The sequence below is a fragment of the Carassius gibelio genome, chromosome A17 (assembly GCF_023724105.1).
Source record: "Carassius gibelio isolate Cgi1373 ecotype wild population from Czech Republic chromosome A17, carGib1.2-hapl.c, whole genome shotgun sequence".
Taxonomy (NCBI): Eukaryota; Metazoa; Chordata; class Actinopteri; order Cypriniformes; family Cyprinidae; genus Carassius; species Carassius gibelio.
In genome coordinates this window covers 3139016-3248622 of record NC_068387.1, presented here as the reverse complement: position 1 = coordinate 3248622, position 109607 = coordinate 3139016, and the positions used below count along the sequence as shown (strand labels likewise).

The 109607-nt window shown below is 38.2% G+C and overlaps 3 protein-coding genes across 4 annotated transcripts; 1 reads left to right on the top strand and 2 right to left on the bottom strand.

Annotated features, from left to right (window-relative positions):
* Nucleotides 1-18179: 18179 nt before the first annotated feature.
* Nucleotides 18180-29666, bottom strand: LOC128031384 (presenilin-1). Of its 2 annotated transcripts, none has more exons than XM_052619615.1 (11): nt 29571-29666; nt 28837-28926; nt 26943-27202; nt 23007-23148; nt 22859-22926; nt 22151-22371; nt 21942-22040; nt 21731-21817; nt 20372-20539; nt 19798-19916; nt 18180-19182 (listed from the first exon to the last, which is right to left on the bottom strand). In XM_052619615.1, exons 2-11 carry the CDS (start codon nt 28870-28872, stop codon nt 19027-19029), a joined length of 1356 nt encoding a protein of 451 aa, XP_052475575.1. In that variant the 5' UTR covers nt 28873-28926; nt 29571-29666; the 3' UTR covers nt 18180-19026. The 2 variants fall into 2 exon arrangements, with proteins under 2 accessions (XP_052475575.1, XP_052475574.1); XM_052619614.1 differs by having other exon boundaries at nt 29598-29622.
* A 722-nt stretch (nt 29667-30388) lies between these two features.
* LOC128031379 (trafficking protein particle complex subunit 12) lies at nt 30389-62983 on the bottom strand. The gene is made up of 12 exons (XM_052619599.1): nt 62933-62983; nt 61075-62211; nt 59484-59600; nt 45512-45625; nt 44803-44941; nt 43724-43836; nt 43550-43622; nt 34292-34365; nt 33303-33401; nt 31803-31906; nt 31049-31136; nt 30389-30946 (listed from the first exon to the last, which is right to left on the bottom strand). The coding sequence occupies exons 1-12, from the start codon at nt 62969-62971 to the stop codon at nt 30704-30706; spliced, it is 2340 nt and encodes a 779-aa protein (XP_052475559.1). The 5' UTR covers nt 62972-62983; the 3' UTR covers nt 30389-30703.
* Nucleotides 62984-63028: 45 nt separating this feature from the next.
* On the top strand, nt 63029-99793 carry LOC128031386 (EARP-interacting protein homolog). The gene is made up of 10 exons (XM_052619617.1): nt 63029-63286; nt 64430-64513; nt 68124-68256; nt 72282-72438; nt 79143-79242; nt 85141-85277; nt 91294-91461; nt 93398-93565; nt 99100-99279; nt 99381-99793. The coding sequence occupies exons 1-9, from the start codon at nt 63245-63247 to the stop codon at nt 99272-99274; spliced, it is 1164 nt and encodes a 387-aa protein (XP_052475577.1). The 5' UTR covers nt 63029-63244; the 3' UTR covers nt 99275-99279; nt 99381-99793.
* The last annotated feature ends 9814 nt before the right edge of the window (nt 99794-109607 follow it).

Below are 109607 nucleotides of genomic sequence, written 5' to 3'. Positions count from 1 at the left end.
GGAATGGGAAGTGGGTGTACTTTACTGGCAGGGAGATGATGGGGACTCTTGGAGATGGCACACTCGGTACATCCACGGACAAACCTTCTGACATCTGCTGCCATGTTGGGCCACCAGAAGTTGTCTTTAAGCAGCGAGATAGCTGCGCCAGCCCCAGGGTGGCCAGTACCTATGGATGTATGGGTGGTAAGAATGAGAGCAGTGCATTGGTTACATGGGACATACCAAAATCCTGGTGGGCAGCGCGGTGGAGCAGCAGGAGGGACTTCCGCGGGGAGTGGGTATTATATTTTCAGGTTCTTCCTTACCTTCCTGATTGGTGAGCCTGACCGACTTGTGAAACTAGCTCAATTTGGGTTTATTTTATCCTAGCAATGTAGTAATTATAAACCATAAAAAAGCAATCCAGCATGCTGGGTTAAACATAATAACCAAACTGTTTGGGTTAAAATAACCCAGCGTTGGGTTCGTCCCCAGTTTTTAGAGTGAACATTTGAGGTGATGGGAATAGGCTGAAGACATTTTTGACTTTAGACCTTTTTTTTTCTTTTCTTTTTTTCAATTACCAGGTTAACATTATAAAACGTATAGTGTTAAAAAATTTACACTGTATTTTTTGTAAAACTATTAAAAAATTAATTTATTAAAAAAGCTTGAATTATTCTGAAAATGCATAACAGTCTTTGGAACCAGTCAATGGATGTCGAACAATTGAATGCAGAACTGCCACTAATAAATGTGTTTACACAACAAAAAACTATAAAATTACAGCCGTCTTAATTTCTTCTTTTTCAAAACTGAAACCAGAGAATTTTATTTTAAAGGAAAACCGCAAGAAGCTCTTAAAGGGGTCATATGATTTGAGGTTCATGAAAAGATCGTCCATAAATTGCTGCATTTCTGCTGTAAGTAATCTTAAAGATTCCTAAGTGCCTCTACTTTCGGAAGGCCAAATAAAGTGCTTTTACTTTTGTTTAGATTTCGTCTCCCTGACATGGCTGTTTCAACACAAACTGTGCTACTGAAACTATGCCTTCTTTCTTTGCGTGAACATTTGGGCGGCATTACACAAATAACTTACTTTGATAAAGAATATCTCTTTGGATTTGAGACTTTAGTCTTTACAACTTTAGAGATCTTCTTCATTCACAAAGAGCTTGTAACACTCCAAAGATAAAAGGAAAATTTTAAATCATATCATATGACCCCTTTAAATCTTTTCTGGTGTTGACGAGCGCTTCTCATTACAAGTCTGGGAAGATGATTGGTGCATGTTTAGCTCCCAACATCATGACTCAACCTGAGAGCAGATGCAGATAGAGCTCATGTGGAACATCGTTTACTGTGAATCGAGACACTCAGAGACATTCGGAGACACTGAAATCACCAGTGGATCATGAGCTGCTCACGAGTAAATGAACACAGTGCTGCACATTTATATACATTGTACTTAATTAAACCAGAACCTTTGTGATTTGCTAATCACACTAAAGCCATAATGCAATTAGTTTTTTATATCAATTAATCATGCAGCTCTAGTAGCCATGCATTATCAATTAACATTAAAGGGGGGGTGAAATGCTCGTTTTCACTCAATATCCTGTTAATCTTGAGTACCTATGGAGTAGTACTGCATCCTTCATAACTCCAAAAAGTCTTTATTTTTATTATATTCATAAGAGAAAGATAGTCTGTACCGATTTTTCCCGGAAAAACACGACCGGCTGGAGGCGTGACGTGTGGGCGGAGCTAAAGAATCACGAGCGCGAATAGGCTTTTGTGTTGAGAGCGTTTGGAAGCTGTGACATTACCTTGAGGAAACAACCTTCATCCCAAACAAACCATGGCTAAAAGTCAGATTCAGCGTATATTTATGATCCAGAATCAGATCCCGAGGCTGAAACTGAACAAGAGCAGAAGCAGCAACGACTCGCTCCGAGCGGGGCTCGAACCCGGGTCTCGGCATGGGAGGGGACGCACTAACAAGGAGGCAGAGATATTTGAAGCGGTTTTACTCACCGCCTGCGGTTCCAACACACGATCGTGACCCTTTTTCGTTGGGATTGAATTATACTTAAGAAATAAACGATACGCAAATCCGTCGTCAAACTGGGCCTTGTTTGTAAAACAAGCATCTTCGAAATGCAGGGAACAAACAAAAACACTAGCACAACTCCGTTGATGCTCTGTAAAAATAAACTCCATCCACTGGTCCCTTAATGCTGTTTTTTCTTTGGTAATCTGTGCAGGGTTGTCTTGCCCTGGCAACCAAAAACACACTCCTTTTGTGACATTTCACGACGCTCTCGCTCTGATCAGTGAAGTCTGTTGTGCTTTCAGTGCTCTGCTATACGGGAGCGCGCGCTCTTCCCGCAGACGTGCCTCAGGACCCATATAAGGAAATTCCGCTCCATCTAACGTCCCACAGAGCCATACTCGAAAAAAAACTTTCCGAAACTTGTGACAAACCGGAAGGAGTATTTTTGGAACAGAAATACTCCTTCAAACGTACAACTTAATTTTTGAAACTTTGTCCATGTTTAGCATGGGAATCCAACTCTTTAACAGTTTAAAAAACTCAGTATGCATGAAATAGCATTTCACCCCCCCTTTAATTGTCGACCGATTTAACGACAAGGCCGCTATATAGGCCGATATTTGGCGTTTTTTAAATATCGGCATCAGTCGATTTTGACGGCACTGCCTGGAAAGTGCTCACATTCTCCCTCTTGTTTGCAGTCTCATTAAATGTTCTGTCTAATAATGATATAAATCTGTCTAGTAATCAGATAGAATGGTTAAACAAAGGAATTAATGTATACAAGAAGTATTGAAAAGATTGCTTTTATATTATTAGTAATAGAAAGGTAAACATAATAACACTTTCTCTTTTTTTTCACCTGGCCCCTCCTCCTCAGACTTGACTGCACACAGGTTACCAGATTGATGAAACAAACAGGAACGAGCACACTTGACGTTGAATGAAATTAAATATGCTGTTTTCTGCCAACCGGCAACCCGGGCTGCTGAAATACAAATTTCTTAAATATTAATAAAACTTTTAAAGAAACTATAGGCTTTATATCAACTATCAGCCCCCTGCTTTCCAAGACATCGGCTGTCAAAAAAACAATATCAGTCGACCACTAATTGACATTCACAGTTATTGATAAGCACACTGCTAAACCGTGGTAAAACTACTGTGTTGCACCGCCTTAGATGTCTGTTCTTACATTTTAATTAGTCAATTAAGCAAAAGGTTTTATTCAAAGTGACTTATAACAGAAAAAGAGAAAAATCATGTTTGCCTGCAGTCGTGTGCTCAGTGCTGTAGCTGGCGGAAGAGGTGACCCTCTCTCCTCTGTCTGTGAGCTGCAGACAGCTGGCAGTTGACCACCAGATGAGCATCATCCAACACTGTGTTGAACCAGCGGCGGGTCAGGAGGAGAGCCTGGCAAAGACTGGGACAAGGTTGAAAATACATTAAAGTTGCGATGCAAGGTACGTAGTGACAGAACTTTCCTTCTCCATTGTGATGCACATTTGTGTATAAGGGATTATCAGAAAATGAAAAATGTAGGGCGGATTTGGTTCTACGCATCGGCTGTTGATTGGATGCTAAATTGTGGGCGTGTCACTCAAAAGTGGATGCAGATGAACACAAGGGGTGGGGTTTAAAAGGATTAAATGATCAAAGAAGTCTTGCGTACGTCACCAGACAGAAAATTCACTGAAAGATTGAGTTATGACAGACATTATTATATTTACACTACTAGTCAAAAGTTTTTGAACAGTAAGACTTTAATATTTAAAAAAAAAAAATTATCTTCTGCTCAGCAAACCTGAATTTATTTGATCCAATATCCAGCAAAATAAATAATATCGTTTTTACAATTTGAAATAACTGCTTTCTGTTTAAATATATTTTAAAATGTAATGTATTTTTGTGATGCGCAGCTGAATTTTCAGCATCATTACTCCAGTTTTCAGTGTCACATGATTCTTCAGAAATTATTCTAATATTCAGATTTGCTGAGCAAGAAACATTTCTGATTATTATTATTATTATCAATATTTAAAACAGTTGAGTAAAAAGATTTTGTAACATTATACACTATACCATTCAAAAGCTTGGAGTCAGTTGAATATATATATATTTTTTTCAGATAAATGCTGTTCTTCTGAACTTTCTATTCTTCAAAGAAACTTAAAAACGTTATACTCAATTGTTTTCTACAGAGTAATAATAATAATAATAATAATAATAATAATAAATGTTTCTTGAGCAGCAAATCAGCATATTAGAATGATTTCTGAAGATCATATGACACTGAAGAACTAGGTCACAAAAAAATTAAAACATGAATGAAACACACAGATTAATTGTTCACTGTAAGATAATATAACATGCATTTAGTGAACAGACAGGTTGAACTTTCATTTCATGCTCACTTTATCATAATAATAATAAAAAAGTAGCAGAAGAGATGCTGGAATGACAGCTCAGCTCCAGGTCAGTCATGAACTCAAAACACACATTGAAGCAGTGATGACCCCTCATTTCACACATGACACTGGGGTGGAAGAAGGAAAAGCAGTGGAGTGAGTGAATGATGGTATTATATCATTGGAGTAATATTATGATGGTCTCATAAACAGAATGCGCTGGCCTCTTGCATGTCACATCATCTCCGGCACAAACAGGTGGATGACGGGAGGAGGGCATGAGGGGCGAGAGGTGCCTGCGGGCGAGCAGCAGCTGCTCTGAAGCTGGGTCACGTCACAGGATGGTGAAAACAGAGATTCTCAAAGCAAAAATAAATCACTGCCTGAGGGGTGACAGGAAGACTGAGGCCTTATGGGTAACAGAAATCAACTTGCAGCGCAAATGTAGACAAGTACATAACAACTAAAAGCTCTTTAAGTTTAATTGTACAATCATCACTGAATTGCATTACATTATATGTTTTGATCATTAAAGTTCTGCCTTACCAAGAAATTTTGCTGGGGATATAGAGTGACGACTGATATTACATTTTTTGGAAGTATCTGTTATAGTGTTAAAAAAACCTCAAACCAAACCAAATGTGTACAGAGTAAGGTATAAATACAATCAATGATATATTACTCCAAAAATAATATCCCACACAAATGATGGTGTGAATGAACTGGTTTACCTGCGGCAGGGACGGACATGAGAACCACCAGGAACTTCTTGATGAGAGAAGTGAGAAATGAAAACACAGCTCATGAGACTCACAGGACACTGATTTGAGGTGTTTCAGGTTTGTGGGGCGTGAGGCTGATCCTTACTGCTCCATATCCTGCGGCTCCATCCTCTCGTAGTTCTTTTTAATGAGGTTCCAGACTTTCTGCAGTTTTGTGATCTTCTTTAGCTCCTGCTGCAGTCTCATCTGAATAACCACAAAATCTGGAGTCCGTTTCAAACAGCTTTCTATAGATATATCTCTCATGTCTCTTCTGACACGTTTCTAAATGAAGATCAGCGCAGACAAAGGCTGCAGACAGCGCACCTTGTATGTTATCTTTATTTTATAAATGCACAAAGTTTTGTTGTTATTATGTCTGTATACAAATAAAAGTAGACCCTTTACAGAGTCAATTGATGTATTGCTCTAATCTGTAAGATAAAAATTGAAAGAATAATTTAAGTTCTTTTCGGGGTTATCAGGAGAAAATGCCTCATAACGTGTATACACGTGAAATGACTCCAGAGGGTTAAAGTAATGGCCAATTGTCAATGTATGAATGCATACAGTATAAGAATGCTTTAAATACATGTTACAAAGTATTAATTTAATTTTAAGTTGCTGCTCAAATTGCCTTCCAGGTAAGATCATCTTTTTTTTTTTTTTTTTTTTTTTTTTTTTTTTATTATAATACACACATTTTGTAATCTGTAAGATTTGTAATTCATGAAAATGTGGCTGCTGTGACGTATGGCAGGATGCAGAGCTCATATGGGAGATACTCACCGGCAGCACACACATCCACATGGGCAGAGAGACTAGCTTCTGCACCTGCTCATGGCTCAAGTCCACCTCCTGTAGTCACAAAGTAACAGAACAATATCTTCTGGGAGTTCTGGGAAACAACCCTAATATTACATTAGTTACACTAAATTCAACGATTTTGAAGACAATGTTTTTAGTTTCAATGAAATCTCATCAACAATGCAAAGGGATCATCTGTTTCTGGGTGGGAAGACACCATGAAGTAACCCATAAATAGAGAAAAATTGAAACTGTCATTATACACATGAACCCCAGAGCTGCAATTTGGTTTCATTTCTGAAGTGCTTTGCACAGTGTGTTTTGAGCACAGTTTAAAAACCCATTTATTCCAGTGTGTTTGCTCTGTTCAAGGGAACAGTGCCACCGAGTGGTGTACCCAGAAGACAACAGATCATCTTTTTTTATGTATATGTAAGAAACACAATATTTTACTGTAGAGTTACAAGAATTTCCTGTTAGATCTATTACAATAGTAATACTTTAGTTTAAGGAACAATTCTCACTATTAACTAGTAGCTTACTATAATGCATATTACCAGAATATGGGCTGTTTATTGGTATTTATAAAGACCATATTAATGCCATATTCTGCATATTTTAGATAACTTAATCTCTAACCCATACCTCTACTAAAAAATTACCTTGCTTACTATTAATTAGTAGCAGATTAGGAGTGAGGCAAAAATTGTAGTTATTAGTGAGAACTGTTCCCAAACTAAAGTCTGCCTATTACAACTATGAGGTTTTTTTGTCAGGAACGTGAAGAGAGAGAACGCAGGGGATCCGTGCAACAGTTTATTAGGTACAACAGAAAATCCAAAAATAATCCAACGTGTGGTGACACACAACAAAAAAACTAAACCTGGTGTAACAACTCCAGAGCCATCCGTACAGACACCTGCGGACACAGGCTGTGGAGACCACCTCCAGTGCAGTGCCCAACGAGACATGGTAAACGAGACAGAGGATCTCGGAAAGACTCCTCGTCTAGACATCCTGAAATATAAAAATAAAACTGAAAATGAAATGTCATTCATCCACAGAAGCAGAATTTATTTTACATAGCATTGCATCTGGTCAAACAGCTCATTTTAAAGGGTTAGTTCGCCCAAAAATGAAAATTATGTAATTAATAACTCACCCTTATGCTGTTCCAAACATGTAAACAGCACTGCTCCGGGTGTGTGCTCACAGTGTGTGTGTGTGTGTTCACTGCTCTGTGTGTGTGCATTTCGGATGGGTTAAATGCAGAGCACAAATTCTGAGTATGGGTCACCATACTTGGCTGAATGTCACTTCACTTAATAGTAAGACCTCCTTTTATCTTCTGAACAGTTTAAGATATTTTAGATTTAGTCTGAGAGCTCTCAGTGCCTCCATTGAAGCTGTGTGTACGGTATACTGTCCATGTCCAGAAAGGTAAGAAAAACATCATGAAAGTAGTCCATGTGACATCAGAGGGTCAGTTGGAATTTTTTGAAGCATCGAAAATACATTTTGGTCCAAAAATAGCAAAAACGACAACTTTATTCAGCATTGTCTTCTCTTCCGTGTCTGTGTGAGAGAGAGTTCAAATCAAAGCAGTCTGAATATCCGGTTCGCAAACGAATCATTCAGTTCACTAAATCGAACTGAATCGTTTTAAATGGTCGCATCTCTAATACGCATTAATCCACAAATTACTTAAGCTGTTAACTTTTTTTAATGTGGCTGACACTCCCTCTAAGTTCAAACAAACCAATATCCTGGAGTTCATGTACTCAAACAGTACATTGACTGAACTGCTGTGAAGAGAGAACTGAAGATGAACACCGAGCTGAGCCAGATAACGAACAAAACATTGACTAGTTCACGAGTCAAGAACCGTTTCTGTAAGACGCGTCCGATTCGTGAACCGAGGAGCTGATGATACTGCACGTGTGTGATTCAGCGTGAAGCAGACCGACACACAGAGCGCCTGAACTGAACTGAACTGATTCTGTGCTAGTCTTATGAGCTCGGGTAAACTGAATGCTTGAATCAAGGGAAATCATCGCAAATGACGCCATTATGTTGAGTGCAAAAGAACCGGTGAACCATTTTCTTCAACTGGTTTATAGACCCCTTTTGCGCGGACGTCACAGGTACATCACGGCGCTAGCTGGAGGCAAAACAAACGGAAAACTGGAGGCGGCTAATACAAACCAACACAGGGTCGGCTACTCAAGGAGCTTAAAATGTCGTCTTGTTGTGTTGTTGGTTGCCAGAATCGACGGAGAACATTTTATATACATTGTTGTGATTAATTGTGACCGGAATTTAAGAACATGGTTAGGAAAGAATAAATACAGAAAGTTTCCAATGAATTTGCAGTCTTCAGAATTTTTATTTCTAGAAAATATTTACATCTTAATAATAATTTTACTTTAATGTCATTCTTTATTTAATCTAAGGATTTATACGCCCTCAGTTTCTCTTTACTATACACGCTCGGTTTCTCTATCAGGTAAGTGTAGATGTCAGGCCACTCAATCGGAGGTAGTCTTGTCAGATCATCCATCCAATGAGTGATTGTGTACGGGTCGACCAATCTGGTTCCGTCTGTTAAAGTTAACATTTTCAAATAATTATCGCGGTTCCGGACAGTGAGTGACCTTAAATATTCAGATAAAGCAGATATATTCAGATTTTCTCCAGCCATTGTTAAAAAATCAAGCTAAGAAAACTCGCTAGCTATCGTTTGTTCAAGTGTTGAGGGGAATCTTTCTGCCTCCAGCTAAGCCCTGCCCACACAAATACGTCACCTTGTTTACCAACTGTAAAAGGGTCTATTGAATCGAACTGTCCGAAATAACTACTGGTGATCCGAACTCCGATGCAACCGGTTCTTCACTCGTGATTGAGTCAGTCTATTGTTCGTTATCTGGCTCGGCTCGGTGTTCATCTTCACAGCAGTTCAGTCAGTGTACTGTTTGAGTGCATGCATAATTCCGGGATATTGGTTTGTTTGAACTCAGAGGGAGTATCAGCCACATTAAAAAAGTTAACAGCTTGAGTCATTTGTGGATTAATGCGTATTAGAGATTCGAACCGTTTAAAACGATTCAGTTCGATTTGGTGAACTGAATGATTTGTTCGCAAACCGGAAATCCAGCTGCTTTGATTTGAACTCTCTTTCACACAGACACGGAAGAGAAGACAATGCTGAATAAAGTCGTCGTTTTTTCTATTTTTGGACCAAAATGTATTTTCGATGCTTCAAAAAATTCCAACAGACCCTCTGATGTCACATGGACTACTTTGATGACGTTTCTCTTACCTTTCTGGACATGGACAGTATACCGTACACACAGCTTCAATGGAAGCACTGAGAGCTCTCGGACTAAATCTAAAATATCTTAAACTGTGTTCTGAAGATAAAAGGAGGTCTTACATGTTTGGAACAGCATATGGGTGAGTTATTAATGACATAATTTTCATTTTTGGGTGAACTAACCCTTTAAACAATTATGTATTTATTAACTCTCATATAGAGCAGGATTCACGACACAAGCACAGCTTGATTGGGACCAGTATGTACAAGAATCTCTTAGCAGAAAGTGCCTTTGGACTGACTTGACATAATACCAATAATGACATCATCATCATCATTATTAATAATGTTAATATAATAATAATCCAAAAACCACATAAACTTACTTTGATTTAAGAATCTCATTCTGGTAAATGTCTTCAATGACCTGAATTCTGCATCTTCTACATTACTTAAAACTGCAGTAGGGAACTTTTGTAAATATATATTTTTTACATATTTGTTAAACCTGTCATAATGTCCTGACAGTAGAATATGAGACAGATAATCTGTGAAAAAATCAAGCTCCTCTGGCTCCTCCCAGTGTCCTATTGCCATTTGCAGAAAGTCATGCGCTCCCGGTAAGAAACAACCAATCAGAGCTGCGGTCCGTAACTTTGTTTGTGTTCAAAATGTAGAAAAATGAACATAATAAGCAGGTACACCATGAATCCATTTTCCAAACCGTGTTTTTAGCTTGTCCTGAATCACTAGGGTGCAGCTATAATAAGTGTTTATATTCTGACTATTTTAGATTGCTTCGGGGGTACCGCGGCGCAGTAACCCAGTACCTTTGTGATTCTTCATAGACATAAACAGAGAGAAGTAGTTCCGGCTACAATGTTCTTCCGCAAGACGCAAGCAGTTCTGTTTATTAACCGCTAGAGCGTCAAAAGTTCCCTACTGCAGTTTTAAATACAAAACTTTAGCATAAAGCATATCTTCAGGATCTATATAAATTGTGAAGACACATCCTGCAGACTGAAGCTATAAGGAGACTCACACCTCAGAGTTTTTCATCTCTTACCTCAGAATCGAATGACAGTTTGCTCTGTACATGAAGAGCCCTGTATTGTTTGAAAGCTTGGGAGAGAAACACAACACAGTAATAAAGCAGCAGATTCGCTGTGCAGTGTGAATGGATTCCAGCAGATGTGGATTGATGAGCTGACCGTGTTTCTCTGAGCTTACCTGAGTGACATGTTTATCTGAGACTCTGGAGGCACTGAGGTCTTTGTCACTCTCGAGTCCTTCTGCATGATTTACACAATCATTAATGATGCTAATCAAACTAAACATAAAACAGTCCTGAGGCTTAACTATCATTACAGGCTTCTGTAAATCAATGCAATACCTGAAAGTTTCATTCAGCATCTCTCAGCATCTCTCTTTACTGCTGAAAACCAAAACAATCAGATCTAAGTTTGTGTGAGTTTAATTAACACTGCTAATCAATAACCAAAATTTGTTTATAACAGAGACGACATGCTTTAGCTGTACAATGTGCTTTCTTTTACAACTCATGTGAAAAAATGGTCTAAAGCTAACTTTAACATTTTATAAAGAGATTAAATAATATATTACTACATTAGACAATTATGGACAAAAAAGCAAGAAAGACCTATGAAGCTTTTCGCTACTTTAAATTGTTGTACTTTTTCCCCTGGCATGAATTGTTTCACTTTACATATTCTTATGAATGTTTATTTGTTTTTGTACTTGTTGAAAGCTGCATATGCTTGAACAAATACACTTTCATATGTCAAATATTGCAGAGATACAGCCTTGATGCCTAAAATTTGTAGTGGCACTGTACGAAAACTGTTTAGTTTATTGACACAAAATCCATAACATTTCCGCGTGCCTCGGTCTCCCCACAGAGAGAGTTTTCACCCATCGGCTTCTCCCACCTAGACCAACATCCTTCTGCTAATGCAAATTAGCTAGTCTCATTTGGTGGGTCTGAAGACCAGCTGCTGGATGACAGTATGTCTATAGCAGCATCAGATGCCAAGGACTGGATGGGCTCAATAAGGACATGCCCCCTTGCCGTTTCTCGAGCCAATCGATACCAGGTCTTCACTGGACAGCGAGCTGATCTGTTTCCTGTCCAAGTCCTTCAAGCAGCTCGGTCTGGAGTGGTCTGCCCCTGAGGAGTCCTCACACAGCCACTTGTATAAGTGTTTCCTGCCAGGATCCCTCCCCGGAGAGCCATGCCCTTCTTCCCTTAGGTCCATAAAGAGCTCACGTAGTCGTGGCACGCACCCTACTCAGTCTGCCTAAAAAAAAATGAAACATCTGCCTCTCATTGCGGTTGACGGCATGGAGCAGAAGGTCTATGACAGGATGAAGCCGTGGCCTCACACCTTTGCCCACCTGCCGCCATTGGATGGAAGTTCAAGGCTACCCATCCTTCCAAACCCTGCCGGACCTCAGCCTCAGCCAGTCAGGCTGCATCGGCACTGCACACCATGACAATGCTCCAGGTGTTCCAGGCCAAGCTCCACTGCACCATGGAAGAAGCGCGACATGACCCAGCCACCTTTAAAGAGCTGTGCAGTGCTACCGACCTGGCCTGCATGCTACTAAAGCCACAGCTCAAGCCATTGGGTGTTTAATGGCCAGTTTGGTGGTGTTGGAACGCCACCTCTGGCTAAATTTGATGGAGATCAGAGATGCGGATAAAACCATCTTCCTTGACTCACCTGTCTCCCCTGGTGGTCTCTTTGTCCCTTATGTAGATGGTTTTGCTGAGTGCTTCACTGCTTCACAAAAGTTTACTGCCCAAGCACTCTTGTTCATCTGCCTCAAGTCGCCCCAAGCAATCTGCTAAAACCCCTCACCATATGGACCGAGGCCTGGCAGGCCATCTCCATAGTGTCAAAATGGGTGATGAACATGGTAAAATGAGGGTATGTACTACGATTCGCTCAGAAGGCCACATTTCTCAATGGTGTGGTCCCATCCTCTGTGACAAGCCAGGATGTGCAGGTCCTATGCTTGGAGGTAAAATCTATGCAGGCGAGAAGGGCTATAGAAGTGGTCCCCCCAGCACAGAGCGAATCGGGCTTCTACAGCTGGTACTTCCTCATCCGCAGAAAGGATGGTGGTCTTAGACCCATCCTCGATTTAAGGTGCCTGAACCGGACCCTGATAAAGCGCCTGTTCAGAATAATCACATTGAAACAGATCCTCTTGCAAATATGCCCAGGGGACTGGTCCTTTTCCCTGGATCTGAAAGATGCTTACTTTCATACCCAGATAGCCCCCCATCACAGGCGCTTCTTCAGATTCACCTTCAAGGGAGTAGCATATCAGTATATGGACCTTCCATTCGGGCTGTCCTTGGCTCCCTGCACTTTTAAGAAGACAGAATGGAGTTTGCATACTGAATTATTTTGACGACTGGATTGTTGATTGAGTCAGAGGCAGAGCTAGTGGTGCACAGATCCCTTCTCCTCAACAATCTCAGCAAAAGTTTGGGGTTCAGGGTAAATTTTTCAAGAGCTCATTGTCTCCCGACATATCACCTTTCTGGGGACAATTATTGACTCGACCCATATGAGGGCCATAGTCTCAGCAAAGCGCGCTCTGGCCATTCAGCAGCTCACGGAAACCTTTATAAAAAAAAATATTTTTGTACACGGAGTAACTCAATATTAACCAATGGTGTTTTAAATGGTTGTATAAAAGCAATAACACTCACAATCATGCTTTTGGTCTGAATAAACACTGAAATCTTTATTTTTTTATTGTACAGTAGATCAATCGGTATAACTTGCTCAAAGTTGGTAATGCTGCTACAAAGTAAAGTATTACACTTCAAGTGTGCAATCATTTTCAGCAATGATTGTTCGATCATACCATTTTCACTTAAAATATGGTTTTAAGGGCCAACAAAAATTCATGAATTACACAGTTGTTCTTCCATCATATGTTTCCCATATATATATATATATATATATATATATATATATATATATATATACAGTATTGTTCAAAATAATAGCAGTACAATGTGACTAACCAGAATAATCAAGGTTTTTAGTATATTTTTTATTGCTACGTGGCAAACAAGTTACCAGTAGGTTCAGTAGATTCTCAGAAAACAAATGAGACCCAGCATTCATGATATGCACGCTCTTAAGGCTGTGCAATTGGGCAATTAGTTGAAAGGGGTGTGTTCAAAAAAATAGCAGTGTCTACCTTTGACTGTACAAACTCAAAACTATTTTGTACAAACATTTTTTTTTCTTTCTGGGATTTAGCAATCCTGTGAATCACTAAACTAATATTTAGTTGTATGACCACAGTTTTTTAAAACTGCTTGACATCTGTGTGGCATGGAGTCAACCAACTTGTGGCACCTCTCAGCTGTTATTCCACTCCATGATTCTTTAACAACATTCCACAATTCATTCACATTTATTGGTTTTGCTTCAGAAACAGCATTTTTGATATCACCCCACAAGTTCTCAATTGGATTAAGGTCTGGAGATTGGGCTGGCCACTCCATAACATTATTTTTGTTTGTTTGAAACCAAGACTTTGCCCGTTTACAAGTGTGTTTTGGGTCATTGTCTTGTTGAAACAACCATTTCAAGGGCATGTCCTCTTCAGCATAGGGCAACATGACCTCTTCAAGTATTTTAACATATGCAAACTGATCCATGATCCCTGGTATGCGATAAATAGGCCCAACACCATAGTAGGAGAAACATGCCCATATCATGATGCTTGCACCTCCATGCTTCACTGTCTTCACTGTGTACTGTGGCTTGAATTCAGAGTTTGGGGGTCGTCTCACAAACTGCCTGTGGCCCTTGGACCCAAAAAGAACAATTTTACTCTCATCAGTCCACAAAATGTTCCTCCATTTCTCTTTAGGCCAGTTGATGTGTTCTTTGGCAAATTGTAACCTCTTCTGCACATGCCTTTTTTTTAACAGAGGGACTTTGCGGGGGATTCTTGAAAATAGATTAGCTTCACACAGACGTCTTCTAACTGTCACAGTACTTACAGGTAACTCCAGACTGTCTTTGATCATCCTGGAGGTGATCATTGGCTGAGCCTTTGCCATTCTGGTTATTCTTCTATCCATTTTGATGGTTGTCTTCCGTTTTCTTAAGAGTGTGCATATCATGAATGCTGGGTCTCATTTGTTTTCTGAGAATCTACTGAACCTACTGGTAACTTGTTTGCCACGTAGCAATAAAAAAATATACGAAAAACCTTGATTATTCTGGTTAGTCACATTGTACTGCTATTATTTTGAACAATACTGTATATATATATATATATATATATATATATATATATATATATATATATATATATATATATATATATATATATATACACACACACATACACAAACATATTAATGTTAACTAAGTAAATAGTAAGTCACATTCATGATTCATCTTCTAGTCCTCTTATGGTTTAATATGTATATGAACCTATGTATAGACTTAGTCCAGGGCTCATGAGGATGGAATATGTATTCATCTAGATATTTTCAGTCCACGTTATTATAATTTTATACATGATCAAGTGACAAATGTAGTGGTGTAGTAACTTTGTAGCTACCAGGAAACCACAGTTGTGTCAATTTATATGCATCTTTTGTTTTTCTCTTTTCAGTGTAATGCTTTATATTAGAGGGCATTTATCAGTTTTGTTGAAATGGAAATCAAAACATTAAACATAAAAATTTATTTAAAATAAATGTAAATACATGTTTGTTTGTTTGGAAATAACTTTTTAATAATACTGTACAAACTCTGAATTTGCATAGAAGCACTCTAGTGTTCTGTAGAAATCAAAATGTAGCATAATAATACATCATAGCAACATAGCAGTTAAACTTCTGGACTTTGTGGCTGTTACTCCACAAAGTTATATACTTCCAGGTTGCTATGCAAGCATTTTCCCACAGTGCACTATAGTGTGATTACTTCTTTGCCAGTGTGAGGATGATCCAGGCAGATTGGTGGTTTCAAAATCATTTGTACTGTATACACGACATATTAAGGTATGGGTCTTCTAAATTATGATTATTTCCGTAAGTACAAAACAACTAGATAACCAATAAAAGATGCAATGTTAAAGTCACTGATTTTAATAATATATTTTAATAATGATATTTTATTAATTTATCATTCAAATTAGAAGGCATTTTTGTATGTGAAACCACAGCATCAATAGTGGACATTGTGTTAAAGAAAATACCACTAAATTTCTTTATAGAAGACTTTCGGGGTTTTTTTTATAAATAAGTGATTAGTTAGTTTAATGTTGAGAGTATAAGATGAGAAAACCATAACCAACATTTTCAAATTCCATGCAGATTGCAAATCTTGAACTAGTCATCTTTCTAAACCGATTACCTGGAATGGGATATATTTGGATTTAATCTTTGCAACTATTCAGGGCATCGGTATCTATGTTGGCGCAATCTATAACTTAACCCCTATGGGTTTAGATCCAGCAATTACACATTTACATCTCTTAGTCTCTTCTTAAACCACAATATAGGATCTTCTGTTAGAAAATACCTGCAGTTTGCCATTCTTTCATTACACTGAAAATAAAAATTTAAGGGATGAACTAAAGATAATTTAAATCAACACTCAGCATTGGAATATTTTATACTTGTATATTCCTCAACATAAAACACACAGGCAGAAACACACTGTGCAAAAATGTTTTTCAATGTAGTTCCCTTCACTCTTTTGTATCAAGTCTGTAATTGCTCAAATTCCCATTAACACGCCACATTCACCTATTAAACATTGTCACCAGTCCGTTTGTGGTCTCTCAGAGTTGTCGGCTGAGCTTCTGGGCTTGTCTTTCCTTTGAGTCAAAAGCGTACTTGGTGTCCTGCAACTGCTCGATGATCTCCTTAGCCTCCTTCATGTCCTGGGCCAGCTGGTTGTACTTCTCAGCGAGCTCCTGGTTCTCCCTGCGGAGCTCCACCACCAGCTGGCTCAGCTCCTCGCTCTGCCGGCCACAGTGCTGCTTCAGCTGCTCCATCTCCACGAGGGTCACCTCCATGCGCTTCACCAGGCCTTCCAGTTTTTCCTTCGACATGGTTTCTAGTGGAAGGTGTAGGTCTGGGTTGCAGAGGAGGAGTTGGCAGATAAGAGAGTGGCTGTGGCCTTGGTGCCCGCGGTGTGACTCTGCGTCCCAACTAATCACGAATGGCCTAATCCTTGAGCGCTGGCTTGTCTTGTACAGTATGCCATAGGACACTCCCTCACACCTCTAGTAATCCCCTTGGAGGAGCTATCCTTGGCCACATCTCCTGTAGTCTTGATTGTCTAGATGCTCAAGGCTCACCTCCAGAGATTAATGTCTTACAGTCTTGCATGGCCTCAAGTAAGCCAACCTAAGACTGCACCGGGAATTGAATTGACTTGGTGGTGGTGGGGGTGGAGGGGGGGCTTTTGGGGACAGGCTAACAACAAAAGGAAAAAACAAGTAACCACATTTAGCCCTGCTTATTCACACTGACATAGAGGATTCTTAAAAGCCAAAACAAATTGAATCCAACTTCGTATAAGGTATTCTGGCAAAATTACTTATTTGCCCAACTCAAAAGAATCCACCCCATCTTATTTCATTTGCTTGCAACAGTTTACTCTGCATTCAAGGAAAGCTAATACATCTTAATGCAAATCAAACCGTTGCTAAAACTATGCTCTACTCTGGTTCTGGGGTGTGTTTCCCAAAAACAATTATGGTCGCAAGTTCCGTCGTTACCAACATAGTTCAATGGAACTGACCACGATAGTTAGCTAATGATGCTTTTGGCAAACACACTCCTGGCCAGCTATTGTCCTGCAGAGTTTAGCTCAATCTCTTATCAAAGACGCTTGGAAAAATCTAATCTCTTGCCTGCCTTGTCCAAATACCCACAATTGCGGTCTTGGCCACTTTAGAGTGCATACACGTGACTGGACAAGCTGTGCACAAGATGATCAGAGAACTTTATTATCTTACACTGGCTTTAGATTAAGCAGTATATTAAGTACTGAATGAAAATGTCTTAATTGACAAATATTGAATCTAATCCACTTAATCTGTGATAAAGTACGCACACACAATGTAGGCATAACTACAGGAAAGTGTCAGACTTAACCAAATTTGATCCTAAATCACAAAACACTGGCCCTCAACGACCAAGGAGTTTAAGAGCCCTGTCCTTGGTCCTTCAATCCTTGTAAATCTTATAAACCTTTTGTTCATTTTTATTGCCCTCCTGGCAAGATACTAAGGAATGACTTGACTGCCAAATTCTAGACTTTCAGAAGAAGAAGAAAAAAAAAAAAACTGACCGAGCAATAGTAATCTTAAATAGTAAACCTTGCCTTTAGCAACATGGCAACATTATACTACAAGCATACATTTTTGACTTACTCTATGTGAAATGGGTGATTGGACCATAAACAATGTTGCCAAGAATGCAGTTTTCCAGAGGAACTGGGCTACTTTTATACTGTTGCTGAGGGTTGTTTTTTTTTTTTTTTTTTTTTTTTTTTACACCTGAGAGTTGAAGCGAAACCCCCTGCCCTCACCCAAAAAACGATTCTGACAGAGGTGGAACCCACTGGAAGGAGGTTTCAATTTTGATCTGCAATTTCCCCCGGAATGAGATTAGGCTACTTTTGGGCTAGTTTTGAGTACCAGTTGGGCTGGTTTTGTTTGAACCCTTCTTTACATGATATTAATCCCTAATTATCATCAGATCAATGAGCTGATTGTGAATATTAGGTGTACTTAAAGCTGAAGAGGAAACCGAAAATACGGTGGAGACTGAAATTTGCTCAAACGAGCAACCCCTTTTTATTTGTGAATCTTTCAATTTAGTTACAAAACATTTTTTTTTCTTGAAATGACAAAAGGTGTCAGTAATATGAAAGTAAAAGCCATTCATCAACCATTGTGCTGGTAAATAAAAAAAGAAGCAAAACATCAACAAAATTTACAAACAAACAATTCCCATACAGTCTCCTGACACCTTGTCCAAACACGTAGGAAATGAAAGAGGACGTTTATACATTCCAAAATGACACGCTCTCACTTTTCAGGAGAGCAGAACAGTAGCTTGGATCAGCACTTGATTTAATGCTGGAGTAAACCAGAACATTGTCTCAAATATGGTCAAATGGTTGGACGCGGTGTTAAAAATTAAAACTCAAAGTATCACAGGCACCCTCAGAAGACCAATAAAAGTGATCAGTACCTACCTCTGTGCGTGCAAACATATCATTCAGAGAGTTAACGCTCACTATATTGGAGCTGGAATTCATGTAATGCCTAGAAAGTGAATCCAAGATCTGGTCCCATTCCATACACCAGAGTTTATCAAAGTGATAAAGTCATCATCACTTTCATCCATTCTTATATGTATGATGGTCTGTGTTTTCTCTAAACAAACAAATGTTCGGCATATCGGCCGAAGAAGTTAGCAAAGCAAATATCAGGATCAAATGAGTCACTGGAGAGGCACTGTAATTAATAGAGAGTCATTCAATGCCAAAAACAGCCAGTCCAGTCATGTTTCCAGAGGAAGAGGAAATGTGTGCTAGTCTACAGGGCTCACTTTCCCTGCAAGAGGATTCTGGGAATCAGCTGTAAAGTGACCTCTCCTCCGTGCTAAATGTAGAACTGATGAACAGCCAGCTGATCCATGAACGGCCGCACGAGGTTATCGGTGGCAAAGTAAAAGACCAGGCCAAAGGTTATAGAGATGGGGAGAGCTGGAAGGGCCTTTTTGAAGATCGCCAGGAGGAGCAGAGTTAGACACAAACCCTGAGGAAAAATGGAAATCAGACTTTTGTGAATGCTAACAAAACACGCACCTTGTTACATAAGCAATACTCTGACATTAGTTGTTTGGAGATGACACTTGCTTTGGCAGTTATTTGTGCATGTTACTGCAAAAAGTTTGTTTATAATCTTAATAATCAAAATATAATAGGAAGCTCCACCTCTGGAATAACTTCACTTTTCTTTTCTAAATGACGTCGCCACTTTACACAGTCCAATCAATTCTGACAAATTAGATCAAGATCAAGTCCTGTCACTCACCAAACATCCTGTTTCACATTAAATGCGTTCATGGGGACTAAGTAAGACATTATATGTGAATATGATAAAAATGTTAACTAATCCACGATCATACATTCCCCAGCTGATGAATCACTACATTAAGACTTAATTAAGATTAAATATGCACACATTTTCTAATTAAATATGCAACTAAAATCTACAAATGCAAAAAGTTTAAACAAATTTTTAATTTTATTTTTTGATGTTCTAAAGAAGTCTAAAATCAAAAAGTGACCAGTGCATGAAACAACACTGGTTTTGGCCTGTCTGGAGAGTGATCATTGAATTGTTCCTGGTTTTCTTTGGTATACTTACGATGAGAATGGCCACAAAGCAGGCTAGCGTCGTGTTCCAGTCACCGCTGGCTGTAGCCGATGCTTTACCCACCAGCATACTGTAAAAGATGAAATCTCCCAAACCCAGCTTCACACCCCCTGAAAAACACACAAGAAACATCAGCATGTGCACCAAATCCCGCTTACTGAGGCTGCAACAGGAAGTGAGGGTTTTCTTTGCATTTAACAGCAACCACACTTAATAGCCATTATCATTATTATTTTATATCACACACCTCATCTGGTCAAATATTTGTATTAATTCTCTGGCATTTTATGGTTCTTTTTATCTTTATAAAAAAAAAAAAAAAAAAAAAAGTGTACAATTTTACAAAAGGAACAACCAGTTGACCAATGCAGCCTATTTCGTGGCACTACTTCCACATTTGGTTTGAGAGAAACTATTTGGACCCCATGTATTTTGCACCGACCACATGTGGTCTGATCATGTGACATGGACTTCAGAGACATGGAGGACTCTTGCTGAGGGGTGCTGGGTGTCCCTCCTCATAGGAATGGAGGACAGAACCGGATGGGTTACTGGGGATACTCACGCTCTTCGTCGTCTTCCTCAGGTGGCGGGCGAGCGGAGGGCAACTCCTGGATCTGTCGTCTGCTGTCCTCAGTGGACTGCATGGGGCCGAGCTGGTGCTGCTGCTGATCGACCCACGCTGGTGTGAAGCCACCATCATCCTCCGGCTGAGCTGTGGGTGCCACGGCCACTACACGAGACAGAGAGACGCCATGAGAAGTGTCCACACCGACAGCCACTCACAGCTGTCTGAGAAAAGATGAGCTTAACAAATGAGCAGCTACACAAACACCAATGAGAAGCAGTCACTGCTGCTCACCTGATCTGCTTTTATAGCAGGAAGTAGGAATAACTACTAGTGACCAACATTATCAACTGTAGTTTTTAACCGGTATTGTTGGTTTTTTATGCCCAATATCAATGAATATAGCAAAAATATATTCATAACAATTGCTGAAATTACTTTAGAATTATTAAATTAGAATTTTTTTTTTTGAAAATCATAAATATATATATATATATATATATATATATATATATATATATATATATATATATATATATATATATATATATATATATATATATATATATATATAGACACACACACACACACACACACAAATATATAAGTATAAAGTATTTAAAATATATATATAAGTCTATAGTATATATAAATATAAAGATATATACTTTAGACAGCAACTTTCTGATATCTTGTAATATTTTTCAAAAAATAAATCTCAAAACTACAAATGCACACTTGAGAAGACCTCACAGCTGGATTTTTATAAAGTTTGCAGGTCTTGTGAAATTAAATGATATAAATGTGCATTTGCTTGTGGTAGATGCATACTTTATTATATACTGTTTATTATCTTTAACAGTTCTGTCTATTAATTCATTATTATTCAAATAAATGCAACTGTCAGAATAAAAGATTTGTTTCCAACACATCTCACTGGTCAGACACATCAACCAAACAGAAAAACATATTGGTTGATGCCGATAATTAAAAAAAAAACAGCAAATAATTGATAATTTGTTTGATAGTATTCAGAAATGTAATCAGCATATTAGAATGATTTCTGGAGGATCATGTGACACTGAAGACTGGAGCAATGATTCAGTTTTGTAACATAGATTCACATAGAAAACAGCTATTTAAAACTGAAGTAATATTTCACCATTTTATTCTTCTATTCTGTATTTTCAATCAAATAAATGCCGTCTTGGTTAGCAGAAGAGCTGACTCAAAAACTAGTCAAAGTTTTATCTAACCAGTGAAGCTTTTTTCAGACGTAGATCAGAAATGGCTATTTCTTCAGTTAGGCGTCTGTGGAGATGCACATTATTACACACAGCTCTTCCACTCACTCACCCTGGTTCTCCTGCTCAGGAACTGGATGGCTGGAATTATTCCTGGTCTCTGCGCTGTCTGCCATGTTAAACAGCCACACCATCGTTGCTGACGAATCAAACGGATGCACAAATGTAAATGTGACAGTAACAGAAGCAGATATTCAACTAAAACCCTGTATTCATAGTTTCACAGGCTGAGAAGACAGCAGTGCTGCCAAGGCTTTTCTTACAGCTGTAGATGAGAGCAGGGAAGATGGTTTCATTCCTCTCTTGAGCCGTTTCCACCAGGATACGCAGAGGTCCTTTCGGGCACAACACCGCCAACAGATCTACACAAGCAGCATTAATTATTAGCAGTTTAGCCTTGAGACCATTTGTAGCCCTATTGTACTTATATGGCTATAAATATAGTAACCGAATGCTGTCTCCAGTGACTTACCGTAGACGGATATAGCAGCGAGGATGAGCCAGGCGGTCCACTCGGGCAGGTACTTGATGAAGACCAGGGCCATGAGAGCGCTGATCATGATCAGATAGGCCTGCTGGAGCCGCAGAGGACCCTTCCAGTGGATACAGATCATTCCCACCACACCGAAGTTCCAGATGATCAGCGCTAACGTCAGGTAGTCCATGGCCACATTATACGTCTTGAACACTTCCCTGGTGTGAAGAAACACAAGTGTTCATACGGCATTTTATACTCTTTACACTCTAATCAAATGCTGTCTTTACCTGTTTCTACACATCAACACAGGACCAGTGTTATTATAGTTAACTAAAGCGAAAATGATTTTGAAAAGTGTTATTTAAACAATTACTGAAATAAAATAAAATAGTTTTACATGTTTTATTTCAGCTAGCAACATTTCTCATTTACATTTATAGTACTAAAAAAAATAAATAAACTGAATTAAAAATTAGTAAAAACTATACATTTTTGAAAAAACAACAACAACAACAACAAATAAAATGACAAAAATTTAAAATAACATAAAAATGTAAAATATTTGTTAAAACTATAATAGTATCTCAAGGTCTATATTAATAATCCATATATATCAATCACTTTCCCCATATTATTTACAGCCCAAAAACAGCAAAACTAGGATGGAAAACAAAACAACAAAAAAACGAACACAGAACTCACCCCAAATAAATTAAGGAGAAAAAGAAGAGGAGGAGGAGGTTGGAGAAGAACAGCCAGGCTTGAATCACCTGCAAAAAACAAAAGATGAACCTGCGACCTGATGCCAGAAGAGTGTGTGCACGTCCTGCAGACAGAAGAGTGAACAGACCTTGTAGCATCTGTACTTGTAGAGCACCACCAGCACCATGGTCATGACCAGAATCACTCCGATCATGATGAAGGCGTTGAGCATGGAGTTCAGTGCCCGCTGTCCCACCGTCTCTGTGTCCTCACGGAACGGGGTGTAGATCCTGCGCAGAGACACACAGCATTAGACTTCAACAGAAAACAAATCAAGGTGCAACTCTTGCTCTCTTTCAACATTAACAGAAAAATACCTTAACATGAGCTCAAACGTTTACAATCTGGGAACTCTTATGATACATCTAAAATTATGAATATACGGTCATATTTAATTCTATTATATAGGAAACAGTGTTATTTTAGTATCAGAAATAGACCATTATAGCTTTAGTTCATATTTTAAATTAGATAATTAATTCGACTTTAATTTTATTTAAAGTGTTAGTGATTTTCTTTCTCTCTTTTTTATGTTCTTAAAGTTTTTATTTTAATTATTTTAGTCCTTCAACTTATACTACACAAAAGTGAGAACTGTTGCTTTGGCAGATAGATTATATAAAATTATTTTATAATAGTTTTTTTTTTTTTAATGGTTTTGCAAGCAAATTTCACACCCCAACTATATTTATTGAAATGGTAGTACCATTCAGAATACACATTAATATTTATATCAGTAATGGACAGTTATTGGAGTACCATTTACTATTATAGTGTTTATTAATATTTTGAATTACATTTTATTTTTTTAATTTTGTGTAATCAAAAATAATCAAAATTGTTTGCAAACTACTTTCTATGTTTTTATATTTTTTTTATTTATTAACTTTAGTTTTTGGATTTAAGTATTGTAGTACTTAAAGGTAAAGTAACAGAGAATTAGAAATAATGCTGTCACTTGTTTTATTTTATTTCAGTGAATGTTTATTTCAGGTAACAATGTTTTGTTTTTTTTTGGGGGGGGGGGGTCGTTTAAGTTAATGTAGCGAATTAGCTCAAAAGGGAAATGTATATAAATAATTAAAATTACTTATAATTACTTAAAGTTATTAATATCAGCTGCCAGTAGTAACTGTAGCAAAATTAATATTACCATCAACTAATCAGTTAGTCCAGTCAATATTCAGTGTATTTTCATATCAACTTATAAATTATAATTAAATTTTATCTTTGTGGCCACAGAAAATAACTTTCTTCCAGCACTCGTGCATTAGAGCATGTAACAAGAACAGGAATCATTAAAGGGACATTATCCACAAGCAGTGTCAGTAAACCACCGGAGTGAAGCCATCAGCGTCGTTTCACAACATGGTCCACAGATTATTCTAAACCTCTGTTTCGTTTAGTTAGATGTCCGATACTTGCATTGCCTTGGCTGTTGAATGAGTGTCCGGATGCAGTATGCGATGAAAGCCTTGATGGTCGAAGGCTCGATGGTGTTGGAACAGTGATTACGTTCTTCAGGGGTTTGACAAACTCCAAAGATGTTATTCTGACTCAGTGGCAGTCGGGTGAGTTTTCTCCCAGGAGGAAAGTGAAGACATGACTGTAGTTGAGACCTGCCTAGCATGACTGTACTGGTTCTGGGACTTATGGGACTGCACTGTGAGCCCCATATGAGCAGCAACCAGAAGACGAAGTGGAAAAACTGCCAAAAATCATGAGAAAGAGAGAGAGAGAGAGGACATAGCTGGAGTGGTCTTTTAACTTCTGGCAAGGTCAAACACCTCCAGGGTAACAAACTTTGGAGGGAAAGTTTACAATCCTTTGCTTGAAAGCTGGCTCATTTGCATGATCAGAGTGGCAGGCTCTTTATGTCCCTTATCTCTATGATTAATATAACAATAATAAAATGCATGTTATGAGGATAGATGGTGGACTAAACAAGGGTTATTTTGATATCAAACATGGGACCTAACATGCATAAAACAGGTTTAATTTGTACAGTACAATACATCGCTCTGGGGATGTGCATGTCTATTCACAGAAATGTTCTGCTGTGATTTAATCAAAGAAGTCTTTTTCTATGGGGCAGTATGTGTTTCAGAGGGAATTAAGTAGAAGGAAGACCGTCATGAAGTTTGTGGTCACTGTGATAACCAGGGGTGATATGTCCTTTTCGGGGTATTTTTCATTTTGGTGGTAGGGTCAACAGACCCTCATGGCTGGCATGTTGGCTGAGGGGTTAAGGATTATTTGTTAAATATAACAAATGATTGTGTCTGATTTGTCCTGGCGTTACATCCAGCCATTTCAAGCAGTGTTGTCTGACCTGTAGACAACGGCGAATGGCAGAAAATAAGCAGACCAGGAGCAGCTGTGGTGACGTGGTGGAGGAAGCTTGTGCAGCAAGTGTTGAGGAAGTGTCACCTGTCATCCTGAAGTGAGTTGGTCTGGGGCCGATGGTTGTTGGTAGGTGTTATTAGTCAGTAGGCTATTCGTGGTACCTGTGGTTTGGACTCTCACTAATGAGAGGTCAGGTGCTTATGGAGATTCAGACTGACCTAGTGATGCTGTGTTGTGTTGGGTTAAGAGTCAGAACTGTGTCCTTCCCAGTACTTCTCAGCTGTGTTCAGTTCAAGGAGCTCTTCTGCTATCATCAGCAGCTCCTGTCACTCAGAAGGGACTGTGTCCAGCCTCCGTCTGACACCTCTGTGAAGGGGGTGGAGGAGGATGTTGTGGTGGACCGATGTTGGACATACTGTGCTGTTTGCAGGGTGAGAATGTTTTCTTCCATGGCCTCTCCCAGTTTTTGGTCTGAAACCTGGGTCTGTTGTCATCGTGCCAGTTCTGGGTTTGCAGTTCAGAATCATTGGGGTCCTACAAACACCTTTGGTGGAGACCTTGTGCTTGTTATAGACCTTCTGTGTGGCAGGTTACGCGGATGATGAACAGGAGAGCATGATGCCTAAATGGTGAATTATAATGGGGACGAGGTTTTAGGTCCCACATACAGTGACTGGACTGGATGCCTGAGAGGTAAGAGGGTAAGAGCGCCGAAGAAGAGAGAAGAGCGAGGCGGGTCACTGATGTGGGACCTTTTAACCTCTATGGAGGCCACAGCTCCAGGGGGTCAGTGAGCAAATAGTGACAAACTTTCAGAGGGAGCGTTTACGACTCTTTGTCTTCAAACATGGTATTTTGCATAAGTTACTGGATTGGGTTGATGCAAAAACTATTAAAGATTCTTAAAACACAAATATGTTGCATAGGTATCAACACATAACATACACTCAATTAGATGATGAAAATACCAATCTGTCGAAACCAAAGGCTATAGGTGCGGTTATATTAACTAGTGGTTCTATCATAATCAAGTATTAAACAGTATAATACAAAAGACAATAAACAAGAACAGTAATAACACACACAGTCACCTGGGGATAAACATGATAGAAAGGTCTAATAAAGGTTCGTCTATGAATTAATGAAAGGAGACTCAGTCTACAAGTCTTTAAGTATATCTGGTCACTGTAGACGTCTGTTATAATTTTGGGTTTGGCTTATTGGTTTGGGTGGGGGGTGTCAAGGATGATTTATTAAATATAATAAATGATTGTGTGTCTGATGTGTCCAGGTGTTACATCAACAACAATAACACTGACTATATTGATGTGATATAACTATAATGTAATAGTGATGCTTTGATATTCAGAGTGATTGAGAGCTGAACTGTGATATTTCTTGCATTACGGACTTCACGGAAGAATTTAGCCTTTATCCTGAACAACCACATCTGTGATTGACGTCAGGATGTGATGCTGATAATAATAATAATAATAATTCCTTACATTTATATAGCGCTTTCTAGGCACTCAAAGCGCTTTACATAGACAGGGGGATCTCCTCATCCACCACCAGTGTGCAGCATCCACCTATTTAGCGTTAGCTGATTTTAGACATGAAAACTGTAATGCAATGAACCCAACTGTAATGAAACTGTATTTTTCCATCAGATACTCACAGCTGCTGGCCGTCCTTCTGCGTGTAGAAACTGACTGATTTGATGGTGGCCACCACCACCACCATACACAGCGTGACGGGAATGAACAGCATGATCACGTGCTTGGCTCCGTATTTGAGGGTCAGCTCCTCATCCTCGTCCTCCTCGGTGTCTGTGAGCACCTGCGGGGGCCGAGCGGTGGGCGGCTGTCCGTTCAGCTCCACCTCGGTACGGCCGGGGCTCGTCTCAGTGTGACGGTGGGCCTCCGTCCCGTCACTGGACTGCAGAGAGAAACACACAAGAGTCCATGTGTGATTAGATTACAAGTTTGGAGCTTTCGTAAAGTAGAAAAATAATAAACTCTTTTGCTCATCAAGGCTGTGTCCATTTGATCAAAAGTAGTGTGAAACAAGTGCAAAAATATGACAATCTAAAAGAAATGTTTTTCTGTGTGAAAACGTAATACATTTTATTATTCAGGATTTGTTGATGAACAAAGTTCACAAGAACAGCATTTATTGGAAATAGAAATCTTTTCTAACATTATAAATGTCTTTAAATAGGCACGCTATGCATCACATATTACAATAATAGCTGGAACTTGAAGTAGGAGAGTGGAAGAAGAAGTGTTTTTTTTTTTTTTTTTTAAATACAATAAAACAATACACAACATAAATGTATAATAAGTAAAGACATGCTTCAAACTCAATGTCACAGCTATAAAGAACGATGATAAAGATTCAGAATACTTTGAATCAAAATCTAGGGCATGATTTAGTCCAAATTACAATGTAAAAAATGTTAAAGTGTAATCAGATGCTTGAGAATAAAGAGTGTATTAAGTGTTTAAGTGCTATTAACACAGCCAGAGCTGGTTAGATCACTTACAAACTGTAATCTATTAATGATTACAAAATACAGGACAAAAACTTAATTTAGTAGCGTAATCCATTACATTTCACATGTTAGTTAATATAATCAGAATACTTCATGATTACTTTTGACCTAACTTGTTTATCATGCTGATTTAAACAGGAAAATCTTCTACCATATTGATATAAAATACAAAGATTAAGGAAATATATTCTAAGTACATTAAACATTACATCAAAGCTTCCCAAACTGGGGTTTCTAAAGGAACTGAAGGGCGTTTATGAGTTTGATGAAAAGCAAATAATAAAATCATATATTTTTTTTATTATTAAAGTAATTCTAAAATCAATAATAAAAAAATACAAAATACCTACTCAAAAAGATATATTATATTTATCTGCTCCAGACCATGAACATGCAAATGTGATAAATATTTATTTTTAAATATCAAGGGTACTTTAAATATAATTATAATATATTTAAACATTATAATAAATTAGGTGAATTTGTGCATTTTAATGTGTGCACATTAACCTACAGCGTAATAATGCAAATAAAAATGAAGGTGTTCATCAGTAGTTGGTGCAGTGTTGAAACACTTCTTCAAACTGAAATGATTTTTGATAATGTAGCGGTCAAATACCATGTCTTCCACAAAACTGGAAGACTTTCTGAATCTACGGCTATTTTAGAAAGGAAAATAAAAGAATTAGGAATAGGCAGAATAAATAAATTATGAATCATTTATTGCTATTGTGTAAATAATATGTAATCAAGTTATCCATAAAAAAAAGTTAATGTAGCCTGATAACGGGTATTTTAAAATATAATCTAATTACAAGTACTTAATTTTCTGAATCTGATCCAGACAGTTATCACCCAGCTCTACACTAGATAGCACTAGAAATAACACTACATAACAGCCAACAAGATGATAACTATTCTCAAGAATCAATATTACCTTATAAAATGTTATTTGTGACTACATCACAGTTTATAATACACAATATATACCACAAGATCACAAAATCACTTTACTCACCACATTATTGACAGCATTTTCCACATGATCAGCCATTGATGCGGTGAAGTGACCCAGGGATCATAGAAACAGCAGCAGATCTGGATCTGACTGGACAGAGATCACAAAACAACACTAATAATCACACAGTGATGGGACGTTTATCAACGATTTACATTCAGAACGATTACCTTTAAGCTTATATATATATAGAGAGAGAGAGAGAGAGAGAGAGAGAGAGAGAGAGAGATATTTAGTAAACGTAAAAGTGCTGTGCTGGTAGCAGGGTCCAATAATGGTATCTATTGGTAAAATTACTGAAAAACTTCTTGAATATGGTTCCTGTTTCGGATGGTATTTAGATTACACTCCCAGCACAGCGACTTTAGTGAAACTCGAACCCGTGGTGTCTGATTTAACCGCACAAAGCGGAGGAGTTTCCTCATATCTGACTGTTGAGGAAATACCGTTTCCTTTTCATCTTCAAAGCGAGCCAAAACCGATATATTTCCCTTTCGGCCAAAGAACGTGTGGAACTAAAATAAGCAGCGACTAATTCACAACAGTGTAGCTTGAGGCTAGTTAGCAATTCATTATCAAACGGTACTATAATTCTAGATAAATTACGCCAATCAGCTCTAAGTATAAAGTTTACAACGAAAACGAACCAGCCCCGTATTCATACACCACTTTATGTATAATTATGAAACGGAACTGTACAGATAACATAATTTAAAGACGAATGTCTGACAAACCTGATAATAAAAAAAAAACCTCAATACCGTGAAGCGAGACACGGCGGGACAGACAGGAAGCGCTGCAGAAGGGCAAAACCGCTTGTTTTTCACAATAAAAGTCTCATTCAACGGCATACAATACATAGTTCCACACAAGTGATTAAACTTCACAGTAGGGCACATAAAAAGCAGGCACATCTTTCATCGACAATGAGATTGAAATAGTATATATATATATATATATATATATATATATATATATAATTTTTTTTTTTAAAGTATCTTCTACTCATGAAGTCTGCACTTATTTGATCGGCAATACAGAAAAAAAAAAAAAAATAATAATCAAAGTTATTCAAAATAAAATGCATGTTATTTATTACTGGTGGCCATTTTTGTTGTTTTGTAAGATTGGTTTTTAATGGCTTGGTTAGAACTGTTTTACTGAATAAGAAATTAATTCAATAAAATTTAACTTGATCAAACTGCTCCCTGGGTGCCGCAGCATAAATGGCTGCCTATATATAAACTATAATAGTGTGTGCACTTTGGATTGGTTAAATGCAGAGCACGGATTCTGAGTAAGGGTCACCATACTCGGCTGAATGTCACATCACTTAATTGGGCAACGCCAGTCTGTTTTATTGGATTATCTCATCACAAAACTTCTTTTGTCAAAATGTCTTTCGTCAGCTTTTGCTCATGATTGTCTTGGTATACTGTGCCAAGTTTCATTCGAATCAGACCAACACGCTAGGAGTAAAAACAGTACAAAACAGTACAAAAACCACATGGTTCCCCTCACTATAAGCTGCAAGCACATCTCAACGCCAGAACCGATTCTCACACATTTATTAACAAGACTTCCTTTTTTCCATGTTCAGAAACACACAGTACAGTTAGAATTACAATCATTTAATGCATTTAAAAGCATTTCTCGATTCATGAAACACAGGTAACTTTAAACCCTTTTTTTATGTGCGGAACAAATATCATTGAGTTATCAAGTTTACTTTGGTCCAGTCTGTACATGTTAAGAGTGACATGCATGAACTTGTAAAAGCTTTGAATGCTGAACAGTATTTTCCACCGTGGCCTGCCGCCTGACTCGTAATCCTTCGGTAATGTCCTGTGTGTTGGACGGGGGCGTCTCATACTAGCTTGAGACACTGAACATTGAAGCTGTCTCCCTCTCTACAGGCGGTGGCCTCCAGCAGAGCCTGTTTCTTCTGCGTGCTGCGTGAGGACTCCAGCTCGTACATGGTGGTGAGGTTGAACAGCACGCTCTCGTGCAGGTAGAGCGCTGGGTCCTTGTGCACCAGGCTCTCCAGCTGGCCCAGGGACTCCTTCAGCCTCCCCAAATACAGCAGACACACGGCTGCATTGTTGTTTGCCTGAAGAACAAAGTTGGCCTTTTTAGAGCTGGCAGTATCCAGTTTTCATCTGCTGCCATTTCTCTGGGGGTGCATGTGCATCACATATTGTGTTCAACTTACCACTGGGTTCTTGGGATCAAGCTCCAGGACGCTGGAGAAACATGTGTGTGCGTCTGCATAGTTATTCTGACTCAGATAAACAAAAGCCCTGTGGACGACATCACAATCACAGAAGCACATACACTTCAGATCAACAGTTTGAAATAAATACAGCTTATTAATGCTATTAAAACAAGTCTCTTATGCTCACGAAGGCTGCATTTATTTGATCACAAATTCAGGAAGCAATTTTATTAATTTATTTTTAAAACAGAAACAGTGATTATTATCAATATTGAAAACAGTTGTGCTACTTCATATTTTTAATTTTAAACAATTGATACACTACCGCACACAAGTTTGGGGTATGTAAAATAAATAAATAAACACATTTCATGCTAATTTATTAATTAAAACAATTAAAACTTATCATTTTAAATATTTATATTCAGAGAAATGCTGTTCATTGAACTAACTTTCATCAAAGAATCCTGAACAAAATATCATTTATGTTTTTAACATTAATAAGAACCATTGTTCTATATTTTATGTAATTAAAAATAAATATAAAACAACTATATTATAATGATTTCTGAAAGATCATGTGACACTGAAGACTGGAGTAACGATGCTGAAATGTCAGCTTTTCTTTCATCACAGAAATAAATTACTTTTTACACAGAATAATAGAATATTTAAAATATGAAGAAAAAACCTAATTAATATTCCCAGCTGTGTGAACATGAAGAGATTTCATTCAGGAGTCAGCGTTCACCTGTTCATCAGGACCGAGGTGTCTTCATCAGGTGATTTTCCCTTTGATTGACAGTCTTTTTCTACATCCTGAAAATACTTCTCAGCAGTTCGGATGTCTCCAATCTAATCATATGAACAGACAGAACGTTAATTATAGTCTGCGTGGAGATGACAAAACATGAAGAGCAAGTATTACTGCAGAGCAAAGACGGTGTTCACTCATCCAGCGGTGCAATAATCACTTGCTTTTCAGGTAAACACTGCATATTTTCAATCAAAGGCCCCATTTACACTGCATGGCTCAAGTGACCCAAGTCCACAGATCGGATATGACCGGTGAACGTGTAAGCAGGAAAAAAACAGGATTCCGATGTTCTCAAATCGGATTCAGGCCTCATTCATATGTGGTAATAAATCGGATATGAATCGGATACGTGCATTTGCGTGTGCCATGTAAGTAGACAAATCGAATGTTCCCCAGTAAATGCGAGCCGTACATCATTGAAAAAGTGGTCACCACCAACTGAGATCCCATGACTTATTATAGGTGCGATGGAGGACAAAGGATACACACAGTGGTGCAATGCAGAGGTTTCAAGTCTTTTAGGTCTTGGACGAAGAGACAGTGCAGGCAAAAATGCAGTGTTATTACAGAAATAAATCCGTGTTTGAAGACATTTCACGAGATATGGGGAGGCACGGTTTTAAGCGCTCATGGCTACAGTGCCAACATACGATAAAAAGCGTAAAAAACTAATACAAAGCAAAACACTGTATAGTTTTAATCTGCATCCATTGTATTTCGTGTTGTTTTACTTGCTTTTCTGGGACAGAACGTCTACGTTTGGTAGTTTCAGCAGTGTATAGTGTAAATACAAAAATCTGATTCGGGACACTTTTAAAAGAAGGGGGTGTAAGGGGGTGGTCAAAAAAATATAGTCAGAAAATCAGATTTGGGCATCAAGACCGGAAGTGTAAATGCAGCCAAAAAGGCTATTTCCATTTCATTTTTTTTTTTTTTTTTTTGCAGATCTTTGATGTGCCCTTGTTAAAAATAATTATACATTTATTAAAATGACTGACCGCAAGTATTTGTACATTATTGTACATAGAGCAGATGCCACAATTCTAAAGTAAAATGTAAAAATGTAATTGATGTAGTGAATGTAGTTTTGTTATCTTGTTTCTTTATAAAAGTCCAGAAATTTTAAAATTTTTCATCAGGTGTCTTTTTTAAATGATATGATGTCATTACGTTGCTGTCTCGCTGCCAGCCAATCGCTGCACTGCTGATCGTGGTTTTGAGTATCGATACGTAACCCCTTTTAAACCAACATATGAACACGCATTTATCTCAGATAACTCAATCCAGCCACACTAATCAACAACCACAGGTGCGTTCGAAGAACCCAATTAGCCGGATCCTGAATAGCGCGATGACATCATCTTGGATGTGACGTTTCATCTGGGATGTAATGAGTGACATATGAAGACAGGCCCCAGGTGTCTCTGCTCTCACCTGTAGGAAAATACGTCCGATTCCACTCAGCAGCTGCACTCTTTGCTCCGGTTCATACTCGATGATGGAGCGATATGTTTCCACTGCCAGCACAAAGTCCTTCATGTGAAAGAGAAAATAATTGCAATAAAATTAGCTTTTTTTTTTTATTATTTGCTTATTGTTCCAACTTCTGAAACTATTTTGTTAAAATATTCTTAGGAATGTTAGTGCAGCTCTTTTCCATGACCATGACTGTCAAGCTCCAAAAGAACAAAAACACCATGACAGAAGCAGAGAAATGACTGTTAGGAGCCTCCACAGTAAAGGAGGAGGAAACATGGTCCAGGCTTCCTGAAGTCACATGATTTATGTTTTATGTAAGCGACCCACCAGATTCATCATGTCAGCTCGAGTATTGTGGGATGTATGAGATTTGACAGCTGCAGTGTCAAAGCACCAAACGACTTCAGAAGACTTGAACATAGTTGGTGTATGAAATAATGTTAAGATACTATCTTTAAGCTTGACAGATGTGGTCACTGAAAAGACTGTGAGTGGATTATTTAAAAATTCTCTATTTGTGTTACATATAAAAATGTATATAAAAAGATGCACTACAAAAAAGATTCATGTTTGTGAGTTCCATTGTTTTGTGTCTGCTAACCAATGTGTGTGTGTGTGTGTGTGTGTGTGTGTGTCACTACAGTCTTTGGTCAGCAGATGGCACTTGTTCAACATAATAACTCCCCCCCCCCCAAAAAAAGGCAATTTCTTTTAGCTACTTACAGTCTAAATCTAAGGGTATAATATAAAGGTCTAGTATGTCTGCATATATACTGTTTTAACAGTAGAGCAATAATCAGAGAAGCTATTTTATCAGTAGGCACCTGCTTGAAGGAAAGCCTGTAATCTATAACTCTGGAGTACGTGCATGTGCACAGATATGGTTCAGGTCACATATGATTGTGCGAGTGAGTCTATGTTTGCTATCTCTTCCACTCACGTACCTTCATCATTAGCAGACAGTTGGCCATGGAGTACATCACTCTGCTCAGACGTGACCTCCACAGCTGGATGGAGGCTGAAAAATGAGCAGAGAGAGAGAGAGAGAGAGAGAGAGAGAGAGAGAGAGAGAGAGAGAGAGAGAGAGAGAGAGAGACAGACTGAGCAAATGGAATAGAATTGGAAATTGCTGTCTTTCCCTCCTTTTCCCGGCTCTGGACCATCAATTTTTGGTTTGCTGGCGGGAATTATAGTGCAGGAGGAAAAGATACAGTGACAATCGCATTTATATCCCCCTCTGGCTCACTGTAGACCCCCATCAGCGAGCCGATCTGATCTCATGTGTGTGTGTGTGTGTGTGTGAGCATGAACAGACTTCAGTGTATGTCTCAGTCCTGATGCTGTACGTGACTTCCTCCACTCGCCTGCGGCACAAACAATGATAACTGTGAGACTATTCCTGAAGAACACACTGATTAAAGGGGTCATGAACTGCCTTTTTTCAATTTGATACTGTTCTCTGAGGTCCATTTATAATGTTAACAAGATTTTTGTATCAAAAAACAATCTAGAAGTAACAAGCTATTTCTTGTCCTGTTTGTGAGCCCCTCATCAGAATGCCCCGTTCGGATGGGTGTGGTGAATTCTAGACTTGCAAGTAAAACAGTTTTGCATATTAACATGAATTTCAATGCCCCCGTCATTGCACATGTAATATTGTTTTGAAAACTTCAGATGTTGAGAAATGGCAGCCGGTGAAATTAACTCATGCATGTCTGAGTCAGAGTCTGATCCTTAAGTAGAAAACAATGAACCTGCACCTAAAAATGCCAAACACTACAGCCTGGTAATTAGTAATCTGTATTTTATGTATTTGTGAGGTAGTTACATTGAACGTAGTCCATTATATTATGTATTATATTATGTGTTATATGTATTAAGGATATTACGCTGTTTCATGTAAACAATGCCAAATTCTGCATGTCTTTGATCTAGGTTCATAAATACTCAGTGTATATCAAACTATCTGAAACAGACAAATCAATAGTGACAGATGATAAATAATAAAAAAAAAATATATATATATATATAATACAAAATAAAACCTGTTTCTCACAGTTGTGTGGTGAGACATTTCTGTCAGATCCAAAGGGGATAGATCCACAGCTATCTTTATGTTTCACACTCTCTGAAAATCCTTAGTTGAACTGTGTCTTGTTTAAAAACAAACCCGTGGTAAAATGAAGCGAACAAATGAAACGACCAGGTTCTTACTGACACAATCTGAAACTTCATTCACTCTTTCCTAATGTAAGGATCAGAAGGAAGGTTTTTCCGCTGCTAAAGAGGGTGTTATATGCATACTGTGACATCATAATGTGACATTACAAAACGTTTCCAGTTACTGTTCTAACCTCAGTTCCCTGAGAGTGGGAATGAGACATTGAGAAACATTCGCTGTGGGAACTCATCGCCTAAAACAAAATCCTGAAACCTTACTGGATGACTAGTAATTTCCTACTGCTTTAAAAAAAAAAAAAAAAAACCAACAGGGGATTTAATTATTGGACCAAAATCCTCTGCATGTAATAACCTGAAACTTTGTCTAACACTTGATGGCTGCTCTGTTAATTCCTCGTCATAAGTAAGGAACCTAAGTGAGCTATTTTATAGTCCCTTTGAAAACCATGTTACTAGCATTTGTAAAACCACATTTTTCCATCTCAAAAATATATCGTATGGCCTATGCTCTCAATCTCAAATGCAGAAATGTTAATCCATGCATTTATGACCTCAAGGTTGGATTATTGTAATGCTTTATTGGGTGGTTGTTCTGCACGCTTAGTAAACAAACTACAGCTAGTCCAAAATGCAGCAGCAAGAGTTCCTACTAGAACCAGGAAGTATGACCATATTAGCCCGGTCCTGTCAACACTGCACTGGCTCCCTGTTGAACAAAGAATACATTTTAAATCTTTCTTATTACTTATAAAGCCCTGAACGGTTTTGCTTTTCAGTACTTGAGCGAGCTCATATTGGATTTTTATAAACTTTCTATAATTTAGTTCCGTTAAAGTAGGCTTCATTAATTAGGTCAACCAGAACAGGGAACACTTCCCATAACACCCTATGTACTCACCACATCGTAAGGAAAATTACATCTACACTACTATTAGTCTTTTTCATTGTTATTCTGAGATCACCGTAGTCATACGGATCTGGTCGGTATCGAGAGCATGTGGTGGATCAGCACCTAGAGACGACTTCTACAGCCCTGAATGTCAGCAGAGACCATGCCATCTAGATGCACTCCAGAGACAGATCCCCTGCAAAGACTTCTTCACCTCGACGACCATCGGCACAAGACCACGGAAACCTTGGACAGTCCTCTGCACAATCTGACTTGTGATGCCACCTGAAATTATACCACGCCATGCTGGTTTTGTCTGAGCCTGGTTTCTCCCAAAGTTTTTTCTCCATTCTGTCACTGATGGAGTTTTGGTTCCTTGCTGCTGTCACCTTTGGGTTGCTTAGTTGGGCTCACTTGACTGACTGCACAGACACTATTTGAAGAGAGCTGAATCATCAATGAATTGACTTTATCTGGAAAAATTGCTCTTTGTTATTGTCTTCTTGCATTATTGACAAACAGTGTTTTTGTTTGTAACTGTAAAGCTTGCTTTGACGAAATCTGTATTGTTTATAGCTAGGGCTGGGACAATGCGCTGAGGTCATCGATGATGTCGACACAAAAAATATGTCGACGCAAAATATGTGCATCGATTCGTCGACCTGTTTTTATTTCTCTAAAAAACGTTTGAATACTCATTTACCTTATGTGCGCTGAATATACGCGATGGTCAGATCAACATTCTGTCCAACGTTATATAACCAATCCAGGGGTTTTTCTGCATTGATCTTTTTTTTTTGGCGGCTGTCAAAGCCTTAATTTGATCGGTGAGTGATGTAGAATAGAGTGATGTACGAGAGAGAGCCCCGGCTACGCGCGCAAACTCACAGTCTTCAAACAACACAAGCTCTTCTTGCTCTCTCTCTCCCTTGTGCATATTAATCAAAATCTTTAAACACGATAGAAAAAGTTCATTATTTTCCATAATATAATGATAAAAATGAAACTTTCATATATTTCAGATTCATTTCATACCAACTTAAATATTTCAGGTCTTTTATTGTTTTAATACTGATGATTTTGGCATACAGCTCATGAAAACCCAAAATTCCTATCTCAAAAAAATTTGCATATCATGAAAAGGTTCTCTAAGCTATTAACCTAATCATCTGAATCAACTAATTAACTCTAAACACCTGCAAAAGATTCCTGAGGCTTTTAAAAACTCCCAGCCTGGTTCATTACTCAAAACCGCAATCATGGGTAAGACTGCCGACCTGACTGCTGTCCAGAAGGGCATCATTGACACCCTCAAGCAAGAGGGTAAGACACAGAAAGAAATTTCTGAAAGAATAGGCTGTTCCCAGAGTGCTGTATCAAGGCACCTCAGTGGGAAGTCTGTGGGAAGGAAAAAGTGTGTCAAAAAACGTTGCACAACGAGAAGAGGTGACCGGACCCTGAGGAAGATTGTGGAGAAGGACCGATTCCAGACCTTGGGGAACCTGCGGAAGCAGTGGACTGAGTCTGGAGTAGAAACATCCAGAGCCACTGTGCACAGGCGTGTGCAGGAAATGGGCTACAGGTGCCGCATTCCCCAGGTCAAGCCACTTTTGAACCAGAAACAGCGGTAGAAGCGCCTGACCTGGGCTACAGAGAAGCAGCACTGGACTTTTGGACAAATTTTGCATGTCATTCTGAAATCAAGGTGCCAGAGTCTGGAGGAAGACTGGGGAGAAGGAAATGCCAAAATGCCTGAAGTCCAGTGTCAAGTACCCACAGTCAGTGATGGTCTGAGGTGCCATGTCAGCTGCTGGTGTTGGTCCACTGTGTTTTATCAAGGGCAGGGTCAATGCAACTAGCTATCAGGAGATTTTGGAGCACTTCATGCTTCCATCTGCTGAAAAGCTTTATGGAGATGAAGATTTCGTTTTTCAGCACGACCTGGCACCTGCTCACAGTGCCAAAACAACTGGTAAATGGTTTACGGACCATGAGAATCTGTGGGATATTGTGAAGAGAAAGTTGAGAGATGCAAGACCCAACACTCTGGATGAGCTTAAGGCCGCTATCGAAGCATCCTGGGTCTCCATAACACCTCAGCAGTGTCACAGGCTGATTGCCTCCATGCCACGCCGCATTGAAGCAGTCATTTCTGCAAAAGAATTCCCAACCAAGTATTGAGTGCATAACTGAACATAATTATTTGAAGGTTGACTTTTTTTGTATTAAAAACACTTTTCTTTTATTGGACGGATGAAATATGCAAATTTTTTGAGATAGGAATCTTGGGTTTTCATGAGCTGTATGCCAAAATCATCAGTATTAAAACAATAAAAAGACCTGAAATATTTCAGTTGGTGTGCAATGAATCTAAAATATATGAAAGTTTAAATTTTATCATTACATTATGGAAAATAATGAACTTTTATCACAATATGCTAATTTTTTATAGAAAAAGGGCGGAACGCCAAAGTTTCACGTGGAGCATTCGGATATTTTTTTCTTCTCCATGACAGGCTGCTGGCTCCCACTGTTAATTTATTATTTTTTTTTTTTTTTAAAGGACTCTCTGTATTAGCTTAAATCCCTCAAGTTTACATTAGTCCTTAGTCCTCTTTTTAAAAGAGTTAGTACTTGAAATCACTTTAATTTGCCGGTCTAACTTGTTCCACTCAACTGCCCCTATAGCATATGTTTCTTTCCCTAGCATTGTCTTGAATGCATAAGGACTGTTTTCAAGGTTTCAAGGTTTTATTGAATGCTATCTCTATACAAGTGCAAAGTTATGCATTCTTAGTCAGTCATTTATTTTGTAAGTTTAAGAGCAATAAACATATATTGCAATGTTAAGGAATTCATGTTTTTTTCATTCAGATATGTAAATCAACATGTATAAATTGTTAGTAGTCAATTAATGGGGAGATAATCAAAATCAAATCGGTCTGGAAAAATTAATCGTTAGATTAATCGATGCATCCAAAAAATAATCGCTAGAATAATCGTTTAAAAAAATAATAGTTTATCCCAGCCCTATTTATAGCGCTATACAAATAAAGGTGACTTGACTTATATGATAATGCCAGATAATGCCATAAACTACACAACTTCACTACTGATCGAGAAGTAATCACAGGGACCATCGCAATGTCTTCACCGCTTTCAGAGGCAATAGCCTTTGTCATTTGAGCTGGGGTTGAAAGGGCATTCCTGTCCCCGGTTTGCATAAGCTGACTTCATAGCATCCACTATCCATCGAGATGCTAACTTGCCCCTTAGTACAGCCACTGTAACACATGAAGAGCTGGTCCCACTGTTAAAAGATAGCTAAGCATTCAATATAAATCCTTAAAGCCCTAACAGGGCAAATGTCACTCTGAAACTCAGCATCACACGAGGTCGACGACTCGGAAGACAAAGCAGGCAAAGAGATGACCTGTGATTTAAAATGGGTAGAAAGATAATTGGGAATTAGGCTCGAACGGGGGTAAAGAGAAAGCTTTCAGAACCAGAGGTAGGTCCCATGGCGGTAGCGATGGTGGCAGTGGGGGATTTCGTTTCCTCACCCTCCTGAGAAAGCACATGTCTCTCGATCGATTTCACAAACACTCTCTATTTAAGATTGTACAAACACCTACTAGAGGTGCACGGGACTCAGTGAGTGTGTCGAGGCACATGGGGAGGCAGGGCTCTTGGCCCATTTAAAACCCCTGAAGCAAACACATGAAGACTCCAAATCTCTGGGTTGGGGTGCCATATTGTGCCGTTCGCTTAAGACAGCAGGTTCCTCCTGAGAGGGATTCACCAAGGAGGAGCCACCAGCATCTACCTGAAGTCCAGAAACCAAGGTTGATTCAGCCAGTTCAGGTCAATAAGGATCACCAACACTCTCTCTTCCCTGATTTTGCATAATACCAGAGGCAAAATCTTCATCGGAGGGAATGCATAAAGTCTGGCTCTTGGCCCAACGCGATGACAGACTCCCATCAGTGGGGAGCGAAACAGAGAAAAGAACAGTGGGCAGTGTGTCGTGGACAGATCCACCTCCAACCTCCTGCTTACTCTGAGAGGGGAAAGCACAGCATTTATGCACTTCGAGAATGCCAGCCCGAAAGGGAGCACTGAGTACTGGTATGCCATGGCCTCGAAAAGAAACCTCAGAAAGCATCTGTAGCGCGATGCTATCTGAATATGAAATTATGCATCTTTCAGATCTACGAATACAAACCAGTACCCAGGATAGATTTGTGCCAGGACCTGCTTTAAAGTCATCATCCTGGGGGTGAGTCGTCATCCTGCTTCATAGTCGTCATCAACAGGGTGTTCAGTGCCCGAATTTGTGGAAGAATGGACGTGTGCTGACTGGGGTGCAGACCACTACTTCACCAACTGCTCGTGGACATCCGGGAAGAACGGAACCCTCCTCCTCGAGGCAGCTTACTCCTGGCAGGTTCCTCTGGAGCATCCCAGTTGAGGTTGATGGTGAGCTCCTCATGGAGGTCTGGAGGGCCTCGGAGGGTCTTGGGGTTGGCGAAAGGACATCGAGGAGGCAAGGGCCCACCAACACTTTGCTGACAGCAGTGGACCTCGTCCTCATATTGAATCCTCAAATGGCATGTTGGCAAGTCAGCGCAGTGCATGCAGTCAGAATCAGAGAACGCAGCCTCACTGTGGGCCAGGCCCAGGCAGGCGATGCAGTCCTCATGTGGGTCCAGCAGGTTGATGGGGATAGCGCAAATTCGACAGAAGGTAGCCATCGGATGCAGTAAAGTTATTCCATGTTCTGATTTCGAGGCAATTGGCGCTCTTACCACATTATATACTGCCTGAAGGCTTGTCAGTATTTGCATGTGATTTACATAAAAAGTTGTTTTTTTTTCATTGATCTTTAAAAGTTTCATATTTGATACATCAGGCTTTTACGGTTAATAGAGTATGATATACTGATAATTTAGAGCTCATTCTTTAAATGAAAAAAATCTCTGTTTTATTCAGAGACGAAAACGGAGTAAAAATATGCAATTTTTGTATAGATGCTGATATTTACATAGACAAAAAGAAAGATGAAATGCTAATAGTACTGTAAATCAAAGAGATCCTTATGATATTATAGCAGATACCTCTTTATCGAATAATATACAGTAGGCATTATAGGGTTAAAAATGTATTCAAATAGTTTTATGTCATGTCCATAAAATTAATTACAATTGCGATATTTGAGGTATTAATAAAAATAAATAAATAAATAAATAATAAAAAAAATATGATATTGTCTTGAACCCGAAGCATCCATGGCTTAGACAAAATGTGCACCTTCGTGCATTATAGGATGTTTGTGTTCTATCTGAACTCATCCTGCTCTGATTAACCTCTCTTCCTCATTTTGCCAGGGACAGGAGCAATGAACAGCCATACAAAAAACAGCAGTCTGGCATCAGACTGCAGGTATGTCAGCACCTGGCAGCTCTGCTACAGACGGTGCCCATGAAGGAGGGAGTCCGTCCTGCTGAAAGCACATCAGACGCACAGGTGGCGGGACGGCGGGGGGGCTGCTGAAACCACAGCTATGCTGAAGCATGTATTTATCTCTGTCTTTCCCAAAACAACATGTGAGGAAGTCAATCAAGCATGCAAGGCTTACAGACGCTTCAGCGATCTACTCTGATGGATTGCACAACACGGGATCTTATGCTGCTCCTTCTCAAGCCAGACAAAGCTTAAAGGTGATGGTAAATGGTTTCCACATGCTAAGCAGCAAAAACATTTTTAACATCGATAATAATGATGTAAGTTACTTTGGATAACAGCGTCTGCTAAATGCATAAACTTTAATTTAATAGTGAAGAGTAAATGTTTCTTAAGCAGCAAATCAGCATATTAGAATGATTTCTGAAGGATCATGTGACACTGAAACTTCTCTTTGTAAACAACAACAGATTTATAAATCATTTATGTTGCATTCCTAAATGCATATTAAAGCAAAGTGAATCGAAACTGAATTCACAGTACAGCTGGAGCACGTCAGACTATAGCCTTATAATTACATCACAACCGTTGTGAATTTTATGACAGTACTAAGAAATCTCAAATTCTCACCACCATTCATAAAAATTTCCCGGGCGAGGAACACGTTTCAGCGCTGATTCTACTTGTATTTAGTGCTTTGATGATTTGTTTATTTAGTTCACTGCTTATTTCAATCATTATGCAGTAACCAGCATCACCCTAAACACCCACTGATTTGCATGATTCACGAGGGTCATGATTATAGGCCAAAAAAAAGGAATTCTGGATTAATTATTTTGTGTTGACATTTTCCCTATGTTAAGCCTAATAGGAAGTTAGGGAATCTTCTCACTTTTAAGAGCATTGTAATATTTAAACAAGTATTTTCAGTGGAAGATGCACTTTCTAGAGAAGACTTTATACTCTTTTCTCACCACAGACCTTTAAGAGATATAAGGCCCTATCATACACCCGGTGCAATGCGACGCAAGGCGCAGCACAAGTATGTTTGCATTTTCCCATCCAGCGTCACCTCCTTTAATTAGCAAATGCATTTGCACCCATTTGTGCGCCCATGGGCGTGCTGGTCTAAAAAATAAGTGTGTTCAAGTGCACTGCTATTTTAAGGAGCTGAAAATAGACTTCGCCACAGACCAACTCAAACCTGGTCTAAAGTCTGGCGCAATATTTTTTTGTTATATTAAGAGTGCATTGTTAGTAAATGCGCCTCTGGGTGGGTCCACAGTGTGCGTTGACTTTGCTTATTACACACAGGGATGCGCATCACACTAACATGCCAAATATTAAAAACAAAAGGATTACAGTGTAAAAGAATATTATTGTGTAGGCTACATAAATATACCTTTAAAGTGACCTTTACACTTTGCGTTTAGATCGTTAAAATAGGGCCCATAGAGTCCATATGGGAATATCTCTTAGAAGTCTGCTGTAATATAACATGGGCATCATAACTTACATGAAATCTCATAAATAACTAATTGGAAGGGTGATGACATGCGGGTGAGTGAATGTTGACAGAATTTTATTTTTTGTTTGTTTCTGTTTGACTCAACAGCGCTATGTATTTGACCTGCACTAGCCACAGAGGACAGATTTGAGTGGTCTGTACCGAGTCTGTTGTCCTGCGTGAGGTTCATCATACTCCCGTCCTCAGCCAAACCCTCCTGCAGGTTACTCAGGATCTGTGAGAGGACAGGAACAGAAGTTTTACAGCACTAATTACAGCGAGGCTAATTAAATTTGCGAGCAGGTGCAGGCACTGAGGTGTAAAGCACAGGCTCACCTTCTGACAGACGCTCTTTATTCTGTAGAGACGGTCCAGAGTTTCCTGAGGCTTCTGCAGGTACTGAGGGAGCTCGGCGTGAAGAACACGCATGGAGAACGGCACCATCGAGCCTAGAACATGCAATACAGAAACATATATATTTTATAACACTATATATATATATATATATATATATATATATATATATATAACACTAATGCACGCTCTTTCTTTTATGCAGAAAGTGCAAAATTTTTCTATTCTTGCTTCTGTTTTTCAGTCAAGAAACACATTAAAGAAACGGACTCCATGCTGGCGAGACGAGGGGTTGTGGCTTTGATCATGCTCTTCTTTGATATAAGGATGGATCCTGTAACGCAGACCCAAGTCAAGCGCTGCGTCACTGTCTTAAGATTTCACCTGACTGACTGAGATATACAGTATATATATATATATATATATATATATATATATATATATATATATATATATATATATATAAATACAATTATGTTGGTGTGCTGATGTGATGATTGCATTTGATAACTGCAACACATTGAATTCACCAGGTTTGTTGCATTTGTTGAACAGTACATTAGGCAAAGTATTTATTACATCATCAGTGATTACAGATTGTCATTAGTTACTAATAAATTCAGCAATAATAAATTACTGTATTCTATGTGAATCTATGTTAAAATGTAATTTATTGCTGTGATCAAAGCTGTATTTCCAGGATCATTACTCCAGTCTTCAGCGTCACATGATCTTCAGAAATCATGAAAATATTCTGCTCAAGAAACATTTCTGATTATTATCAGTGTTGAACACAGTTGTGCTGCACAATGCTTTTGTGGCAACTGATACATTTTAATTTACTGGATTCTTTGATGAATAGAAACTTCAAAAGAACAACATTTATTTGAAATAGAAATCAACATTATGAATGTCTTTACTGTCACCTTTGATCGATTTGACGCATCCTTTCTGAATAAAACTACTAATTTCTTTGGTAAAAAAGATTCCTGACCCTATTTCCCAACATCTTAACACCATCTTGCCCATGAAATGTAATTAAATAGCTCCAGAACTTCTACCTCGTCTTCCAGGGTAAACCGTGGGATAATATTCATAGTAGAGATTTGGATGATCCAGATTCCCGAAGGGCTCAAACTCCAGCTCTGCGTTCTGGAAAAGGCTGAGCTTCACCAGAAGAGCAAGACGCACAAACCAGAGCTGTAGAGAGAAGATAGCGCTCTGCTTTAACAAAACAGATCAACATTTACTTCATTCTGTAACTAGTGTTGTGAAGCTGTCTGGTCTGAGTGTATTCCAGCGTAACTCTTCTGTGCAGCAGTTCGTGTGGAGGCACATCAAAGCGAGCGTGTGCTTTGATTCATCCGTCTCCAGAGCCGCTGGGGTCTCGGCGGGTTACTGTGGACTGAGTGGGTGTCAGACCGACAGCTAAAACATTGCATGCATAATGAGGCCTCAGGCAATTTTTTACAATGTACTTAAAATAAAATTAAAATCTACTGGTGAAATCAGGCATTATAAAAACTAACAAGTATTAACTCCATACATTCCTGAACAAACACTCAGTTAAGTACTACATACAGTAGGTTAAGAATACCATTAAACATCATCTTGTTGGTTAAACACGTAAACATATTAAATATTTGATATGTTAGCAAATTTACTTGCTATAAACGAACTATCCACATAGCTGATGTTTCACTGCACATGTCTTCAGTAACTCCTGACACAAGCTAAACCGTTCCCCAGGCTCCGGGTGCTTCTGCTCACCTGCAGGGAGTCAGTGGTGTGGTTGGTGGGCTGGCCGCTCTTGCCGTAGCCCTGACCGTGAGCCGTCAGCAGTCTGCCCGTCAGGTCCACGGCTGCCCTCCAGTTCTTAGTGCTCTGTGAGAAGAGATGAAGACATTAAACACAGCAGGAGGTGTGAGAGAGACCCGGCTCCCGAGCGTTCGCTTTACATAATGATGCCATTTATTACGCCAAAACTTACACTTAAAAACTTTTAAAACACAAGTTGCAAAAAAAAGGTAAATAGAATTAGGTTTGTTCTCACCTGAGTGTCACACATGTGACATAGATCTGTTTATAATTCCATGTACCCAAAGAATCTGTTTATAAATGGACTGACGGCTCAATGGGACTGAAACTCCTTCATGCAAACACCTCAATCTAGTGATTTGTATTGTAAGGGGGGGGGGGGGGGGGGGGTCAACTGGTAAAAAAATAATCATGTAAACTCTTGTGGACTTTTGGAGTGCTGTGAGGTGTATGTTCACTGGTGTTTTATGACATACGAACATTCGTACAGTGTGTTCTTGCCAGTTGTTCAGCTGATGAAATATACTACAGTAAAAAAACTACAGTAAACCATAAAAATAAAACCGTAAACAGTTTGAAATGTAACCATAAAACAATTTTAAGTGTTGTGAGTTTTGAAAATTGCATGTGTTGTAGGTTATTTATCCAGTGCGTGCCATTGTAAAAAAAATAATAAGTCTTTTTAAGCTGAAACAACATGGTATGAAAATTTGGGGTTATCATACCATGTACATTTGCTTTACTACAGTATAAAAAAAAGCAACTGAACATAAAATATGTTAAAATATGTTTTAAAAATAAATGGCAGAATTGCAGTGTTATTAGTTTCATAAGATTTCATCCATGTTAAACTCAATATGACGTCTACACTGAATAAGGTATGAAATATACAATCAGGTGATAATACGTAAGATAAACAAACCATATTCACATTTGAAATTCATTCAAATTCACAATTTGACCTTGTGCTATTTGTTGGCTACACTACAATTCTTACACCAATATAACTTCGAATTTGAGCAGAAGACTGTAATTTTGTATTTTGGCTCTTAATGTGGACATGTCCCTTAAATGGGATGCACTGTATTTTCTTACGTGTTCATTTCTCTTCCTGAGTTCAGTGTCTCTTATACATTTTCATCAGTATTTTTACTTATTCTATCCTTCTTTTCTGCTCTCTCTCTTATCTCTCTCTCTCTCTCTCTTTCTGTCAGAGACCCCAGCGCCTCTAAATCTTCATTAGAGCGGCAAATGAAGCCGAAAACCACTGGCAGAGAAAAGGGGCAAAAGCAGCAGCCGCCACTGAGATAAAACATAAAAGAAGTCAATGACAGGGGAAACAAGGGTCCCTTCTGATGTACTGCACACTTGGGGACTCCAAAAGCACACACCACAGATCAGAGATTCTGCTCTTTTAAAGGGGTAGCTGAAAATACCAAACTTTAAGTTGTTATTCACTTCTATTCTTCTACCAGTCAGTTTTTAACTGCTGTGACGAGTCAGTGAGTTGAGAGACGACGCAGAACAAATCATTCAGCCCAGTTTTATGAACTGGATCAAACAATTCAATGAAAATCTCCTTCTTAAAAGGCTCACAATTTTTTAATGAATCAAACATTTTTACTTTTATTATGACCGTGCCAATAAACAGTATGATGGATGTCAATATATTCAACTGAATAATGACTTCAATTTTCATTTTATCACACAAATATGTATTTTGTTTTTAGTATTCATGCTTGTGAATTAACTATTACTACAGATATCATCTGTACAGTTCGTGGTCTTTTTGGACAGAACTAGCGATGTAGCAATCATCAAGCTCTGTGTAGGGCGACCACACTGCCAACAGAGGTAACTGACCTAACACAACATATATTTGCATATGCAATTATGCAGTAAAACATTACATTTGATCTGGCATTATTATTATTGTTCAGAGAAAAAGTATAAATGCTTGAAAACATTAGCCTCGATTACACTCATTATTTAAAGCAGACATACCACCCAATAATCGCAATAAGCTTTGTGCTTTGTTACTTTAAGTAACAAAGTATCAGCTTCTAAATTTTGTCAATATTCTCACAAAACACAAAGTATAAAGGTGGTTTTGATGCTCTTTAATGTTCAGGCGGCACATGAACCAATCATCTCTTCCTCTTTATAACTAGTTGTGGCAAAACAAATAAAAAACAAACATGAATGAACATCAGAAAGATTTTGAAAGAAACAGAACAACTTACTGAAATGTATCATGTCTCATGTAATCAATCAATCAACGTTTCAAACCAGAACGTTCCTGTTGTACTGAACCCATATCGAACTATGACCCCAAAACTGAGGTATTCCTGTGACAACAGTGCACCTTTACACCCCTAATATGCATGTAACAGAAAACACATTATTTGTACATAATCTAAATGGTCAGCTAGAAAAATAACTAGAGAAGATAATTTTGATAAACACGTGCAGTATAATTAATTCATTATATTTTAGGTAACACCTGTCGTCTTCATTTTTAATGTATGTTTGGATAAATTTGTTATGAGAATGTGCATGAAGACTATGTGAAATTATTTTATATATTTTAGGAAATCATGTTCGGAAATGCATTGGCTTTGCTATTTATCTTCACGTGATCAATTCAGTTCTTTATTGGTAGTTGTAACCACTACAGTGTGAATGGCGTCTCAATGATCACTGAGCTACAGCATGTGAGAATAGACGTGCATCGTTTACTCTGGCCATGGCTGTGGCTGGCCATAGTTTTAATTAGTGCCCAGCGTAGGGCTTACACCCAACATTTTTACATCTTAGCTGATACAACTGGCCCCAGAGCTGTAAACCATTCACAATTTAATGAAGAATGCTTTTTAAACTCTACTTAAAGTATAGATAAAAGGCTACATTTATTGGGAAATCATTATATTTTCATTTAAATAAATATGTAATCATTTTATGCAGTGTAGCGGTGACAAATTGCATCTATGAGACTAAGTTCAGTAAATTCTGCTCATTATAGTGACAGGGTCACAGCACACAAAAGCAATGTTTCTTGATATTGACCCACACAGCCTCTTCACTTCTGGAGAAACAACTAACAACAACAACAAGTTTCTGATTCCTTGTTAGCTTTCTGAGTGAACAGAAGTGTCTGTCAGGAAATAAGGCTGATCGGAGTCTGAGCAAATACAGACACATCTTAAACCCAGTGGGGGATTGTAAAGAGGCAAGAATGCAGCAATGAGGTCAAACAACCAGCGAGACCAAAGACTGGGATAGACCCTGATGACCAGAGGTTAATTACTGAACGTTTAACCCAGGCTAACCTATAGCGCTTTCTACATGCTACTGTTGTCACATCATCTAAGTTCTGCATCTAAGTTCTGTTATCATTTCAGACAAATCTACTAATATGAAAATAAATGTTCACACAGTCAGTGGTGATAAATCATCAACCAAACATTGCACATGAACTGAATGCAAAGGGAAAATAGATGACAACAGACAAGCATCATCGCCCAGTGTCTGCAGAGATCCAGGCTGAATGATGGATCTGTGAAGTCGAATAGACGGAGTCGAAAAGCTGATGAATCAACCATCCAGTAACAGCAAATTACTATTTAGCTTTGCAATATAAAAACATACATAGTATATTCCATCAATTCATGTTAAAATCAAATTCACTTAATTTATATTGCTAAACACAATGTGGTACATTTAAGTCAATAACGTTCTCTGGATTTTTATTTATTTTTTGAACCAATTATGAATGATTGTGTCCACTTAAATGGATCAACAGTAAAACTGGATGTAACTTCACTCTAGAATCCTGTCACATTTAGACCTGCGACCTTCAATCTCAATATGACTGTTTCAATATAAATGAAATGCTATTTTTTGCAAATCCATAAACGGTCTCACCATCTGCACTGAACTGAGAGATGAAGCGAGAGATTCAGTCCTTTGTGAGCACATAAAATAAGCTAGAGTAACATTATTGTGAACAGCTGGAGAGGAAGTCAGGATGGTGCCGCGAGAAATAAGACCAAAAATAATCACTAGAACCCCATACGGAGAAGACAAGAGCCAGATCAGAAGAAAAAGAGAATAAAAGAAGATAAAATGAGCAGACAAGGGGACACAAGGGTGGTTGAGACCTCAGTCTTCTGCAGAATGAGTGATTTTCTCTCAACAGCAAGCATGTTTGTGTTTGAGACTCTCCTTACTGTAAAGACACACACATCTCTTCTCTCTGCGGATGACAGATCTGGATCAGCATGTACTTCTGCTCCAGTCCTAGACTATTTTAACAATTATACCTTACGTGTCCTATGTAAATAATACATATATATATATATATATACATACACACACACACTTTTTGAGGCATTTCCAATGCAAAGTGATAAATTTGTTAAAGGTTATGTGTCACTTATGCACACATACACTGGGTTTCTAAGATTCTATGAACATTTATAAGATTTCACAGCTTGACCTCTCAATTAAAACCGTCAGAAATGTAATGAATCATTATTAAAATCAAGCAAGAAATTCTGAGGTGAGTGATGACATCAGCCTTCACCGTGAACCATTGTGTACACTGTAAAAATTGTTTTTTTTTTTTTTTTTTTGAAGTTGTAAATATAACAAAGATTATTACAGTATATTTTACAAGAAAATACTATTTTAGTCTTTTTAATTTCATTTTGTCGCCATAATGTAGGGAATACCAGGCACACACAAACACATGCACACAAAAATAGGCCAAAGTTTAAGATTCATTTATATGAACTGCATATCGAATTTCCATCCATTTGTATTACAAAGTTTTAGCACTTTGGGTAAAAAGGGTAACAATTTTAACTAACAGATCTCAGGTAGCCGAAACTGTCTGCACACCGGAAACATGCAATCAGAGCAAAAAAGGTCTATCGGCTAGAAAAATGACTGCTGAAAGCTGCTTTGACACAAGCAGTGTTATACAAAACTCTATACAAATAAAGGTGACTTGACTTGTGTGATAAATAATAGAGTTTTTTTATTTTCTATCGAGCATTCAAAAAAGACAACAGTACAACGGGCGTATCATTTCGAAACACTTGTTTGTTTACTGTGTTGAGACGTGCTGCGTTTGGTCTCGTACTCTATCGCATACGTTGTCAGTGTTGTGCGCTTGCTTAGACCTTTGTTGTGATAAACAGTAAAGTACGTTCAGCTGAATTCAATTTCCGTTTTGGCGGGTTCAAAAAAAGATTAGTATACCGTGGCAGCGGTCGCGGCATCCCTCCAGTTAAGCCCTCCTCGTGTGAAGACTAAAGAGTGTAAAGACCATCGACTCTACCGTGCGACTCCACAGGGCAGGCACACTGGCAGGGATAAGTATTGCTTTGATTAATCTTTTTTCTTTCTCCTTGTTTCATTTCTGTTTCAGTTGTTTTTTGTTTATAACCAATTCTCACTTTGTGTTTCCAGATCCCTACTATCATTACCACTCGTACCACTCAAAGCTTCATCTCATGGCCCTAACAGAGACCTGGATCAAACCAGAGGACACTGCTACACCTGCAGCACTCTCCAATAATTTCTCATTTTCCCACTCTCCCCGTTTGACTGGAAGAGGTGGAGGTACTGGTCTGCTCATCTCTGATGATTGGAAATTTAATCCTTTACCATCTTTGGGTATCAACAGCTGTTTGAATCTCATTCAGTTACTGTTACCTACCCTTTTAAAATACATTTTGTAGTTGTCTATCAACAAACAGGACCACTGGGTAACTTTTTGGATGAATTAGATGTGTTGCTCTCAACCTTTTCTGAGGATGGTACTCCCCTAGTTATACTTGGGGATTTCAACATCCATCTAGATAAACCTCTGTTTGCTGATTTCCACTCTCTGCTTGCCTCTTTTGATCTCAACCGAGTGTCAACTACTGCTACTCACAAATCAGGCAACCAATTGGACCTTATTTATACACAACACTGCTCTACTGATCATGTTCTGGTTACTCCACTGCACACGTCGGATCACTTCCTCCTCACTCTTAACCTCAACATGATCCCTGACACATCACTTACCCCTCCACATGTCATCTTTTGACATAACCTACGCACACTTTCACCCTCCCGGCTATCTGCAATGGTTTCATCTTCACTTCCTTCCCCTAAACTGTTTGCATCTTTGGATGCTAAAAGTGCTACTGATACTTTCTGCTCCACTCTTACATCTTGTTTAAACACTGTTTGCCCCTTATCTTCCAGGCCAACCCGTAACACCCCTTCTGCCCCTTGGTTATCTGATGTTCTATGTGAACACCGTTCTAAGCTTAGAGCTCCTGAAAGGGTGTGGCGCAAATCCAAAAATACTACTGATCTTATTGTGTATCAGTCACTCCTATCTTCTTTCTCTGCTAATGTCTCCTCTGCTAAAAGGACATACTACCATAACAAAATTAACAATTCATCTAACTCTCGCATGCTTTTTAAAACATTTTCCTCACTTCTTTGTCCTCCTCCTCCTCCTCCTGCTTCATCTCTAATAGCTGACGACTTTGCAACGTTTTTCATTAATAAAATTAAACACATTAGTGCACAATTTTCCACACCACAATCAGTCAAGCTCATATCACCAGCAAACTTACACTCATTTACATCCTTCTCTTCACTCTCTGAGGCAGAAGTGTCAAAACTCATCCTTTCTAATCACCATAAAACTTGCCCGCTTGATCCTATTCCATCTAATCTCCTGCAAGCCATTTCTCCTGAAGTTGTACCTGCACTCACTCACATCATCAACACTTCCCTCCACACTGGTGTTTTTCCCTCATCATTTAGACAGGCATGTATAACTCCACTACTTAAGAAACCCAACCTCAACCCATCTCTTTTAGAGAACTACAGACCAGTTTTCCTTCTTCCTTTTATTGCAAAAACACTTGAACGAGCTGTGTTCAAACAAGTCTCTACATTTCTCACACACAACAATCTCCTTGACAGCAACCAATCTGGCTTCAGAAGTGGACATTCAACTGAGACGGCCTTGCTCTCAGTTGTTGAAGCTCTAAGACTGGCAAGAGCAGAATCCAAATCTTCAGTACTTATCCTGCTTGATCTGTCCGCTGCTTTTGACACGGTTAACCACCAGATCCTCCTATCAACGCTACTGGCGAAAGGCATCTCAGGAACAACACTTCAATGGTTTGAGTCTTACCTATCAGATAGGTCCTTCAAAGTATTTTGGAGAGGTGAGGTGTCCAAGTTTCAGCATCTAACTACTGGGGTGCCTCAGGGCTCAGTTCTTGGACCACTTCTCTTCTCTGTCTACATGGCATCATTAGGTTCTGTCATTCAGAAACATGGCTTTTCATACCACTGCTATGGTGATGACACTCAACTCTACCTCTCATTCCATCCTGATGATCTGACGGTAGCTACTCGCATCTCAGCTTGTCTAACTGACATTTCTTCCTGGATGATGGACCATCACCTTCAACTCAACCTTGCCAAGAAAGAACTGCTTGTGATTCCAGCAAACCCATCGTTCCATCACAATTTCACCATCAAGTTAGGCACATCAACCATAACTCCTTCAAAAACAGCAAGAAGCCTTGGAGTAATGATTGATGATCAGCTGACTTTCTCAGAGCACATTGCTAAAACTGTCCGATCCTGCAGATTTGCTTTATTCAACATCAAGAAGATCAAGCCCTTTCTTTCGGAACATGCTGCAAAACTCCTTGTTCAAGCTCTTGTTCTGTCCAGGCTGGACTATTGCAATGCTCTCTTGGGAGGTCTTCCAGACTGTGGCGAGTGGGGCGGGGCCGAGAGGCGTGGGAACGAGGAGTGAGGCCAGGTGTAGTGATTGGAGATGAGCTACACCTGCGCCCCACCGCCAGTATCGAGTCCCACGTAGGAGATGGAAGGATATAAAACTGGAGTGACGACCGTGAAGGACGAGAGAGGACCAGGCCTGGGACATTATTTTATGTTTGCGTTTTATTTGTGCGCGTCAGTCGCCGTGAGGGGCTGACGCGTCGTTTTGTATTTATTTTTGATTATTAAAATGTTTTGATTGTCCGCCGGTTCCCGCCTCCTTCTTCCCGATGTATATGGAGTTTTAATATCATTACACAGACCTTCTATCAAACCTTTACAATTAATTCAGAACGCGGCAGCAAGATTAATTTTTAATGAGCCAAAAAGAATACACGTCACACCTCTGTTTATCAATTTGCACTGGCTTCCAATAGCTGCTCGCATAAAATTCAAGGCATTGATGTTTTCCTACAAAACTACAACTGGCTCTGCACCCATTTACCTAAATTTGTTACTTCAGACTTATGTGCCCTCTACAAGCTTGCGTTCTGCAAGTGAACGTCGCTTGATTGTGCCATCCCAAAGAACCACAAAGTCACTTTTACGGACTTTTAAATTAAATGTTCCCTTCTGGTGGAATGAACTTCCCCACTCAATCCGAGCAGCTGAGTCCTTAGCCATCTTCAAGAATCGGCTTAAAACACATCTCTTCCATCTTTATTTGACCCTCTAACTTTAACACTCACTATTATAATTCTATTCTTTAAAAAATCTAACTAACTTTCTAATCTTTTTGTATTCTATTTTCTTTTCATTTATTATGCAATTGTTTATGTGTGTGTGTGTGTGTGTGTGTGTGTGTGTGTAAAGACCTCTAACTAGCTTGCTCTATTCTTTTATTTTTTTATTTTATCGGTTTTCTTTTTATTTATTATATTAGTTAAAGGAACACTCCACCGTTTTTTTAAATAGGGCTTATTCACATTATTTCCTGCATTTAGATAGGTGGGCAAATGCATTTTTGTGTCAGTGCATGCATTGTTTTAGTTTGACTGGGTCGGCGTTAGCTTAGTTTAGCACAATGAATGGAATCCTTTGTTGCCAGCTAGCATGGCCTGAGTAAAAGTGATCAAAAAAAAAAAAAAAAAAAACCCACCTAATTACTTCTTGTGGCCTGCGTATTCACAACGAGTACAAATAGCGATCCAGATTAACACTAGGCGATTTCCTAGGCAGATATTGACTTGGGACTATATTATGGGGAAGCACAGGCGAAGCACTGCTGCTTAGGCGAAGCACTGCTACTTCGGCGCAGAGATATCACGCAACACATGAAAACATCAACTCTATGTGAATACAGGTATAATATGGGTCGATCTATACATGCGTCATGATTAAAATAATCACTTACTCTGTGGACAGCTGTCCATTTGGTCCATTCGGCGTGGGGCGTTTTTTCCAGTTCACTTTGTCACACCGAAAAAAAAAATCGAGTACTTCAGAATGGATCAGCGCCGTGAAATCCTCTGTAGATGTGACACAACTTCGGGCACGCTCATCTTGATCTGACGTGTTGAGCCTGGTCATCAATGGCAAAAACATGTCCCACTCTCTACAGCACAGACACTCTATTTCCGTCGGCATAGATTGGCATATTCCCCCACATTCACACCACCAGTTCATGTTGGCTCTCATCCTCACGTCCTCAGGCTGTTGAGCGATCTCAACCTCCTCCTCCTGTCGTTCTATTTCCAAAGCACGCAGCTCGTCTTCTGTAAACTCTGGTTCAAATAGGTATGGTTCTGGTTCTTGACTGTCTGAGAAGTCACCCTCTTCGTCTCTCTCAAAATCAGCCATGTTCATCGCCATTCGTGTACTGTAAGGAAAATAGCCAGGCAGCTACTATTCACGCCGGTATGTTGACGGAAGTCGTGGGATTTCATGTGTTGCGTGATATCTCTGCGCCGAAGTAGCAGTGCTTCGCCTAAGCAGCAGTGCTTCGCCTGTGCTTCCCCATAATATAGTCCCAAGTCAATATGTGCCTAGGAAATCGCCTAGTGTTAATCTGGATCGCTATTTGTACTCGCTGTGAATACGCAGGCCACAAGAAGTAATTAGGTGTTTTTTTTTTTTTTTTTTTGATCACTTTTACTCAGGCCATGCTAGCTGGCAACAAAGGATTCCATTCATTGTGCTAAGCTAAGCTAACGCCGACCAAGTCAAACTAAAACAATGCATGCACTGACACAAAAATGCATTTGCCCACCTATCTAAATGTAGGAAATAATGTGAATAAGCCCTATTTCAAAAAACGGTGGAGTGTTCCTTTAAAATCCCATGCTACGTGTACTGTGTTAACCTAACTGAGACTTGTTATAGCACTTATATATCATTGCTTTTTTTGTTGTTTTTGATTGCTTCCACTGTCTTCATCTGTAAGTCGCTTTGGATAAAAGCGTCTGCTAAATGAATAAATGTAAATGTAAATGTTTCAGACACGCGCTGTACGCGGTGGACCAATCACAGCAGACTGGGCCATCTGACCAATCAGAGCAGAGTAGGCTTACAGAAAGGAGGGGTTTCAAGAGAATCTGAATCTCAGAACTGCTTTGAACTAATCATTTGAGAAACGCTGGAAAATGAGGTGATATTAAATGCATATTTTGAGAAAGCAAAATCATTTTTTGACCTTGCATGCATGCAAACCTATTGTAAGACACCCCCAAAACAATATTAGGACCTTTTCTGAAATGTTAATTTTTAATATGCAAATGAGGCAGTGTCTTATCAAAAATGCTCACATTTGCATACACTTCAAGAACAAAAAAATCTGAGCAATGGATAAAGGTTAAAAATTCTTGTTTAATTTTGTTGATATATAAAGTTCAAGTTTTTACAGCGGGGATTTGGGATTTTATCACTCTTTTTATTACTCCGTAATTTCCTTCAGAATTTAGACAGGAATAAAACTGTAAAGTTTGGTGTATGTAAGTGCTGCTGTTACGATTGTGAGACAGTTGGCTTTTTATGAGATCCCTCGGCTCGATTTTCTGGTTTGCTGCATGGTTCAAATAGGCCTATGCCAGGCATATATATAAAAAAAGTGCTTTTAAGCCAAATGGCTAAGCGATAGGCTTACAAACATTATAATAAACTGTAAATATAGCTATAGTCTACGTTAGTTCTCCTCACCCCACAACAATCTTTTAAATTAACAGTATTTAGAAAAGAACAAGAATTAAAAATATTAAAAATATAAGAATCTATAGCAATATAAACGTCAAGCCAAAACTAATTAATTTAGGATAAACCGAAACTGAAACCAATGTTGGGTCTCTAATTTGACATAAAATCAAATGTTTCCTTATTTGCGATGCAATTTCCACATAAAACAAAATGTTTTGCATAACATCACAGGTACAGCTATTTTTTCATGTTTGACTGACTGTATTTTCTTATGATAATAACCAGGCTGCACTGTCAAGGTAGCAAAACTTAACTGGTTGCGTGCATGCGACGCCGGTACCATCACTAGATTTTTTTTTTAGTAATTTATTTTTTTTTCCCAGTGGAAGCAACTACTCCTATAAATCAAAAAGATAATCTGAATTGTAAACAGTTTGCATTTATTTGCATACATTCACAATAAAAACAAATCTTTGTGCTTTTGTAAAATTAAGGCTAAAAAAACCCAGGATGCTGCTTTCTGCCGTCCGTTTTTTTTTTTAATTTTATGTGCAGCACAAAAATAAACCGAAACTCATAATAGGCTACTTGTTGCACAGTTTTTCATTCATTTTTCTACATTTAATATTCAAGTTAAAATATATTTCTCGTATAGGCCTATTTATTCACTATATGTAGCCTAGCTTTATTATGTTTTTTCTCAGAAGGGCTGCAGGTGCGTGATATGACCTGTGAATCCTCATGTTCTGTTGTTTGCTGCAATGCTGCATGTAAAATTAATCCCTGGGAAACAAATGTTAGCATTGTTAATGGGTCACAGACACATATTTTCTAATTTAATTTAATTCTAATTTAAAACAATCTTGTCGGTTAACGGTTAATAATCGGTTAATGAGCGTTGGTTGTCGATCAGGAAAAATAACCGAAATGAACACCCCTAGTTAAATGTTTAGTTTAGGGGCACACAAACATATTATGACTCATGTTGCTCAAGCAGTAATGCATGGCACTGTTAACGCCAAGGTCATGGGTTTGATTTCCAGGAAATACATGAACTAATGTATGTATACTTCGGATGAAATGTGGGTCGCTTTGGCTAAAAGCATCTGCCAAATGCAAGAATGTAAATTAACACACCGTCCATGAATGCCTCGCTATATTCAGAGGACTGATCCTCTGTGTGTGTCTCACATGTATTTCTCTGCTCCAGAGCTTCTCGATCTAATCTGTGAAGCCCAGGATCTGGGGATTAGAGCTCATGCTTCCACTGGCAAAGCCACACACACACACACACACACACACACACACTGTCTCCTTGTCATTCGGTGAAGGTCGTGGGCACAGCGGGCAAGGCTGTGTGTTTCAGGTCTGTCTGTGTGTTCAGAGGTAAATCAATGAGGCAGTAATTTTGGGCCCATAGATATATAGCTGACACTTCACACACAAACACACACACACACACACACACACACACAAACACACACACACACACACACACACACACACACACACACACACACAAACACAAACACACACACACACACACACACACACACGTTTGTTTTTGTGAAAAGTGTGTTCATCCCATAGGTGTAATGGTTTTTATACTGTACAAACTGTATATTCTATGGCCCTACACCAACCCTAACCCTCACAGGAAACTTTGTGCATTTTTACTTTCTCAAAAAAAAAAAAAAACTCATTCTGTATGATTTATAAGTGTTTTGAAAAATGGGGACATGGGTTATGTCCTCATAAGTCACCCTCTCCTTGTAATACCTGTGTCATACCCATGTCATTATACAAAGTTGTGTCCTGATGTGTCACAAAAACATGCCCACACACACACACACACACAATCTCAAATAGAGATGGGCAAAATGATGGGATATAACATGTACATGGATATACTGAATATTCCTGATAAATACTGTATGTGTGTGTGATGACTTTGTTAGTGATATAACATCAGGATGTTTGCATGCACCCACAATAATTACTTATTATCATATCAGTGGCTCAATCGAACTGAAATACCTTCATGTGATCGCCTCAATCAATAAGAATGAAACTGATTGGATTCGAAGCAGTGAAGTAAACTTTAAATAACTGGATTAAACAAAAACACTTAAGCACTTAAACGCTTGAATGTGACTATTTTCTGTGCTGCAGGGATTCATATTTTTGTAGGCCGAAACCTGGGAAGCACTTCCAGTTCCATCATCCTAAAGTCCTCAATGGCTTTTTGCCTGAAATAAAGTCTGTTTAACACAAGCGCAGTATATTTGAATGTTTTATGCTTGTTTTATTCCATTGAACGTGTAAACTCATTTACACACTAATCGCTTTTGTTTATAATTGTACTCTTTCAAACGTTCAAGGAAAAAAATACATATATATATTTTTTTATAAATCCTGAAGGAGTTGTTGGGCACTTAATGGTGGTGACATTAAAGTCATATAATCATGGTGTGGTTCATTTATTGTATAGCCTGCTTTTAGCTTTTTACTTCTGCAAGTTAAATAAACGTAGGCTTGAAATTGCATAATTTGTGTTCATTTATCCTAAACTTTTGTTAGTCACAGAGTTTATTTTCTACAATAATCCAAGAGATTAAAATTCAGGAATACATTCACATAACTATGTTGTGAGTGACTACAGGTATATGATATTTTGATTGTCTGTCCTGCACCAGTCTCAGAGAAACACTCCTATTTTACCAATTAATGGCTCAAATACACTGCATGGCAGCTGCTCTGAGTTTTGCACTGAATGATTAATTAGAGTCTGAACAGTCAATTAACTCAAAAAGAAATGGAGATGGAGAACAAGTTTAAAAAGTGGAGCTCCGCTATAAATGCCACTAAAAAAAAAACTAAAATGTGAAGATCAATGAAGGAATAAATGTGATGTGCTACTCACTATCAGCCGCTTGAGACCGAGGAAGTTTTGCTCCACTGAGTTGGCCGAGAGCACCTGTCTCTTCATAGCAGCCTGGTCGCCCAAAAACCGCTGCATGAGATCTTTCACCGCATCGCCCTGTAAACCAGAGAGCTTTAGTTTCTGCTTCACTCATAGAGTAACAACACCAAGAGCAAAGAAAAGGGACGACCGTCTCTGGTTTATTCACTATACCTTTGTTATCTAAAAATAGATTATTTACTAGACACATATTTACTGCAAGTTAAAGATCTGAAAGATTCTTTTTATTTATAGACTGATTGATAAAAATAGAGTAAAAAACATAATACTGTGATATAATATTACAATTTAAAATAACTGTTTTCCATGTAATTTATTTCTGTGAGGCTAAGCTGTATTTTCTGCATCATTCCTCCAGTCTTCGGTGTCACATGATCTTCAGAAATCATTCTGAATCATTCTCACATTTTATTGTTCAGGATTCTTTTATGAATACAGTGTTCGACAGAACAGCATTTATGTCAAATAATATTGTAAATGCCTTTACTGTCACTTTTGTACAATTTAATGCATCCTTGCAGAATAAAAAGTATTAATTTTTATTGAAACTTTCCAGACATTTTCGAATGGTAGATTATGTGCTGCGCTGTCATATTTACTATTTAAACAGAAAGCTTCTAGTGTATTCTTTAATTATGCTACTGAAGAAAATTGTGTCATTATATGCTGATATTGCACCAAACCTGTATGTTTTTATTGTTTACTCAAAACCCAGTAATATGCATAATAAACAGGGCTGTACGATAAATTGTGCGATATTTAATGCGCATCATGTCAGTAAAGCCAGTTCTGTTATCGGCAGTAAATCTCCATCACCTGCGCGCTTTCACAATGAGAAGCATTTACTACACAGATCCGTTGTTCACTGACAATCTGTGCAAAACATGCGCGAAATATGATCGTGGTGATGGAGATTTATCATGCAGACCTAATAAAAAGTATCTTCATGTATTCCATGATAAATGGGTAATTCACTCAAATAAGCTTAAAAGCAAGATTGGCAATTAATAAAACTTGCAGTTGTTTTAATCAGAACTGCATGACTTGAGGAAACAGACAAAAAGTGCTGCAAATTCAACACCCAGAATGCACTGGGCTCGATCCAACTGTGAGCAGCGATGCAAAAAATGTGCAAGGAAGAGCTGTAGTTTTCACAAAAGCCCTGGGGGTCAAAAAGCCACCGGGTGAGATGTTTCACGTCATCTGCACGGTTAACCACTTTGGGTTCCCTCTCTTATAATCTTTCAGTGAAGAGTTCTTCTTGTGAAGAAGAATCATCTAAAGAACCTTTTTGCACAAGAAAGGTTCCATGGATGTTAAAGGTTCTTCTTGGAACCATCAACAGCAAAAAATAACTTTTTTTTAAGAGTGTGGCATATTTGTGCTGACAAATAAAAAGGGATTTCTTGGTGCAGAATACACTTTGTTCATTTATACACTATTGACATTAGAACACAATACAAGTCAATGGCAATGATACCCTTTAATGATGACACACTGTTCATTATGGGAGCTGTACTGTTGCACTGACCTGCAGGTTGTCAAACTTGAGTCCAGGCATGGCCAGCTGCTCTCGGTCTATCTGGACAGGACTGATCTGCTGTGTGGCCACCGATATCAGCACTCTCCTGGTGTCTTCTGAGGGAAGCCATGCGTCATAGCGCTTATCCAGGTCACTGGTGATCAGAGCGCTTCCGAAGGGGTCGTCTCCGCTCGGGAACACAGCCTGGAGCTTGTTCATGGGCTCTACGGGACTTCCTCCAGGTTTGGGGGCGACGGGGGTGAAGTACGTGCCTGCCGCGGTGGGAGCAGATAAGAGAGGAGACTCTGGAGGGGCGGCTGTCTTGGGCGACTCTGTGTTTGGGTTGCTGATCGATATGAAAGACGTGGACGTTGTGAAAGAATCGAAGAAGTCTGATGCGGGGTTGACCGCGCTGCTGTCCGTGAAGAACTTGCTGAGGCTGGGGCTCGGCTGGCACACCTGAGGAACCAGTCTGTTGGGGGTTTCTGTGTTGCCGATGGTAAAACTTGGAGATTTTACCAGCGTGGGCTGAAAGCCGTCGGGAATCAGAGCTTGTGCTTTGGGTTGCACACCTTGACTGAAGATGGTACACACCGGGACGGCCTCGTCTTTCGGGGGCGTATCCTTATCCAGCTCAAGCGATGTATCCTGAGTTTTGGGAACCTCTGGTTTTGGGTCGTCTGGTGAAACAGTTTCCCTTTTGTCATCCACCTGCACAATCTTCTCCTCCTCGCTCTCTTCTTTACATAAAGCTTCAGATGCCTCGTCAGGTTCAGCAGTGCTGGCTGTGCTTACGTCTTCGTTTCTTCCTTCTGTATCTCCGTCAGGTGTTTTGGCCTCCTCGTTTTCATTCTGCTCCAAAAGCGAGTCGATGGGGACCACGTCCTCTTCCTCGCTATTCGGGGAGTCAGAAATCATCACGCTCTCCATCATCTGGTCATTCAGCTTGTCCATCAGGCTCTCAGAGTGACAGCTGTCATCCTGCGGCGAAACAAACGCTTCGGCGTCCAGATCGATGCTCTCCTCTTGGAAAGAGTCTTCTGTCGGGTCGGTCTGGGACGGGACGGAGGCTTCTAGCGTCTCGTCTGCTCCATCTATGTCCAGAGAAACAGGCCTCTGACCTTCACTGCTGTCCATGAGTACAGTCTGGATGTTCAGACAAAACAGGGATCACTGACTAATAAATAAACTATAGTCACATAAACATCCTAGGAGGAGACTTCAGCATACTTATTGTGAAAATAATCTACATTAAAAATATAAAAGTGTGAACTGAATGTAATGGTTTTGGACACTTAATTGCATATTAACTGCAATTAAATGGAAATGTTAATATTTAAAACAATTATCTGAAATTCAGAGTGTTTTTTAGACCCCCTTAATATAGCACAAGGCATTTTGCATTTTCTATAGCCTTTTGCATTTCTATAGTTCACAAAATATCTAAGGAAACAATCATTTATCGAAATGCTATAACACAAATCAAAAAGACTAAATATAGAGAAATATCATGATTTTACAAGTAGCCTTTAAGCTTAATAATAATAATAATAATAATAATAATAATAATAATAATAATAACCTGTAAACCTTTTCTCGTTTTATCTAAATAATACGAATGACATAATATCAAAAGATTCCCTGTAATCCGAACATTCTGGAGGAAACAATGTAAACAGAAACACGATTGAAATGCTGTTTAACAATAAAAATAATCACATGCTGAATATCTGAAGAGCTCTGTAACGTTAACTAAAACGCAATGCTGAAATTTCGGAGACCCTCTGATTCTTCACCATACGTCAGCATAGAGAGAAATATATATAATATTATAAAACAGTAAATAAATAAAACAACAAGACTTTACCTTCTGTGAAATGAACGCTAGCAATGTAAACACACGCATGCGCGCGGATGTAGGAAGAATAACCCTACGGTGTGCGAAAGGTGTCAAAAATCTTCGCTACGTCGGAGCCTGGTATTCTCGAACAACACTTACGTTAACAACCCCTAAGAACGATGTCGTAGTGAAGAGTGTTAAGAGAGTTTCCAAGCGCAGTTTGCGTAAGTCTTGTTTCACTCTCGCGGAACTGCTGTAGCTGTTAGTAGTATTTGCTGAACAGGAGAATGTTTCACTCTTAATTATATGATAAATAAATAAGTGTCTGGCTGAGTGAAGATGGAGGATGATGCACCAGTTATTTACGGCCTGGAGTTTCAGGTAACGTTACTGTAGCATTGTTTACCTTTTCATTTATGCACACAACACACGAGCTGTTTCACAGTGAACTGGGAACTGTGTTTGACTGTTGTGATAGTTACCTTATTAAAAACTAGATTTTGTATTAAAAATAACACCTGGAGAGCTGTTTTCCTTTTCCGTTTTATACATCTGTCACAATGTAAGTATACACATTAATAAGTGTAGGATCAGATGCTAATACCATAGCACTGCAATATATTACGTTTGTCATGTTTATAAATAAATGCCAAAATAAAAGACATTTACCAAATAAAAGATATACACCAGATGTATTCATAAATCACGTTTTGTTTTGTTTTGTTTGTTTAGTACCAGATTTGTATATTTTTTTTTTGTACCATTGTTAACCTACTTAAGATTAGACCAGAGTTATTACAGCTAACTAAACTAAACCAAATAAAATAAACTTTAACTGAAATAAAACATAACCCAATAAAATAAACGTATTTCAGCTAGCTCTTATTTTAGATCATTTCCATACAGTTGAACTTGATGAACAAAACTAACTAAAACTAAAAATTAATATAGACTAGGGGGGGAAAACCCTTAAATTTACTAAAACCTTAAATTAAAATGACAATTAAATGAATTATTTAACTAAATAAAACAAATTAAATGAAATACCATTAAATTAAAATAAAAAAAAATATTTAACAGCATCTCGCTGATACTAAAATAACAGTGGATCTCACAATATTTATGTATTTTTAGCTGTGTTTAGTGAGCTGCCTACCCAGACAGTATTGTTTGCTGTCTATCCAGATGTCATTAGGTCATTTAAATGATATGTTTAGCTAGACAGCAGTTTTGGGCATCTAGTAAGCTACCTAGAAACAGCACTTTTGGATATCAAGTGAGCTGCTTGTCTAGATTGCAATGCTTCCTACCTAGCAATCATGAACCTAATAAGCTGCTTATCTAGAGCGCATTTTTGTGTGAACTATGGGCAGCAAATATACTAATGAGCTCACCTATGAGACCCAGAATTGCAGTCCAGGTAGCAGCTCGCAGGCATTTGGTGTCATAATTGTATTGTATTGTCTAGCATTTTGGCTTTGTAACATTAATGCATGGGCTGTCGTCCTCTCTGCATGTTTTCAGGCACGTGCTCTGACAGCTCAGACAGCTGAGACAGATGCCATCAGGTTTCTAGTGGGCACACAGTCACTCAAATTTGATAACCAGGTGAGTGGACGGACACATGGGATTTATTGTGCATCCTGTGGATTTATCTGGAATTCTCATATTTGCTATAATGATGTTATATATTGACAGGACATTTTTTATAGCTGGGCTGTGTGTGATTGTCATGTTTATTAATTAATGCTCACGCATATAACACAATACACTTCTACACACCAGCTTTTGCATTAACTGATGCTAGGCCTATCATATAGAAACTTATTAAAATGAAAGTTATACAAAAAAAATACAAAATATCTTCTTGTTTGTCACAGCAGGTAAAAAGCAAGTAAGCTTTTATTGTTGCATTGTTACATTTGCCCTTGGGTACGGGGGCAGTTTTAATGCATTTGGAGGTGACTCTGTATTTGAGTCTGTTTGAGCAATTTTATTGTTGTTTATATCAGACTTTGATTTAGTAGTTGGACGATTTCACAAACATTTAAGCCATTAATAGTGATTTGTAATGAATACTAATGACTGTTTGCAAACAGGTTTCCCAAACACAGCCTCTTAAAAAAAAAAAAAAGCTGTGCTCATCAAAACTGTTAATATACTTGCAGAATTCTTTAAGATGTTTAACCTTAAAAAAGTTAAAATAAAATTAATAATATATATATATATATATATATATATATATATATATATATATATATATATATATATAAATAAGAGTAATAATTCATGCTAATTAAGATAAGTAATAACATTTAGCAAAATAAATGAGTTAATAAATTAATAATTAAGATATAAGTATTATTAGTATTATAAAATAAATAGAATAATAGAAAATAGAATAATCATTCAATTTGTATCGAAAAAAGTATCGTTCAGAAACCAGTATCAAAGTCAAAGTATCGGAATCGAAAATTTACGAATGATCATTTACTATAGATTTACTGTAACAACACAAACTTCACCACGGTATTGTGTCAGAAATGGGTTTCAAATTTTATTCTATTATTAATTTATTATGTATTAAATGTTTTAAAAAATGTATTCAATGTTTTTAGACTACTGATTTTCATACAAATACCTAGAAGCCATGTATTTATATTTTTACCATGGTATTGAGGTGCTATGTGTGGTTTTAACTGTGGTTATCATGATCTAAACATACGCTACTATGGAAGACCAATGGTTAATTTTAATAAAACTCAGTCAGAATAATTATATTTCATCATATAAAGATGAGGTTGTTACAATTTTTACAGATGTCACATGTTTTTGAACGAACATAAATTTACGCCTGCATCCAACCTGAAGCTACTGTCAAATGTGCGTTTCTAAGAGACAGAAAAAGTAATATTATTAATATTGCATCCTGCACTGCAAATTGTGCTGAAGATATGAGTCAAAGTCAGGTAACACAAACCTGTTTCATAATTTGAAATGTATTGTGATAATTATTGATATCGACTGATATGGAAAAAATGTTGTGATATGTTTTTGTTAGCCATATCATCCAGCCCTGTATATTCGACATGACGAAGGGGGATTTATTCTGAAAAAATAAATAAAAAGTTTTATTCACTCATTTAATTCTAAATCTTCTTTTGTTTTCCACAGAATAAAAACAAAAGCAATTTCTGTTGATTGAGTAGTAAACCTGAATCTGAACACTGAAACAATGACAAGTATTTTGCATATTCTGTGAAGGGTATGTAAAGTTATGAGCACAACTGTGTTTTTATTTTTCCGTTGGCAGCTTCCAAATAGCTTTGTTTTTCTTACTTTAAGCATATACAGAACAACGTTTTGCACAGTAAGAATTTTTTTCGCCGTGTCATAAACCCTCCCTGCAGCAAGTCATTTCCTGAGCGCCACGTACTGAGGCTTGCTGTGCTCCTCTGAAAGCGAGCCCCTGACCGCTCCTTCACATGACCACTACGGCGAGAGACGAGGCCCGTGTGATCATTCAGGCTGATAAATCACGAGCGAGTCTCTTCAAGCCCAGCACTCATTACAGAACCTTCCGACTCCACCAATTATCCTGTCCAGCCATCAGAATTTATTTGTATTGCTTCCCTCCATAAAATTATAACGTTGCCTAATAATTCTCCTTCAGTGCAGTCCAACCCAAGGTTAATGGCTTCCTCTTCAGCTCCTCACGTACAGTATGCATTCGCTCACTCTCACTCATTCTCACACGTCATACACCTTCACAGGTGACCAGAAAGACCAATGCCTTTTGGTTCTTGTTTTACAAACACATTTTTTATGTGACGTTCTTTGCTAAATCGTCATGTGGAGAATGATTCTTACACCACCGATATTTGACTTCTACTGGTTTACTGACCCATGTCAGAAGATACAAAACAAAAACCAAAATTCAATATAACAATGTTATAACAACATTGGGGGGGAAGATGTAGACACTATTTTATTTCTAGTAAACTACTCAGAATTAAAAAAGGCAAGTAATGCATTGAATTAAACATGATATTTTGAAGAAGAAAAACTGAAATGGTATTTTCTTGTAAAACATACTTCAGTAACAATAATATTTGTTTTATTTACTTTGTTTTATTTTATTAATATTAATATATATAATATATATGTATCTGTGCATAGTTTCAGGCATGATATTCTGGAGAATCTGGGCATTTCTGGGCATTAATAACAGATCTCACCATACTTTCCTCATTGACTAATCACGTTCTTTTATATTACAGGTTTTTTGAAATAGTATGTTTGGACATGCAAATGAGGCGTGAACTAAATAAATATGCTCTGATTTGCAGTCAGAACAGAAATCTGAACATTGGATAAAGCCAGTTTCTAATTCACAATTTTGTAAAAGTTTTTTTTTTTTTTTTACATATTAGAGTTAAAGATTTTTACAGAGGGGATTTTGTATTTCTCTTTTATTCACTCCATAAATCAGACAGAAAAACAACAACAACACTGATTTTTTGAAAAAATAACATAAAAGTCAGGTGAATGATGAACAAACTCTGTAAAAAAGCCTTCAGAATATTAAGGTAAATAAAACTGCTAAGTCTGATGTATGAAAGTGCTGCTGAAGTGGAGACTTCTGACTCATTTTGAGAAAACAGCCTTTGAAGGGATGTATTGTAATATACAGATGCAAATAGAAAAAGTGCAATAAAGTTAAACAATTGGTTTTGGTGTCTTGTCCTAAAAGATTATTTATCTAAATTATTCATCAAGATTAAAAGACCCAATGTCTTTCAGTTTTGCTTCACCAAGTGAACTGATCTTGTTTTAATGCTGTTTAGATGTTTTTAGTGAAAAATGAGACACAGAATATGATTTTGTGACGTGAACACAACTCCATTATCCACATAATGACAACACTTACAGTGGAAAATTACCAACAGTGCACACGAAGTCTCTCAGTAAAATAACTTCTTTCTACTGCCTCTTCAAATGTGCCGTGCTCTGCATATAACTTTTAGGCATCTAACATTAGTTCAAAAGATGCAGTCGCTTCAAAGTTGAAATAATAACTGGGGAATGAGTGTCAGGAGTGTGTGAAGTTAAAAAGCGTTTGAGATTTCATTTACTGTCATATTAAAGCAAATATCTGCGAGTCTAGTCCCAGCTCTTTGAACTGCCGTCTGGACGCTCTGCTTTTTCTCTTCTGCAGATTCACATCATTGACTTTGATGATGAGAATAATATGATTAATAAGAGCGTTCTCCTGCACGACGCTGGTGAGATCTGGCACATCAACGGCAGTCCGGCAGACAAGGCAGTGCTGACCACCTGCTACAGCAAGAGTGAGTCTCTCTTTCTCTTCCTCTCAGTACTGACGGAAAACTACTATACTGATATACGAGCGTGTGTTTAAAAAAAATGCATTTATTCAGCCAATATGCATTAAACAGCACATAAGTGACATTTAAAACATTTATAATGTTACACAATTCTGTATGCGTGTATGTGTGTGTGTGTGTGCACGTGTGTGTGCACATATAAAAGGATCTAAATCTAACCTCATGAGTAAAACTTCTCAGAAGACTGTCTACTTTATGTGTTGTTCTGTGTGCTGTGTTCACTGGCACCGTCATGTCACATTAAAGCAGTATATGACACATTCTTACACTCGCCTCAAGGCAATAAAAAACATACAAAAACACAAAGAAACAATTGAAAGTGAACATTTGAATTAAATCCCGTGTTTATAAGACTAACGCCTGTGGCTGGTTACTGACGGTTTGCATAGTGGGGAACATTCCTTTTCTGAGTGAAAACTAAGATATGCCGTTTTTTTTTTCATTTCTCCTTCCATCTTCATTATGATGAGGCCAATGTGCAAGATGTCATAGTGGAGTTCAAAAGAGGAATGTAATTACCGTGACATTAAAGCTAATGGAGTAGCCGGGCGGCACTGAGTCTGCCTCCATCATCACCCGCACTCCACCATCTGATCTGAGAACAGCTTTATTCTGACTCTGACGCACACTTAAACAGCCATTTCAACAGCTTTAGCAGCAGAAAAAGAACCACAGTATGAAATCTACCAATTAATAGCGGAATTAGTGGATTAGTCAATGTTATGCAGTACATTAACAAACTGTGATGTGTGAACAGATTTACAGTTGAACTGAAATTTGTCTAAAACAGACACTTATGTGACGTGACATTCAGCCAAGTATGGTGACCCATACTCAGAATTTGTGCTCTGCAGTGCACACACACAGAGCAGTGCACACACACAGAGCAGTGAACACACACACACACACTGTGAACACACACCCAGAGCAGTGGACAGCCATTTATGCTGCGGCGCCCGGGGAGCAGTTGGGGGTTCGATGCCTTGCTCAAGGTCACCTAAGTCGTGGTATTGAAGGTGGAGAGAGAACTGTACATACACTACCCCCACCCACAATTCCTGCCGGCCCGGGACACGAACTCACAACCTTTCGATTGGGAGTACGACTCGCTAACCAATCATGACGTCGAATCAGACATTTTGTCCGACAAACAAACCAAACAGCAGAGTAGATTTACTTCAGTAGACTTGGGGCCATATCATACACCCGGTGCAATGCTGCGCTAGGTGCGCCACAAGTGTTTTCTGCTAGTTTCAGCCTGACGCAGTTGTCATTTTCACGTCCTGTGCCACACTGTTTAAATAGCAGATGCATTCAAGCCCATTTGTGCGCCCATGGGCTTGCAGGTCTGAAAACAAGCTGTGTTCAGGTGCATGCCAGGTACATTGCTATTTTGAGGTAACTGAAATAGACTGCGCCTTTGACCAACTGTAACCTTGTTTAAAGCCTGGCACAATATTTTTTCTTTGTTATTTAAAGAGTGTGTTAGTAATATGCACCTATAGGCGGGTGCACAACATGCATACACTTTGCTTATTACACATACAGGGATGTGCAGCAGCACACAAACATTTAAAAAAATGTAAATGGCGTGAGCACATACATTATTACATTTTAAACCTTGTTTATTTTTACTTATACAGTACTGGTCAAAAGTTTGGACACATTACTAGTTTTTATCTTTTTTTCTGAAAGAAGTCTCTTCATGATCATGTCTACAGTCATCAGATCAGAAAAACAGAAAGAATTATAATATTGTGAAATATCATTACAATTCAAAAGAATGGTTTTCTGTTTTGACCATAATTTAAAATAACTATTGCGGTGATCAAAGTTGAATTTTCAGCATCATTACTCCAGACTTCAGTGTCACTTGAGTTAGAGACAGTCGTGCTGCTTAATATTTCTTTTGTAACCTGTGATACAGGAATTTTGAAGAACAGTAAACAAACTGAAATGTTTAGCTCAAACTGTTGCAGTCTGCCAGTCTTATAATGTAAGTGGATGGGAATCATGGCAAAAACATACAAAACAAACAAACAAAAATAAAACGTACACAAGCAAAACCAAATTAAACCCTGCGGCTCGTGATGATACATATATAAAGGCACAAAACGATCTGTTATATTCGTCGTGCACCCCTAATATTGACTACAGATGTTGTGATATAATTAATATTAAGAAATATAATATTATGTATTGCATTGCCATCTTAAATATGCACATTCCCCATGTGGCTTTCTGTTTTGTATTATGCTGGTTATCTGGACATTTAAAAGTAAAAAGCAGATTTTGGTAGTTGAAATAAGGTATATACGTATATCACTTAATGAAAGTTGTAAAATATACAGGCATCCCATAATATCAGAAACATATTTATTCTTTACAGTGAATTTCTTTTTCTTACAGTGCGAGTTGTAAGCTCAATACTTGAGATACTGCACAAGCCATATGTTGTTTTAAATGTGTAATATCGGCTACAGGTTTTTATCGAGTAACTTATAACTAGCAGTATGATACAGAAAGTGCTGATGTGCATTTCTGAGTGTCTCCCAAAGCGGCTGTTACTCCGAAGCGAACACTTATTCTCCCCTCCCCACACATCAGAAGAGAAGCTGCTGCCTATTTCTGTCTTCATTTTTTAAATAACAATATGTTTGTGTGCTTTCTAGAAAATGTTGTGGCTTAAAGGTTCTCGTTTTGTTAATAATAACATGATAAAGTACAGAAATGTAAATATCGTGCTTAAAACTGGTAAAGAAGTCAAAATACTTACACTGTGTCTTGTGGCTTTAATTATTTATTATTATTTTTTTTTTTGCATTCAGATTTCCTGGTAACACAGCACAAGAAGGTCCCAATAGTTAATATTAGTTAGTGCATTAACTGCTATTAACTAAGAATGAGCAATACATTTGTTACATCTTTATCTGTCTTTGTTAATGTAAGCTAATATAAATATTGTTCAGTGTTAGTTCGTGTCAGCTCAGGACCATTGAACAACAATTTTGATTGAAAAAATATATACTTTTGTTGAATTTATATGAATTCGGTAACACTTTATTTTAGGGTTACACCTATTAGTTGTTTATTAGCATACATATTACTAGAATATTAACCATGTATTAGTGCTAATTAAGCACATATTAATGCCTTATTCTACTTAACCTTATTCTACATCCCTAATCTAACCCAATACCTTAACCTAACAACTACCTTACTAACTATTAATAAGAAGCAAATTAAGAATTTATTGAGAGAAAAGTCGTAGTTAATAGTTAACAAGTGTTACCTATTCTAAAGTGTAACCATGAATTCAAATTAATAAATGTTTCTGAAATAATTGTCATTGTTAGTTCATGTTAACTAATGCCATTTAATTAACGAATGTTAACAAATTCAAAGTGATACAGATTTCAGCATTTCCAAATCAGTAATGTAGTGATTTATGTTTATTTATGTATTTATTTATTTAATTTTTTATTTGTCTTAAACAATAGAGTGTTAAATGAAAGTCTTCACAAGTGAATAAATTAACAAATACTTTAGAAGGATTTTTTTATTGTTAGTTTGTTATTTGTTAGTCCATGTCATTTATTTATTTATGTATTTATTTATTCTTTTATACATTTATTTATTTTCAATTCTAAAGCTGAGTCTATGAAATAATAAAAGCATCATGAGTGATCTGTCCCCTAGAGGCAGTATTCACTACTGAGAGAACAGAGCTGCACACCCCTGTACTGCTCATATCCGCACATACATAAGAAAAGAACCCTAAACATTCCCGTGAATATATAGCATCATGTACATTAACCTTCAAATAATATCTGCATATCTGAAGACTCAGCATCTTTGTTCTATTTGGTTTTTGTGCTTCGGATTACAAATGAGCCTAAGTGGCTGTGTCTGTTTTGTGTGCATGCATGCTCATGTGAGATTCTGTGTGTGTGTTTCCTGTCGGCCAGCGTCTGAGAGTCGAGTGCTCACATGTGCTGCGGTGTGGAGGATGCCCCCGGAATGGGAATCAGGCAGCCACGAGTCCCCCGATGATTCATCAAACAACCCGCAGACCTTGGAGCTCCTCTGTCACCTTGACAACACGGCCCACGGCAGCGTGGCCTGGTACGCCACACACTATCGATTTAACCCTGCAGCTTCCCTGTTCTCTCTCCCTCTTTCCTAGCTCCTAGCTTCCTATCCTTCTCGTCATGGCTTTTATTTCCAGTGCTCTCTCTCTGTCTCGCTTTGTCTCCGTCTCTTGCAGCATTTTGGCTCTGCCTCCCTTCAATCTATTGTTCTGTTTTTTTTTCTAGACGTTACAGATAACTATTTGCTCAGTATTTCATGCATCCATCTGTTTTGGTTTTATTTTCAACCTCTGCACATTTCTTTTGTGTCATTCACATGCTTTATTTCATGCACCATAATTCACAATGCAGAATAGAAAATCCTGGTTGTGTTTTGAAGCTTTTGCCAAATGGCAGGCCATCATGCTCACATCCATCAGATGAGGGAGCGGCACAACCTAATGGAATTTTGCTTCAGTTAAGCTAAAAAATTCAATAAATTCAGATCTCCTTCCCACTGTACTGAAAGATAAATGGCCAAATTAAAGCTTAAAAGAATAGTAAAAAAAAAATGTCTTTGTGATGATCTTCCAAACCCTTTCTACTTTGGAGATAGAGCTGTTATGAAATGTTATGTTATGTTCTATATCACCAAAACTGATTTTTATTTTAAACGGGCAATTTGTGCAAAATTCACACATTGCATGTCTCAGTTGGTCACATTTTGGGGTCACTGGCGTTTAACTTGGTGCAACACGTTGCATATTTGAATATGCACAAACACAAATGAGCTTTGACTCTGTCATCAGAAATAGGTTGATTGAAGATTTTCCTAACACCTCGTTTCCCCCATCATTCATCCATCTGCCAGGGGACAGTGGATACAGCACTGGAACCATCAACAACAGACGCCAGATTGATTAAACTGCAATGTTTGTACTATAACATAGACAACTTATAAAAATGCAGTGTTTGATCAACAATAGCCTGATGATGGAACAGCATACCTGAATTACAATAAACCGTAAATAACCCACATGCAGCTGTTCTAAATTGAGACTGATGAATAATGGGACATTTCTTAGCCTAGGCATCATGACCATGAACATCATGGCAGCTTGGAGCGTGTGTGTCTTCTCCTGAAGACGATTAAAAGGCTGTAAGAATGTAATTGCTTTTTTTTGTTGAGAGAAAAATAGCAGTTCTAAGAAATAGAAGTTCACTCAATGACAGTCTTTTTCAAATTCAAGTTATTAGTGGTTTCTACCACTTGTTTTCCTCTGTTTGTGAATACTGTGTGCATGTGTCTTGTCTTGCCATAGTACCGTGTGTTTGAGTCCTAGGGTAGAGATTGCTTTGTAGTATTCAGAGTTTCAAGTGTACATTTTATTGGCACACTAGCTAAAGCAGAAATGAAACATACAAAAATAGATAAACAGAGAATAGTGTTTGGTTTCAGCAGTTTGGGTGGAGGTTGGCAGCCCATTCAACCACAGTGGAACAGAGAGGGTGAAGGTTCTTGAAAATGACTTTGTACCCCATTGTGAAGGAACCACCAGGCACAAAATGTTCACTGACCATAAATAGCGTGAAGGAACATGCCCCTGTAAGAGTGTAATTGAATAAGGCAGTGCATTTCCAGTGTCAGTCCCGAAGGTCAGCATTGGTACAGCTCTCCTTTAGGTAACAAATTAGACCAAGAGGGCTGTGTGTGGGTCCTTGTTGGCTGATTAAAGGATATAAACACTGCCTCATTCAGAATCATCTGGAGAGATTTAGTCATGTTGGCCAACAGCGTTATCCAGTAGTCAATTCTTCTTACTGTCCTAATTGCCTTCAGAGTTGTGGAACACAGTTGTATAGTGCCGTTGTGATTGACTAACAGGTTTGCTGGGATTAGAAGGAGCTCTGTCTTTTTTGAGCTTAAACAAAAAACTGACACTTCTTCATGCAGGCTGCAAGGTCTGAAAGGGAATCAGAGATGTGAGCTAAGACATTAGGATCAAAAGGTTGGAAAGACAGATAGAGCTGTGAATCAGTGACAGGAGGAGCCATGTGCCTTTATGATTTTTGTCCAGCTAGGCTGTGCAAATTGAAGAGGATTACTGATGAGCTGATGTAACTCAGACACCCCTGCTCTACTGGAGACCTTGTAGGATATGTCTTTGAGGTAGGACTGAAGTGAAAGTGGCAAACAACTTTGTAGATGTTAAGGCATATGTTGTAAGTTATAGGACATTGAAAATGAAGAAATTCAGAGACTTATGTTAGAGGACAGAAGGAGGAGAACAGCGTGGGTGGTGGTTGGTTGTGAATTTGAACTAAGGTTTTTGCTGATGGTCACCACCTTCGTAAAATCTGACCAAGTCATCACCAGTCAGAACGGATAGTGGCAAGACAGAAGAAAGGAGGAGAATATTGTGAACAATTTGCGGTTGTCTGAAGTGTTGCTGATCTTTTTGATTGTGTTTTTGACCACAAGAGCACTGCAGAAGAAAGCGACATTAGGAGATATTGGGTCACATTGGCTGGGTTATTTGACGTGTGCTGTTACCACTCTTGGAACATTGAAATTGTTCCAGTGGTCACAAAAGTATCAGTGAGATGCAGGAAGGAATCGTTAACATCAAGTAAGTAAAAGTGGTTAAAGGAGGGAAGAGATGCAGACACGACCGAGAAGAAGCATATGGAGGTGAAAGCGCAAAGGGTTACAGCAAAAGAAACATGAGAAACTGGATGTTTGCCTCCTTTGTGTGCACCTGGGATGTGCCTTCTTGTGAGGTCAAACAAGGTGTGGGACAAGACAAAGTCAGATGGGATTGGGAGAACTGAAGGAATTGCAGATTCACCCCTCAATGCAAGCCATAACACTGGGTTTTTACTGACTCCAATAAAATTGGAGTGCAGCATCCAACATTCTAGGCCTCACTACTTACCTGACAGTCATTAAAAAATAAGTACTAGAATTCTGGATCCTATTGAAGCTGACTGGATGGGCAAGGAAGTGAACCAACAAAGTCCATGTCACTGCTCTTAATGTTTCAACAGCAGCCTTAAAGGGTTAGTTCACCCCATAATCAAAATTATGTAAAAACTCACCCTCATGTCGTTCCAAACTCGTAAGACCTCCTCTTTATCCTCAGAACACAGTTTAAGATATTTTAGATTTAGTCCGAGAGCTCTCAGTCCCTCCATTGAAACTGTATGTACGGTATACTGTCCATGTCCAGAAAGGTAAGAAAAAAGTCATCAAAGTACTCCATGTGACATCAGAGGGTTAGTTAGAATTTTCTGAAGCATTGAAAATACATTTTGGTCCAAAAATTGCAAAAACTACGACTTTATTCAGCATTGTCTTCTCTTCCATGTCTGTTGTGAGAGAGAGAGTTCAAAACAAAGCAGTTTGTGATATCCGGTTCACGAATGAATCATTCGATGTAACCGGATCTTTTTGAACCAGTTCACCAAATCGAACTGAATCGTTTGAAACGGTTCGCATCTCCAATACGCATTAATCCACAAATGACTTAAGCTGTTAACTTTTTTAATGTGGCTGACACTCTCTCTGAGTTCAAACAAACCAATATCCCGGAGTAATTCATTTACTCAAACAGTACATTGACTGAACTGCTGTGAAGAGAGAACTGAAGATGAAAACCTAAAAAAAAGATGAAAACCTAACCCTTTTTTTTTTAATTCAGATGGAGTGTCAGCCACATTAAAAAAGTTAACAGCTAACTAACTCTGTAAGGCCACAACAGCAGTTGGTTGGTTGAGAGCAGTCGACTAGTCACAGCTGCCTGGAAATTACAAGGCCTGCATGGCATCCGGGTTTTTTAGCTATGGTTGGTGTATGTGGTGAGGCACGCAGGTAAGCAGTTTTCACCAGAGTTAACTATGAAACTATGTCTTAGTCTCTGGCAAGAAAGGTGATGATGTACAAAGAACCCAGATACACAAAGGTAGCCTAGGATGGGGAGGGTGAGGCTGTAGTGTGCTTCCTCTGAGATGATTACTTTTGAATGAGCTCCTGAGCAGCCAGGGCCAGGAACCACCACAGATGCTTTTATCCAAAGCAACTTGACTTGCGCTCAAGGTGTTGGTCCTTGCATCTGCATTTGCCTGGTAGGTCTCAGTAGCCTTGGAAAGGGACTTAAATGGATAATTCACCGTTGACAAGATAAGGTGTCAAAAGGTTGGCTGTCTATACATTAAAAGGGTGTTTTTTAAGTGTTGCATGACTAGAGAAAACAGAAAAGTGCACTCGAGCCATGGAGCTGTCGAAAATCCATCCGGATGACACATTGTACTTTTTCTTGACAAATAAATTGGGATATCTCGATACTGGTAATGCAGAGAAAGAGTATGCATTGATCATTCACATATATTACTCTTTTAAGTTGATACAGACTACTTTGATATCAGACATCGTTCTGGTCTTTGAGGCAACCAAAAGCTTCCTCCTTTTAGAGATGTATTGGCTCTGGAGGGAGAATTTAGAAGAAACCAGTGAAAGCAAAATGGTCTAGTAGAAAAGTTTGGCCAATGACTTCTTCAAGGCCATGACAGGAGCTATGAGAAATTGAATGGGATATTGCACAAGCTATTCCACTCAACAATTTCACTCAGTCATCACATTACATAACCTAACCATGCCACTCTGATCAACATCATACACCCTCACCCTGGTAAGGTACCGTTGATCAGAGTGGCGTGGTTCAGTTTTTGTAGTGTGATGACGGAGTGAAATTGTTCTGGCAGGTTTTTGGCAGCATTGCCAGAGAAGGCCATGAATGTAGTTCCAACACTTACTTGGAAGCCAGTGTAGAGCACCAAATGTAAGTGTTGATCCAAAGATTGGGTATAAGTCAACTAGTAGCATTTTACATGCGTTCTAGAGAGGTGTTGGTAAATAGGCAAAGAGTGAGTTGCAGTGATCTAGTCATGAAAAAGAAGACACTGGACAAGGAGCAAAACAAAGTATTGGTTGTGTAAGGACTTGATTTTCCTTGCACTGAAAAGCGCAAAACTTTGCAGTTGCTGCATTGTTGATCATATTTAGGTTTATTTTATGTACAATCAAGCATATTGTATTTATATGGTCTGTATGGATTCAGGGGTCTGCTTGTTTTGTTGTATGTGATGGGGTCTCAATAATGTGTTTAGTCTTCTAATACAGTCTGTTTTAAGATGAATGAGGCTTCATGTTTCCTCACAGGTAGCTCTTGCTGAACACAACAGCTCAGTATGCATGGAGTTTGGTTAGTCAGACACAGATGGAATTCACACATACCTGCCTTTAAATATAAGTTGCTGTACATGTTGTTCAAATAGACAAGATTCTGACCATGTGAGATCATAGGGAATTTTCACGTCTTTCCGAAGCTTTTTCGGTTCTTTTTTAAAAAGTGCATATTTGTCTGTTTTGAAAATATTCCAGTTTATGCTTCCCTGAAGAGAATAGAGAAAATATCAATGAAAAATTTCCCAAAAAGACTTGTGTTTTGTTATTTTTTTTAGTGGCTTGCCGAAACAAATTGCTTCATTTTGAGAGCTAGCGTACACCTCTTAATCAATGCCCATTGAGCACTTTGTGTCCAGTGGAGCATTTGTGAGAATTTGTGCATGGGACGTGCTGAGCGTGTAGCGATGGCAGCGTGAGACAGGCTAATGGCTATGTGATGGCTTATCAGAGCCACCGCTGTAGATCAATTGGAGCCTGAGAAGAAACGAAAGCAAACTGTGTTATATAGGTCAGTCAATACATTTCTGTAATGATGCCGTAATCTCTGTGATGTCCGGGGGCCAGTTAATGCTCACACACCTTTATATTGAATTTGCCTTTGCTCTTGTACTGACAAAAAATAAATACCCGTCTTGGAAAGTATGTTCGAGAAAAATCTTGGTTACGTCTTAAGTGAAAGTAAACAGCAGAAAAATAAATCAGATGTGTATTATTATAATGGATGCATTGTCTCTTAAAGCGGCCATGCATAATTACTAGCTGCCGTTGGTGTCCTTAATGGTAATCCAAGAAAATTAAAGAAAGAAAATCACTTACTGTTCTTGACTGAATTACTTTGTAATTTTAACAAGAATGAATTCACAGTCAAACCAAAAATTATTCAGACACCAGATATAATTTTTGAAAAATTCAAAATTAATTCATGCATTCATTCATATACTGGATTATGATCACTGAATTTATTTTATTTTGGAATTTAAGTATCTGTATGTATATTTGTAAACATTGAAACTAAATTGTTTTAATTTTAACGTTAAAAAAAGGTCTGTTGGAGGTATTGCTTAATAATGGATTAGAATTAGATTCATTTAAAATATTTTTATTATTCACCATAAATTGTTCATCTAAATTGTTCACTAAAATATATGTCTTTAGTTGTTTTTATGATATTATGATAGATTTACCTGATTGGGTTAAGGTTGAATGATTATTCAACTGTGTTTGGATGTTGCAGTTGACCTCTCATATAGAAAATATACGTTTTCTCTCACACAGATGTTTTCTGTTGTTGCCTCTGATGTCTGGATAGCAAATGATAATAGATGTGTAGACTGTATTTTGGTTCATTGTTGTACACCTCATAGCCATTTCTGCATTCTTCGTACAGTACATATGCACAGAGTACCATTCAAACATTCTATTATATAAATAATATATTCCACAGGATAGTGTAAATGCACATGACTGCATTTCTGGTCATCTATTGTTAATGTCCTCTCTCATGTCTCCTGCAGTGTATTATGGGAGCCCATGGGTGATGGGAAGCGTTTGATATCTCTGGCTGAAAACCACGTGCTGCTCTGGGACCTTCAGGAGAGCTCCACCAAGGCCACGGTGAGGTTCATTATTTTCATAATTGCTGTGTTTCTCTTCTCTTCTCTCAGTGCTGAAGCCATTATACTGGCACACCATATCAACTATATAAGGCACCACGTTCAGTTTTCTAACATTTTCATTTACAGTTCCCATTAGTTTTCACTGAGACAATACAATGTCTATAGCTGTTAGACTTGCTAGTGAATGTAGATAGAATTGGTGTTAAGGATTTTTTTTTTTTAAGGATTAAGGATGTTTTTTATAGGAGCACAAAAAAGGTATTTTGAAGAATGTTTATGTTTTTCTTTACATGAAAAATTACTCAGAAAACAAAAATCTAAATGACTCATGGGGAAAATTCTATTTCCCCTAATACATTTTTGTATTTTAAGATGTCTGTTGGGTGGGTGGTGATTTCTTGTCAAAAAGGGAAAATTAAAGCAATAAATATGAAAAAAAGGTAATTAATTTGTTCCACGTGCAAATAAAAGTTTTCTTTTGATGGGGTAAATGACTGTCTGAACCACAACCTATAAACCCTTATCAAAGTCAAAAAGTTTTATTATGATCTAGTGTAGGTCTGAGAATGATAAATGAATTTCATGAATTGCTATGAGGAAAAGGTTAATTAAATGCAATATGCAAACATTCATTCTTAGGGTGTATTCACACCTGTCTTGATTGAATCAAACTCAAGTTCGTTTCCCCCCTTGTTGCGGATCTTTTGGGCAGCTGTGAATACAGCAATCGCACACAGGTGTGGACCAAACAACCACACCAAGACCTAGCTGAAGAGGTGGTCTCGGTCCGGTTCCAAACCAACTCTTGTATGCTTGAAAATTTCTGTCCAATTAATTGATTGCCTTAGCACGCGTTCGATTTTTTTACAATTTCTGGTTCACTTGCAAAAAGGGCAGTGTGAAAGCGAACTACACCAAACCAAAAAAAATCTACATTGTATTTGGTCCGGACCAAAGCAAGTGAACTTATCTATATCTTATGTGGAAAATGTGTTGAAAATGGCTCCAGTTGAGTTGGTTGCATCCCTGGATATCACTGTTGGTCATTTAACATTTCTGTCATAACACAGTCGTCAGAAATTAAATGTTTACTTACGTCTCACTTTTAGACTATTAAAACTGAAGCTTTGTGCTGGACATTAGGCTTCCACATTTGGTAAAAATAACGGTAATGCCCGTCATCTTTGATTTGATTTGCCATCTCAGTTATTTTGACATGTGAGAAAGTCAGTTAACCTGACATTGTACAATATCTTGGACTCACCAAAGTACAGTTATCTCGGTTATTTCACAAATTTTATTATACATCTAAGACAAAATACTGAGGTCCATGGGTACGACCATGCTTATGCACTTTGTGTATGTTTGTGCAGTCATGCTGTAGCTTTGTTTGTTCCTCTACTGTAAGTGGTTTTGGATAAAAGATATTGCTAGATGCTTAAATGTAAAACATGAATGTGATTTTCACAGTTTCATGTATTAACCTACCGAAAACCTTCCCATCTGCCATAGCTCTCTAAATCTCATTCACACTTCCACCAATTTTGCACTTCACAAATGAGGATGAAACATGAGAAGCAATTTAATTTGGTGTTGTTGATGAAAACTTTGGTGTGACATGTCTTCATGCACTCAAACTTGAATCGCAAAGCAAAGAATGTGCAATAATTTGGTGGGTTGTAGTAAAGACGTTTGAGTTTCTGTGTGTATCTCAGAATCAGAAAGCTTTATTGCCAATTGTGTTTGCACACACAAGGAACTACTACTGGTGTCAGGAGCTTTCAGTACAGAAAGTACAAACATACATGTAGTTTAAGGTAATAAAATAACTAAAAATTAAGAGAATAGACGATAAGTGATAAAAAAACGATATAGTAATAAAATAAAGAGAAAAATCAAATGTCAGTAGACAGAAATGTGAAGGTGCTTATGCGCTATTTACAGATGACAGTTTTGATGAGTTGTTTACAAATGTAGATAACTATCTGATGATAGTTTTCTCAAATGAAATCCAGATAAAGTGCATGTATTCATCCAACATATGACAAATTCTGTGACATTCCACGTTACACTTTCAATTCCATTTTTCTGATTCTTTTTTCCACATTGCAGAAATCACAGGGTTCTAAATGTCTGATATTCATAATGAGGAGAAACCTCTCTGGTTCACTGACAGTGCTATTAGTAAGAAACAGCTTTGCACATAATGTTCATTAATAATCAGCTGAAGTCGTTACTAATTAATGCCTGCTGGACCGGTGCTCACAGACCACGGTGTCACAAGCCTTTACGAACATAACCTTGACTCAACATTTGACGAATCATTGCATGCTCTCAATGGTGGCTGGAGAAAAGGCCCGTGGTTGACATCACACTGAGCCACTCCATGAGGTCCTGCTATTGTCAGCTTTGCATGCAAAGTGAGAGAAGGTTATAGAGTGGCAAGGCCTGCTAAGTGCAGCGCCCATTAAAAACACCAGAGAGAGGGAAATGAGGGGGAGGCAGAAAGAGAGAGACAGAAAGGATGTTCGGAAAGCGCTCAGATTCCAGCGGTGTCGTGAAGAATGCTAATCTGCCTCATGCAAATCTTCCCTCATGCCGCCCCCATCCTCACAAAACACACACACACACTCGTCAGCCTCCCCCATCCGCTCATCCCTCTGTTCCGAGCTCAGAACAGCTCAGGTTGATGTGTTTATCACCACGCTGCGTCTGCCAGTGTTCTTTCTATTCAGATATCGCTGAATCCCACAAACAGAGAAGGAGGCGAGAAGCAGCCACCAAGCTCTCTTCTACATGTATCTGGGGTGTTTTCTCCAAAGGAAGAAGTGTTCTCAAACAAACTGGCTGAGAAAATATTCAACAGTACACTCTTAAAGTGACCCTATAATGCCATTTCGAATACTGCCTTTCTTGCAGTCTGTAATGTAGCTGTATGTGAATGTAAACGAAATGCGAAGTTGTAAAGCCGAAAGTGCATGATAAATTAAGTTACTGTCTTTTTTTAAAAAAAGAACCATTCACAACAGACTGGACCATCTGACCAATCAGAGCAGAGTAGGTTCACAGATAGGAGGGGTTCAGAGAGACTGAATCTTAGAAATGGTTTCGAGAATAGTTGGAAACTGATGTGATATTAAATTCATATTTTGAGAAAATTGAAAGGCAGGACAATGCTTACGTCTTGCAGGACGCAGGACAAAGCTCTCAACTTCAGGAATGTCCCACAAAATGCTGGATAGGTGGTCACCCTACTTCTAAAAAGACATTCTAATGAGTTACAGCAGTGGATAAGGTTCAAAGGGAGGAAGCATTCAGTGTTTTCTTATTAAGCCTTTCATTGCAGAAGCACACTGACACACGTTCACCTGCTAAACCCAAACAAACACACTGATACTGTTATCCTGGCTAACTCTTTACTCCACTTAACATTTGCACACTTAAGCTCCAAAAGCTTTCTGTCTTCTGTCAACATGTCCAGCATCCTAACATGATAAGTGACTGTTTTGGAACACTCTACATAGGCAACAGTGAGACTTCTATTAGAGTTTAATCACTGCAAAATAAATAAATAAACGCAATTCAAAGAGTAAACAACCTTATTTTTCATGCACTGTTGATAGATTTATTTGCTTGTTTTTGCATAAAATAAATTGATGCATTTTCTTAAGTCATTTTGCTTCTCAAGTGAATCTTGGTTTATGAATGTTTCGATATTGAGTTGTTGTTATATATGCTTTGGCATTATATAAACAATACAAATATCTTTTTAAATAAAAAAATCATCTCTTTGAACTTTCTAGTGAGCTTTTTGGAATGCATTCTGCATTTCTTCTCCTCAGCAAAGGACACGTGATGCTGTCTTAACATTTAACCAAAATAGATTATTATAGAAAGTAGCATGATACAAAAAAATGATGATCCCTATTGTTTTACGTGTGCTTTTATTATGTATTAAAATGTTGTCTAGATGGGCCGGTGATCAAAAGGTGGATCAATATGTTATTGTTCAGTAGCTCAGGCTGGTGCTTATGCTGGAATATTGAATCTGTTTTCTCTGTGGTCGATGAGCTACAGCACAGTAACAACTCTGAAAAAAGACAAATCTGCAGCAGAGGTTCAGAGAACGTGAAAACTGCTTCTCACAGGCTTTCACAACCACAGTGGAGTACAAATAACAAAGCTATCACTCATTGCTGTGATTATTTATTAGATAAAGGACCAGTTTTTGATTCATTTAGCAGTACGTGTCAGTTTTTTTTTTTTTTTTTTCTAGTGACTTTTCAGATGTTCTGGTTTTTATTACCTTAAACATGCTTCTACCTTTATTATTGCAAATCTTCAAAAACGTAACTATACGTACACTTCACTGCAGTTTCCAGCTGAAATGAACACTAGAGGAAGTAAAACACAAATAACTTTTATTCGTTTTCACACAAATTAATTACAGATGCAAATTATCAATTAATAAAGGCATAGTTTAATGCAGTTCCATACACAATACTTCGTTAAAAGCTACAAACCCTTTTATCATATTACAGGATTTTTTAAACTAATGCATTTTGATGTATGCATCACATAAACAGCTCCATTTGTATGTTTTTTTAAGATAGTAAACTTGCTCAGTAGCACATCTGGTACAGCGTTGCAGTTGCATTGCGAAGCGCTCGGGTATGAGTCCCATGAAACATGAGTAATGGAAAAAGAGTACTTGCAGAAGCACGATGATATACCTTGGTTGTTTCAACAAATGTTTTTGTTTGTTTTAACTCAAGTTTGCTACGATAGAGTATTGACCTGTAGCTCCACTCACTTCATATTTCCAAAGTGCCGCAGTACAACGACCAACATAATAAAACATTGCCAGATTCACATTCATCTAGTTTTTAACATCACTCACTGGACATTTCACTTTGAAAGTGTCACGTAACAAGCATGAAATATCATTTTTCAGATAATTAATATTATTATTTTTACAGTTTCATTTTTTGCAATACATTTGAAATGTGTTGTTTTATATTTCTTTCTTTTTTTTTTTTTTTTTATCGTGATTCATCATTTGTAATGCTTCATGGGATTGATTTACCCTTATGAAAGGTGCTGGATGTAGGATCCACACCCAGTGGTTATACTAGATATTGCAGTCCAAATTCAAAATATTGGAGAGGGTTATTTTCACCCAGACTTGACACATGGAGGTTGCCAGATTGACAACACCAACAGGAACGAGTGCACTTGACGATGAATGAAATGAAATCAATTGGGTAAACTGGCAGTGGGCAGGTTTCACAAACCAAAACAAAGATTGACATTCCGGCACAGAACACACAATTTCAAATGAGAATAACTGACTAGCATTGTTTTTCTGATGAACAAGTATGTTAACTTAGCATGTTTCTTAAATATCTGCAAACATATTATGGTATTTGTATGCTTTAGTAGAGACAAAATCTTACATATAGCACCTTTAAAGTTAAGTCCCCCCCCCCCACACACACACACACACATTTTGCTTCAAATCAAAGTTTATAATGTTGTGATTCATCTCATAGCTGGTTGGTTTGGTTCATGGCTTATAATGCTTTAAAAGAGACTTGTCTATTGAAATAATGGATGATACTTCCAGAACCAAGGCCACTGTATAATTGCACGAGCAGAAAGCCAGAAAGCCAACAAAGTCTTCCCATAGTTAGAGCCCCTTTTGCATTGAACTCCCAGTATAAACAATGCTTTTCTCTTCAGCTACATTGACTTGTGTCATTGAGAGCATTTATTCCTTTTGGCTCATATGCGCTGATATATTCTGTGTCTGTCAAAGACTGTGAGTAGGTTTGCCTGAAATTGCTGGTGAATATGCAACCATTGATGGAGATGTGGATCGATTTTCCTCCCACAGATCTCGAGCAGCGCCACCCTGGAGGGCAAAGGGCAGCTGAAGTTCACAACAGGCAAGTGGAGCCCACATCACAACAGCACGCAGCTGGCCACAGCCAATGACACGGCCATCCGAGGCTGGGACCTGCGGAGCATGAGGTAAGACGTGAGGAGCGTCATTTGGGTACTGTGTGCATGGCTACTGTTTTGTAAGCATCTCAAACTTTTACTATACAAACTTGAGTTTGAGTTCACAAAGCGCAGACCACATTTTTACACATACTGTATAGATTGTAGATGTTCACTGACAAGCTAAACAATATCGCGTTAGATGAGTTGCCTGCAATTATGAACGCGATATTGTCTGTGCTCTACAGCTCTTTGTAGTAAATGCCGCTCCATTCTGTGGTACTAATCATAGAACCGGCTTTACAGACAAGATGCGCATGAAAATCCCTTCCGATTATTTGCACAGTACTAAATTCTTCCAAACTTTGAACAGTAGTGTAGGTAGTAATTTGTGGTAGTTCATTAGGTTTGGTGCTCTAAGTTATCAGAAATCCATGTCACGCTCATGGTACTTGTCCAAAAATGCATAATGATAATGGTATTCCCTTGGAAGGTTTTGGTACTCTGTTTACTAAATGTTTTGAACTTCAGACTCAAGATGTATCTTCAGTGTCAAACATCACACCTGAAAGAAATGTATCACAATAGTCTTAGTTTGATACGGTGATCTGTGCCGTTCTCGTGATCCAGCGTGTGTTTTAGTGAGAGCAGGGAAGCTTCTAGAAAAGCTACGTGCCTAGAGAAATGAATGTTCACTTGAGCTCTGCTGGAGGAATAATAATCACAGCGCTATTGATCCCTGGAAAACAGTCAGAACTGATGAGATGAGATGAGAGAGAAAAATGAAGACCAGTAGATGAGGATGATTGAGATGCACAGGACAGAGTTTGTGTCAAAGTACAGTAAAGCGCTTGAGAGGTGAATTCTTACTGCATTATTATCGCATGATGTTAAAACAGGAAACTTTTCCCGCAAACATTTGACACCATGTACACTTGGTATAGTCTAAAAAGTACTGTTTCTGTTAATTATTTTTAGCATTACATGATGAATGTCATATCAAGATAAATCTGTAATATTTCCATCTGTAATGCAGTTTATATCAAACTATGTATTAAACCTACAAAGGTGAGATAACTTTAATATGATCCTGTGTATAACACTGACGGAGGATCCTCTGGTAGAAAGAGCAGTCTGTGATAGATTGAGGTCGTATGATAACTGTTGCGTGAGAATATGCCCTGCAGTTTGATTGCACTGATCTCAGGAGACGTCAGCACATTCATTTACAGCTCAGAGAGGAAGGTGTTAAATGGCTTCATCAAAAGTTTTAGCATAAATGCTTCCTCTCTCTCTCTCTCTAGAATGATGTCAAATATTCCCAATGGGAACACTTAGACAGTGATGAACTTTTTTTTTTTTTCAAGATGAAGGTTTTAGAGGGTCATGAGAAACTGTATGTACTGCATGTTAGAATGTGTTATCTCCCATTTTAGGTTGAAAGCTGTTCATTTATGATTTTTTTAATTTTTTTTTTATAATATTATTTTATAATAGTAAAAATAATGTTTAAAGTACAAAAATTTAAATATAATGAAACATGCAATACAAATTATTTAAAAATTAGAAGTTAAAATAAAGGGTATAACATGGAATTTAATTGTGTTGCTGTAACAAAAAATATAATGTAATGTATATAACAAAATAAAAGAATAAACATGCAATAATTACAATAAGTAATTGTATCTTTAAAATACATATTTTCAGATAAAAGATTTAACATCTAATACAACAGATTTAAAGGTATTTGTTTATCTGTGCTTCTGTAAAACACACACACCACACACACACACACACACCCACACACACATATATATGTGTGTGTGTGTTTGTGTTATGAATATGATTGATTAATTATAAAAAAAATAATAATAATAATAATCAAATTAACTGCTATAAACACAGTTTAACATTTACATGTAAAAAATAATATATTGTTTAATTTGTATGAATTTATTTAATTTATATGGATGAATGATCAGTTGAATTGTTATTTTGTATTTCTCCTCAGCCATTTCATGTCAAACCTACTCTAGATCCTGCAAAACCAATATCATTACGTATTTAAAAAAAAAAAAAAAAGTAAATAAGTATTTAGTATTTTTAGTATTTATTTAGTTTAAAATCATTTAAACTAAAGCTATATCCCCTGTTTCGATGTGAGCCACACACGTCAGTGTTTTTACACGGGACGTCTTCTCAGTGTCTCAAACTACATACATCCACATACTGTCTCCTGACCTTTTAACTTTCCTGCTGTCTGTCTAATAACCCGTAGCCTTTAGAAAGTGCCATTTCCTGCAGAGCGTTCAAAAGCTGTTTGAAATCCACATGCTTTTAAACCGTCTTCCTTGTAGACATCAGGCCTCTAGCTCTTCCATGCAGCCTGTCTCACTTCAGTGTCATGTGCCTGGCTGTTGCCATGGAAACAACGGTCCGGCTCCGAGAGCGCTGGGGAACCGCAGCCCGATCCGCTCAGCCACGTCCATTTATCAGCCAGCCTTGCCTCGCTGCAGTGCGGAACAGCGGCTCATAATGACTTCTGCGGCCAGGAGAGGGACATTGGGCAGGGGACTCGTGTCCGCAGGCTTAAGGACCAACACAAACTAATCTCTGTCCGATTCTGTGTGGCATGTGCTCATCCAGGCTTTGCCTTATCGGGTCCCAATTTCACATTTACAAGCATGAAGGACTCAGGAGCAGTGCCGCTAACCTCATTTCTTGCTCCATTTCCTTGGCTGGGTCGGCCCTGGCTGTGGCTCGGGACGCGTCCTCTGATCCTGAACTGGGAGAGGGAGAAAGTTCACAACCCGTCCGTCTGCTAGAGGTCTCCTCTGTTAAGGCCAACTAGAGGACATACAACAATATCAGCATAGAGCCTGGTCCATTTGTCAAGAGCAACCTGTAAAACACACAGATTTTTTTTTTTTTGTTTACCTGATGTTTAAAGGACATTTAGTGTTAAAGGGATAGTCCAGGATACAGTTAAAATTCTGTCATTATTTACTGAACACAAAGGAGACATTTTGAAGAATGTGTGACCAATCAGCTGGTCATTGACCTCAGTAGTTTAAATATATACAGTACAGAGCAAAAGTGTGGACACACCTTCTCATTCAAAGTTTTCTTTATTTTCATGACTATGAAAATCGGAGATTCACACTGAAGGCATCAAAACTATGAATTAACACATGTGGAATTATTTACATAACAAAAAAAGTGTGAAACAACTGAAAATATGTCATATTCTAGGTTCTTCAAAGTAGCCTCCTTCTGCTTTGATTCCTGCTTTGCACACTCTTGGCTTTCTCTTGATGAGCTTCAAGAGGTAGTCACCTGAAATGGTCTTCCAACCGTCTTGAAGGAGTTCCCCGAGAGATGCTGAGCACTTGTTGGATCTTTTGCCTTCTGTCTGCGGTCCAGCTCACCCCTAAACCATCTCGATTGGGTTCAGGTCCGGTGACTGTGGAGGCCAGGTCATCTGGAGCAGCACCCCATCACTCTCCTTCTTGGTCAAATAGCCCTTGATGCCTTCAGTGTGACTCTGTCAATGTGACATAGTCATGAAAATAAAGAAAACTCTTTGAATTAGAGGTGTGCCCAAACTTTTGGTCTGTACTGTATATTGGGTGACTCTTTATATTCAGTGTTAGTACAACTATTATGTACTAACATTAAATATCTAAAAGACTATGGATTCAACGCACAACTACATGTTGTTATGTAATTATGGTGAAACTTGACACTTCAGAATACTGAACACAATTCACTATTAGTTAAGTACTAATAAACCACCAGTATGCTAGTAATAGGCATGGTAATTAATAACGAGTAATATCAGCTAGTGTATATGTGTTCCCTAAAGTGTTAACGTAATTACAATGGACCTACAAGTATGGACATAAGTATATGTTGTCAAACGGTTAAGTACATAGTATATAAGGTCATTTAATGTAGTTGGACCATAACTTCGTTTTTACTTGAATTAAATAATCATTTAATTTTTTTATGGCTTACTTTGATACTTTTGATTAATATGATTCTGTAATCTTTCTGTAAATGCCACCCAATAGGACATTTGAGTACATACCATTATGTATAAACACTGTCACAATATTCTGAGAAAGATTTCTCTTTGTAGAGCTAAAGACTTGTGTTGTTTGTGAGGCTCTCACTTGGAGTCTGAGGTAAGTCTCAGTTCAGTTGGATTGTCAATCGTCAAGTAAATATTTCTAGTTTCGAACACAATTTTTGTTTCTGAAATAAAACTGTGCACCTCAACTCTGGGAACTTATTCAACAGTCTGTATTTTCTGGCATGCAAAATGCATGACACGCAAAACTCTGCATTTGAACATTCAATAGCAAATACTTAAACTAATAACAAAACATACTTATAGTAACTGGTTCAGAAGCGGCAGATTGTCGTAGCGAAGTCAGAATGACCTCCTCTCATAGGTTCACGAAACGGCCGTCCATAAAATGCGTTGCTGTTCTGTTGTAAGTAATCTTAAAGATTCCTAAATGCATCTACTTTCAGAAGGCCAAATAAAGTGCTTTTGATTTCACCTAGATACACACACATCTCCCTGACACGACTGCTTCAACACTAACTGTGTTACTGAAAACATGCCTTCTTTCTTTGTGTGAACATTTGGGTGGCATTACGCAAATATTTCCACATAGTGACATAGACATGTGGGGCGTGTTTAATTAAAAGAGGCGTTTAAGGAGCGTGGCAGAGTCTTAACTTTTATAAAGAATATCTCATTGGATTTGAGACTTTAATCTTTGCAACTTTACAGATCTTCTTCATTCACCAAGAGCTTGTAACACTCCAAGGAGAAAGGAAAAATTGAAATCGCATCATATGACCCCTTTAAAGCTTATAGCATATTACTCTACTATTTCTGTCCTATATAGAAAATTAAAAGTTGTATATTTTGCTATATTGAACTAAGCCCTCGTTTCACTATTGACCGAAAATGAGAGAACTTTGTGACAAAAAGTTTGTTGTAGATCAATAAATGAAACATGTTTAATTGAAATCTTAAATAATAAGATGAAATATAAAATTAAATATTTCTGTTTTTCTTTTCATTTACAATTAACGGAAGGAAAACACTCCGTAAGATATAGAATAACAACATAATCAAATTATTTTAAAATAAGGAATAGGGAATTAATTTTTTTAAATAGATTAAAATATAAATAATTGTCAAATTGATCGATTGCCAAAATAGCTGTTATTTGCAGCCCCAGAGAACACTGAGAAAGATATTAAATAGCATATGTCTGTTACAAAAAAACGCTGATATTAAAAAAAAAAAAATATTTAAATAAATAAATGTCTGATTATTCGATGGCCAAAATATTTGTTAGTGTCTTCTGCTATTGATGTTATGTTCCCACTACATGAAACAAGACATTCACTGTTAACATGGCTCTCCAGTGGCTGCTTTAGACTCGACTTGAATGGAGACTTAATTGAAGCTCCAAACACTCTCACATGTCAAATATTTCACTTCCTGTTTTAATGAGATTTTTAATTAGCATGTTAATTGTCAGAGTGTTTGGCAAGATAGCCGGCTAATGGGAGTAGAAAAATCCAGACGTCATGGTGTAGTAATACATCTGGATTTTGTTTAGTCCATACAGATGAGCCTGAGTTCCTATAAAACTCTCTTTCTCAAACATACACACACACACACACACACACACACACACACACACAGAGCAACAAGCAAATCCAGCCTGTAGCCCAGGAAGTCATCACCTTGCAAGAGGATGCCAGCAGCCTGTGTTTTATGGCTTGTCACACTTTTATATGAGGCTTGATGGAGGTTTGACCTTCAGACCCAGACGCTCAGGCTGCTTTTGATTCATGAGAAACACTCTATCCTTATTTCTCCCTTTCCTGCTCTGTCTGTTCCTCTAGTTATCGTCTTTGCTTCTCTCTTCATCACTCTATCTTTCTCTCAGTTGTTCATTTGCGTTCTCATTTGTGTTGGTCTGAGAGTGTGATGTGATGTTTTTGTTGTTCACAGTCAGATCTACTGCATTGAAAACGCTCATGGGCAGCTGGTGCGAGACTTGGACTTCAACCCCAACAAGCAGTATTACCTGGCCAGCTGCGGAGACGACTGTAAAGTCAAGTTCTGGGACGTGCGTCACATCAACGAACCCGTCAAGTGTCTGGAGGAGCACTCTCACTGGTTAGACACTCCAACACACACACCATCACTGCACAATCAGGCTGAAAATGTGCACTTACACTACAGGTCAAATACTTTTAGTTGGAATAATTATTATTATTATTTTATTTTTATTTTTTCTAAAAAGCCCACCAAGGCTGCATATTTTTTTTTTTTTTAGTTTATAAAAAATATAGTAAAAACAAAATAACTATTTTCTATGTGAGTATATTTTAAAATGTATTTTATTTATGTGATGAAAAACTGAATATTCAGCATCATTACTCCAGTCTTCAGTAACACATGATCCTTTAGAAATTATTCTAATGTGTTGATTTGCTGCTTAGTTATTATTGGTGCTCAAGTATTAACAATAGTCCTTGATATCAAAGTTGAAAACATAATATTTTTGTAGAAATTGTAATGCATTTTTTTTTTCAGGGTCCTTAGATGAATGTGTGTGTGTGTGTGTGTGTGTGTGTGTGTATATGTATATATATATATATATATATATATATATATATATATATATATATATATATATATATATTATTTTATTATATTTTTATTTATATTTTCATCACTTCAGTACATCCCTGATGAATAAAAATATATGTTTATCTTTTAAAAAACAAATCTTACTTGCCCCAAACATTTCAATGCTATCACAATTTCCTCAAAAAATATGAAGTCAATCTGTTTTCGACATTAATAATAATAATAATAAATGTTTCTTGAGCAGCAAATCAGCACATTAAAATGATTGCTGAAGGATCATGTGACACTGAAGACTGGAGTAATGATGCTGCAATAAATAACATTTTACAATATATTCACATAGAAAACTGTTATTTTAAATGGTAATAATATGTCACAGTGTTACTGTTTTTAATCAAATAAATGCAGCCTTGGAAAGTAAAAAAGACTTAAACATTAAAACATTAAACAATCTTACATTTTTGAACTATAGTGTATTTAAAAGTTGTCTGTATTACACACAAAACAGAATCGAATCATTAAAATAATGAGACTACCTGTATGTTGTGTCCTGTTCATTATATCAGTGGTAAATGATACACAGCAATAGCTTTTTATTAGCTGAAATGCCCATGTGTGAAATCTCTGTTAATTAGCCGTTAATCTGTCTAATGTGACTTACCTTTGCAGACACAGATGTACTTGTATTTCATTCACATCAAAGATAATGGTCTTTCATGAGGTTTGAGGCTTGTGTTAGCACAATCTTTCACATCTTCCTTTAAACCAGGCGGTAAAGCCAGCCTTCCTGTGGAATTGTATCTATGCATGTCAGGTTTCAACATGGTTATCTTAAATGTAGAAGACAGTATTTTAATTAGTGTGTGTACATCTGTGCTCTTACATCTTGCTGATGCTATAGTTGTGTGTTACAGTGCTCTGGGGTGTGTTAGCGTAGCTGGATGTAGCTCACTGCAGATCTATTTCAGTGAAGAAAGAGGAGTGTGTGTGTGATTGTGAGAGAGTATCTGCTCGTAGGTGTGAGTCACTGGATATAATTGCCTCAGAATCATGCATATCGCTTCCCGCACGCACCAATCAAGGCATGAGAGCTTGTCAGCCACAGGATGCTATCTCTCAAAGATAGAGGCGCCGGATCAATCATAGTCGTTTTGATCCTATTTAGATAGGAAAGAGCCACAACAACGATGTCTTATACATGTTTCTCATTTCTTGTGTTTGCAGCGACAGGGGTTCGGCCGAGCCACAGGCTGGGAGGCATTAGGGAATATTTTGGGATAGGAGACAGATTAGTTAGGAAGAAGTCTTGACTGAGACAGATTTTACTGCTGACAGCTGAGTTATCCTCCCACAGTCCCTGGCTATGAGGGCTGTGCCCGAGGCTTATACAGACCGAGGAAGAGGTGGATGAGTGGGGACAGGAACGCAGGCGTGTGTGACACTGTGCTGTGTGTTTCAGGGTGTGGAGTGTGAGGTACAATCACTCTCACGACCAGCTGCTGCTCACCGGCAGCAGCGACAGCAGGGTCATCCTGTCCAACATGGTGTCCATCTCCTCAGAGCCGTTCGGACACCTGGTGGACGACGACGACCTCAGTGACAACGAGGAGAGCCAGCAGGAAGACAAGTACACACATCTCTTTCTGCTTCTCTTACCTTCTGCTTAGGGATATGTCGGTGTCAAATGTTCATGTTGTGATTAATTGCTCAATGCTTTTATCACGGTAGACGTATTATCACGAAATTGGTCATAATACAGTATAAAAGGTTTAATAACTTTTTTCTTAAAACAAAAATAACTATACAATAAAGCAATACAGAAAATATATATAAAGTTAAATGTTTTACACAGATTAAAGTGCAAAAGAACTATAAAGACCACTAGCTATCACTTTACAATAAGATGTCATTATTAACCATAGGTAATGCATTAACATTCACAATGAGAAATTATTAAACTTTGTTAAAAAGAAATACAACTCTTAGTACATGTTAGCATATTAAATAATACAGTTGCAATTTTTTATTTTAACAACGTGTTATATAGTGGAATACCTAAGATGAATGAATGTTCAGAAGAATTTTTCATTGGCAGCTTGTTTACTAATGAATTAACTAATGTTAACTAATGAAGCCCTAATGTAAAGTGTGAATGAACAATAAAGAATCAAAACACGTTCAAACAATATCTATGGCATGTTGTAGTCCAGATTAAAATGAAAAAAAAAAAAAAAAAAGTTTGAAAATAAATAGCCTATTAAGTCTAAATATATAAGTATGTGGCACTGTGATGAACATCATAGCGAATACACAAATCTGAATGGCTATTAAAATTAATTTAAATATGTTTTAGAAAGTAGTGCAGCTGCTTTATTTACGGGGTTTCCAGGGTAAGGACAGAATTTTCTGCAGTTAAGCGCCATCTGCTGTCAGAGAGTGAATGTGTTTTCATTCAGCGCGTCTCTCACGTATTCCCCATGTCCTTCTCATGCATGCCTGTTTATGTCAGAGCGGTACATGCATCTTTTAAACAACATACAGTGCTGTTGTGCATTTTGACCAGTTCATGGGAAAAGTATTCTTAAAATACATTCCAAATTCTGAATAATTTGTAATGTATAATTATTCACAGTATTTAGAAGTGTCCACGATAACAATATAGTGCATATTTATTACCATGATATATTGCATTACGAATACCAGCACATGCCTTCTTCTGCCTGAGCTTTATTGCGTCCTCAGATTTTCTATATAAATGCAACAAAATGCATTTGTTCTTTTCATTTGAGTTCAGTACAGTTCACTTCATTTCAGTTCAGCAATAATTCAGTTTATTTTTATTCATTTAAATCCAGTTCAATATATTTTAGGTCAGCTCAGTTCAGTGTAATCTAGTTAGTTTTTTTTTTTTTTTTTTTTTTTTTTTTTTTTTAAAGTCTGGTTTGATTTAAATTCTATGAAGACCCGAGACTCGAACCCACTGAGACTCGGAGTCAAAATTTTCTAACCACCAGGCCATGATTTCCCCAAATTGAATTGCATTAATGCATTTAGCAAACGCTTTTTTCCAAAGTGACTTACATAATTTAGTTCAGGCCAGTTCAGTTCAATTTAGCTCAGTATTTTTTTGTCCAGTTACTCCACAAAATACATTTGTTCTTTTCAAATGAGTTCAGTACCTTTCTATTAATTTCTAGTTCAGTAGAATTTCATTCAGGTCAGTTCTGTTAAATCTAGCTCAGTATTTTTAGGTCAAGTTTGATTCATTTAAATTCCACGAAATGTATGTGTTCTTTTCAAAAAAAAAATTCAGTCTAATTCTGAAGAATTTAGTTCAGTTCAATCTAGCGCAGTATTTTTCAGTCCAGTTTGATAAAGTTAAATTCCACAAAATATATTTTTTATTTTCGGTTGTGTTCATTTTCAATTATTTTCAGGTCTGTTCATTTCAGTTCAGTGTAGTTTAGATCAGATAAGTTCAATTATATCTACGTCAGTATTTTTCAGTTTAGTTTGTTGCACATAAATTCCGGGAAATAAATTTGTTCTTTTTAATTAATTTCAGGAACTGAACTGCCAGTGAGCCTACTGCTTTTTGATGCTGCTTTTGAAGAATATTTAGACTTAGACTTATAGCACTGATGGTAATAGCACTATTTTTCAACCTCAGATTAAAAAGTTAGGAATGGAACAAAATCCCATTTTTGCTGTAATAATAATTAATTATTAGTAATTAAGTATGAACCAAAGCGCGATAATATAAACATCTTACTATAAACATCTTCATTATTATCCCTTCATGGATTCAGTCTTATATGTATTATATGTAGCTTATTGTAAATATAAACCATCAGTTTCGGACAGGGGAAAGCTAAACTGCACCTGCTTTTAGAGCTTTGCATTTCATCCCAAACTCGACATGTTCGCGCAGACAGATATGGCAGAAAGCACATCCGGTTTGTTTTCTCTATTTTACAGAAGCACAATGTTTTGTTAATATTCATGTTTACAGAAAAATAAGGGTACACCATTACACTCTGTATATGGTAGGGGTGCTCCGATCACGATCGGGCCGATCGTTAATGCGCATCTAGTCAGTAAAGCCAGTTATCTAATCAGCGGTTAATTCCATCAGGTGCGTGATTTCACATAGAGCAATTGAGAAGATGCGCCAAAAAACGCTGAAAATTAACGTGATTTGCGCATCTTCTCTATTAACAATGGCTCTGTGTAGTAACAGCTGCTCTATGTGAAATCAGGCACCTGATGGAATTAACCGCTGATTAAATAACCGGCTTTATTGACGAGATGCGCATAACGATCGGCCGATCGTGATCGGAGCACCCCTAGTATATGGGAATAAAATGGGCCCTATTTTAACGATCTAAACACAGTGTAAAGCGCACAGCGCAGGTGCACTCAGGGCGTGTCCAAATCCACTTTTGCTATTTTAACGACGGAAAAACGGTTGGCGCACCTGGGCCCATGGTCTAAATGGGTTGTCCCTATTCTCTTAATGAGTAATGGGTGTTTTTTTGGGTGCAACGTGCAATAAATCAATCAGAGTCTCATCTTCCATTCCTTTTAAGAGGCAGTTGCGGTCGTGCCACAACAGATTTGCTTTTTAAACAGCGGAATTTTGAAAGTGCAAAGATAGAACGCGTCTCCAAGATGAAACAGAGCTGCTCGTGTGCAAGCAAATAGATAGACTAATTCTAATACATGCGATGACTATCCATTATGACATGTAGGCATATATATATATATATATATATATATATATATATATATATATATATATATATATATATATATATATAAAATTTTAATATTTGGCATGTTTGTGTGCCGCAGTCTATTTTCAGCTCCTTAAAATAGCATTGCGCCAGCATTGTACTTGAACACACCTCTTTTTTAGACCAGCACGCACATGGGCGCAAAAATTAGTGCAAATGCATTTGCTAATTAAACGACATTGCGCATTGCGCCGAGTGTATTATAGGGCCCAATATCTTAAAAAGACCATATAATAAATAAATATGTGTGACCTGCTGAAATAAGCAAATTATTAAATTTAAGTTTCAAGCCTTTCATAATTTGTGACATTAATGTGACTATAGTGCCAAAATTTGTTAGAACAAGGCCTAGCCTATAACACGCAACAATAAGCCACCTTCTCAGTCGTTTTATTTTTTATTGCATAATGCACACATCCTTAAATGTAATCTACATATTCCAAGTTAATATCCCATTTTTTTGTACGATTTCTAGTGTTTCATGTCGCATGTTTATCCTTTTATTTTTGATTTCTCACAACTTATTTTGTTCAAGGTTTTATTATTATTATTTATTTATTTTTATGGTGTGAGTGAGAGACAATTGTGATGCGAATAAAGTCTCATGAGTACACATCGATATGTATGCTTGTACAGTGGATCAACGGCCAAGGTCATTATTTTTTGTTCAAAAACTTTCATTAGCCTGTAGATCGAAATCAAAGCCTCTTAATACAATATAAGGAAATTGTGTGGTTTTAATGGTTTCATAATGAATGTTTAATAACCATAACATGCAGTAAGAGCCTTTGTGTAAATTACTTTTTTTAAGCATAAGGTTGCAGCCTATACGACTAGCCTATCTCACGTTTTGAAATTAACTTTCTAAAAATACATTTAAAATTAATTTTCTAATGATTTTTAAGGTTGTTATATTGTATATTATAATGTTATTGATGTTTTATTTCATTATTATCAATCAATATATATATATATATATATATATGTGTGATTCAGTGAAATTCTTTGAAATATGTTTGTTCTTTTTAATTATATTTAGTAAAAATCTATTAATTTTAGTCCACTTAACTACAGTTAGGCCAGGCCAGGTCATATATATATATATGAAGAGTTTGATTCCAAAACGCAATAAATCCTTTCAAAATGCATCTTTAGGTGCTAAATAACATTAAGAATTTTAATCCAGGTTTTGATTTTCAAAGATGTTTACATTTTTTATTATTATTATTATTTTCCCCAAAATGCAATAAATCCATTGAATCAATATGAATCATATTGAAACTGATGAAAATAAGATAATCCATATATTACAGCCTCTAATTTGGTCAATACTAATCTTACATACAGGCGATGGACTAAAAATACATTCATCAGTCATCGTTTCTGAATGAATTGAACGGGTTATCTTTTTAATGCTATAAATGAATTACAGCAATGAAAGAAATTTTCATTATGAACAAGAACATGAACAACAATATCACATTAGACCATTCCATTCCTTACACTCAATTTCCAAAAGTGCATTCATCTTTGCCATGTTACATTCATTTAGTTGACTAGTGCCATGTACTGTATTGACAAAAACATAAATGTCATTAATAAACACAAACACTGACAAGCTATAATCGAATCATAATCGAATGTGATTCATCTAATGAACGCCATATAGTGTAGCTTTGTGCATAGAATGGTGCGCCGTGATTGGTTGTTAACGTTTACAGTGCATGGAATTGTGCACTGTGATTGTTGAGCAGATATATTGCATTCTGCTAAAAGGGAGACTGACTTTTGTCGCAGTTTGTAAAAAAAGGGAGAAACATGACCTAATAAATCTGCGAATATTGTATTTTGGGTAAAAATTCACTTTCCAGTACCGACCAGGAGCAATACTGATTTTGTCTGAAACTAAAAAAATGTTTTAAATGTCTTTATCGCATTTTGGAACCAAACTCTTCATCTATTCAATTCAATGTAGTTCAGTCTAGATCAGTATTTTTCAGTCAAGTTTCATTCAGTTCCACAAATATTCCACAAATAGAGATAATGTATTTTAGTTTAGTTCTGTACAATTCTATTCATTTCTATTCATTTCAGTTCAGTTTAGTTTAGTTTAGTTCAGTTAAATCTAGTAATTATCAGTCAAGTTTGATTTAGTTTGCTTCTACAAAATACATGTTTTTTGTTCAAATGCATTCAGTACAATTCTATGGCAGTTTAACTTAAAAGTATGTTTCATAGAATTTAATGCTATTCAGTACATGTTAATTCAGCTGAGCCTTGGTTTGATTTAGTTTGTGTGTCACAGTGCGAATACATCTGTATATTACCAGCATCACTTACTCTGCTCATGTATGTTGTGTGAAAGGGGGAAAGAGCCCCTGCAGGACAGCATCATTGCCACATATGAGGAGCATGAGGACAGCGTCTATGCTGTGGAGTGGTCTGCTGCAGACCCCTGGCTCTTCGCCTCCCTCAGCTATGATGGCCGGCTGGTGATTAACAGAGTCCCTCGAGCCCTCAAATACCGCATCCTACTATAAAGCAGGTGAGCAGCCGAATGGTGGAAAACGGGGACATTATTGATACTATACAATAATGGGTAATGTGCAAGAAATACTGTAAGCGTTTGTTTCTCTCTTTTTCCAGGATGAACTCACATTCCCAGCTTCTGCAGACATGGAACAGTGAAATCCTGCTTTGACTTCATACGGGACTGTTTAAGTAAACTCTGTCGCGTCAGACATCTGCAGCAGCTGTGCTGTTACTTTTTGCTGTATTTGTGTGCTTATTTCCCAACACCTGATGATTTATTGAGCTGGAGCTGGTCATAAAAAACTCCTGGATTACGCATATATCTGTGTTCTTGTGTTTTTGTCTATTCTGTTTGGTGCTGTGGAAAATCAGAACCCTGAAGATTAATTATGATTATGTGTCTTATCATGTCTGCTGTAACAAAAGCAATGTTCTGTGGAGCTGTCAGAAAAAGCCTAATTACCCCTGTATGTTTCCCAAAAAACAGCTTTAATTAAAGAGAAAGATTTGATGTCCTTCTCTCCTTATCTCGGTCTCCTCTTTTTCGTTTATAATTGTGAGACGAGTGTTTGTTAAAGAACCTCCAGTGACCGTCTGTTTTAATTACAGCTTGACTCTCCACATCTCTGGCTGCCAAGGGACGGCCGTGGTCCGATCCGTCAATACCAGGGCTGGTGAAATGAGTCTCTGAATACATAATCTCAGCATGGTCTGTTATCAGTGATGCAGGGAGATAAAATGCATTTGGAGTTTATGGATTTTAACCTTGCATGGTCTGTCACAAGCCCTGCTGCCCCTGCTGTTCTGTGGACACGCTGGACGGAAGATTCGACTGGGTCTCCATGAAAGGTTGCATTCACTTATGGAATGGTCCTGTTTAAAGTTTACTGGCCGGACTTTGCATTTTGCAGATAGTATGGTCATGCACCCACTCACAGCTGTTTGTTATTTTTTTATCAGTTATCTTATTTAAGCCTCTTATTTTCACTCTTTTCTTTGCCAGTGTGTTTTGCTACTTATGCTTCACTCACACTTTTTGCTTTGATTTTTCAGTTATAAGTTTCTTTTTATTTATTCAGTTTATTCGGTTGCTGCCCAGACTGTCTGGACTGTGTCTCTGTTCTCTGGCTCTGCCTGCTTGCCTGGACTGATCATTGGTATTGATCCTCGCCTGTCCCTGACTATCATGTGCTTCTCTTGGTTTTGCAACCATTGCCTGGTATTTGATTATCACATGTTAGACTACGTGCCATGGCTTTCCTGGGATTCATTTACTGATCAGACTGCTCTACAGTTTGCTGGTCATTCGCACTGGGTCTGTTTTGGCCAGTTTCTTTGTCTCTCTCTCTCTCTCTCTCTGCTGTACCAAAATATGCTTTTTCATATATATATATATATATATATATATATATATATACAGTATACATTAAACAGTACTTGATTACCACCATAGTGTGCAGTTCGTCATAAGCAGCTGTCAAAAAAACACTACAATAATGCAATGGCCATTAACTGAATAACGTAAAATATAAAACAAAACACCCTAATATACATTACAGCCAAGAAAATGAAAAGAAACAAAACCATAAATAATACAGTAATTCTTAGTTTTCACCTGCAATAACCATACATCTGACAGGATTCAATGTGTAAAATTTAATATAACGTGATATTAAACCATCTACAATTTCCACAGTTAACAGTAATGTAACCAATTAACATGCTTTTACTGTAACAGTTTTTTTTTTTTTTTTTTCTGAAAACACCCAAAAATTAAGTAGTGACTTAATGGTTTTGTTTATTTTTATTTCATTTTTTAAAGGGCATTAAGTGATAGTCCATCGAAAAATACTTCAAATGAACATAAGTGAAGGTTAAAATAATAATAATAACCCATCTCTGTGAACCCATATAATGCATGTTAATGGGTGGCCAAATCTTGATGCTCTTAAAAGCCCAAACAGCTATCATGACATTAATCCATGCGACCCCACTGAATGAATATTTTTATCTAAAGCAAAACAATAGGTGTGTTTTAGAAAAATAACTATATTTTAAATATTTAAACTTCCCCAAATAAGTAGGGGAAAAATACTTCAAAACTTATGTTGTTGAAAGAGTATCCAGTCACTCTTTTTCTCAGACTGAAACATACTGTAGCACAAATATCTGTACAGTGATGCAGCTGACTGCGTCAGGTCACTGCTTAATGTCATTTTCTCACAGCAGGATAGTGTCATTCATCTGTGTATTATGGTTCTGTGGTATAATGATTTGATTGCTGTCTCTGTCTGGTCGCAGCTCCCTCGTGTGTTTCCAGTGGTGTTTATTTGTTTCTGTCGTATTTAAATACTCTTAAATCTATTGAATACATAGACCACAGGGTCACTGTTGTGCAGTTCCCAGAGGGCCCATACAAAATTGGATTCAGCTGTTCACAAATGAATTAAATTATATTAGTTTTCATTTAATAATTTATTTCTGTCTCTTGTGTGGGAGAGCGGCCCTTGGAGAGCCCAGGTGATGATTACCTTCACAAGAGTTCTAATTAGTATTAAGAAATAAACCCCAGCCAATGAAAAGAGCGTACGAATAGAGGGAACGATCGGAGGAATGCAGAAGGACTGGCTGGGAATGAGTAATCAGAGGCTATTGGGATGTCCTTGGGAACATTTCTAAACTTAGTGTTTCTCTATTTGTGGAATCCTTATGAGGAAGATTACTTCATATAACTCCCACTATGTGTCTGCTTTAGTTGCTTTGTGTGAAAAAGTTATTGTAAAGTTTAAGTTGTTATTCACTCAGAATCTATTTGAATCTGATCTGCATTTGTGAAGTTCTGTTTGTTCAGTAGTCAACAAACTTCGCTGTCAAACGATTAATCGGAAAACAGAGATGATGATAATCACAATCAGCTTACATAGCATACATAATCAGAACATACATAATCAGAATAAGACCAAATTCGTATTCCTATAGAAATATACTAGTGCATGTAAACAGTAATGTAATGAGAGCACCACTGGTGTTATTAAATTACCGTCTTGTGTCTCTTGCCGCTTGCAGGATAAAAGCGGTACTTTTTTGCAATTTCTATTTAGCTCATGTGATCGTTCTCCTCTCAGAGCCATAGATAGAAACATAGAAAGCAGCCTCAGTTTCTCGTTCATTTCTGTTTGTATGTATGGATTTAATATATTTAGAATATATTTAGTCTTTTGCCTCCAAAATGTTTTTACTTAGCGGCAAGAAACCTGATTCGCTGTCAAGGCAACCAGTATTGAGAACGCCCACTAGCAACCTCATCACCAGCCCCCTAGTGTGAACAGGGCTTAAGTCATGCGATTCCCTGTTCCCTCATGTGTCATGACTTATTGGTGCATGACATCAAAGTACAATAAGAGCAAATAGAGAGTATATGCTCTTGAATATGGTCTGGAATCAATCTCGTGGTACTTTGATATCATACACTGATCGGTCTATGCAGCGCCACTTAAAGTCAAACACACCTAATGTTTTTTCAAATGGTCTTTTTTTTCCTGCCTTCTGATTGGTTCATGTTCCTTAGCTCATCTCTGTCATTGGTTAGATTGTGTTATGTGACCCCATTTATAGCCCTTAGGGGTGGGAATCGCAGGGTACCTCATGATACATGGCTGACGGTGCGATAATATCATGATACAGTGATTTTGCAATGATCGATATATTTGCTAGACTATCCTATAACAATACATCATGATATCTAATTATGAAAACAAAATGCCTGCGAAAAGGTAAAGTGCAAGTTTTCTCTCTTTGTTCAATTGTGAACTGAACCAAACTGTTAGAAAACAGAACAAAAGTTATGTAAATCAAATTTAACATGCAAAGTAAATTAATCATTTTATTATGGGACTAATTAAAACCTTACACTTTTCTTTGGCAAAGGTCAAAATCCAGAAAAGCACGACAAACACCAGGGAACAAGAAAGAGCAGGGTGACATTAACCAAGGACTCCATGACAATGAAAGAAACAAACAGAGTATGTATAGACAGGTGCAAACAATATGAGTAGGAACAGCTGTGTGCAATGAAGTGATTAGTCCAGATAAATGCTTGTGTGAAATGCAGTACTGAAGTGGGATGATGATATGTGGAAGTGAGACTTCTATTGGACACCGAGGGATACACAGACCAGACACTGTGACAATACCCAGGTAAAGTTACAAATTAATCTGGGATACCATCATTTTTAACCAGATCTCTGAAACGGCGACAACTGCTGCATTATTATTCAGTGCTACACTGTGCAGCTCGTCACATTTGTGATGTAAAGGACTCAAATTAGAAAGAAGAAAACCAGGCATAGATGGTATTGACTTATGTTGGTTTATCTTAATATGAATTAAGTTTGTTGATTGATAACAACAGCTAGATAAAAAAAAAATATTCTTTGCCCAGTTGCCTGTCTTTTAATATCCACAGCATTTCTAGAAGAAGTAGGGTGATTTCCCACAGTTGTACATATTGAACAAATATAATTTCTCCCAGCTTTCTTACCCCTTGGGGAAGATCTGAGTTGAAGAATCCCATTTAACTGCAGTATGTTCTTAACTTCAGGAGATGCACATAGTCTCAGACTTCTTAAAAAATAAAAATCACTTAAATGTCCAGGTTGTTACAATTGAATGTAAAATAAAACAAATTATTACTTTTTGTTAAAATCTATATTTATGCCAAAAAAGCTTACATTTATGTGACTTTTTGTTCGCTGTAGCAGCCATGTTGCCGAGATAATTCATACCCATTTGAAGTGTGGTCTGAAAAATCGTCGTTTGAAGGGCTATCTGGCCCTTCCCCTTACCCCTTACCCAATCCCCTCCAACCAAAAGAGAATCGAGACACCCCTACCCCTTCACGTGAATGCACAAATCGGTGGGGTAGGGGAATGGCTAAGGGGTAGAATTGGGATTGGGCCTAAGAGTGCTCTGGGGCAGAGAATTACTGTGAAGACAGGACCAGGCTGGAGGAATTCTAGTGCCTACGGTGAAGTGCCTAAGGGGAAGTGAGCCCACTAGTGGACACCCAGGGAAACAGAAACTAGACAGCGTGACATTACTCCCTCCTCCACGGAGCAGCTGCCAGATGCTCCACCCGAACCCAAGGGAAATCCAAAGACACAAAGATAGGAGCAGCGGTGGAGGATCAGGGGGAGGGACGGAGGGTCAGATAAAATGGTAAAACAGAGACAAGAGGACCAGGTAGAATGGGGAAACAGAGACAAGAGAAGTGCAACACAAAACAATGAGTCCCAGAGGGTGGTGGACCGGTGGAGGATCAGGGGGAGGGACGGAGGGCCAGGTCCATAGGAGGAAACAGAAATATTTCTCCCATGAAGAACCCCGGTGACTTGACTCTGTCATTGAAGATCACCAGTGACTTGACTCTGTCCTTGAAGATCACCAGTGACTTGACTTGACTCTGAAAGGTCAACGGTGACTAGCCTTGACTCTGGAAAGTCCACGGTAACTAGCCCTGACTCTGGAAGGTCAACGGTGACTAACCCTGACTCTGGAAGGTCAATGGTGACTAACCCTGACTCTGCAGGGTCCACGAGCACCTGACTAAACTATGGTGGGTCCACGAGTGCCTGACTCGACTTTGGAGGGTCAACAGGAACCTGACTCAACTCTGGAAAATCAACGGGCACCTGACTCGACTCTGGAAGGTCAACAGGAACTGGCCCTGACTCTGGAAGGTCCACGAGTGCCTGACTCGACTTTGGAGGGTCAACACGAACCTGACTCAACTATGGAAAGTCAACGGGAAACTGACTCGACTCTGGAAGGTCAACAGGAATATGACTTGATTCTGGAGAATCAACTGGAATGTGACTCGACTCTGGAAGGTCAACAGGAGCCTGACTCGACTCTGGATAGTCAACTGGAATCTGACTCATCTCTGGAAGGTCAACAGGAACTAACCCTGACTCTGGAAGCTCGACGGTGACTAACCCTGACTCTGGAAGGTCAACGGTGACTAACCCTGACTCTGGAGGGTCCATGAGCACCTGACTCGACTCTGGAGGGTCCACGAGCACCTGACTCGACTTAGGAGGGTCAACCGGAACCTGACTCAACTCTGGAAAGTCAACGGGCACCTGACTCGACTCTGGAAGGTTAACAGGAATCTGACTTGATTCTGGAGAATCAACTGGAACGTGACTCAACTCTGGAGAGTCAACGGGAACCTGATTCAACTCAGGAAAGCCCACTGTAGCTGCCATCCTCTGCAGTGGCTCCGGGCTGGCGGCCACCTTGTGCAGTGGCGCTGGGTTGGTGGCCATCTTGTACTGTGGTGGTGGCTCAGCAGACGAGACGTGAACAATCTCTGGATCGGCAGACATGACATGAACACTCCTGGGAATCTCTAGGATCTTTGACAGCATGGAGAAATAATACAAAAACGTCTCAGTGGCAATCTTGGGCGTTGGCGCTGAGCTGGCGGCCATCTTGCACTGTGGCGCTGGGCTGATGAACACTTTGTGCTGTGGCACTTTGCGGGCGTCCATCTTGCCTCGTGGTGCTGGGCTGATGGCCATCTTGTACTGTGGTGTTGGGCTGGCTTCCATCTTGCCTCGTGGTGCTGGGTTGGCGGCCATCCTGTGCAATGGTGCAGGGTCGGTGGCCATTCTGCGCAGCGGCGCTGGGCTGGTGGCCATCTTGTGCAGCGGCACTGGACTGGCGGCCATCTTGTGCAGCGGCGCTGGCTCGGCAGACTTGTACCTCCTTTCCCCTCTTCGTCCACCATGGTGTGAAGGCGTTTCCCATCCAAACTCAGGGTCGACGGGGGGCCATATTGGAGAGTGGTGCCAGGCCTCCTCTCGACCACTCAGTCCTGAGCGACCTCCCCTGGTCCCACGAAACATGACCAGGCGAGTACCCTCGAAACCATTCGTCAACCGCTCGGTGACTGGGGAGGAAATATGAATAGACATACCGCTGGATCTTTTCTTTGGATGGAGTCCTTCTGTGACGAATCATGTACCAGAGAGACACAGAAGATAGTAGATCCAATCGCAGGTATTTATTAAGTATAAGGGTAATCCAAATCTTGGTCAAACAAGCAGTGGTCAAAGCCAAACAGACAGTCCAAAAATAAACAAACAAATAAACAAGGAGGTAACAGGAAAGGGAACTCGGAAGACGAGAGGTTAGGGTCAATTTTGGGATACGAGAAGATGAAGGGGAATCTCGGATGACGAGAAGGCTGATAACACGAAGGGTAAGGACTCCATACAAACAACAGGAAAAGACTGAAATATATAGGGAGGCTAATGACAATAGAGGGCATGCACCTGGTGCAATTAAATGGAGTGCAATTACTGTGAAGACAGGACCCGGCTGGAGGAATTCTAGTGCCTACGGTGAAGTGCCTAAGGGGAAGTGAGCCCACTAGTGGACACCCAGGGAAACAGAGACTAGACAGTGTGACAAGAAATGAATGGAAATGGCCTGTCTGAAACCGGTTTTGTAACATTAGAGTTTTCTGGTGTATGCAATCTCATGCAGAATATAGCATATTGAAGTGAGCAAGTTTTTTTCTCTTTTAGTAATGCGGACCGATTCAACCTTTTAATGACATTGCTATGAGACCTTGACTGTAATTAGTTTGTTATTGTTATTAGTTCGTTATTAATGTTGCTGGGCTATATCTTTGTGACAAGTGGGTTCTCACTGTTGCCGAAGCCCAGGAGGAAGGAGGGACGCACTGCTGAAGATCCCTTGCCGCTGGGGTGAATCCGCGGTGCCATCAAGCAGGGCGTAGGAGTCTGCCGCCAGGGATGCTCGAGGGGTTGGGTTGGAGTGAGTTGCTGGGGGGACGGACAAACTCACTCCAGCCCACCACCTCGATGACTCCTTCGGGAAGGAGGCGGGAACCGGCGGACAACCAAACAAAGTTTTAAAAACCAAATAAACACAAAACAGCATGACATCCCCTCGCTGACGACTGTCGCACCCAAACAAAAACGAAACACCAAATAAAACCCAGGCATGGTCCTCTCTCGTCCTTCACTGTTGTCACTCCTCTTTTGTATCCTTCTGATCTCCTCTGTGGTTCTCGAGACCGGTGAGTGTCACAGATGTCGCTCATTTCCAAATCACTCCACCGGCCTCACTCCGTTCCCATGGCTCTCTCAGCCCCGCCCCACTCGTCACATTCGTGCAGCCCTAGACTGAACTGTGTGAGTGCGTGTGTGTGTCATTGAAACGCAAATTTAGCTGCAGCCAAATGACTTTGTGTGACCCACCTTGTTCCATTCTGTGACCCACAAATGGGTCGCGACCCACAGTTTGAAAACCTCTGGGCTAGAACACCATTTGTTTGTGCAGCAACACAAATGTGAACAAATCAGACTTCAGTGACAGAGTAAACAGGAGTTTCCCCCATAGTGTGTAAACGCAAAACTCGTTCTTTTATCTCCTGGGACGTAACAAGTAACCAGAGCAGCTTTTCTCCTTGGTCTACTTGTGTTGATGGAACAGTTTTGCCATTTAACTGTATGTATGTACAATGCAAAGAGATTGCTGCACATATTATGTATATCACTGACACTGAAAGATATGGAGCAAAAATCCAACCAACAGCTTAAAAAAGGGTTCTTCTCCACAGAGTCTGTGGATTTTCAACCGTGTCAAGTCAGCGCACAAACATTTTCATGCAAATATCATGATTCACCAATAAATTTGCAATAAAATGTATGAAAAAATGTATGAAAAAAAATCCAATGGCATCATAAATGTATTAAAGTCATGATGAAACAGAAGCAGCAACAGATGTTTTCCAAGTGAAATGATTTAAGGAAAAAAAAAATTAGAGCGTAACTCAGATTTTATTTGTATTTTTATATTTTCCATTTTATTGGCATTGTAAAGCTTGGAAGAGTCAGGACATTTTTTTATATAACTGTGATTGGAATAATCTGAAAGAAAAAAGAAGAAGAAGAAAAAAAAAAAAAAAAAATATATATATATATATACACATACACACACACCTAGGATTCCTTGAGGGTGGGTAAATTGTAGGCTGTATTTTAATTTTTGAGTGAACTTTCCCTTTAATAAAATTTTTTCTCCCATGCAAGCTTTGGTTCACATTTGCTCTCACTTGTATTTTAAGTCATTATTATTGTTTTATGCACATTAATTATTATAATGTGTTTTCATGTTGTTGTTGTTGTTATTACCAGAAACCATCTTGGCAATGCAAATGTAATTGAAAACTGTAATTATTCAAGCACATCTCCAGCCTTAGCAGTGTATGAATATTCCTCCCACACTCTCATAGCAGAGCAAATAGAAGTTATTTCAGGGAGTGTGGCAGCAGACCGTTTCCCAGCGGTGTTTGTAGCCCCCTCCCTCCTCTGAAGTAGAAAATATCTGTCTCTCCTCTCCTCCTCTCTCACTATTTTATTACTTCTATATAAGCCACTAGATCCATGATTTGAGAATTAATAAGTCTGCTTTATGGGCTGAAGCTGCTTTATCTGCTCTGTGTGTGAGAGAGTGTGTGCTATAATAAAAATGTGTGCTGTTTCTCACTTCTGTGTGGAGTTCCTTTTCCTGCAAGGAGGAAGTGACCTACATACCCACCACCTAAGTGTTTAAATGCCTGATTTGCATTCAGGAGAGCATGGATGGGGTTGTTTCTGTTATTGTGACTTTGTTGGGTTGCTAACGTTGAGAGATATATTCAACTGATTTCCTTAACTGATGTTGGATTTCTTGCATTTAGGATTGGCCGATCATAACAGAGATACCAGCACTCATTATCACAAAATATAATCTGGCTGCGGTGGCAGATGCAGACGGATGTTTTAGTCGTCTCACTGTTTTTTCAGAGTCTCACAGCATGAACACTGCGTTTTTAAAACACAGTTAAAAATAGCTTTTAAATAGTATCTTGAGACTCCTGCATTCTGTGTGCAGATACTAGCAGATTTTATCTCAGTAATTGCTCCTGAATAATTTTTTATACTGTATATAATTTAGCAAAGGCAAAATTGTTTGTGTCTTTATTTGGATGTGTTATTTTCCTACCACTGATATATTACTAGAGTTTATGTTTATATTTTAAATTATTTTATATCTTTTAGATTTCCTGCTTACATTTTAGTTTTAGATAAATTATTTCAAACTGGATGTGAGTGGGGCATAAATTGGATGTTTGTAAAAAAAAAAAAAAAAAAAAAACTTTTAAATGTAATTCTGTTCCACTCATCGTTTCTATATAGCAAATATGCCTTTTATCACAGTTTCTTTAAATATGGGTAAAACTTTTTTTTCTTAAATAAAAATAAT

Bases quoted from the DNA above. Each gene is read 5' to 3' on its own strand.
- LOC128031379 (XM_052619599.1), bottom strand. From the start codon at position 62,971: ATGCGTGTGTTTACATTGCTAGCGTTCATTTCACAGAAG. The intron at 59,601-61,074 runs GTCAGTGCAACA...TCTGGTTTACAG, and splicing joins TCAAGTTTGACAACCTGCAG to GGCGATGCGGTGAAAGATCT. The intron at 43,837-44,802 runs GTAGAAGTTCTG...TGCATGTTCTAG, and splicing joins GGTTTACCCTGGAAGACGAG to GCTCGATGGTGCCGTTCTCC.
- LOC128031384 (XM_052619615.1), bottom strand. From the start codon at position 28,872: ATGGCTGATCATGTGGAAAATGCTGTCAATAATGTG. The intron at 23,149-26,942 runs GTGAGTATCTGA...GTCTCTGCGCAG, and splicing joins CAGAAGGACGGCCAGCAGCT to GATCTACACCCCGTTCCGTG. The intron at 20,540-21,730 runs GTGAGTGAGTGG...TGTCTCGTGTAG, and splicing joins TCCTGAGCAGGAGAACCAGG to TGGCCGTGGCACCCACAGCT.
- LOC128031386 (XM_052619617.1), top strand. From the start codon at position 63,245: ATGGAGGATGATGCACCAGTTATTTACGGCCTGGAGTTTCAG. The intron at 79,243-85,140 runs GTGAGGTTCATT...TTCCTCCCACAG, and splicing joins AGAGCTCCACCAAGGCCACG to ATCTCGAGCAGCGCCACCCT. The intron at 91,462-93,397 runs GTTAGACACTCC...TGTGTGTTTCAG, and splicing joins CTGGAGGAGCACTCTCACTG to GGTGTGGAGTGTGAGGTACA.